Source organism: Pleurodeles waltl, chromosome 6 (assembly GCF_031143425.1).
Source record: "Pleurodeles waltl isolate 20211129_DDA chromosome 6, aPleWal1.hap1.20221129, whole genome shotgun sequence".
Lineage (NCBI taxonomy): Eukaryota > Metazoa > Chordata > Amphibia > Caudata > Salamandridae > Pleurodeles > Pleurodeles waltl.
In genome coordinates, this window is record NC_090445.1 from 1,469,279,080 (window position 1) to 1,469,423,258 (window position 144,179).

Below are 144,179 nucleotides of genomic sequence, written 5' to 3' on the forward strand. Positions count from 1 at the left end.
CAAACCAACAATGCAACAACGATGGATTTCCAGTCGAGGGTACCTGTGGAACAAGGGGACCAAGTCCAAAAGTCACAAGCAAGTCGGAGATGGGCAGATGCCCAGGAAATGCCAGCTGTGGGTGCAAAGAAGCTGCTACTGGACTGTAGAAGCTTAGGTTTCTGCAGGAACGACAAGGGCTAGAGACTTCCCCTTTGGAGGACGGATCCCACACGCCGTGGAAAGTCGTGAAGAAGTGTTTTCCCGCCGAAAGACTGCCAACAAGCCTTGCTAGCTGCAAATCATGTGGTAAGGGTTTTTGGATGCTGCTGTGGCCCAGGAGGGAGCAGGATGTCGCAAATTGCGTCAGGAGACAGAGGGGACGTCGAGCAAGACAAGAAGCCCTCTCAGCAGCAGGTAGCACCCAGAAAAGTGCCAGAAACAGGCACTACGAGGATGCGTGAAACGGTGCTCACCCAAAGTCGCACAAAGGAGTCCCACGTCGCCGGAGAACAACTTAGGAGGTCGTGCAATGCAGGTTAGAGTGCCGTGGACCCAGGCTGGACTGTGCACAAAGGATTTCCGCCGGAAGTGTACAGAGGCCGGAGTAGCTGCAAAAGTCGCGGTTCCCAGCAATGCAGTCTGGCGTGGGGAGGCAAGGACTTACCTCCACCAAACTTGGACTGAAGAGTCACTGGACTGTGGGAGTCACTTGGACAGAGTTGCTGGATTCAAGGGACCTCGCTCGTCGTGCTGAGAGGAGACCCAGGGGACCGGTGATGCAGTTCTTTGGTGCCTGCGGTTGCAAGGGGACGATTCCGTTGACCCATGGGAGATTTCTTCGGAGCTTCTAGTGCAGAGAGGAGGCAGACTACCCCCACAGCATGCACCACCAGGAAAACAGTCGAGAAGGCGGCAGGATCAGCGTTACAGAGTTGCAGTAGTCGTCTTTGCTACTATGTTGCAGTTATGCAGGCTTCCAGCGCGGTCAGCAGTCGATTCCTTGGCAGAAGGTGAAGAGAGAGATGCAGAGGAACTCGGCTGAGCTCTTGCATTCGTTATCTAAAGTTTCCCCAGAGACAGAGACCCTAAATAGCCAGAAAAGAGGGTTTGGCTACCTAGGAGAGAGGATAGGCTAGCAACACCTGAAGGAGCCTATCAGAAGGAGTCTCTGACGTCACCTGGTGGCACTGGCCACTCAGAGCAGTCCAGTGTGCCAGCAGCACCTCTGTTTCCAAGATGGCAGAGGTCTGCAGCACACTGGAGGAGCTCTGGACACCTCCCAGGGGAGGTGCAGGTCAGGGGAGTGGTCACTCCCCTTTCCTTTGTCCAGTTTCGCGCCAGAGCAGGGCTAAGGGGTCCCTGAACCGGTGTAGACTGGCTTATGCAGAAATGGGCACCAAATGTGCCCATGAAAGCATTTCCAGAGGCTGGGGGAGGCTACTCCTCCCCTGCCTTCACACCATTTTCCAAAGGGAGAGGGTGTAACACCCTCTCTCAGAGGAAGTCCTTTGTTCTGCCATCCTGGGTCAGGCCTGGCTGGACCCCAGGAGGGCAGAAGCCTGTCTGAGGGGTTGGCAGCAGCAGCAGCTGCAGTGAAACCCCAGGAAAGGCAGTTTGGCAGTACCAGGGTCTGTACTACAGACCACTGGGATCATGGGATTGTGCCAACTATGCCAGGATGGTATAGAGGGGCAATTCCATGATCATAGACATGTTACATGGCCATATTCGGAGTTACCATTGTGAAGCTACATATAGGTAGTGACCTACATGTAGTGCACGCGTGTAATGGTATCCCCGCACTCACAAAGTCCGGGGAATTGGCCCTGAACAATGTGGGGGCACCTTGGCTAGTGCCAGGGTGCCCTCACACTAAGTAACTTTGCACCTAACCTTTACCAGGTAAAGGTTAGACATATAGGTGACTTATAAGTTACTTAAGTGCAGTGTAAAATGGCTGTGAAATAACGTGGACGTTATTTCACTCAGGCTGCAGTGGCAGGCCTGTGTTAGAATTGTCAGAGCTCCCTATGGGTGGCAAAAGAAATGCTGCAGCCCATAGGGATCTCCTGGAACCCCAATACCCTGGGTACCTCAGTACCATATACTAGGGAATTATAAGGGTGTTCCAGTAAGCCAATGTAAATTGGTAAAATTGGTCACTAGCCTGTTAGTGACAATTTGTACAGAGAGAGCATAACCACTGAGGTTCTGGTTAGCAGAGCCTCAGTGAGACAGTTAGGCACTACACAGGGAACACATACATATAGGCCACAAACTTATGAGCACTGGGGTCCTGACTAGCAGGGTCCCAGTGACACATAACAAACATACTGAAAACATAGGGTTTTCACTATGAGCACTGGGCCCTGGCTAGCAGGATCCCAGTGAGACAGTGAAAACACCCTGACATACACTCACAAACAGGCCAAAAGTGGGGGTAACAAGGCTAGAAAGAGGCTACTCACACAACCCCCCCCTCCCCAACGAAGGACAATAAGGCTAACCTTGGCCAGTTGAGACTTTATTGTCTAAGTGGTGATAAGTAGAGAGTAGCTCTGCAATAGACTGGTTACTCCCTTTATCATCCACTATATGGTTACTTCCCTGTGGGGATGTAAACCACCCTGTTTGAAGTTTTTTAGCTAAGCAACAATGTGAAGATGTATTTTCAGAGTTTCTATCAGTAAGTTTTTGTTTAGAGCAGTGGGAATTGTCCACTGAACCTATTTGTAGTGATGGGAATGCCAGACAGGGATGCTGTCTCAGAAAAGCCATAGCTGGGCAAAAACTTTGTCCATATGGCTGGAAGAGAGAACAGGGATGCTGTTTCTCTTGAGTTGGAGCAGGGCAGGGATGCTGTCCTATGAGCTCCACACTAGGGCAGGGATGCTGTCCTAAGTGTTGTGAGGCAGTGCAGGTTGTCACCAATGTTAGTTATCCCACAGAGAGGTACTTCTACCTCAGGGAGTACAGTTTTGCCAACTGATGATTCCCTTGGAACAGGTGCCACCCCAGGAGAGGTTTCTCCCACCACAGGAATGGTATCCTGACTGGTAGGGTGGTTAGGGGATACTGTGATACCCCTTTTACCTGTTGTTGGAGAGGGATCCTGAGTTTTCAGGCCTTCTCTCCTTTGCTTTTTCATTTCAGTAGAAATGAGAGGGAACAATTCCTCTGGGATGCCCAGCATGGCTGCATGGGCATAAAACTCTACATCAGCCCAACCTGAGGCCTCTAGGTCATTACATAAGAGACAGTCTACAGGTAAGCTAGGTGATATTACCACCTGCTTAGGGCCAGTAACTCTACCCCAACTAAACTGAATTATAGCTAAGGGAAGAAACTTAGTGGAGTTATGGACATCAATAATCTTATATTGCTGTTGTTGGAAAATGGGTTATTGGTAGGGCAGGTAGGTACCTACACCTAGCAACAAGCCACTAACCTCCACATAGGTACAGTTAGGTCTCAGTAAATTAATCCCAGCTCAACCCTTGGTAGCTTGGCAACGAGCATCAAGGCTTAACTTAGGAGACAAAGTCTAAAGCATTCAAATATCACAAAACAGTAATTAAATAAAACACAGGAAACAGTTTAAAAATCCATAACCAATTTATAAAAATAGTTTATATTTTTATCTTTAAAATGACACAAAAACGATTAAAATCGGTTCAGGGGAACCGGAGATATGAATTTTTAAAGAATTATTACTTTTCTAGCGCTTAGAAACAAAAAGCGCCAATCGGGTCATCTGGTTGCACCTCGACCGGGGCAAAGTCCAACTTTCAGGCCGACCGCGATGGAGCCCTGCTCGGCTACAGGTCGCGGGAGGCCTCGGTTAAAAAGTTACCTTCTGACTTAGTCTTTATTTTGAAGTTTTTCTTCACCGGGACGAACCTGCCAGTTGAATCCGACCTCCTGGAGCCGTTGTCCGGATACGCGATGTGGGTTTCCTCGGTGGAGACTTTTACCTTCAGACTTAGTCGTTTTTTCGAGATGAAAATCCTTCGACCGGGGTAAACCTGGATCTTGATCCGACCTCCATGGAGCCCTTCTCGGATACGATGGCTGGGAGGTCCCGGTCAACTTTTTACGTTCGGACTTAGTCTCTTTTTTGGATGTTTTTCTTTACCGGGACGAACCACGAAGTCAGGCCGGGTCGCGGTTGAGGCAAGCCGGCTAGAATTTCCGCGGCGGGTTTGTCCCTCTCTGGAGCTTTTTTCCAAAAATTCTCAAATCTTTTCCAAACTTCTGGGGCTTCACCCAGATGTTCTTTTAAGGTTCTTTTGGGGTCCACAGCTCACCCCAAGGGTCCAGAAGTTCTGTGATGGTCCTTGGGGGGTGCGGACTTCAACTCCCAGACTGCACCTGGCGCAAACTCCTTTTTGGCCACTGGACAGTGGTCAGCTGGTCGCTTTCTTCAGGAGTTGGTGCAGGGGACTCTGGTTTAGCAATTTTTCACCTGTAGCAAACAGGGAGTCCCTCCTTGAACCAGTTGAAGCCAGGCAAAGTCCTTCTTGTGATGAAGCCCAAGTGTGCAGCTGGTGCAGTCCTTCTGAGTGCAGGGTCCAGGTGCAGGCCAGGGGTCCAGCAGGGCAGTCCTTCTTCTCCTTAAGTTCTTTCTTCTTGAAATTTGGTGGGGATCTGAGGTGTGGGTGCACGTCTGCCAGTTTTATCCTTGCTCCTGGGTGAAAAGCAGGGGGGCCCTGGTTCTCCAATCAGGGACAGGGTCGTCCCCCTGTGATGACCACTTCCTGGGAAGTGTGGCCAAAATCCATCCCAGAAGGCAACAGTCTCTAAAAATCCAACATGGATGAATCTGATTTTTGGAGGTTACATCTGGCTGAGCCCACCCACTGGTGTGGCTAAAAATCATAAACACACCCCTTTCCTGCCCTCTCCTAATCTAATCAAGGGGGCACCTATTTGTCTGGGGTTGCAGGATGTGGGGGTGTTGCTGGGTGCTGCAAATGTCCTTCTCTGCCTTTGAAGACCAGTTTGGCAGCCCTCCCCCTTCCTGCCTCACCATCTGCTGAGGGAAGATTCTCTCCCCCAAACACATTCCTTTGTGTGAAGCCAGGCCACTTCACACCTCATCAAGGCAGCCTGGCAGAAGCTGCTGCAGGCTGGCCAATCAGAGCACAGCAGCAAAAACAATGCAGAGCTGAAATTGGCAACTTTTTAGGTAAAGTCTAAACTTTTTACCTGAACAAGTTATATTAAATCCAACAACTGGAAGTTGTGGGATTTATTACAACAATTAATTTGATACCAAATTCTTGGTATGTAACATTTAAGGAGACTTTAAAATTTAAAATAAAGTCTGCCCATTCTAGCCTATGAAGGCCATTTATTTCAATGAGGGAAAAACGAATTTGGCTGTTTTTACCTCACCAGGGCTTATAAATCTATTTTTATAAAGTCCCTGCTTATAGTTACATGGCACCCAGCCCTAGGGGCACAGAGGGCACACCTTAGGGGTGACTTATATGTAAAAATAAGGTAGTTTAAGACTTTGGAAGTACCTGTAATTCCAAAGTCGAATTTGCATATAACTTTAATTTAAAAGCAGCCAGCAAGGCAGGCCTGCCTTTAAAATGATACTGGGCACCTCAGCAGTGCACCTAGGTGTGCACCACCTATGCTGTGGTCCCTAAACCTACATGCCCTACCATATACTAGGGACTTATAGGTAGGTTAACTTAGCCAATTATAATTAGCCTAATTTGCATATCCATTTTACACAGAGCACAGACCCTGGGACTGGTTAGCAGTACCCAGGGCACCATCAAAGTCAGGAAAACACCAGCAAAAAGAGGAAAATGGGGGCAAAAAGTTATGGGGCCTCTGCAATCAGCCCTGTTTTCTCACACAACACCCCCCCAGCCCACACGCCCAGGAGACTCAGCCCAACCCTGGGAGAGTCTTCCTGGCTTGTTAGGCGAGGAAGACAGTGAAGAAAACTGGCTGTCCCTTTGCAGGGCCTACTCTGCCTTATATCCTCCTGTCAGGGTCACTCCCTATGGGTAGTGAAGCCATCCCAACAGTAAAAGGACCCAACTCAAACTGAAACTTCCCTCTAGGGGGGTCTTCCTCCTTTCTCTCTGCCAACTTGGGTAGTGAGGTGCCCACCTCCCCTACTCCAAACTTTGCTAGGGCAACACCTAGCTTACCCAAAGAGGTCACCCAACACTTGAGCAACCCCACCATGACCAATAGCGTCAGGGGGCCTACTTTGCTATTGGCCCTGGGGTCTGCCTCCCAGGCCAAGTACAGTGCTGCCAGGAAGGCTAGCACCCAGCAGAGGCTACTGACAGCTGTCAATACCCAGAACCACACCCTAAGCTCTCCACTGACAGGTGGCTGAGATGCTTTAGGGGGCATTTTGGGGTCCTGGCACCCCTCTTGCTGTCTAGAGTGGGGGGCTACCACCTCCTGTGGCAGACACCCTCCTTCCACTCTCCCTTCTGTCAGTGCAGGGGCAACACCTTGCATCTGGACAGCTGCCTGACTACTCAGGACTTCCTTGGGGTCAGGTGAGGCCTCACCAGTCCCAACTCTGGGCTCCCCCCTTAATGGGGCAGAAGGCCCTTGGCTCCCTGGAACTCTCTTTAAGAGTGGCCTACCCTTCCTTTTCTTCTTTCCTTTTCTTGAGGACCCCTGTCTCCTAACTGTAGGGACTGACTCCCCAGGACTTTGGGTTGGGGGGGCGCCCTGGGCGACCACCCCATCTGTGACCAGACTCACCTCTGGGAGGTCATTGCCCAGGATACAATCTAGGGGAAGGTCAGCACTGACTACCACCCTAATCCAGTCAAGGATACCCTCCCTCTCTAGGGTCACTATGGCTACAGGTTTGGAGGTGACCTCCCCTGTGGCTATCCTGACTTTCTTTGTCTTTCCTGGGACATACATGTCTGGGGTCACTAGCCGGTCACTCACTATAGTGTGACTGGCACAGGTGTCTCTCAGGCCAGTGGTAGGGATCCCATTCACCTGAATGGGGTGGAAGTGCCTACTTCCACCCTCAGGGATCACCAGCTTACCATCTGGTCCTGTCTCCCAGCTCAATGCTAGGAGGACTTCATCATCTGAGGAATCCTCCTCTATGGCTACACTGGACAGCCCAGTGCTAACCACCTTCTTTGGACAGGCTGCATCTCCTCTGAAGTGACCTGTCTGCTGACAGTCAAAGCAAGCCCTACTGTCCAAGAGCTTTTTTAACCCTGGGTCTAACTGTCTCTGCTGGTCAGAGTGGGATTTACTCTCCTCCTTCTTAGGGTTCTGGGGTACAGAGGGAGTCTCTGTGGTGGGCTTACCACCTCCCTCCTTAGGTTTTTGGGGACCTGTCCCCCCCTTCTTGGAGTCTCCCCCCTGGGACTTGACAACCACCCTGGTTCTCAACCACTCATCAGCTGCCTCCCCTAGCTCTCTAGGGTTGGTCTGCTTAGAGTCCACTAGATGCTGGCGTAACCTTTCTTGGGTACAATTGGTCAAGATGGCTCTCTCATGATCAGATTGTATAACCCCTCATAAGTATCTACTTTGTTACCAATAATCCAGCCCTCTAGTGCCTTTAGTGAAATGTCCACAAAGTCAACCCAAGACTGGGTACTGACCTTCTGGGTGTCCCTGAACTTCATTCTATATTGCTCTGGGGTCAGACCAAACTTCTTGGCTAAGCACCTCTTCATACTAGGGTATGAATCTGCCTCCTCCCCCCTTAAGGTCAGAAGCCTATCCCTCCCTGAGTTGGGGACCAACTCCCACAAAAGGGAACCCCAGTATTGAGGCCTAACCCTTCTCATTTGGAGTGCCCTCTCAAAGGCCCCCAGCCACTTATCTATGTCATCCCCCTCTACGTAAGCAGGAACTACCCCCTTGGGTAACCTGGGGCAAACTCCCCCACCCATGGACACCTCAGCTTCTTTATCGCTGCCTCCATCTCTTTTCTCTTTGTATGCCCACTTTTTCTTTTCTAGGGCCAGCTTCTCTGCTTCCAAAGCTATGTATGCTAGCTGGGCCTCCAGCTCTCTTTCTCTGATGGATGGGTTCTCTCCTCCTGAAAGGACCCCCTTCCCACAACTAGCTTTGGATCTGCCCCTATTGACTGTATTTACTGAGGACCGTTCTTCCTCATCCTCACTTAGGCTCAGATGCCTTCCCTCCCCTGAGTGGTTAGAGCTAGCATCCTCCCTTCTTTCTCCCTCCTCTGGAGCTTCTTCTGACTCTACCTCTTGGGCCTCAGCCCATGCTGTCAGGGATGTGATCAGGATTTGCTTCCTGAGATCAGTGGTTGCAGGCAACCCTCTTTCAATACACAACCCCCTAAGCTGGACTACTGTCAGTGTGGGTAGGCTAGCCAGATCAAGCTCCATGGTTCCCTAGTTTTGTGTCAACAAATTTTTTTTGCAAAAATTGGAAACAAGAATTTAGAAAAATTACAAAAATTCAATAATTAAAATTAATCCAAATTAAAAATTAAAAACAATTTTTGCACTAGGACAATTTAAAGGATTTTTAATTTGTTTTACCTAAAACCGTAACGTGATATTGAACACAAGTACAGGATCCCGTTGCTGCTTCCAATTAGGTTGGAAAATGGGTTATTGGTAGGGCAGGTAGGTACCTACACCTAGCAACAAGCCACTAACCTCCACATAGGTACAGTTAGGTCTCAGTAAATTAATCCCAGCTCATCCTTTGGTAGCTTGGCAACGAGCGTCAAGGCTTAACTTAGGAGACAAAGTGTAAAGTATTCAAATATCACAAAACAGTAATTAAATAAAACACAGGAAACAGTTTAAAAATCCAAAACCAATTTATAAAAATAGTTTATATTTTTATCTTTAAAATGACACAAAAACGATTAAAATCGGTTCAGGGGAACCGGAGATATTAATTTTTAAAGAATTATTACTTTTCTAGCGCTTAGAAACAAAAAGCGCCAATCGGGTCATCTGGTTGCACCTCGACCGGGGCAAAGTCAAACTTTCAGGCCGACCGCGATGGAGCCCTGCTCGGCTACAGGTCGCGGGAGGCCTCGGTTAAAAAGTTACCTTCTGACTTAGTCTTTATTTTGAAGTTTTTCTTCACCGGGACGAACCTGCCAGTTGAATCCGACCTCCTGGAGCCCTTGTCCGGATACGCGATGTGGGTTTCCTCGGTGGAGACTTTTACCTTCGGACTTAGTTGTTTTTTCGAGATGAAAATCCTTCGACCGGGGTAAACCTGGATCTTGATCCGACATCCATGGAGCCCTTCTCGGATACGATGGCTGGGAGGTCCTGGTCAACTTTTTACGTTCGGACTTAGTCTCTTTTTTGGATGTTTTTCTTTACCGGGACGAACCACGAAGTCAGGCCGGGTCGCGGTTGAGGCAAGCCGGCTAGAATTTCCGCGGCGGGTTTGTCCCTCTCTGGAGCTTTTTTCCAAAAATTCTCAAATCTTTGCCAAACTTCTGGGGCTTCACCCAGATGTTCTTTTAAGGTTCTTTTGGGGTCCACAGCTCACCCCAAGGGTCCAGAAGTTCTGTGATGGTCCTTGGGGGGTGCGGACTTCAACTCCCAGAATGCACCTGGCGCAAACTCCTTTTTGGCCACTGGACAGTGGTCAGCTGGTCGCTTTCTTCAGGAGTTGGTGCAGGGGACTCTGGTTTAGCAATTTTTCACCTGTAGCAAACAGGGAGTCCATCCTTGAACCAGTTGAAGCCAGGCAAAGTCCTTCTTGTGGTGAAGCCCAAGTGTGCAGCTGGTGCAGTCCTTCTGAGTGCAGGGTCCAGGTGCAGGCCAGGGGTCCAGCAGGGCAGTCCTTCTTCTCCTTAAGTTCTTTCTTCTTGAAATTTGGTGGGGATCTGAGGTGTGGGTGCAGGTCTGCCAGTTTTATCCTTGCTCCTGGGTGAAAAGCAGGGGGGCCTGGTTCTCCAATCAGGGACAGGGTCGTCCCCCTGTGATGACCACTTCCTGGGAAGTGTGGCCAAAATCCATCCCAGAAGGCAACAGTCTCTAAAAATCCAACATGGATGAATCTGATTTTTGGAGGTTACATCTGGCTGAGCCCACCCACTGGTGTGGCTAAAAATCATAAACACACCCCTCTCCTGCCCTCTCCTAATCTAATCAAGGGGGCACCTAATTGTCTGGGGTTGCAGGATGTGGGGGTGTTGCTGGGTGCTGCAAATGTCCTTCTCTGCCTTTGAAGACCAGTTTGGCAGCCCTCCCCCTTCCTGCCTCACCATCTGCTGAGGGAAGATTCTCTCCCCCAAACACATTCCTTTGTGTGAAGCCAGGCCACTTCACACCTCATCAAGGCAGCCTGGCAGAAGCTGCTGCAGGCTGGCCAATCAGAGCACAGCAGCAAAAACAATGCAGAGCTGAAATTGGCAACTTTTTAGGTAAAGTCTAAACTTTTTACCTGAACAAGTTATATTAAATCCCACAACTGGAAGTTGTGGGATTTATTACAACAATTAATTTGATACCAAATTCTTGGTATGTAACATTTAAGGAGACTTTAAAATTTAAAATAAAGTCTGCCCATTCTAGCCTATGAAGGCCATTTACTTCAATGAGGGAAAAACGAATTTGGCTGTTTTTACCTCACCAGGGCTTATAAATCTATTTTTATAAAGTCCCTGCTTATAGTTACATGGCACCCAGCTCTAGGGGCACATAGGGCACACCTTAGGTGTGACTTATATGTAAAAATAAGGTAGTTTAAGACTTTGGAAGTACCTTTAATTCCAAAGTCGAATTTGCATATAACTTTAATTTAAAAGCAGCCAGCAAGGCAGGCCTGCCTTTAAAATGACACTGGGCACCTCAGCAGTGCACCTAGGTGTGCACCACCTATGCTGTGGTCCCTAAACCTACATGCCCTACCATATACTAGGGACTTATAGGTAGGTTAACTTAGCCAATTATAATTAGCCTAATTTGCAAATCCATTTTACACAGAGCACAGGCCCTGGGACTGGTTAGCAGTACCCAGGGCACCATCAAAGTCAGGAAAACACCAGCAAAAAGAGGAAAATGGGGGCAAAAAGTTATGGGGCCTCTGCAATCAGCCCTGTTTTCTCACAGTTGTCCAATGATGTGTTGTTCAGGATTCACTAGGTTTTCAGTCACCAAAGTAATACTGGCACCTGTGTCCCTGTAGGCCAAGGCCTCAACACCATTTATTGAAACTGTCTGCTTGTTCCTATCCATTGTAAGGGGACAAGCAGCCAGTGTGGCAAGGCCAATGCCACTAGGTGTGACAGAAACTGTCTTGGGACTGACTACCCCAGTTTCTACTATGGACCCATAAGTGAACCCAACTACACCCTTAACTTGACTGTTGCCAGCAGTCCCACCACTAGTACCACTACTGATAGGGGCACTAGAGCTTGATGTATTAGTGGTGGTAGGCTCAGGGGGTTTACCTGGACAGGACTTATCCCCTGGCCTATGGCCTCTATTTTTACACACAAAGCACCAAGGCTTTTTAAATTGTGTAGGTTGAGAAGAAGAGGAAGAATTTGTTTTATCCCCACCCCCTGAAGAGTGTTTAAGATTTGAAGTGGGATCTTTGGTTTTACCCTTGTCCCCATGCTTATCTTGAGATTTTACACCATCTTTCTTCTTATTGTTCTCTTTGTCACCCCCTGTATGAACTTTTCTGTTCACCCTTGTTCTGACCCATTTGTCTGCCTTCTTTCCCAATTCTTGGGGAGAGGTCAGATCAGAGTCCACCAAGTATTGGTGCAACAAATCAGACACACAATTATTAAGAATATGCTCTCTCAGGATCAAGTTATACAGGCTGTCATAATCAGTAACTTTACTGCCATGTAACCACCCCTCCAAGGCCTTCACTGAATGGTCAATGAAATCAACCCAGTCTTGTGAAGACTCCTTTTTGGTCTCTCTGAACTTTATCCTGTATTGTTCAGTGGTTAAGCCATAACCACCCAGGAGTGCATTCTTAAGAACTTTGTAATCATTAGCTTCATTTTCTTTCACAGTAAGGAGCCTATCCCTACCTTTTCCACTAAATGATAGCCATAGGATAGCAGCCCACTGCCTTTGAGGGACATCCTGTACAGCACAGGCCCTCTCAAGTGCAGCAAACCACTTGTTAATGTCATCCCCCTCCTTATAAGGAGGAACTATCTTGTGCAGATTCCTGGAATCATGCTCTTTTGCAGGATGACTATGGGGAATTCTGCTGCTGCCACCATGGGTTTCTAAACCCAGATTCTGTCTCTCCTTCTCTACTTCTAAAGTCTGTCTTTCCAAATCCAGCTGCTGCTTCTTGAGCTTCAGTCTGGTTTGTTCCACTCTCAATCTATTGAGCTCCCTTTCTAACAATCTGTCATCAGGGTGGGTGGGAGGGACATGCCTTGAAACAGAAGTATGGTGAGAATGGACAGAAGGAGACCTGTCCCTTACAGAGGGCACCCTAACAGCTTGGCTAACAGAAACATCATTTCTACTGTGATGAGAATGAATGCTCTTGCTAGATAGTGAGACATCACTATCTGTATGGTGTGACTCAACATCAATACCAACTATGCTAGACTGTCTAGTAATGGGCAGGCTTGGAAGTTTCTTTCCTGAATCTTTTCCTGGGGGAGTCCTTGGATCAGATTGGGAACCATTAGCTACTTTTTCAACAGATGGGGCACTTATAGCCTTATCTTGTTCTCTAAGCATGTTAAGTAACAATTCCAAGGAAGGATTCTTCCCTACACTCAAACCTCTCTCTATGCAGAGACTCCTTTCCAGCTAAGGTGATCATATGCAAGTTTGGACCGATCAACATTTTGGCCTCTGCCAGACATTTTTAGAGAGAGATAAAGTGATAGAAAAAGAGCAAAAAGTTTGTCAGAGCTTTTAGAAAGACAGGAAAAAAAACTTTTAAAACTTTTTAGAACTTTTTAGAAAGTTAGAAGTACTTTTCAGCACTTAGAAAAGAGTGAAAAGAGGAAATGCAAAACTTTTTGGTTATGTGTATATACACTGAACTTGTTTTGTATATTTTTCTCTTATGAAAAGTACAATGACAAGAGTGGTAAGTAGTCTCAAAGCACTTATCCCACCGCTGCACAACCAATGTAGGAGGCTGGACTGGCTTGTAGGGAGTACCTAGGGGTACTTGCACCTTGCACCAGGCCCAGTTATCCCTTATTAGTGTATAGGGTGTCTAGCAGCATAGGCTGATAGATAATGGTAGCTTAGCAGAGCAGCTTAGGCTGAACTAGGAGACGAGTGAAGCTCCTACAGTACCACTTAGTGTCATATGCACAATATAAGAAAACACAATACAAAGTTATACTAAAAATAAAGGTACTTTATTTTTATGACAATATGCCAAAGTATCTCAGAGTGTACCCTCAGTGAGAGGATAGGAAATATACACAAGATATATATACACAATACCAAAATATGCAGTAATAGTCTTAGAAAACAGTGCAAACAATGTATAGTTACAATAGGATGCAATGGAGATACATAGGGATAGGGGCAACACAAACCATATACTCCAAAAGTGGAATGCGAACCACGAATGGCCCCAACCCTATGTGAACTTGTAGAGGGTCGCTGGGACTATTAGAAAATAGTAAGGGTTAGAAAAATAGCCCACCCCAAGACCCTGAAAAGTGAGTGCAAAGTGCACTAAAGTTCCCCAAAGGACATAGAAGTCGTGATAGAGGAATTCTGCAGGAAAGACACAAACCAACAATGCAACAACGATGGATTTCCAGTCGAGGGTACCTGTGGAACAAGGGGACCAAGTCCAAAAGTCACAAGCAAGTCGGAGATGGGCAGATGCCCAGGAAATGCCAGCTGTGGGTGCAAAGAAGCTGCTACTGGACTGTAGAAGCTTAGGTTTCTGCAGGAACGACAAGGGCTAGAGACTTCCCCTTTGGAGGTCGGATCCCACACGCCGTAGAGAGTCGTGCAGAAGTGTTTTCCCGCCGAAAGACTGCCAACAAGCCTTACTAGCGGCAAATCGTGCGGTAAGGGTTTTTGGACGCTGCTGTGGCCCAGGAGGGACCAGGATGTCGCAAATTGCGTCAGGAGACAGAGGGGACATAATGCAAGACAAGGAGCCCTCTCAACAGCAGGTAGCACCCAGAGAAGTGCCAGAAAAAGGCACTACAAGGATGCGTGAAACGGTGCTCACTGAAGTCGCACAAAGGAGTCCCACGTCGCCGGAGAACAACTTAGGAGGTCGTGAAATGCAGGTTAGAGTGCCGTGGACCCAGGATGGACTGTGCACAAAGGATTTCCGCCGGAAGTGCACGGAGGCCGGAGTAGCTGCAAAAGTCGCGGTTACCAGCAATGCAGTCTGGCGTGGGGAGGCAAGGACTTACCTCCACCAAACTTGGACTGAAGAGTCACTGGACTGTGGGAGTCACTTGGACAGAGTTGCTGGATTCAAGGGACCTCGCTCGTCGTGCTAAGAGGAGACCCAGGGGACCAGTGATGCAGTTCTTTGGTGCCTGCGGTTGCAGGGGGACGATTCCGTCGACCCACGGGAGATTTCTTCCGAGCTTCTAGATCAGAGAGGAGGCACACTACCCCTACAGCATGCACCACCAGGAAAACAGTCGAGAAGGCGGCAGGATCAGCGTTACAGAGTTGCAGTAGTCGTCTTTGCTACTATGTTGCAGTTTTGCAGGCTTCCAGCGCGGTCAGCAGTCGATTCCTTGGCAGAAGGTGAAGAGAGAGATGCAGAGGAACTCGGCTGAGCTCTTGCATTCGTTATCTAAAGTTTCCCCAGAGACAGAGACCCTAAATAGCCAGAAAAGAGGGTTTGGCTACCTAGGAGAGAGGGTAGGCTAGCAACAACTGAAGGAGCCTATCAGAAGGAGTCTCTGACGTCACCTGGTGGCACTGGCCACTCAGAGCAGTCCAGTGTGCCAGCTGCACCTCTGTTTCCAAGATGGCAGAGGTCTGGAGCACACTGGAGGAGCTCTGGACACCTCCCAGGGGAGGTACAGGTCAGGGGAGTGGTCACTCCCCTTTCCTTTGTCCAGTTTCGCGCCAGAGCAGGGCTAAGGGGTCCCTGAACCGGTGTAGACTGGCTTATGCAGAAATGGCCACCAAATGTGCCCATGAAAGCATTTCCAGAGGCTGGGGGAGGCTACTCCTCCCCTGCCTTCACACCATTTTCCAAAGGGAGAGGGTGAAACACCCTCTCTCAGAGGAAGTCCTTTGTTCTGCCATCCTGGGCCAGGCCTGGCTGGACCCCAGGAGGGCAGAAGCCTGTCTGATGGGTTGGCAGCAGCAGCAGCTGCAGTGAAACCCCAGGAAAGGCAGTTTGGCAGTACCAGGGTCTGTGCTACAGACCACTGGGATCATGGGATTGTGCCAACTATGCCAGGATGGTATAGAGGGGGCAATTCCATGATCATAGACATGTTACATGGCCATATTCGGAGTTACCATTGTGAAGCTACATATAGGTAGTGACCTATATGTAGTGCACGCGTGTAATGGTGTCCCCGCACTCACAAAGTCCAGGGAATTGGCCTTGAACAATGTGGGGGCACCTTGGCTAGTGCCAGGGTGCCCTCACACTAAGTAACTTTGCACCTAACCTTTACCAGGTAAAGGTTAGACATATAGGTGACTTATAAGTTACTTAAGTGCAGTGTAAAATGGCTGTGAAATAACGTGGACGTTATTTCACTCAGGCTGCAGTGGCAGGCCTGTGTAAGAATTGTCAGAGCTCCCTATGGGTGGCAAAAGAAATGCTGCAGCCCATAGGGATCTCGTGGAACCCCAATACCCTGGGTACCTCAGTACCATATACTAGGGAATTATAAGGGTGTTCCAGTAAGCCAATGTAAATTGGTAAAATTGGTCACTAGCCTGTTAGTGACAATTTGTACAGAGAGAGCATAACCACTGAGGTTCTGGTTAGCAGAGCCTCAGTGAGACAGTTAGGCACTACACAGGGAACACATACATATAGGCCACAAACTTATGAGCACTGGGGTCCTGACTAGCAGGGTCCCAGTGACACATAACAAACATACTGAAAACATAGGGTTTTCACTATGAGCACTGGGCCCTGGCTAGCAGGATCCCAGTGAGACAGTGAAAACACCCTGACATACACTCACAAACAGGCCAAAAGTGGGGGTAACAAGGCTAGAAAGAGGCTACTTTATCACACAACCCCTCCCCAAACGAAGGACAATAAGGCTAACCTTGGCCAGTTGAGACTTTATTGTCTAAGTGGTGATAAGTAGAGAGTAGCTCTGCAATAGACTGGTTACTCCCTTTATCATCCACTATATGGTTACTTCCCTGTGGGGATGTAAACCACCCTGTTTGAAGTTTTTTAGCTAAGCAACAATGTGAAGATGTATTTTCAGAGTTTCTATCAGTAAGTTTTTGTTTAGAGCAGTGGGAATTGTCCACTGAACCTATTTGTAGTGATGGGAATGCCAGACAGGGATGCTGTCTCAGAAAAGCCATAGCTGGGCAAAAACTTTGTCCATATGGCTGGAAGAGAGAACAGGGATGCTGTTTCTCTTGAGTTGGAGCAGGGCAGGGATGCTGTCCTATGAGCTCCACACTAGGGCAGGGATGCTGTCCTAAGTGTTGTGAGGCAGTGCAGGTTGTCACCAATGTTAGTTATCCCACAGAGAGGTACTTCTACCTCAGGGAGTACAGTTTTGCCAACTGATGATTCCCTTGGAACAGGTGCCACCCCAGGAGAGGTTTCTCCCACCACAGGAATGGTATCCTGAATGGTAGGGTGGTTAGGGGATACTGTGATACCCCTTTTACCTGTTGTTGGAGAGGGATCCTGAGTTTTCAGGCCTTCTCTCCTTTGCCTTTTCATTTCAGTAGAAATGAGAGGGAACAATTCCTCAGGGATGCCCAGCATGGCTGCATGGGCATACAACTCTACATCAGCCCAACCTGAGGCCTCTAGGTCATTACATAAGAGACAGTCTACAGGTAAGCTAGGTGATATTACCACCTGCTTAGGGCCAGTAACTCCACCCCAACTAAACTGAATTATAGCTAAGGGAAGAAACTTAGTGGAGTTATGGACATCAATAATCTTATATTGTTGTCCAATGATGTGTTGTTCAGGATTCACTAGGTTTTCAGTCACCAAAGTGATACTGGCACCTGTGTCCCTGTAGGCCAAGGCCTCAACACTATTTATTGAAACTGTCTGCCTGTTCCTATCCATTGTAAGGGGACAAGCAGCCAGTGTGGCAAGGCCAATGCCACTAGGTGTGACAGAAACTGTTTTGGGACTGACTACCCCAGTTTCTACTATGGACCCATAAGTGAACCCAACTACACCCTTAACTTGACTGTTGCCAGCAGTCCCACCACTAGTACCACTACTGCTAGGGGCACTAGAGCTTGATGTATTAGTGGTGGTAGGCTCAGGGGGTTTACCTGGACAGGACTTATCCCCTGGCCTATGGCCTCAATTTTTACACACACAGCACCAATGCTTTTTAAATTGTGTAGGTTGAGAAGAAGAGGAATAATTTGTTTTATCCCCACCCCCTGAAGAGTGTTTAAGATTTGAAGTGGGATCTTTGGTTTTACCCTTGTCCCCATGCTTATCTTGAGATTTTTCACCATCTTTCTTCTTATTGTTCTCTTTGTCACCCCCTGTATGAACTTCTCTGTTCACCCTTGTTCTGACCCATTTGTCTGCCTTCTTTCCCAATTCTTGGGGAGAGGTCAGATCAGAGTCCACCAAGTATTGGTGCAACAAATCAGACACACAATTATTAAGAATATGCTCTCTCAGGATCAAGTTATACAGGCTGTCATAATCAGTAACTTTACTGCCATGTAACCACCCCTCCAAGGCCTTCACTGAATGGTCAATGAAATCAACCCAGTCTTGTGAAGACTCCTTTTTGGTCTCTCTGAACTTTATCCTGTATTGTTCAGTGGTTAAGCCATAACCACCCAGGAGTGCATTCTTAAGAACTTTGTAATCATTAGCTTCATTTTCTTTCACAGTAAGGAGCCTATCCCTACCTTTTCCACTAAATGATAGCCATAGGAGAGAAGCCCACTGCCTTTGAGGGACATCCTGTACAGCACAGGCCCTCTCAAGTGCAGCAAACCACTAGTTAATGTCATCCCCCTCCTTATAAGGGGGAACTATCTTGTGCAGATTCCTGGAATCATGCTCTTTTGCAGGATGACTATGGGGAATACTGCTGCTGCCCCCATGGGTTTCTAAACCCAGTTTCTGTCTCTCCTTCTCTACTTCTAAAGTCTGTCTTTCCAAATCCAGCTGTTGCTTCTTGAGCTTCAGTCTGGTTTGTTCCACTCTCAATCTATTGAGCTCCCTTTCTAACAATCTGTCATCAGGGTGGGTGGGAGGGACATGCCTTGAAACAGAAGTATGGTGAGAATGGACAGAAGGAGACCTGTCCCTTACAGAGGGCACCCTAACAGCTTGGCTAACAGAAACATCATTTCTACTGTGATGAGAATGAATGCTCTTGCTAGATAGTGAGACATCACTATCTGTATGGTGTGACTCAACATCAATACCAACTATGCTAGACTGTCTAGTAATGGGCAGGCTTGGAAGTTTCTTTCCTGAATCTTTTCCTGGGGGAGTCCCTGGATCAGATTGGGAACCATTAGCTACTTTTTCAACAGATGGGGCACTTATAGCCTTATCTTGTTCTCTAAGCATGTTAAGTAACAATTCCAAGGAAGGATTCTTCCCTACACTCAAACCTCTCTCTATGCAGAGACTCCTTGCTCCTTTCCAGCTAAGGTGATCATATGCAAGTTTGGACCGATCAACATTTTGGCCTGTGCCAGACATTTTTAGAGAGAGATAAAGTGATAGAAAAAGAGCAAAAAGTTTGTCAGAGCTTTTAGAAAGACAGGAAAAAAACCTTTTAAAACTTTTTAGAACTTTTTAGAAAGTTAGCTGTACTTTTCAGCACTTAGAAAAGAGTGAAAAGAGGAAATGCAAAACTTTTTGGTTATGTGTATATACACTGAACTTGTTTTGTATATTTTTCTCTTATGAAAAGTACAATGACAAGAGTGGTAAGTAGTCTCAAAGCACTTATCCCACCGCTGCACAACCAATGTAGGAGGCTGGACTGGCTTGTAGGGAGTACCTGGGGGTACTTGCACCTTGCACCAGGCCCAGTTATCCCTTATTAGTGTATAGGGTGTCTAGCAGCATAGGCTGATAGATAATGGTAGCTTAGCAGAGCAGCTTAGGCTGAACTAGGAGACGAGTGAAGCTCCTACAGTACCACTTAGTGTCATATGCACAATATCATAAGAAAACACAATACACAGTTATACTAAAAATAAAGGTACTTTATTTTTATGACAATATGCCAAAGTATCTCAGAGTGTACCCTCAGTGAGAGGATAGGAAATATACACAAGATATATATACACAATACCAACATATGCAGTAATAGTCTTAGAAAACAGTGCAAACAATGTATAGTTACAATAGGATGCAATGGAGATACATAGGGATAGGGGCAACACAAACCATATACTCCAAAAGTGGAATGCGAACCACGAATGGACCCCAACCCTATGTGAACTTGTAGAGGGTCGCTGGGACTATTAGAAAATAGTAAGGGTTAGAAAAATAGCCCACCCCAAGACCCTGAAAAGTGAGTGCAAAGTGCACTAAAGTTCCCCAAAGGACATAGAAGTCGTGATAGAGGAATTCTGCAGGAAAGACACAAACCAACAATGCAACAATGATGGATTTCCAGTCGAGGGTACCTGTGGAACAAGGGGACCAAGTCCAAAAGTCACAAGCAAGTCGGAGATGGGCAGATGCCCAGGAAATGCCAGCTGTGGGTGCAAAGAAGCTGCTACTGGACTGTAGAAGCTTAGGTTTCTGCAGGAACGACAAGGGCTAGAGACTTCCCCTTTGGAGGACGGATCCCACACGCCGTAGAGAGTCGTGCAGAAGTGTTTTCCCGCCGAAAGACTGCCAACAAGCCTTACTAGCGGCAAATTGTGCAGTAAGGGTTTTTGGACGCTGCTGTGGCCCAGGAGGGACCAGGATGTCGCAAATTGCGTCAGGAGACAGAGGGGACGTCGAGCAAGACAAGGAGCCCTCTCAACAGCAGGTAGCACCCAGAGAAGTGCCAGAAAAAGGCACTACAAGGATGCATGAAACGGTGCTCACCCGAAGTCGCACAAAGGAGTCCCACGTCGCCGGAGAACAACTTAGGAGGTCGTGAAATGCAGGTTAGAGTGCCGTGGACCCAGGATGGACTGTGCACAAAGGATTTCCACCGGAAGTGCACGGAGGCCGGAGTAGCTGCAAAAGTCGCGGTTACCAGCAATGCAGTCTGGCGTGGGGAGGCAAGGACTTACCTCCACCAAACTTGGACTGAAGAGTCACTGGACTGTGGGAGTCACTTGGACAGAGTTGCTGGATTCAAGGGACCTCGCTCGTCGTGCTAAGAGGAGACCCAGGGGACCAGTGATGCAGTTCTTTGGTGCCTGCTGTTGCAGGGGGACGATTCCGTCGACCCACGGGAGATTTCTTCGGAGCTTCTAGATCAGAGAGGAGGCACACTACCCCTACAGCATGCACCACCAGGAAAACAGTCGAGAAGGCGGCAGGATCAGCGTTACAGAGTTGCAGTAGTCGTCTTTGCTACTATGTTGCAGTTTTGCAGGCTTCCAGCGCGGTCAGCAGTTGATTCCTTGGCAGAAGGTGAAGAGAGAGATGCAGAGGAACTCGGCTGAGCTCTTGCATTCGTTATCTAAAGTTTCCCCAGAGACAGAGACCCTAAATAGCCAGAAAAGAGGGTTTGGCTACCTAGGAGAGAGGGTAGGCTAGCAACACCTGAAGGAGCCTATCAGAAGGAGTCTCTGACGTCACCTGGTGGCACTGGCCACTCAGAGCAGTCCAGTGTGCCAGCAGCACCTCTGTTTCCAAGATGGCAGAGGTCTGGAGCACACTGGAGGAGCTCTGGACACCTCCCAGGGGAGGTGCAGGTCAGGGGAGTGGTCACTCCCCTTTCCTTTGTCCTGTTTCGCGCCAGAGCAGGGCTAAGGGGTCCCTGAACCGGTGTAGACTGGCTTATGCAGAAATGGGCACCAAATGTGCCCATGAAAGCATTTCCAGAGGCTGGGGGAGGCTACTCCTCCCCTGCCTTCACACCATTTTCCAAAGGGAGAGGGTGTAACACCCTCTCTCAGAGGAAGTCCTTTGTTCTGCCATCCTGGGCCAGGCCTGGCTGGACCCCAGGAGGGCAGAAGCCTGTCTGAGGGGTTGGCAGCAGCAGCAGCTGCAGTGAAACCCCAGGAAAGGCAGTTTGGCAGTACCAGGGTCTGTGCTACAGAACACTGGGATCATGGGATTATGCCAACTATGCCAGGATGGTATAGAGGGGGCAATTCCATGATCATAGACATGTTACATGGCCATATTCAGAGTTACCATTGTGAAGCTACATTTAGGTAGTGACCTATATGTAGTGCACGCGTGTAATGGTGTCCCCGCACTCACAAAGTCCGGGGAATTGTCCCTGAACAATGTGGGGGCACCTTGGCTAGTGCCAGGGTGCCCTCACACTAAGTAACTTTGCACCTAACCTTTACCAGGTAAAGGTTAGACATATAGGTGACTTATAAGTTACTTAAGTGCAGTGTAAAATGGCTGTGAAATAACATGGACGTTATTTCACTCAGGCTGCAGTGGCAGGCCTGTGTAAGAATTGTCAGAGTTCCCTATGGGTGGCAAAAGAAATGCTGCAGCCCATAGGGATCTCCTGGAACCCCAATACCCTGGGTACCTCAGTACCATATACTAGGGAATTATAAGGGTGTTCCAGTAAGCCAATGTAAATTGGTAAAATTGGTCACTATCCTGTTAGTGACAATTTGTACAGAGAGAGCATAACCACTGAGGTTCTGGTTAGCAGAGCCTCAGTGAGACAGTTAGGCACTACACAGGGAACACATACATATAGGCCACAAACTTATGAGCACTGGGGTCCTGACTAGCCGGGTCCCAGTGACACATAACAAACATACTGAAAACATAGGGTTTTCACTATGAGCACTGGGCCCTGGCTAGCAGGATCCCAGTGAGACAGTGAAAACACCCTGACATACACTCACAAACAGGCCAAAAGTGGGGGTAACAAGGCTAGAAAGAGGCTACTTTCTCACACTGCTGCAGAGCGTGCATACAACAACGCCCATAGGAGGACACGCAGCATTGTCTAGCGGACTATTGGCATCCTCAAGTCAAGGTTCCGCTGCCTCGACATCACCGGTGGTAGCCTCCTGTATTCCCCCGAGATGGTCTGTAGGGTCATCCTAACATGTGCAATATTGCACAACATTTGTATCAAAAGAAACATTCCCCTCCTGGAACCAGTGCCACACATGCCTGAAGAGGAGGAAGAGGAGGATGCTGGCCTGCAACAGGAGGGGGAACTAAAGAAGACAGCCGCTGGTATACGCAGGCGGCAACAGATTGTAAATAATTTCTTCTGAATATGATCATCTTCTCCACTTTAGTTAACGAATTGAAATAAACACCTATTCTAATCACCATATCTTGGTCTGGCTATTCCTTTTTGCACACCTTCATCTCTACTTATCAGAATAAGAGTGTTGCCTCATGTAGCATTGCTGAGATACTGAGTAGGACACGGAACATCCCAGAGCTAATGTGATGCCTAACATACAATGGTCACATACACACACACTCTTAATGACATATATCATGTACATATCTCCTTTGAAGGCCAATAGCAGAGGACCACAACTATTTGACAGATACATGTTGAAAGCAAGGTCCAACGCAGCATATGGCACACAACTAAGACACCATCACGCAATAAGGAGAAAACAAGCCTCATACATGAGGCAGTCAATGTGCTTTGGCATCAGTAACAGGAATGCCTGACCAGACCCTTGACAGCAGTAAGTCCAACTGCATCCAATATTTGCAAGGACTATGTGTGACTAGAGTTCCCTAGAAGCGGAACATAGACAGCACAAGTGCCACACATATGACATGCATTGCGCACATGACATTCCATGTACATGTCAGCCCATTTCCTAACTCATTACACACCCATGCACCTTGTCACAACCCACCTGCCGGAAGAGGTCCCTGGAATACTAAGATGTGTACCCTGATATTACCTCCTCTACACACACCGACCAACATTATCAAACCAGTGTGCTACACCCTTTCCTATGGTATGCCATTGTCTTAGAACATCTGACTTCAAAGAAGTAACGCCAATTTATACACTGTCTTCTAGTTTCAAAGCCCTGTTAGCACATGTAGATTGCTTCCCCTTGTGAAAATGTCTGTTGGCCCTTAGAATGCAAGTCTCACCTACAGGACTGGTGAGAAACAGATGCAGCCTCACCTGTGATCACCTCCATGCACACCACCCATTTAAAAAAGCACTACCCCTGATGATGCCAGGAACAGCATAGGAGTTGCCATTATGTCAAATACACCGTCAAGCATTGATACTAAGTAAGCCGTGTAACACAGCCACTGGGTTCATTTGTCACCTTCAAAAACACAGGACGTACACAGTTTGACATGTCAACTGTCTAGTTTGTCCTCAAAACAGTCTCAGTCAGACCACTGATTACGTAACTTGTCAAGTAACTGGATCCTGAATCACCTTGCATTCTGTCAGCCTGACTGGCAATTGTCTGTGCGTCACACTAAAGTATCCCTGTGTCTACATATGTACCACACTTGCGTAAGCAAACCTCTCATTCATCAGGGGGCATTGGGCATGGGCTTCTTCCATGCATACCCAAATACATTGTATAGCATCATCTGCCTTTTAACTGTACCATTTGAGTTACATCCTCTTGGAAAACTAAAATTCATGGCCCATTCCTTGTCTGGGTTGCATTTATGCATGAATGACAAAGTGTGACAGTGTCCCAGGGCCGTAGACAGGGATTGGGTACGGGGCTTTCAGCACAACCAGCAACCTCTGATAATGTCCATGAATAATACACAAATGTCAGGACCATGACAGTTCACACACAGCATCACAGTGCGCACAACATAGTGATGGGCCGTGTGTGGTTAATAACGAGGCGTTAATAACGAGGCGTGAAGGCGTGTGTGGCGAGAATAATCAGCACAGAGGCTATGATGTTCCCAGATGCAGTGGGAAGTGCAGAGGCCAACCTGTGTACAAATGTTGTAATGACACCTGCTGGAACATGACACCTGAGACATTATCTCACTCAGCACACCAAGGTTGCCCTGTTGACTGTCTCATTACACGTCTTTAGTGACAGGGTGGGACCATCCACATGTGGGTTAACGTGTCCACATCTACTTTACTCACATTGATCAACCAAGGATTTTCAGTAGATACAGGAATAGCAGCCACTGACTCATGATGAGTCCTGGACCGAACTGTGACAAAATACACCCCTAACAATCTACAGGATCATCATTGGACCACACACATGAACAAGACACCTATGTGCAATTGATCACTGGAAATAAGTGGACACGTGCTGTCTTGTATGCTGGTCCACCACAGCCACTTGATAGTTGGGGCTCACTTCTATGGCCTCAACTGTGGTGTCATCATACATATGAGATTCACCATTGTCTGTCTGTGCAAACAACATGGTACCCACTTCCTCAATGCATGTGTATGACTCACTGTGGGATTCTCCAAGTAGTGCCTAGGAAGCTCTTACCTATACTCTAGGACATAGGATGTAGAAAATGTGGACATTGACATGAACAAGCGTCTGCCATCCATCTGGTGGATGCTATGTCACATGTGGTGTCTACGTGACCCTAAACCTTGGAAGTACACTTTACGGGTGTTGTTACATGTATGACTAACACATGCCCTCGCTCATTTTCAATTTGACTTGCATCTAAGGATTGGACACATGGACGTCACATTCATACAACCATAAATACAATTATGCTTCATGTGATACACACACACTTGGTCAACCAACACATTAGTTGTCAAAGCACACACTTTGAGACAAGGGCATTTAGGTATTGTACATATGTGCGTCACATTGCTATCCTCTCCTTATGCCAAACATGCACAATTTGTGCAACACATATATGTAGGCCACACTTATGACCATCTATTGCGTCAGCCAACTGTAAAAATACTGTGAAGGGTGTAGTGGATCATGTTCCGCTGCAGTATGATGTCACACATGTGAACATACACCATCAACACCATACTGTCTTCAATTAGCCAATCTCTGATGTGTTCCAAATGTAAAATAACCAAAAAACAAGTAAAAATGCCCCAAACCAGTTAATGCACTGTAATTTTGACGTCCCTAGCATTGTGCGTAATTTTTTGATAAACAAAACTGTATTTGCGTAATTTTTTTGGATGCACAGGAGTGAAATTTAGCCCGCATCCAGATATTTGTACAGTCCATGTATCATTATGTGGATGTGGGTTAATATTCACGTCTGTGCGTCAAAAAAAATGACGCAAATACAGTTTTGTTAAACAAAAAATGACGCATAACGCGAAAAAGGCAGGACTTTCATACAGGAAGTGATGTAATAGGATATCCTGTTTACAGATCATGTACAGTGGGTGTACTTTCACTTTCACTTTGCAGTCTATGATCCTTCTAGACTGTGTGGCTGTGTAGAGAGTGTTGTCCTGAGATTTTGTGCTGTTTTTGTCCTGTGTGCTATCTGTAAAGTCCATTTGTGAAATAAATATTATTTGTGTATACTGTAGTACTGTGTTTTGTCTACATTTGTCCATTTATCTTGTGTTTTTCTTGTTTGTGGGAGTCTGTTGTGGGTAGTGTTAGTTTGGGGATAGTTGGACTCTTTTAGTGTTTAGGTTTACTTTATTTCTGTCTTTGTACCCCTACTTTCCCCCTTTTCCCCTTTCTATTTCTTTTACCCCTATTCCATATCATCACTTATAAGTATGTCTGGTAGGCCACGTCTTGGCAGGATTGGGGAAGAGGAGTTGGGGGCTTCATCTGGCTGGTGACGCATTTCTTGCCGCTCATGATCCAGGCAGGGGGCAGGGTGATACAGGGGTATCCGACAGAGGCGCGCAGAATCCGGTGGGGAAAGGTGCTGCATCACCTGCAGCGTTTGTATGCCAGCCAGAGGAGTGACCACCAGCTGAAGCACCGGTGGGCTGACCTCATCACCAGGGAGCAGGATCTCTTGGACCACCTGGGAATCATGATTGGTGGCACTGTTGGTGAATACGAATTATGTGCACAATTAAATGCTCTGTTGTGACATCAGGGGATTAGTGCAATGTCTGGCAGCTAACTTGCTGACTGTGTGTAATGCTGGGGTAATATAAGGGGATCATTGATGCACTATGGCAAGGATCACAATTGCTAGCTGTCAGGTAGCACGTGCTCAGCAAACTTACAGGTTACTTTTCCATGAAGGAAATTGGTACGGCCTTTTTGTCAGAACAGCTAACAAAATATGAGCCAATCATGTCTATATAGGGTACTATTGACAGAGAAGTACAGATATACCAACATTTAGGCCAACTATGTTGACGTAATTGCTAGACTGAATTTATAATCACTACATGATGCTGAAAATTATTGCTGCCTTCACATAAATTGATAATCACAAAGTGGCTCAGACATATGTCTCATGTGAGTCTGGTGAGTGTGGAAGGAAAGAGTTCACAGAAGTACTATGAATGTGTGGGATTATTGTGTTCCTTGATCTTTTTGGATACATGTCAGTTCTTGATTTGAAAACATCGTGAAAAGGTGTAAGGTGCCCTCAGCTAACATCTTAAGATGTTTGTTGGAATTAGTTGAGCCACAATCCAAACATGGATGGCAGTCCAAGTGTATGCACATGGCCTCACATCTCCATGGTTGGTGCAAATCACCATAGCTGGGCCACATCAATTGACTATACTGTAACAACAGCATGGCTTACAAAAGTCCCTGCCCCTCCCTCTGTACATTGGGCCTATGTGCAATAAATGTGTCATGGCCACAAGGCATGTTTGACTGGTAATGCAGTCCTCAAGTAACCAGGCTTTGGATGTCTCTCTTGGATGCACATGATGAGACGATTACACTCCATATTTTTTAGTGCTCACCAATTATGGGGCATGTTTGTAACCACATGATAGTTAGGGCCAATGTATGTGTGCAGATATGTGTGTAACTGTCACAGGAGACCCATGCTATGTACAAGTTGGCCGTGATATATCAGATCCAGTACCATCATGTCTGAATGGCTGCCATTTCATTATTCAACCTACACATTGTAAATGTTTATGAAATTGTTGCACTGTGCACAGATTTTGAGCACATTTCTTCCTTCCATACCTTACAGGTGGACCGGCACCCTACACTGTGGGAGAGGTGGCGACATTTGAGGACCCCGACCACTCCAGTAAGTGTTGATATGTCTGTTATGTGTTGTGTTTGCTGGTTAGGGACTCGTGTGAGTTGGACGCAAAGCAAGGCGTGATGCGTTGGGCAAGCTTTTCTCTTGTTCCATGAGTGGGAATGCAGTTCTCACATGTTTTGAGTTTGCCAATGCGTATCCAATGGTATCATGTAGGGATTGTAGGACATCCCTGTAGGCCCCACTGTGAGTACAGGGGATAGTCATGTGTATGACACTTGTATCACCAAGAGTCGCAATGGAAGTCAGCCCCAATTTAGTCAGCCTGTCAGACCCACATTCTCTAAGATTGGTAGAGCTTTCCAATAGACATCTGCTTCCCTATTTACCTACGTTATTTTGAAACAGTAGGTAGAACCTCCTAGCAGCATGTACTTCCACATGTAGTGCAACAAGTCTGTGGAACCTTAGTGCAATGGCCTAGGTGTGCATGCAATTCATGATCATGGGTGTTCTAGCAACTCTGTGTCTGATGTAAGTCAGGCTTCACTGGAAGTATATGTTGTGTACTAAGTTTTGCATTTCCTGACATGTCTGACCCTATGAGTGCTCTAGGGTTTTCTCACTCCTAATTGTAGATAGACCTTACCTGTGGTGTGTCTGTAGAGACACACATGTGTGGAGTTTCCTATACACTCCTCGGTGTACATGTTGTTGGCAAATTATAGTTGTGTATCCACCGCCCCCCCTCAAACACGGCCATGGGTTTGCGAATGGGGTACTAGTACTGATCCTACCAGTATGTTACACATGCATGTGAATAAGTGACGGTTTGGTTGCATACTAGTATACACACTCAGGTTTGGCACTTGGTACTATACTGGCAAGTCCAGTTACAACCTGCAGACCATGTGGCTTTAGTTTTGCTTTCCGTACACTGACATTTGTAGCCCAGCTCTTGGCGGAGGATATGCAGCATGATTCTTAGATGATAACTGTCAGAACTCAGATTGCAAGTCAAAGCCAGTTATTACCCATCTTGTAGGTTATGGATGTGCTTTGTGTGATGTGACCTTTGTAGTCTGGCGTGCCATATACTTCCTCAGGGACATTCAATGCTCTGTATTGTGATATGAGCTGTTACAAGTACAGTAGATGTAATGTCTGATTAACTTGCTGTGCCATTTCACACAAGTTAATAATGTAGAATATCTGCATTTGTCTTCACAGCAGCTAACATGGCTCCAGACCAGGTCCATGAATTTCAGCGCCGGGCCATGCGGTATCAGCACATCCTGCTGGTGGAGTCGGGGTTCCGGAGGATGGCCCGGCGATATCGCCATGAATGGGCCTCCGGGGCATGGCAAGCCTTCCCACAGGGTGGGCCTACTTTGGCTACCACAGCCACCACCAGCACAACCACCAATCAGAGCCAGGTGGCCCCACCCACAGCTGCCACTGTTGGTCCAACATCTGCTGGACTTCCTGGCCCCAGCATTGCCACCGGTGCAGGACAGCCCACTAGGCCTGGCACCACACCCACACCGACCTCCTCCACCGGTACCCAGACTGCCACTGCTCCCTCTGTTGACCCTGCAGCCTTCAACAGAATGGAACATAAGATGGACAAAGTGCTGCGCAAGTTGAGCCACCTGAGCCGGGACGTGCGGCACATTAAGCGGCGGGTCAAGGACATTAAGAGGACCCTCCGGAGGGCCAACCTCTAGACACTTTTTTTGATGGACATGATTACTTCCCCTCCCTCCTCTTTCCTTGTTCTTATAGTTAGTGGGCTTAGGGGGCTTAGTGTTAGGTTAGTATAAGCTGTTAGTTTAGTTAGTGTTAGTGGGTGGGGGGTCCTCATATTTTTACTTATTAAGTGTGTGGGGCTATGTTGGGGTTCTTGAGTGTTAAAAAAAAAAATATTAAAAAGAAAAACACCCCCAAAAAATTTATTTGTTTAGGATAGTATAGCATGTGTTTAGGTTAGTATGTGTTGTCCTCCATGTGTCCCGTCTCATAAGGGGGTTGGGGGGTAGATGTTTAGAACGTTTCATTACATGTGATAAGTAAGTGTAGCTTAGGTTAGTTAGAGACAGTTGTGGGTAATGAGTAGTAAGGGTACATTAGGGTAGGTAAGATTTTTCCCTCAGTTTCCTCATCTGTGGTTAGCATTTAATAAATATTTGGTTACCCCTTAATAGTATGTGTTGAATGGTTCTTGATCGTGGGTATGGATTCAGTGTACTATAACATCTGTGTCCTATGGTACAAACAAATCCCTACTGAGCTGTACGATTGGCAGCTAGCCCAGAGCTACCTTGCAAAGTGTCGACCCTTTGTTGCAACCACCAATCCCAGTTAATATGGATCCCAATGTGTTTCTGTTGATAAGTGTGTTTTCAAAGTCACTAACAGTGCTTCCAGACTTGATATTGGGGAAACAGTTTTAGGTCTGACTGTAGTGTGATGATCATGCACACCCTTATAAGATGAGTTCTCATTGGCAATCTTGTATTCTTGTCTTCATGACCCTCATACATCATTTGTGACACAGTTCGGCATGATTACCTATTTGTATGTTAACTCAGACACCTTCATTTGTGCAGTTTTTTTTTTAGTGTTTACTTAAATTAGTGTGGCATGTTTATTGTCTTATTTTTGCATGTTTACAACATTTTGCGACCACTATTTGATGACTTAGTTATCCCCTGAGGAAGCATTCTTCTGTCCAACACAGCATGGTGGTATTAGGTTTCTCACTTCATCCGATTTGTCCCTCAGGAAGGGCAGAGTATGATGCAATCATGGGCACTGTGCAGAATTCTCTGACTACATATTATCAGGACAGTTGGATTGACAAGCTACGTAATTTGACAGTAGGCACATTTCAGTTATCTACTTTACAGTTGATATGTCACATTACCCAGAGACAGATTTGTTGTGTAAGTGCTATTTATTGAAAAGTGCTGTAGTGCTATCTGTACATTGTCCATGATTGTGAGTCCATTATAGTGACATTTTAAATTGGGATCCAACACAAGGGGTCACGGAAATGCTTTTGACATGCTGGGGTTGATGTTTCAGACAGTGCAGAGGGACAGGATTTGGCAATGAGTAGGAGAGAGACAATCACTGGGCTGGGTGACAAGATATACAGTGATTTGCAAAACAGTGCTCTAGTAAAGTTGTTGCAAGACTGGCAAGTTACAAAGGGCAGGACCTTGGTAAATGTGGGCCATGTGGCAGGGACTAGTGCTACTGGGTCATTTTCCTTGTGAATGTGATCTGTTCCATGTCTTCTTCTTCTGATGTGTGTGTTGCCTGCTTTGTCCTTGTTGTTGTTGGTTGTGAAGGGGCAACACACACCTCAGTGTTAGAAGACGTGGAGTCAGACATCCCGGTCACTGCTCCCTGTGAAGGTCTTAAGGGCAGTACTGCAGCAAGGAGGGTCTGCTGGTTCTTGAGAATAGCAGCCACATCATGATGGTAGGCAGCCAGGTCGGCCCTGAGGGAGTCATGATTGCATTTGTGCATGCAGTGGAAGGTTTGGGGTGCGAGGTGTTGTAGTAACTCTCTTACTGCAGTGGTGAATTCCTTGATAGTTTCTTGTAGTCCTTGCAGTATGGATGTTAGGGCTTGCATAACTGCTGCCTGATCTGCAGATGACATCATGCACGAACGCACCCCCTCAAGGCTGGCTGCCATAGTTTGCATCCCCACCCGTACCTCCTTGGCCAGCTCCAGCTGTACTCCAACTACAGTTCTCTCAAAGCTGGGGCCAGTGTCGTCTGAGTCCTCAGCTGTATTGGAGCTGGCTGGTCTTACAATTGGGGTGGTGGGTGGATCCTCTGCGATGGCTGCTTGTTCAGTGCTCCTCCTTGTGACTGAAGGTGGGGTCTGGAGGGTTTCAAGGACCTTTTGGATGGTCTCCTGGGGAATGTTTATTGGCTCGTCATCCATGTCATCAGGGAAATCTGGGACAGGCATATCGACAGGAGATCCATCTTCCTCTGCAATGAAACAGGGTACAATTAGTGTGTCTGTGTTGTGGCAATTTTGATGTGACGTGCCTGCCTTTTGATGAATTCACTTTGTGATCTTGTTTTGTGTTAATTTCTCCTGTCCTTCAGGTGGGCATTCTTCCAGGCCTATGGCCCACCTGCGTCTCACATGTATGTTATTGAGTTATCAGACTTGTCAGCCTCATCGCCTCTAGGTGTTGATTTATGCCAAATAGAGAATTGCCACCTTCTTTTCCTACTCGACCCTCCGTGTACATCCATTCTCATGGTGAGACCTTTCACTGGCTGTGGGTGTACTGATGGCCCTGGCAGCACACTTAACAATCTGGACCTGCCCCAATCTCTGATCATTCACATCCACTTAAATGTCATTGACATGTGGCATATCCTATGCATGGCAATGTTATGATCCGATATGGATGTTGACATTGTTAATGTGTCCTGCTGATGTTGGGGAATGTGTGTTACATTGGATTGCCCTGATAGTCGTATCAGTGTCCTATTTCATCCTCTGACTGTGCAGGTGTATTTCAGTGACCAGTTACATGTGTCCCCTCCTCAATGCTGTTGTCTGAGCAGTATGACATTTGGGATGTTGCCTTGTTACCCAGGCACAGGATGGACCCTGACATATGCAGCATGGGTGTGTCCTTAGTGCTGTGTAGCTCCTATTGTTGTTTACATTGGCTGATGTTTGCGACAACTATGGGCATTGACATTTGAGTGTACTGGGGCCTTTGTCTTGTTTCTGGGGATTTTTGCAGTTGTCATCCTCACCCCCTAATTTAGGTGTGTATGATCCATGGGGAGGTTACTGCCATTGGCTACTTGAGCTGCACACAGAGCAGAGGTGGTAGTGGCAACTGTTGTCGCAGTTACATTCCAGTTGTCGGTATGGCTAGAGGATTGCTAATAGGGCCCTAGTTAATGTAGGGGGTATGTTGGCTGATGTGTGCCATGATGTCAGTTTGACGTAGTGGCCTTCCCTCCTTGCGTGGCTTTCCCTTTGCTCCATCGTTGGCATGACAGCATGCCCCCATGGGACTGTTGTTGGTGTTGTGTAATGGTGTGCCCCAGGTCTTCTCAGAACGGGCCATGCCCCCCCTGCCATGCCCCTTTACCCATGCCACTCCATGTATTAGATGACTTCCATGCATTTAGTAGTCGGTATCCCCCCCGGTTGTAGATGACATTATTGTATTTTAATTCCCCATGCGACTTACCCTGCATGTGCGTTGTCTCCTGGTAGTCTGCGCTGTCCTGTCCTTGAATCCCTGTAGGAAAGTACCATCTTGCCTGGCATGTTACCCCCATTTTTCACTGTATATATGTTGTTTTAGTTGTATGTGTCACTGGGACCCTGGTAACCCAGGGCCCCAGTGCTCATAAGTGTGCCTGAATGTGTTACCTGTGTAGTGACTAACTGTCTCACTGAGGCTCTGCTAATCAGAACCTCAGTGGTTATGCTCTCTCATTTCTGTCTAAATTGTCACTAACAGGCTAGTGACCAATTTTACCAATTTACATTGGCTTACTGGAACAGCCTTATAATTCCCTAGGATATGGTACTGGGGTACCCAGGGTATTGGGGTTCCAGGAGATCCCTATGGGCTGCAGCATTTCTTTTGCCACCCATAGGGAGCTCTGACAATTCTTACACAGGCCTGCCACTGCAGCCTGAGTGAAATAACGTCCACGTTATTTCACAGCCATTTTACACTGCACTTAAGTAACTTATAAGTCACCTATATGTCTAACCTTTACCTGGTAAAGGTTAGGTGCAAAGTTACTTAGTGTGAGGGCACCCTGGCACTAGCCAAGGTGCCCCCACATTGTTCAGAGCCAATTCACTGAACTTTGTGAGTGCGGGGACACCATTACACGCGTGCACTACATATAGGTCACTACCTATATGTAGCTTCACCATGGTAACTCCGAATATGGCCATGTAACATGTCTATGATCATGGAATTGCCCCCTCTATGCCATCCTGGCATTGTTGGTACAATTCCATGATCCCAGTGGTCTGTAGCACAGACCCTGGTACTGCCAGACTGCCCTTCCTGGGGTTTCACTGCAGCTGCTGCTGCTGCCAACCCCTCAGACAGGCAGCTGCCCTCCTGGGGTCCAGCCAGGCCTGGCCCAGGATGGCAGAACAAAGAACTTCCTCTGAGAGAGGGTGTGACACCCTCTCCCTTTGGAAAATGGTGTGAAGGCAGGGGAGGAGTAGCCTCCCCCAGCCTCTGGAAATGCTTTGTTGGGCACAGATGTGCCCAATTCTGCATAAGCCAGTCTACACCGGTTCAGGGACCCCTTAGCCCCTGCTCTGGCGCGAAACTGGACAAAGGAAAGGGGAGTGACCACTCCCCTGACCTGCACCTCCCCTGGGAGGTGTCCAGAGCTCCTCCAGTGTGCTCCAGACCTCTGCCATCTTGGAAACAGAGGTGCTGCTGGCACACTGGACTGCTCTGAGTGGCCAGTGCCACCAGGTGACGTCAGAGACTCCTGCTGATAGGCTCCTTCAGGTGTTAGTAGCCTTTCCTCTCTCCTAGGTAGCCAAACCCTCTTTTCTGGCTATTTAGGGTCTCTGTCTCTGGGGAAACTTTAGATAATGAATGCATGAGCTCAGCCGAGTTCCTCTGCATCTCCCTCTTCACCTTCTGATAAGGAATCGACCGCTGACCGCGCTGGAAGCCTGCAAACCTGCAACATAGTAGCAAAGACGACTACTGCAACTCTGTAACGCTGATCCTGCCGCCTTCTCGACTGTTTTCCTGCTTGTGCATGCTGTGGGGGTAGTCTGCCTCCTCTCTGCACCAGAAGCTCCGAAGAAATCTCCCGTGGGTCGACGGAATCTTACCCCTGCAACCGCAGGCACCAAAAAGCTGCATTACCGGTCCCTTGGGTCTCCTCTCAGCACGACGAGCGAGGTCCCTCGAATCCAGCGACACCGTCCAAGTGACCCCCACAGTCCAGTGACTCTTCAGCCCAAGTTTGGTGGAGGTAAGTCCTTGCCTCACCTCGCTGGGCTGCATTGCTGGGAACTGCGACTTTGCAAGCTACTCCGGCCCCTGTGCACTTCCGGCGGAAATCCTTCGTGCACAGCCAAGCCTGGGTCCACGGCACTCTAACCTGCATTGCACGACTTTCTAAGTTGGTCTCCGGCGACGTGGGACTCCTTTGTGCAACTTCGGCGAGCACCGTTTCACGCATCCTCGTAGTGCCTGTTTCTGGCACTTCTCCGGGTGCTACCTGCTTTAGTGAGGGCTCTTTGTCTTGCTCGACGTCCCCTCTCTCTGCAGGTCCAATTTGCGACCTCCTGGTCCCTCCTGGGCCCCAGCAGCGTCCAAAAACGCCAAACGCACGATTTGCGTGTAGCAAGGCTTGTTGGCGTCCATCTGGCGGAAAAACACTTCTGCACGACTCTCCAAGGCGTGGGGGATCCATCCTCCAAAGGGGAAGTCTCTAGCCCTTGTCGTTCCTGCAGTATTCACAGTTCTTCAGCCTAGTAAGAGCTTCTTTGCACCAACCGCTGGCATTTCTTGGGCATCTGCCCATCTCCGAGCTGCTTGTGACTTTTGGACTTGGTCCCCTTGTTCCACAGGTACCCTCAGTCAGGAATCCATCGTTGTTGCATTGCTGATTTGTGTTTTCCTTGCATTTTCCCTCTAACACGACTATTTTGTCCTTAGGGGAACTTTAGTGCACTTTGCACTCACTTTTCAGGGTCTTGGGGAGGGTTATTTTTCTAACTCTCACTATTTTCTAATAGTCCCAGCGACCCTCTACAAGGTCACATAGGTTTGGGGTCCATTCGTGGTTCGCATTCCACTTTTGGAGTATATGGTTTGTGTTGCCCCTATCCCTATGTTTCCCCATTGCATCCTATTGTAACTATACATTGTTTGCACTGTTTTCTAAGACTATACTGCATATTTTTGCTATTGTGTATATATATCTTGTGTATATTTCCTATCCTCTCACTGAGGGTACACTCTAAGATACTTTGGCATATTGTCATAAAAATAAAGTACCTTTATTTTTAGTATAACTGTGTATTGTGTTTTCTTATGATATTGTGCATATGACACTAAGTGGTACTGTAGTAGCTTCACACGTCTCCTAGTTCAGCCTAAGCTGCTCTGCTAAACTACCATTATCTATCAGCCTAAGCTGCTAGACACCCTATACACTAATAAGGGATAACTGGGCCTGGTGCAAGGTGCAAGTACCCCTTGGTACTCACTACAAGCCAGTCCAGCCTCCTACATTTGGTTGTGCAGCGGTGGGATAAGTGCTTGAGACTACTTACCACTCTTGTCATTGTACTTTTCATAAGAGAAAAATATACAAAACAAGGTCAGTGTATATACACATAGCCAAAAAGTTTTGCATTTCCTCTTTTCACTCTTTTCTAAGTGCTGAAAAGTACTTCTAAACTTTGAAAAAGTTCTTAAAAGTTTAAAAAGTTTTTTTCTGTCTTTCCAAAAAGTTCTGAAAACTTTTTTCTCTTTTTCTATCACTTTAACTCTCTCTAGAAAATGTCTGGCACAGGCCAAAATGTTGAACTGTCCAAACTTGCATATGATCACCTTAGCTGGAAAGGAGCAAGGAGTCTCTGCATAGAGAGAGGTTTGAGTGTAGGGAAGAATCCTTCTTTAGAACTGTTAATTAATATGCTTAGAGTACAGGATAAGGCCATAAGTGCCCAATCTGTAGAACAAGTAGCTAATGGTTCTCAATCTGATCCAGGGACTCCCCCAGGAAAAGGTTCAGGAAAGAAACTTCTCAGCCTGCCCATTACTAGACAGTCTAGCATAGTTGGTACAGAGGTTGAATCACACCATACTAATGGTGTGCTCTCACATTATACTGGTAGCCAAGCTGTTAGGGTGCCCTCTGTAAGGGACAGGTCTCCTTCTGTTCATTCCCATCATACCTCTGTATCTAGAAATGTCCCTCCCACCCACCCTGATGACAGATTGTTAGAAAGGGAGCTCAATAGATTGAGAGTGGAACAAACCAGACTGAAGCTCAAGAAGCAACAGCTGGATTTGGATAGACAGTCTTTAGAAGTAGAGAGGGAAAGACAGAAGTTGGGTTTAGATACCCATGGTGGCAGCAGCAGTATTCCCCATAGTCATCCTGCAAAAGAGCATGATTCTAGGAATCTGCACAAGATAGTTCCCCCTTATAAGGAGGGGGATGACATTAACAAGTGGTTTGCTGCACTTGAGAGGGCCTGTGCTGTACAGGATGTCCCTCAAAAGCAGTGGGCTGCTATCCTATGGCTATCATTTACTGGAAAAGGTAGGGATAGGCTCCTTACTGTAAAAGAAAATGATGCTAACAATTTCCAAGTTCTTAAGAATGCACTCCTGGATGGTTATGGCTTAACCACTGAACAGTACAGGATAAAGTTCAGAGATACCAAAAAGGAGTCTTCACAAGACTGGGTTGATTTCATTGACCAGGCAGTGAAGGCCTTGGAGGGGTGGTTACATGGCAGTAAAGTTACTGATTATGACAGCCTGTATAACTTGATCCTGAGAGAGCATATTCTTAATAATTGTGTGTCTGATTTGTTGCACCAGTACTTGGTGGACTCTGATCTGACCTCTCCCCAAGAATTGGGAAAGAAGGCAGACAAATGGGTCAGAACAAGAGTGAACAGAAAAGTTCATACAGGGGGTGACAAAGATGGCAACAAAAAGAAGGATGGTAAGTCTTCTGACAAGGGTGGGGACAAATCTAAAAATGAGTCTTCATCAGGCCCACAAAAACACTCTGGTGGGGGTGGTGGGTCCAAATCCTCCTTTAATCAGAACAAGGAAAAGAAACCATGGTGCTATTTATGTAAGATAAAAGGCCATTGGACAACAGATCCCAGTTGTCCAAAGAAAGGCACCACAGCTCCTACCACTACAACCCCTACTGCTACACCTAGTGTCCCTACTAATAGCAGTGGTGGTGGGAGCAAACCTACTAATAGCCAATCCAAGGGAGTAGCTGGGCTCACTTTTGGTAATTTAGTTGGGGTTGGTCTAATTAGGGAGACCACAGAGGCTACTTTAGTCTCTGAAGGGGCTATTGACTTAGCCACTTTGGTTGCTTGCCCCCCTAACTTGGAGAAGTACAAGCAACTAACCCTAATAAATGGTGTTGAGGTCCAGGCCTACAGGGACACAGGTGCCAGTGTCACAATGGTGATTGAGAAACTGGTGCACCCTGAACAACACATACTTGGACACCAGTACCAAGTAACCGATGCTCACAACATAACACAAAGCCACCCCATGGCTGTTGTAAATCTCAACTGGGGGGGGGGTATCTGGTCCAAAGAAAGTTGTGGTAGCTTCAGATTTACCTGTAGAGTGTCTGTTAGGGAATGATTTGGAGACATCAGCTTGGTCAGATGTGGAGTTGGAGGCCCATGCAGCAATGCTGGGCATCCCAGGGCATATTTTTGCTTTGACAAGGGCTCAGGCCAAAAAGCAAAAAGGACAGGGAAGCTTGGATCCTGGAACAATGGACCAAGTGCTCCCTAAAGCTAGGGTTAGTAGAAGCAAACCACTTCCTACTATCCCTCCCTCTACAGTGGATTCAACTTCTGAGGAAGAAGAATTCCCTCCCTGTGCAGAACCTACACCAGAGGAGCTGGAAGCAGACACTGCTGAGCTTTTGGGTGAAGGGGGGCCTGCCAGAGAGGAGCTGAGTGTGGCACAGCAAACCTGTCCCACATTAGAGGGTCTCAGACAGCAAGCTGTCAAACAGGCTAATGGGGATGTCAGTGACTCTCACAGAGTTTACTGGAGGACAACCTCTTGTACACTGAGCATAGGGATCCTAAACCTGGAGCTGCCAGGAGATTAGTGATTCCTCAGGAGTACAGAAAGTTCCTCCTAACACTGGCACATGACATTCCCTTAGCTGGGCACCTGGGTCAAATGAAAACTTGGGACAGATTGGTACCATTGTTTCATTGGCCTAGGATGTCTGAGGACACAAAAGAATTTTGTAAGTCCTGTGAAACCTGTCAAGCCAGTGGCAAGACAGGTGGCACTCCAAAGGCACCCCTTATCCCACTGCCTGTGGTTGGGGCTCCCTTTGAAAGGGTAGGGGTTGACATAGTTGGCCCCCTTGACCCTCCTACTGCTTCAGGCAATAGGTTTATCTTGGTGGTAGTGGACCATGCCACAAGATATCCTGAAGCTATTCCTTTAAGGACCACTACAGCTCCTGCAGTGGCAAAGGCCCTCCTGGGAATATTTTCCAGGGTGGGCTTCCCAAAGGAAGTAGTATCAGACAGAGGAAGCAATTTCATGTCTGCATACTTAAAGGCCATGTGGAAGGAGTGTGGTGTAACTTACAAGTTCACAACACCCTATCATCCACAAACAAATGGACTGGTGGAGAGATTTAATAAAACTCTCAAAGGCATGATTATGGGTCTCCCTGAAAAACTCCGCAGGAGATGGGATATCCTTCTACCATACCTCCTTTTTGCCTACAGGGAGGTACCCCAGAAAGGAGTGGGCTTCAGCCCCTTTGAACTTCTTTTTGGACACCCTGTTAGGGGTCCACTCACACTTGTAAAGGAGGGTTGGGAACAACCTTTAAAAGCTCCTAAGCAGGATATTGTGGATTATGTACTTGGCCTCAGATCAAGGATGGCTGAGTACATGAAAAAGGCCAGTAAAAACCTTCAGGCCAGCCAAGAGCTCCAGAAGCAATGGCATGATCAGAAGGCTGTTTTGGTTCAGTACCAACCAGGGCAGAAAGTGTGGGTCTTGGAGCCTGTGGCCCCAAGAGCACTCCAAGATAAATGGAGTGGACCCCACACAATTGTTGAAAAGAAGGGTGAAGTCACCTACTTGGTTGACTTAGGCACTGCCAGGAGTCCCCTTAGGGTGCTCCATGTCAACCGCCTGAAACCCTACTATGACAGGGCTGATCTCACCCTGCTCATGGCAACAGATGAGGGACAGGAAGAAGACAGTGATCCTCTACCTGATCTCTTCTCTTCCACAGAACAAGATGCTCTTGTGGAAGGTGTAGTTTTGGCAGATTGTCTTACTGCTGAGCAAAAAGATAATTGCATAAATCTCCTAGGACAATTTTCAGAACTCTTCTCCATTGTGCCAGGCACCACTTCTTGGTGTGAGCACACTATAGATACTGGAGACAGTTTACCTGTCAAAAGTAAGATCTATAGGCAGCCTGGCCATGTCAGGGACTGCATAAAGCAAGAAGTTCAGAAAATGTTGGAACTAGGAGTGGTTGAGCACTCTGACAGTCCATGGGCTTCTCCTGTGGTACTGGTACCAAAACACAATTCTAAAGATGGAAAGAAAGAAATGAGGTTTTGTGTAGACTATAGAGGTCTCAACTTGGTAACCAAAACTGATGCTCACCCTATACCCAGGGCAGATGAGCTCATAGATACACTGGCATCTGCCAAGTATCTAAGCACTTTTGATTTGACTGCAGGGTATTGGCAGATCAAATTGTCAGAAGATGCTAAACCTAAGACTGCATTTTCTACCATTGGAGGACATTACCAGTTTACTGTAATGCCTTTTGGTTTGAAAAATGCACCTGCCACTTTTCAGAGGTTGGTGAACACAGTCCTGCAAGGGCTGGAAGCTTTCAGTGCAGCATATTTGGATGATATAGCTGTCTTTAGCTCCAGCTGGGATGATCACCTGGTCCACCTTTGGAAAGTTTTGGAGGCCCTGCAAAAGGCAGGCCTCTCTATCAAGGCTTCAAAGTGCCAGATAGGGCAGGGTACGGTGGTTTATCTGGGACACCTTGTTGGTGGGGAACAGATTGCACCACTTCAGGGGAAAATCCAAATTATTATTGATTGGGTTCCCCCTACCACTCAGGCTCAGGTGAGAGCCTTCCTAGGCCTCACTGGGTATTACAGGAGGTTCATTAAGAACTATGGCTCCATTGCAGCCCCTCTTAATGACCTCACATCCAAGAAAATGCCTAAAAAGGTATTATGGACAGCAAACTGTCAGAAAGCTTTTGAGGAGCTGAAGCAGGCCATGTGCTCTGCACCTGTCCTGAAAAGCCCTTGTTACTCTAAAAAATTCTATGTCCAAACTGATGCATCTGAATTAGGAGTAGGGGCAGTCCTATCACAACTTAATTCTGAGGGCCAGGATCAACCTGTTGCTTTTATTAGTAGAAGGTTGACCCCTAGAGAAAAGCGTTGGTCTGCCATAGAGAGGGAGGCCTTTGCTGTGGTCTGGGCTCTGAAGAAGTTGAGGCCATACCTGTTTGGCACTCACTTCATTGTTCAGACAGACCACAAACCTCTACTTTGGCTAAAACAAATGAAAGGTGAAAATCCTAAATTGTTGAGGTGGTCCATATCCCTACAGGGAATGGACTATACAGTGGAACATAGACCTGGGAGTAGCCACTCCAATGCAGATGGACTCTCCAGATATTTCCACTTAGACAATGAAGACTCATCAGGTAATGGCTAGTCTTATTGTCCTTCGTTTGGGGGGGGGTTGTGTAGGAAAGTACCATCTTGCCTGGCATGTTACCCCCATTTTTCACTGTATATATGTTGTTTTAGTTGTATGTGTCACTGGGACCCTGGTAACCCAGGGCCCCAGTGCTCATAAGTGTGCCTGAATGTGTTACCTGTGTAGTGACTAACTGTCTCACTGAGGCTCTGCTAATCAGAACCTCAGTGGTTATGCTCTCTCATTTCTGTCTAAATTGTCACTAACAGGCTAGTGACCAATTTTACCAATTTACATTGGCTTACTGGAACACCCTTATAATTCCCTAGGATATGGTACTGAGGTACCCAGGGTATTGGGGTTCCAGGAGATCCCTATGGGCTGCAGCATTTCTTTTGCCACCCATAGGGAGCTCTGACAATTCTTACACAGGCCTGCCACTGCAGCCTGAGTGAAATAACGTCCACGTTATTTCACAGCCATTTTACACTGCACTTAAGTAACTTATAAGTCACCTATATGTCTAACCTTTACCTGGTAAAGGTTAGGTGCAAAGTTACTTAGTGTGAGGGCACCCTGGCACTAGCCAAGGTGCCCCCACATTGTTCAGAGCCAATTCACTGAACTTTGTGAGTGCGGGGACACCATTACACGCGTGCACTACATATAGGTCACTACCTATATGTAGCTTCACCATGGTAACTCCGAATATGGCCATGTAACATGTCTATGATCATGGAATTGCCCCCTCTATGCCATCCTGGCATTGTTGGTACAATTCCATGATCCCAGTGGTCTGTAGCACAGACCCTGGTACTGCCAGACTGCCCTTCCTGGGGTTTCACTGCAGCTGCTGCTGCTGCCAACCCCTCAGACAGGCAGCTGCCCTCCTGGGGTCCAGCCAGGCCTGGCCCAGGATGGCAGAACAAAGAACTTCCTCTGAGAGAGGGTGTGACACCCTCTCCCTTTGGAAAATGGTGTGAAGGCAGGGGAGGAGTACCCTCCCCCAGCCTCTGGAAATGCTTTGTTGGGCACAGATGTGCCCAATTCTGCATAAGCCAGTCTACACCGGTTCAGGGACCCCTTAGCCCCTGCTCTGGCGCGAAACTGGACAAAGGAAAGGGGAGTGACCACTCCCCTGACCTGCACCTCCCCTGGGAGGTGTCCAGAGCTCCTCCAGTGTGCTCCAGACCTCTGCCATCTTGGAAACAGAGGTGCTGCTGGCACACTGGACTGCTCTGAGTGGCCAGTGCCACCAGGTGACGTCAGAGACTCCTGCTGATAGGCTCCTTCAGGTGTTAGTAGCCTTTCCTCTCTCCTAGGTAGCCAAACCCTCTTTTCTGGCTATTTAGGGTCTCTGTCTCTGGGGAAACTTTAGATAACGAATGCATGAGCTCAGCCGAGTTCCTCTGCATCTCCCTCTTCACCTTCTGATAAGGAATCGACCGCTGACCGCGCTGGAAGCCTGCAAACCTGCAACATAGTAGCAAAGACGACTACTGCAACTCTGTAACGCTGATCCTGCCGCCTTCTCGACTGTTTTCCTGCTTGTGCATGCTGTGGGGGTAGTCTGCCTCCTCTCTGCACCAGAAGCTCCGAAGAAATCTCCCGTGGGTCGACGGAATCTTCCCCCTGCAACCGCAGGCACCAAAAAGCTGCATTACCGGTCCCTTGGGTCTCCTCTCAGCACGACGAGCGAGGTCCCTCGAATCCAGCGACACCGTCCAAGTGACCCCCACAGTCCAGTGACTCTTCAGCCCAAGTTTGGTGGAGGTAAGTCCTTGCCTCACCTCGCTGGGCTGCATTGCTGGGAACCGCGACTTTGCAAGCTACTCCGGCCCCTGTGCACTTCCGGCGGAAATCCTTCGTGCACAGCCAAGCCTGGGTCCACGGCACTCTAACCTGCATTGCACGACTTTCTAAGTTGGTCTCCGGCGACGTGGGACTCCTTTGTGCAACTTCGGCGAGCACCGTTTCACGCATCCTTGTAGTGCCTGTTTCTGGCACTTCTCCGGGTGCTACCTGCTTCAGTGAGGGCTCTTTGTCTTGCTCGACGTCCCCTCTCTCTGCAGGTCCAATTTGCGACCTCCTGGTCCCTCCTGGGCCCCAGCAGCGTCCAAAAACGCCAAACGCACGATTTGCGTGTAGCAAGGCTTGTTGGCGTCCATCCGGCGGGAAAACACTTCTGCACGACTCTACAAGGCGTGGGGGATCCATCCTCCAAAGGGAAAGTCTCTAGCCCTTGTCGTTCCTGCAGTATTCACAGTTCTTCAGCCTAGTAAGAGCTTCTTTGCACCAACCGCTGGCATTTCTTGGGCATCTGCCCATCTCCGAGCTGCTTGTGACTTTTGGACTTGGTCCCCTTGTTCCACAGGTACCCTCAGTCAGGAATCCATCGTTGTTGCATTGCTGATTTGTGTTTTCCTTGCATTTTCCCTCTAACACGACTATTTTGTCCTTAGGGGAACTTTAGTGCACTTTGCACTCACTTTTCAGGGTCTTGGGGAGGGTTATTTTTCTAACTCTCACTATTTTCTAATAGTCCCAGCGACCCTCTACAAGGTCACATAGGTTTGGGGTCCATTTGTGGTTCGCATTCCACTTTTGGAGTATATGGTTTGTGTTGCCCCTATCCCTATGTTTCCCCATTGCATCCTATTGTAACTATACATTGTTTGCACTGTTTTCTAAGACTATACTGCATATTTTTGCTATTGTGTATATATATCTTGTGTATATTTCCTATCCTCTCACTGAGGGTACACTCTAAGATACTTTGGCATATTGTCATAAAAATAAAGTACCTTTATTTTTAGTATAACTGTGTATTGTGTTTTCTTATGATATTGTGCATATGACACTAAGTGGTACTGTAGTAGCTTCACACGTCTCCTAGTTCAGCCTAAGCTGCTCTGCTAAGCTACCATTATCTATCAGCCTAAGCTGCTAGACACCCTATACACTAATAAGGGATAACTGGGCCTGGTGCAAGGTGCAAGTACCCCTTGGTACTCACTACAAGCCAGTCCAGCCTCCTACAATCCCTGTGAGGATCTCCTCAGGGATGACGGCTGCGACCATCTCCTCCATGTGGTCCAGGGCCTCCTGGTGTGCTGGACTCCCACCTCCAGTCTGCAGTGCTGCCTTCATGTTCCTGGTCATCTTTTCCTTGGTCCCGCGCTTGCAGTCATGCCAGCGTTTCTTGCACTCAATGACTGTTCTGCGTACTTCAGCCACACTGTTAATCTTGTCAACAATTTGTTGCCATATGGCCTCTCTCCTACTGACTGGCAACTTTGATGTGACAAACAGTTGGTGCTGGTGTTCCGTCACCTCTTTAACCAGAATTTCCTGCTTCTCTGCACTAAAGCAGCACTTTATTTTCTTCTTAAAAGTGTCCTGGTTCTTGTGTGGGTCCTCCTGGCTGGTTCCTGGTCTGCTGTCATCTTCCTGGGGTCTGTAGTGGCATCTGGGATCCGTTTTGGCTCTCCTCTGGTGAAATGGCTGTGTTTGCTGTTTTGTTTTACGCTATTGCGTAAAAAAAACAGCGCATATCCGGTTTGCGGTGTCGTAAATTGACCCACATTCATTTCTGCCACGTTAACGTCGTTTTCCTTTACGACTTGACGCCGCGGTGTGCGTCAAAAATAATGACTCCCATCTGTTGTTTGCGCCGCCGTGCGTCAAAGTATAAATATGACACCCGCACGGTGCACCAAAATGGCGTTAGCCGGCGGTAATATTTTTTACGCAAAACTGCGCCGGCACAGTTTTGCGTCAAAAAGTATAAATATGGGCCTAGGTGCGATTCTGCAAAGGCAAGGCTATCTGTGACATAATTTAGCTTACAAATACGTCACAACCATTGCTGCCCGCCCTCGATGATGTACAACATTTATAGTCATGTAGTTTTGTTGTTGGGAGCAGGATCTGTCGCTGGGTAAAATACGCCTAGGTAAAAGCACATAGACAGTGCAGAAGGAACACGTATTTGTAGAAGCACATTTATCGTGCAATTATTAAATAGACTATGTAATGCCTATACTGCTCATATGGATAATATCAGATTCATCGCTCTACTATTATTTCTCATGGTGGGTCTTGTTTTTTGGAAACCAGGAAAGTGGAGGTTCTAGTACAGCCTGCAGCAATGTCCTCTATTTACTGTAGAATTAGAAAATATGGAAATTCAAATGTAAACAAGTTGGAAATGCTGCCCTTGTTTGTAGTCACTCCAGTTTTGATGTCCCTCTTCACCTAAACCAGTGGTCCCCAAACGTTTTCGACCCGTGGCTCCCTTGACCTATTGGCAGTTGGCTGCGGCTCCCCACTGTGTTATTTTTGTTTTGGCGAGAGGGGCGGGGGGCTTGTAAGCCCGGCCTATGGAGTTCTTCCATTTTGTTCCCTCAAAAATACTTGGTAGGAACTATGAAGGTATTATAATCATAGATGTAGCAAAATAAAATATAAATATAACAGTTGTTTAATAAAAAAAAAAAAACTTTAATTGGTTAAGACAGAAACAATGCTCTTCAGCATAGTGGTCTGCATAATGATTTTCTTTAAAACTATGGGGGTTATTCTAACTTTGGAGGAGGTGTTAATCCGTCCCAAAAGTGACGGAAAAGTGACGGATTTACCACCAGCCGTATTACGAGTCCATTATATCCTATGGAACTCGTAATACGGCTGGTGGTATATCCGTCACTTTACAGTCACTTTTGGGACGGATTAACACTCCTCCAAAGTTAGAATAACCCCCTATGTTTTGTTCCTTAAAAATTGCCTCCAGCACAGGGAGCTCTCTTTCAAGTCATTCTAGTAATCAAGGAGCTACTTTTGATATATAAGAATGCAGCTCCACTAATCAGCTCTACTATATTTCACTTTCAAGTACTTTACTAAATGTTCCAGCAGCCACCATTGTCTTAACTCTGATTCTGTCTCTTCGAGCGTCTGATGGAGTCATTGCACTCTCCTGTCTCAGACCTCAGTATTTGTCTGCAGTTTCTGATTCCTTCTCACTATAGTTGTGTGTCACAGTTCGTGTCAATTTAGTTTTTATTATGGTACAAAACTCTGATGGAGGTCCACATAACACCATATCAAAAAAGTAAAAACACATTTATGCATGAAACATGTTCCATACTAACATAGTTATAAGAACTTATTCATACACTACAAGAGATGTTAAAACGTCTTCCCACCAACTAACATTAACAAGACTAAAAACAGTGCCCTTCAAGATTAAATAAAATATATTATCAAAACAATACCACAATTTCCCTAAAAGTGACATCGTACATACTAAAGTCCAAAACGTGCCTCTGTTTTTATTTCTGCATTGCTCAAAATTTGTGTTAACTGTTCTGACAGATAGGAGCAATTCCTGTGCTATTTTGCATGTCGCACTGCCATCTAGTGGTACTAGAGGGAGTTTCATGTCGCACTGCCATCTAGTGGTACTAGAGGGAGTTTCATCTTAGCAAAACATGTTTGAAAGCCAACTTGAAAAACGAAATAAATTGCACTCGGAATATTGAGGATTCACGTCGTGGCGCCCCTGGGTAGTTTTGGAGGCGCACCAGGGTGCCACGGCGCACAGATTGGGAACCTCTGACCTAAACAATTATTTGATGATGCCTTGTAGCCATATTATTTCTTCAATGCACTTTTCGATGCATGTCTTTTTTAATCCATGCTCCCCATGCAAACATTACCTAATCAGATAACGTCTTAAGGCAGAGGTTCCCAATCTTTCATGCATAAATGTGTTTTTACTTTTTTGATATGGTGTTATGTGGACCTCCATCAGATTTTTGTACCATAATAAAAACTGAATTGACACGAACTGTGACACACGACTATAGTGAGAAGGAATCAGAGACTGCAGACAAATACTGAGGTCTGAGACAGGAGAGTGCAATGACTCCATCAGACGCTCGAAGAGACAGAATCAGAGTTAAGATAATGGTGGCTGCTGGAACATTTAGTAAAGTACTTGAAAGTGAAATATAGTAGAGCTGATTAGTGGAGCTGCATTCTTATATATCAAAAGTAGCTCCTTGATTACTAGAATGACTTGAAAGAGAGCTCCCTGTGCTGGAGGCAATGTTTAAGGAACAAAACATAGTTTTAAAAAAAATCATTATGCAGACCACTATGCTGAAGAGCATTGTTTCTGTCTTAACCAATGAAAGTTTTTTTTTTTATTAAACAACTGTCATATTTTTATTTAATTTTGCTACATCTATGATTATAATACCTTCATAGTTCCTACCAAGTATTTTTGAGGGAACAAAATGGAAGAACTCCATAGGCTGGGCTTACAAGCCCCCCGCCCCTCTCGCCAAAACAAAAATAACACAGTGGGGAGCCGCAGCCAACTGCCAATAGGTCAAGGGAGCCACAGGTCGAAAAAGTTTGGGGACCACTGTCTTAAAGGAATGTGGTGAGTGTTTGATAGTTGTCAGTGAAGGTGCAGTGGAAGCTGTGTGGATTTGTGCACTGTTTTCCCCCAACATGACAAACGTATTGCTCGTAGAACAACGTTAGGCAGCGTCTCCGATAGAAATGTGTGTGCCGTTTTTCTTTTTAATATTAAACGCCTGTGCATTTCACTATACAGACAAAATAATATTAAAAAGTGGCTTCTAGGAGAGTGATTTCACAGAGGATTCAAAAAGTGGGCTTCTAAGAGAGTGCCTTCACAGAGGATTCTGGCGCCTCACAATCTCATGCTAACATATTGGCTTATTAAATATCACCAAGCTAACCTTGTTACCACACCCACTAGCACTGACTCGGCATGCCTCAAAGCTTTATCCTCTCACCCCATCTCAGGTCCTTACTGGAACTCATCAAGACTTTCATCCCAACAGAGTGCAGTTTTATCAACCACAGTTAGGGCTTCCTATTGATGGAAAATTTAAGGACCTAGACGTCTTAGGATTGGGCCACTTCCTTTGAGCCATTTACCAATGGATGCTGAAAAATTTAATTGAATTTAACTCACCCAAAATACCAAGCCTAACCCGAGGAGAGAGAATAAACTACCATCTGTTAAACGTGGCACCCATGGTTTGGTTTCCCCTGACTTTTTTGCCTTCAGACGTCCTGTTTTGCTGCACTTGTTTTGGCTGGCTTTAGGACTCTGAACAATTTACCACTGCTAACCAGTGCATAAGTACAAGTGCTCTCTGCTTTAAACATGGTGTTATTGGCTTACCCACAATTGGCATATTTAAATTACAAATAAGTCCCTAGTAAAGTGCACTGCCCGTGCCAGGGTCTGCAAATTAAATGGTACTGGTGGGCCTGCAGCATTGATTGTGCCTCCTACTTCAGTAGGCCTTCAAACATGTTTGAGGCCTGACATTCAGAACCTGTGTGTGCAGTTTTACTGTCATGTGGACCTTGCAAGTTAACTCACTTGCCAGGCCCAAAACATTCTTTTTAATACATATATCACCCCCAAGGTAGGCCCTAGACAGCCCAAGGGCAGAGCGCAGTGTATATAAAAAGTAGGATGTGTATCTTTAAGTTTTACAGTTCTTAGCAGGGAAAAACTCATACATTCATTTTTCACTATTGCAGGGCCTACCTCTCCTCTAGCATAACATTGGGGTTACTGTAGGAAAGTGCCATCTTTCCTGGCATGTTACCCCCATTGTTTACTTGTATGTATGTATTTTTTGCCTGTATCACTGGGATTCTGCTAGCCAGGACCCCAGTTCTCATAAAGTGTGCCCTGTATGTGTTCCCTGTGTGGTGCCTAACTGTATCACTGAGGCTCTGCTAACCAGAACCTCCATGTTAATGCTCTTTCTGCTTTAACAATTGTCACTGCAGGCTAGTGACTAATTTTACCAATTCTGATTGGCACACAGGAACACCCTTATAATTCCCTGGTATATGGTACCTAGGTATCCAGGGTATTGGGGTTCCAGGAGATCCCTATGGGTCGCAGCATTTCTTTTGCCACCATAGGGAGCTCAGACAATTCTTACACAGGATTGCCACTGCAGCCTGAGTGAAATAACGTCCACGTTATTTCACAGCCATTTTACACTGCACTTAAGTAACTTATAAGTCACCTATATGTCTAACCCTCACTTAGTGAACGTTAGGTGCAAAGTTACTTAATGTGAGGACACCCTGACACTAGTCCCTGGACATTTTCTTTAGATTTTTCCATATTTTTCCTTTAACTAATTGACAGCTATAACATTTCATGGCATTTTCCTGTTTTAAGATATGGGAGCATTTTCACTTATGCGGGGGATTTTCTATTACATTATCATTTTCTCAGCCGAGCCTTGTTCCGACATGTTGGTTAGTCCTTCTTTGATTTTTATGGCTTCAACCTGTGTGGACTGTATTGCCAGTCCTCTTTCTACTTCCATGACTCCGAGATGTGTTGGAGTCCTTCGTCTAGCTGGGTGCTCCGAAACGCGCGAACTGTGGTAAAATTGTTATTTCCGGGTTCACGGCGTTTTTAAGAGCTCCAACAGCGCCCGCCACGCTCAGATGCGGGACGCCGTTCCGGAGGGTAGGTCCTTAATGTCGGACCGGTGACTCCGATGTGAGTACTTTTTGTTCTTTTTTTACTGCACTATTGCTGAGCTTTAAACTCTCCCCTCGCAATAGTGGCAGTTAATAGCTAATCCCCGTTTGTTGGTTCTTATTATTTAGCAACCTAGTCATTATGTACCTATATCTGCTGACACTCACAATAATGTTAATTGCAACCAATTACTTTCCCTCTAAATTACTAAAACTATTGACTACTGATATGTTAAGAGTCTTTATTTAATACCTATTTGTTTATTTTTCTGCATTTATGTCTTTACCTCCATATGCACTACCAATGGGGCCTTTTGACCTTTATTACAGTGTATATATGACAGACGCTTCCTGCCTATAATTTTTGTAACAACATATGTTGATGATTTACGTTTATTATATCTAGTATCTAGCCGAGTCCTTGGAACGTGCTTACCAAGGAGCATGATCCCGAGTTGGGGATGGTAAGCCTGCCTTATTGCAACAAGTTCTTTCAATGACCCATCTCACATTGATTGCATGTCCACACCTATATTAGCACTTTTGGGTACATTTTGGTGTCTGTTTTTACTTTGTGTTTTCTAGGGCGACCTGACTTTGACTTAGCCAGTTTACTTCAATGTAAGTGACCGGTAATTTTACTACTCTTATATTGTGATTTTTGTTTACCTGGAGAAGAGCTGACTTACGTCTTTAGTTATTGGTCCTGATGAAGCGTCATTGGATCCGAGAGGACCGCACGATGCGAAACATGTTGACCCTGGTTTAGGGGGATTTTTTGAGTTATAATCCTCCGAGTTTGCTACTCTTTGAGAGTAATTGAGCATCGACACTCAACCTATTACTTTCCTTTTGGTTTTAATCTTGGTCTTCATCCTAGTGTATTGATTAAAATGATGAGATATTTAGTGATGAATAACCAATTTTAATTACAATTTTTTCTGTTCTCTCCTTTGTGTGCTGGTGCCCGAATGTAGGCATGCCTGTCTAGATAGTTTGAACCCACCAGTCACTATCAGAACAGTACGGCTTGGTGCCCCCTTGTGGGGAGCCCGTCAGGCGTTGCACCGCCGGCCTGGCGAGGAGCATTTCCCGATGATGATGCTAGTTATCCATTGTGATGCTTGAGGGCACTTGCTGCTGATATTTCAGGTCTCCTAAGCCACTTTTTCGTGTGGAACAGCGTACGTTTGCTTGTCTTACTACTGTTGGGAGAGTGTACACTGGACCAGATAACCTCCCGGTCAACCCCCCCCCTTTTATGCTTGAAACTTATGTACAGCAGCTTGCTGTGGGACCTTCCTAATTTCTCTAGTGTCTGGCTGCCCTGTTGAAGATTTTAAAAATGGAAGATTTCCAGGGTCTCAACTTTGATGATGAGATGGTGTCAGCAATCTTGCAGACACCGTCTATCCTTGGCAGTGATGGGTCTTCCCCAACAGGTAGTCTTAAAACTGAGTGGGGCAAACTCTCCACTTTGAAAAAAGAATTGATAAAAACTGTCATGTCAATCATGACAGAGTACTTACGAGCAAACATTGAACCTAATGGTCTATTGGTATCTAACATTCCTCGGATATTCCTACAAGACTTAGCTTTTAGAAAAGATTGGGCACAAATAGCCTGGAAGTGTACCAGAGATTGGCTGGTCCTAATTATAAACACTTCAAAACGTTTGGCTGATACTATTACCATCCAAATAAATGCTATTGAGAATAGCTTAAAGACCACAATTACTTTGACAGCTTTTAAAAGCCGTCTTTCTGAAATCACTGTTGAACTAAATGAGACTAAAGAGTTTTTAACTCAACAAAAGATTACTAAACTCCAAAAGGATATTGTAAGGTTCAGTAGAGAGAAGGTCTATCCCTATATTAAAGATGACTATGACGTAGACAATCAGTCTTGGTCATCTGATGAATCTACCTCAGTTTACAAAAAAACTTGTACCTATAGTAGTGGCTCATCATCTGATGGGTGGAGCACAGATGAAAATCCACCCCAAACTTTCTATAACTATCCTCCTTACCCGGTACACCAACCCATGCCTTGGCAATCACCTTACCCCTTCTTTCAACCCCGCCCAATGATGCCATATATGCCTTTTTTAGGGCGCGGCCGGGGCAGAGGCAGAAGGAGAGGAAGAGGCAGGCATGTGCAGTGGTCCAGAGAGGAACCTCAGATGGTGACCAGGAGCCAAACAAAAAATCCCCCAGTGAGAACCTAGTTGTCAACTTATCGACTAGGTCTCTCACGCTAACTGAAACGAATGTGCTCAACAGGGGCCTGGGGTTCGTCCCTACCCCTGAGGAAGATTTGTTCTGCTTACACATCGAAATTGCCCAATTCTTCCTCAAAATCCGTTTACACTTCTTTTTCAAAGACAAGACAGCAGAACCAACACTGGGTGACTCAGGTCTAAAAAAACCTTTGGTTTTTGTTCCACCACTAGTTACTATGCCTAGTGAAGTTGTGACTTTTGAAAAGGCAGTACTAGCTGATTTAAATAAACTGTGTCCGAAACAACCATACATTAACATCCCCACTAAAGAGGAGAGGGCTCTGCTATCTTTACCATCTGACCCCTACATTACTGTCAAACAGGCTGACAAAGGTGGCGCCATTGTAATTATGAATTCCATTGACTACAAACATGAATGTTTGCGTTTGTTAAGTGACTCCACTTACTATGCTAAGATAAGGTATGACCTTACTGCTAGCCTACAGACCCAGATTAGGATCCTTATCGAAGAAGCCAGGAATAATCTTTGGATTTCACCCAAAGAGGCTGAATTCCTTGACACACCACATCCCTGTGTTCCATACTTTTACTGCCTACCCAAGATTCACAAAGGCATCACACCCCCTCCCGGATGCCCTATTGTTTCTGGTATAGGCTCAGTCTTGGAACCAATATCAATCTTTTGTGATCACTTTCTACAGCCACTAGTGAAGAGTTCCTTCACTTATCTGAAAGACACCAAAGATGTCCTCAATCTAATTGAGTCCATTAATGATTCTGGAACCGTACAAGGAATTATCACCATGGATGTTGAAGCACTGTATACCAATATTCCACAGGAAGCCACTCTACAGGTTATAGAGTCAGCTCTTCAGGAGACACCTAGGCCCGTATTTATACTTTTTTTGCGCCACATATGCGTCGTTTTTTGACGCAAAAACGGCGCAAACTTGCAAAATGCCATTGTATTTTGTAGGTTTGCGCCGTTTTGCGCCAAAAAGCGGCGCAAATGCGGTGCTAAAAAAAGTATAAATACGGGCCCTAATGCTCTTTCCACCCCAGTTCCCTTCATTATGCACTGTGCCAGATTGGCTCTGACTGAAAATTTCTTTCAATTTGAGGATCAATTTTACCATCAGGTCCGTGGAACATTGATGGGTAGTACTTTTGCCCCAAGCCTGGCTTGCTTATATATGTATGATTTTGAAAAAAAGTACATCCTGTCGCCACTTAATTCCTATCAGAACTATGTTAAATTATGGCGTTGTTACATCGACGATATTTTGATGATATGGCAGGGTCCTCTGTCCATCGAAGATCACTTTACAGCTTGGATCAATACTCTTGATCCCTTTTTGAAATTTACGACTACTGTGTCTGCCACACAGTTACCTTTCCTTGACCTAATGATCAGCATCCATAATGGAAAACTGTCCACCACGATTTACCATAAGCCCACTGACCGTAACTCCCTACTGCTTTATGAGAGTCACCATCCAAAATCTCTACGAGATAATTTACCCGTAGGCCAATTCTTACGGCTGAGATGGAATTGTAGTTCCTCCCATGAATTTGACCATCAGGCTAACTCTCTTCAAGAGAAACTTCTGGAACGCCATTACTGTAGGAAAGTACCATCTTGCCTGGCATGTTACCCCCATATTTCACTGTATATATGTTGTTTTAGTTGTATGTGTCACTGGGACCCTGCCAGCCAGGGCCCCAGTGCTCGTAAGTGTGCCCTGTATGTGTTACCTGTGTTATGACTAACTGTCTCACTGAGGCTCTGCTAATCAGAACCTCAGTGGTTATGCTCTCTCATTTCTTTCAAATTGTCACTAACAGGCTAGTGACCAATTTTACCAATTTACATTGGCATACTGGAACACCCTCATAATTCCCTAGTATATGGTACTGAGGTACCCAGGGTATTGGGGTTCCATGGGATCCCTATGGGCTGCAGCATTTCTTTTGCCACCCATAGGGAGCTCTGACAATTCTTACAGAGGCCTGCCACTGCAGCCTGAGTGAAATAACGCCAACGTTATTTCACAGCCATTTTACACTGCACTTAAGTAACTTATAAGTCACCTATATGTCTAACCTTTACCTGGTAAAGGTTGGGTGCTAAGTTACTTAGGGGCATATTTATACTCCGTTTGCGCCGAATTTGCATCGTTTTTTTCGACGCAAATTCGACGCAAAACTAACTCCATATTTATACTTTGGCGCTAGACGGGTCTAGCGCCAAAGTTCATGGAGTTAGCGTAATTTTTTGGCGTGAACACCTTCCTTGCGTTAATGAGATGCAAGGTAGGCGTTCCCTTCTTAAAAAATTACTCCCAGGCATGTGCGTGGTATTTATACTCCTGGGCAAAAATGACGCCCGGGAGTGGGCGGGGCAAAAAACCTCGCATTTGCGCCTCTTTTTAACGCCTGGGTCAGGGCAGGCGTTAAGGGACCTGTGGGCTCAGAATGAGCCCAGAGGTGCCCTCCCCTGCCCCCAGGGACACCCCCTGCCACCCTTGCCCACCCCAGGAGGACACACAAGGATGGAGGGACCCATCCCAGGGAAGAAAAGGTAAGTTGTGGTAAGTATTTTTTTTGTGGCATAGGGGGGCCTGATTTGTGTCCCCCTACATGCCACTATGCCCAATGACCATGCCCAGGGGACATAAGTCACCTGGGCATGGCCATTGGGCAAGGGGGCATGACTCCTGTCTTTGCTAAGACAGGAGTCATGTTAATGGCGTCTGGGCGCCCAAAATAAATGGCGCAAATCGGGTTAAGACGATTTTTTTGCCTCAGCCTGACTTGCCCCATTTTGGGACGCCCAAACGCCATTTTTCCCTACGCCGGCGCTGCCTGGTGTACGTCGTTTTTTTTCACGCACACCTGGCAGTGCCGGTCGGCTAACGCCGGCTAACGTCATTCAATAAATACGGCGCCCGCATGGCGCTTCAGAATGGCGTTAGCCGGCGCAAATTTTTTTAGCGCAAAACTGCGTTAGCGCAGTTTTGCGTCAAAAAGTATAAATATGGCCCTTAGTGTGTGGGCACCCTGGCACTAGCCAAGGTGCCCCCACATTGTTCAGGGCCAATTCCCCGGACTTTGTGAGTGCGGGGACACCATTACACGCGTGCACTACATATAGGTCACTACCTATGTGTAGCTTCACCATGGTAACTCCGAATATGGCCATGTAACATGTCTATGATCATGGATTTGCCCCCTCTATGCCATCCTGGCATTGTTGGCACAATCCCATGATCCCACGGGTCTCTAGCACAGACCCGGGTACTGCCAAACTGCCTTTCCAGGGGTTTCACTGCAGCTGCTGCTGCTGCCAACCCCTCATACAGGTTTCTGCCCTCCTGGGGTCCAGCCAGGCTTGGCCCAGGAAGGCAGAACAAAGGACTTCCTCAGAGAGAGGGTGTTACACCCTCTCCCTTTGGAAAATGGTGTTAAGGCAGGGGAGGAGTAGCCTCCCCCAGCCTCTGGAAATGCTTTCATGGGCACACATGGTGCCCATTTCTGCATAAGCCAGTCTACACCGGTTCAGGGACCCCTCAGCCCTGCTCTGGCGCGAAACTGGACAAAGGAAAGGGGAGTGACCACTCCCCTGACCTGCACCTCCCCTGGGAGGTGCCCAGAGCTCCTCCAGTGTGCTCCAGACCTCTGCCATCTTGGAAACAGAGGTGCTGCTGGCACACTGGATTGCTCTGAGTGGCCAGGGCCAGCAGGTGACGTCAGAGACTCCTTCTGATAGGCTCCTTCAGGTGTTGCTAGCCTATCTTCTCTCCTAAGTAGCCAAACCCTCTTTTCTGGCTATTTAGGGTCTCTGCTTTGGGGATTTCCTTAGATAACGAATGCAAGAGCTCATCAGAGTTCCTCTGCATCTCTCTCTTCACCTTCTGCCAAGGAATCGACTGCTGACCGCGCTGGAAGCCTGCAAAACTGCAACAAAGTAGCGAAGACAACTACTGCAACTCTGTAACGCTGATCCTACCGCCTTCTCGACTGCTTTCCTGGTGGTGCATGCTGTGGGGGTAGTCTGCCTCCTCTCTGCACTAGAAGCTCCGAAGAAATCTCCTGTGGGTCGACGGAATCGTCCCCCTGCAACCGCAGGCACCAAAGAACTGCATCACCGGTCCCCTGGGTCTCCTGTCAGCACAACGAGCGAGGTCCCTTGAATCCAGCAACTCTGTCCAAGTGACTCCCACAGTCCAGTGACTCTTCAGTCCAAGTTTGGTGGAGGTAAGTCCTTGCCTCCCCACGCCAGACTGCATTGCTGGGAACTGCGACTTTTGCAGCTACTCCGGCCTCTGTGCACTTCCGGCAGAAATCCTTTGTGCACATCCAAGCCTGGGTCCACGGCGCTCTAACCTGCATTGCACGACCTCCTGAGTTGTCCTCCGGCGGCGTGGGACTCCTTTGTTCAACTTCGGGTGAGTACCATTTCACTCCTCTTTGTAGTGCCTGTTCTGGCACTTCTGCGGGTGCTGCCTGCTTCTGAGAGAGCTCCTTGTCCTGCTGGGCACCCCCTCTGTCCCCTGACACAATTGACGACATCCTGATCCCTCCTGGGCCACAGCAGCATCCAAAAACCCTAACCGCACAACTTACAGATAGCAAGGCTTGTTTGCGGTCTTTCTTCAGGAAAACACTTCTGCACAACTCTTCACGACGTGGGACATCCATCCTCCAAAGGGGAAGTTTCTAGCCCTTGTCGTTCCTGCAGAATCCTCAGCTTCTACTGCCTAGTAGCAGCTTCTTTGCACCCACAGCTGGCATTTCCTGGGCATCTCCCCACTCTCGACTTGGTCGTGACTTTTGGACTTGGTCCCCTTATTCCACAGGTACCCTCGTCCGGAAATCCATCGTTGTTGCATTGCTGGTTTTGGTCTTTCCTGCAGAATTCCCCTATCACGACTTCTGTGCTCTTTGGGGAACTTTAGTGCACTTTGCACTCACTTTTCAGGGTCTTGGGGTGGGCTATTTTTCTAACCCTCACTGTTTTCTTACAGTCCCAGCAACCCTCTACAAGGTCACATAGGTTTGGGGTCCATTCGTGGTTTGCATTCCACTTTTGGAGTATATGGTTTGTGTTGCCCCTGTCCCTATGTGTCCCCATTGCATCCTATTGTAACTATACATTGTTTGCACTGTTTTCTAATACTATACTGCATATTTTTGGTATTGTGTGCATATATCTTGTGTATATTTGCTATCCTCATACTGAGGGTACTCACTGAGATACTTTTGGCATATTGTCATAAAAATAAAGTACCTTTATTTTTAGTATATCTGTGTATTGTGTTTTCTTATGATATTGTGCATATGACACTAGTGGTACTGTAGGAGCTTCACTCGTCTCCTAGTTCAGCCTAAGCTGCTCTGCTAAGCTACCATTATCTAACAGCCTAAGCTGCTAGACACCCTATACACTAATAAGGGATACCTGGGCCTGGTGCAAGGTGTAAGTACCCCTTGGTACTCACTACAAGCCCGTCCAGCCTCCTACATTGGTTGTGCAGCGGTGGGATAAGTACTTTGTAACTACTTACCACTTTTGTCATTGTACTTTTCATAAGAGAAAAATATACAAAACAAGTTCAGTGTATGTACACCTAACCAAAAAGTTTTGCATTTCTTTTCTCACTTCTTTTCTAAAGTGCTGAAAAGTACCTCTAACTTTCTAAAAAGTTCTTAAAAAGTTTTAAAAGTTTTTTTCTGTCTTTCCAAAAGTTCTGAAAAGCTTTTTTCTCACTTTTTCTATCACTTAAACACTTTCTAAAATGTCTGGCACAGGCCAAACTGTTGATCTGTCTAAACTTGCTTGTGATCACCTTAGCTGGAAAGGAGCAAGGAGTCTCTGCATAGAAAGAGGTTTAAGTGTAAGGAAGAATCCCTCTAGAGAACTGTTAGTTAACATGCTTGTTGAACAAGATAAAGCCAGAGGTGGCACCTCTGGTGAAAAATTAGCTGATGGTTCCCACTCTGATTCTGGGGCACCCCTAGCAAAAGATGTGGGAGGGAAGATTTCCAGCCTGCCCCCTAGCAAGCCACCTAGCATAGCTGGTACTGATGTAGAGTCACATCATACTGATAGTGTTGTCTCACATCACAGTAAGAGTATCCCTTCTCATCATAGTAGAAGTGCTGTTTCTGTTAGCCAAGCTGTTAGGGTGCCATCTGTTAGGAACAGGTCTCCTTCTGTTCATTCTCACCATACTTCTGTTTCAAGGAATGACCCACCCACCCACCCTGATGACAGAGTGTTAGAAAGGGACCTCAATCGATTGAGGGTGGAACAAACCAGATCGAACCTCAAAAAGCAACATCTGGATTTGGATAGGCAGTCCTTAGAGGTGGAAAGAGAAAGACAGAAATTGGGTTTAGAAACCCATGGTGGCAGCAGCAGTATTCCCCATAGTCATCCTGCAAAAGAGCATGATTCTAGGAATCTGCACAAGATAGTTCCCCCTTATAAGGAGGGGGATGACATTAACAAGTGGTTTGCTGCACTTGAGAGGGCCTGTGTTGTACAGGATGTCCCTCAAAGGCAGTGGGCTGCTAACCTATGGCTATCATTTAGTGGAAAAGGTAGGGATAGGCTCCTTACTGTGAAAGAAAGTGAAGCCAATGATTTCAAAGTTCTTAAGAATGCACTCCTAGATGGCTATGGCTTAACCACTGAACAGTACAGGATGAAGTTCAGAGAAACCAAAAAGGAGTCTTCACAAGACTGGGTAGGCTTTGTTGACCATTCAGTGAAGGCCTTGGAGGGGTGGTTACATGGCAGTAAAGTTACTGATTATGAAAGCCTGTATAACTTAATCCTGAGAGAGCATATACTTAATAACTGTGTGCCTGATTTGTTGCACCAGTACCTGGTGGACTCTGATCTGACCTCTCCCCAAGAATTGGGAAAGAAGGCAGACAAATGGGTCAGAACAAGGGTGAACAGAACAGTTCATACAGGGGGTGACAAAGATGGCAAGAAGAAGGATGGTAAGTCTTCTGACAAGGGTGGGGACAAATCTAAAGATGAGTCTTCATCAGGCCCACAAAAACACTCTGGTGGGGGTATTGGGTCCAAATCCTCTTCAAATCAAAACAAAGAAAATAAACCATGGTGCTATTTGTGTAAAATAAAAGGCCATTGGACAACGGATCCCAGTTGTCCAAAGAAAAGCACCAAGCCTCCTACCACTACAACCCCTGCTGCTACACCTAGTGCCCCTAGTAATAGCAGTGGTGGTGGGAGCAAACCTACTAATAGCCAATCCAAGGGAGTAGCTGGGCTCACTTTTGGTAACTTAGTTGGGGTTGGTCTTGTTAGGGAGACCACAGAGGCTGTGTTAGTCTCTGAGGGGGCTATTGATTTAGCCACCTTAGTTGCTTGTCCCCTTAACATGGATAAGTACAAGCAACTACCCCTAATAAATGGTGTTGAGGTTCAGGCCTACAGGGACACAGGTGCCAGTGTTACAATGGTAATAGAGAAACTGGTCCACCCTGAACAACACCTACTTGGTCACCAGTACCAAGTAACCGATGCTCACAACAACACTCTTAGCCACCCCATGGCTGTTGTAAATCTCAACTGGGGGGGGGGGGTTACTGGTCCAAAGAAAGTTGTGGTTGCCTCAGATTTACCTGTAGACTGTCTACTAGGAAATGATTTAGAGACATCAGCTTGGTCAGATGTGGAGTTGGAGGCCCATGCAGCAATGCTGGGCATTCCAGGGCATATTTTTGCTTTAACCAGGGCTCAGGCCAAAAAGCAAAAAGGACAGGGTGACTTGGATCCTGGAAGAATGGACCAAGTGCTCCCGAAAGCTAGGGCTAGTAGAAGTAAAGCACTACATACTATCCCTCCCTCTACAGTGGATTCATCTTCTGATGAAGAAGAATTTCCACCCTGTGCAGAACCTACACCATAGGAGCTGGAAGCAGACACTGCTGAGCTTTTGGGTGAAGGGGGGCCTGCCAGGGAGGAGCTGAGTGTGGCACAGCAAACCTGCCCCACACTAGAGGGTCTAAGGCAGCAAGCTGTCAAACAAGCAAATGGGGATGTCAGTGACTCTCACAGAGTTTACTGGGAGGACAACCTCTTGTACACTGAAGCAAGGGATCCAAAACCTGGAGCTGCCAGGAGATTGGTGATTCCTCAGGAGTACTGAAAGTTCCTCCTAACTCTAGCCCACGAAATTCCCTTAGCTGGACATTTGGGGCAAATGAAAACTTGGGAAAGGCTTGTTCCCTTGTTTCATTGGCCTAGAATGTCGGAGGACACAAAGGAATTTTGTAAGTCCTGTGAAACCTGTCAAGCCAGTGGCAAGACAGGTGGCACTCCAAAGGCACCCCTTATCCCACTGCCTGTGGTTGGGGTTCCCTTTGAAAGGGTAGGGGTTGAGATAGTTGGCCCCCTTGACCCTCTTACTGCTTCAGGCAATAGGTTTATCTTGGTGGTAGTGGACCATGCCACCAGATATCCTGAAGCTATTCCTCTAAGGACCACTACAGCTCCTGCAGTGGCAAAGGCCCTCCTGGGAATCTTTTCCAGGGTGGGCTTCCCAAAACAGGTGGTATCAGACAGAGGAAGCAATTTCATGTCTGCTTACTTAAAGGCCATGCGGAAGGAGTGTGGTGTTACATACAAGTTCACTACACCCTATCATCCACAAACAAATGGACTGGTGGAGAGATTTAACAAAACTCTCAAAGGCATGATTATGGGACTCCCTGAAAAACTCCGCAGGAGATGGGATATCCTATTACCTTGCCTCCTTTTTGCTTACAGGGAGGTACCCCAAAAAGGAGTGGGCTTCAGCCCCTTTGAACTCCTATTTGGACACCCTGTGAGAGTTCCTCTAACACTTGTTAAGGAGGGTTGGGAACAACCTTTAAAAGCTCCAAAGCAAGACATAGTGGACTATGTACTTGGCCTCGGATCAAGGATGGCTGAGTACATGAAAAAGGCCAGTAAAAACCTTCAGGCCAGCCAAGAGCTCCAAAAGCAATGGCATGACCAGAAGGCTGTTTTGGTTCAGTACCAACCAGGGCAGAAAGTGTGGGTCTTGGAGCCTGTGGCCCCAAGAGCACTCCTAGATAAATGGAGTGGACCCCACACAATTGTTGAGAAAAAGGGTGAAGTCACCTACTTAGTTGACTTACGCACTGCCAGGAGTCCCCTTAGGGTGCTCCATGTCAATCGCCTGAAACCCTACTATGACAGGGCTGATCTCACCCTGCTCATGGCAACAGATGAGGGACAGGAAGAAGAGAGTGACCCTCTCCCTGATCTCTTCTCTTCCACAGAACAAGATGCTCTGGTGGAAGGTGTAGTACTGGCAGATTGTCTTACTGCTGAGCAGAAAGACCACTGCTTAAATCTCCTGGGTCAGTTTTCTGAACTCTTCTCTACTGTGCCAGGCACCACTTCTTGGTGTGAGCACACTATAGATACTGGAGACAGCTTGCCTGTCAAAAGTAAGATCTATAGGCAGCCTGACCATGTCAGAGACTGCATAAAACAAGAAGTGCAGAAAATGCTTGAACTAGGAGTGGTTGAGCACTCTGAAAGTCCATGGGCCTCTCCTGTGGTACTTGTACCAAAACCTCATTCCAAGGATGGAAAGAAGGAAATGCGGTTTTGTGTAGACTATAGAGGTCTCAACCAAGTAACCAAAACTGATGCTCACCCTATACCCAGGGCAGATGAGCTAATAGATACACTGGCATCTGCCAAGTATCTAAGCACTTTTGACTTGACTGCAGGGTATTGGCAGATCACATTATCAGAAGATGCAAAAGCAAAAACTGCATTTTCAACCATTGGAGGCCATTACCAATTCACAGTAATGCCTTTTGGATTGAAAAATGCACCTGCCACTTTTCAAAGGTTGGTGAATACAGTCCTGCAAGGGCTGGAAGCTTTTAGTGCAGCATATCTAGATGATATAGCTGTCTTTAGCTCCAGCTGGGATGATCACCTGGTCCACCTATGAAACGTTTTGGAGGCCCTGCAAAAGGCAGGCCTCACTATCAAGGCGTCAAAGTGCCAGATAGGGCAGGGGAAGGTGGTTTATCTGGGACACCTGGTAGGTGGAGAACAGATTGCACCACTTCAGAGGAAAATCCAAACTATTATAGATTGGGTTCCCCCTACAACTCAGACCCAGGAGAGAGCCTTCTTAGGCCTCACTGGGTATTACAGGAGGTTCATAAAGAACTATGGTTCCATTGCAGCCCCTCTTAATGACCTCACCTCCAAGAAAATGCCTAAAAAGGTATTGTGGACAGCTAGCTGTCAGAAAGCTTTTGAGGAGCTGAAGCAGGCCATGTGCTCTGCACCTGTCCTGAAAAGCCCCTGTTACTCCAAAAAATTCATTGTCCAAACTGATGCATCTGAATTAGGGGTAGGGGCAGTCCTTTCACAACTTAATTCTGAGGGCCAGGATCAACCTGTTGCTTTTATCAGCAGGAGGTTGACCACTAGAGAAAAGCGTTGGTCTGCCATAGAGAGGGAGGCCTTTGCTTTGGTCTGGGCACTGAAGAAGTTGAGGACATACCTGTTTGGCACTCACTTCATTGTTCAGACAGACCACAAACCTCTACTTTGGCTAAAACAAATGAAAGGTGAAAATCCTAAATTGTTGAGGTGGTCTATATCCCTACAGGGAATGGACTATACAGTGGAACATAGACCTGGGAGTACCCACTCCAATGCAGATGGACTCTCCAGATATTTCCGCTTAGACAATGAAGACTCATCAGGTCATGGCTAGTCTTATTGTCCTTCGTTTGGGGGGGGGGGTTGTGTAGGAAAGTACCATCTTGCCTGGCATGTTACCCCCATATTTCACTGTATATATGTTGTTTTAGTTGTATGTGTCACTGGGACCCTGCCAGCCAGGGCCCCAGTGCTCGTAAGTGTGCCCTGTATGTGTTACCTGTGTTATGACTAACTGTCTCACTGAGGCTCTGCTAATCAGAACCTCAGTGGTTATGCTCTCTCATTTCTTTCAAATTGTCACTAACAGGCTAATGACCAATTTTACCAAATTACATTGGCATACTGGAACACCCTTATAATTCCCTAGTATATGGTACTGAGGTACCCAGGGTATTGGGGTTCCAGGGGATCCCTATGGGCTGCAGCATTTCTTTTGCCACCCATAGGGAGCTCTGACAATTCTTACACAGGCCTGCCACTGCAGCCTGAGTGAAATAACGTCCACGTTATTTCACAGCCATTTTACACTGCACTTAAGTAACTTATAAGTCACCTACTGTATATGTCTAACCTTTACCTGGTAAAGGTTGGGTGCTAAGTTACTTAGTGTGTGGGCACCCTGGCACTAGCCAAGGTGCCCCTGCCCCCACATTGTTCAGGGCCAATTCCCCGGACTTTGTGAGTGCGGGGACACCATTACACGCGTGCACTACATATAGGTCACTACCTATGTGTAGCTTCACCATGGTAACTCCGAATATGGCCATGTAACATGTCTATGATCATGGAATTGCCCCCTCTATGCCATCCTGGCATTGTTGGCACAATCCCATGATCCCACGGGTCTCTAGCACAGACCCGGGTACTGCCAAACTGCCTTTCCCGGGGTTTCACTGCAGCTGCTGCTGCTGCCAACCCCTCAGACAGGTTTCTGCCCTCCTGGGGTCCAGCCAGGCTTGGCCCAGGAAGGCAGAACAAAGGACTTCCTCAGAGAGAGGGTGTTACACCCTCTCCCTTTGGAAAATGGTGTTAAGGCAGGGGAGGAGTAGCCTCCCCCAGCCTCTGGAAATGCTTTCATGGGCACACATGGTGCCCATTTCTGCATAAGCCAGTCTACACTGGTTCAGGGACCCCTCAGCCCTGCTCTGGCGCGAAACTGGACAAAGGAAAGGGGAGTGACCACTCCCCTGACCTGCACCTCCCCTGGGAGGTGCCCAGAGCTCCTCCAGTGTGCTCCAGACCTCTGCCATCTTGGAAACAGAGGTGCTGCTGGCACACTGGACTGCTCTGAGTGGCCAGGGCCAGCAGGTGACGTCAGAGACTCCTTCTGATAGGCTCCTTCAGGTGTTGCTAGCCTATCTTCTCTCCTAAGTAGCCAAACCCTCTTTTCTGGCTATTTAGGGTCTCTGCTTTGGGGATTTCCTTAGATAACGAATGCAAGAGCTCATCAGAGTTCTTCTGCATCTCTCTCTTCACCTTCTGCCAAGGAATCGACTGCTCACCGCGCTGGAAGCCTGCAAAACTGCAACAAAGTAGCGAAGACGACTACTGCAACTCTGTAACGCTGATCCTGCCGCCTTCTCGACTGCTTTCCTGGTGGTGCATGCTGTGGGGGTAGTCTGCCTCCTCTCTGCACTAGAAGCTCAGAAGAAATCTCCCGTGGGTCGATGGAATCGCCCCCCTGCAACCGTAGGCACCAAAGAACTGCATCACTGGTCCCCTGGGTCTCCTCTCAGCACGACGAGCGAGGTCCCTTGAATCCAGCAACTCTGTCCAAGTGACTCCCACAGTCCAGTGACTCTTCAGTCCAAGTTTGGTGGAGGTAAGTTCTTGCCTCCCCACGCCAGACTGCATTTCTGTGAACTGCGACTTTTGCAGCTACTCCGGCCTCTGTGCACTTCCGGCAGAAATCCTTTGTGCACAGCCAAGCCTGGGTCCACGTCGCTCTAACCTGCATTGCACGACCTCCTGAGTTGTCCTCCGGCGGCGTGGGACTCCTTTGTGCAACTTCGGATGAGCACTGTTTCACTCCTCTTTGTAGTGCCTGTTCTGGCACTTCTGCGGGTGCTGCCTGCTTCTGAGAGGGCTCCTTGTCCTGCTGGGCACCCCCTCTGTCCCCTGACGCAATTGGTGACATTCTAGTCCCTCCTGGGCCACAGCAGCATCCAAAAACCCTAACCCCACGACTTGCAGCTAGCAAGGCTTGTTTGCAGTCTTTCTTCAGGAAAACACTTCTGCACGACTCTTCACGACATGGGACATCCATCCTCCAAAGGGAAAGTTTCTAGCCCTTGTCGTTCCTGCAGAAGCCTCAGCTTCTACTGCCTAGTAGCAGCTTCTTTGCACCCACAGCTGGCATTTCCTGGGCATCTGCCCACTCTCGACTTGGTCGTGGCTTTTGGACTTGGTCCCCTTGTTCCACAGGTACCCTCGTCTGGAAATCCATCGTTGTTGCATTGCTGGTTTTGGTCTTTCCTGCAGAATTCCCCTATCACGACTTCTGTGCTCTTTGGGGAACTTTAGTGCACTTTGCACTCACTTTTCAGGGTCTTGGGGTGGGCTATTTTTCTAGCCCTCACTGTTTTCTTACAGTCCCAGCGACCCTCTACAAGGTCACATAGGTTTGGGGTCCATTCGTGGTTCGCATTCCACTTTTGGAGTATATGGTTTGTGTTGCCCCTATCCCTATGTGTCCCCATTGCATCCTATTGTAACTATACATTGTTTGCACTGTTTTCTAATACTATACTGCATATTTTTGGTATTGTGTAGATATATCTTGTGTATATTTGCTATCCTCATACTGAGGGTACTCACTGAGATACTTTTGGCATATTGTCATAAAAATAAAGGGGCATATTTATACTCCGTTTGTGCCGGAATTGCGTCGTTTTTTTTGACGCAATTCTGACGCAAAACTAACTCCATATTTATACTTTGGCGTTAGACGCGTCTAGCGCCAAAGTCCATGGAGTTTGCGTCATTTTTTAGCGTAGACACCTTCTTTGCGTTAATGAGATGCAAGGTAGGCGTTCCCGTCTAAAAAATTGACTCCCAGGCATGTGCGCCGTATTTACACTCCTGGGCAAAATTCACGCCCGGGAGTGGGCGGGTCAAAAAAAATGACGTACGGCCGCTTTTGCGCCGTTTTTTAGCGCCTGGAAAAGGCAGGCGTTAAGTTACCTGTGGGCTTGGAAGGAGCCCAGAGGTGCCCTCCCATGCCCCCAGGGACACCCCCTGTCACCCTTGCCCACCCCATGAGGACACCCAAGGCTGGAGGGACCCATCCCAGGGACATTAAGGTAAGTTCAGGTAAGTCATTTTTTTTTTTTTTGTGGCATAGGGGGGCCTGATTTGTGCCCCCCTACATGCCACTATGCCCAATGACCATGCCCAGGGGACAGAAGTCCCCTGGGCATGGCTATTGGGCAAGGGGGCATGACTCCTGTCTTTGCTAAGACAGGAGTAATTTCTATGGGGGTTGGGAGTCGAAAAAAATGGCGCAAATCGGGTTGAGGCGAAAAATTTGCCTCAACCTGACTTGCCCCATTTTTTGACGCCCAAGCCCCATATCCCCCTACGCCGGCGCTGCCTGGTGTACGTTGTTTCTTTCCACGCACAGCAGGCAGCGCCGGCGGCTAACGCCGGCTACTGTCATTGATTAAATACGGCGCCCGCATGGTGCTTCAGAATGGCGTTAGCCGGCGCTAATTTTTTTGACGTAAAACTGCGTTAGCGCAGTTTTGCGTCAAAAAGTATAAATATGGCCCAAAGTACCTTTATTTTTAGTATATCTGTGTATTGTGTTTTCTTATGATATTGTGCATATGACACTAGTGGTACTGTAGGAGCTTCACTCGTCTCCTAGTTCAGCCTAAGCTGCTCTGCTAAGCTACCATTATCTATCAGCCTAAGCTGCTAGACACCCTATACACTAATAAGGGATACCTGGGCCTGGTGCAAGGTGTAAGTACCCCTTGGTACTCACTACAAGCCAGTCCAGCCTCCTACAATTACCCTTCCAGAATTGTTAATCTAGCATGGAAGAGGGCTAGAAATAACAATAGGGATTCTTTACTAGCAAATATTGATAAGGTGCGACAGACCAGAATAACATGTGTATCTACTTTCACTCCCTTATCTAATTCAATTAAGAAATTGATCAGTAAAAGATGACCTATCCTCACCAGTGGGGGCTGTAATATTTCAGACCTTTGTTTGCATTCAAACGTTCAGCCAACATCAAGGACATAGTGGTTCACACCCGTCCACGACCTCGACATGATACCTGTACTCAAAAGACATTATGGGGTCTCCCCCCGGTTGAAGGTCATCACCCTTGTGGCAACTGTAATGTCTGTGCACTTACTAGGCACCTGTTGACATTGAATCTAGACCCTATAGGTACTTGGCACCTCAAGAAACATACTAATTGCAACACCAGGAATTGTGTCTATATGATAACATGTCCTTGTGATTTACGTTATATTGGTATGACATCCAGACCAGTTAAGATCCGCATTAACGAACATCAAAGTAATATCCGGTGTAACAGGATCACCACTAAACTTAGTGTACACTTTCTGGAGGCTAAACACTCGCCTGATGACCTGTGGTGGGTGGTAATAGAGGCACCAAAAGTTCGACCCAATGATACAGAGCACCTCCTTAGGATTGAACAAAGATGGTTGTTTAAATTAGGCACTGACACGCGGGGTCTTAATGATGATATCTCTTGGACCTCTCTTGCATAACATTACTCTCACTCAGAAATTTTTGCCAAACTAGTGGAACAATCCGTTTTGTTTCCTTTATGTCTTTGATTAAAAACCCTACCATATCTGTGAAAGGGCTATTGTGTTTTTTATTCTTTTTCCTGACTTAGGGTTTGACTGTATATTTATCCAAGCCCTGGACAGTTTCTTTAGATTTTTCCATATTTTTCCATTAACTAATTGACAGCTATAACATTTCATTGCATTCCCCTGTTTTAAGATATGGGAGCATTTTCACTTATGCAGGGGATTTTCTATTACATTATCATTTTCTCAGCCGGGCCTTGTTCTGACATGTTGGTTAGTCCTTCTTTAATTTTTATGGCTTCAACCTGGGTGGACTGTATTGCCAGTCCTCTTTCTACTACCATGACTCCGAGATATGTTGGAGTCCTTCGTCTATCTGGGTGCTCCGAAACGCGCGCGAACCCTGTTAAAATAGTTATTTCCGGGTTCGCGGCGTTTTTAAGAGCTCCGACAGCGCCTGCCACGCTCAGATGCGGGACGCCGTTCCGGAGGGTAAGTCCTTAATGTCGGACCGGTGACTCCGATGTAAGTACTTTTTGTTCTTTTTTTACTGCACTATTGCTGAGCTTTAAACTCTCCCCTCGCAATAGTGGCAGTTAATAGCTAATCCCCGTTTGTTGGTTCTTATTATTTAGCAACCTAGTCATTATGTACCTATATCTGCTGACACTCACAATAATGTTAATTGCAACCAATTACTTTCCCTCTAAATGACTATAACTATTGAATACTGATATGTTAAGGGTCTTTATTTGATACCTATTTGTTTTTTTTTCTGCACTTATGTCTTTACCTCCATATGCACTACCAATGGGGCCTTTTGACCTTTATTACAGTGTATATATGACAGACGCTTCCTGCCTATAATTTTTGTAACGACATATGTTGATGATTTACATTTATTATATCTAGTATCTAGCCGAGTCCTTGGAACGTGCTTACCAAGGAGCCTGATCCCGACTTGGGGATGGTAAGCCTGCCTTGTTGCAACAAGTTCTTTCAATGACCCATCTCACATTGATTGCATGTCCACACCTATATTAGCACTTTTGGGTACATTTTGGTGTCTGTTTTTACTTTGTGTTTTCTAGGGCGACCTGACTTTGACTTAGCCAGTTTACTTCAATGTAAGTGACCGGTAATTTTACTACTCTTATATTGTGATTTTTGTTTACCTGGAGAAGAGCTGACTTACGTCTTTAGTTATTGTTCCTGATGAAGCGTCATTGGATCCGAGAGGACCGCACAACGCGAAACTTGTTGACCCTGGTTTAGGGGGATTTTTAGAGTTATAATCCTCCGAGTTTGCTGCTCTTTGAGAGTAATTGAGCATCGACACTCAACCTATTACTTTCCTTTTGGTTTTAATCTTGGTCTTCATCCTAGTGTATTGATTAAAATGATGAGATATTTAGTGATGAATAACCAACTTTAATTACAATTTTTTCTGTTCTCTCCTTTGTGTGCTGGTGCCCGAATGTAGGCATGCCTGTCTAGATAGTTTGAACCCACCAGTCACTATCAGAACAGTACGGCTTGGTGCCCCCTTATGGGGAGCCAGTCAGGCGTTGCACCGCCGGCCTGGCGAGGAGCATTTCCCGATGATGATCTTAGTCATCCATTGTGATGCTTGAGGGCACTTGCTCCTGATATTTCAGGTCTCCTAAGCCACTTTTTCGTGTGGAACAGTGTACTTTTGCTTGTCTTACTAGTCAAGGTGCCCACATTGTTCAAGGCAAATTCCCCGGACTTTGTGAGTGCGAGACACCATGACACGCGTGAACTACATATAGGTCAATACCTATGTGTAGCTTCACAATGGTAACTCCGAACATGGCCATGTAACATGTCTAGGATCATGGAATTGTCACCCCAATACCATTCTGGTATTGGGGGGACAATTTGTAGGAGGCTGGCCTGGCTTATAGTGGGTTCCTTGTGGTACTTCCACCTTGTGCCAGGTCCAGTTATCCCTTATTAGTAGAATAGAGGTGTTCTAGCAGCTTAAGCTGATAGAGGTAGCTGTAGCAGAGCAGCTTAGGCTGAACTAGGAGACACGCAAAGCTCCTACTATACCACTTATATCATATAGCACTATATCATAAGATAACACAATACTCAGAGTTACTAAAAAATAAAGGTACTTTATTTTAGTGACAAAATGCCAAAAGTATCTCAGGGGATATACTCCCTCAGGAGGTAAGTAATATACACAAATTATATGCAAACAAACCAAAATCTGGTAACAGTTAGAAAAGTAGTGCAAACAATGTAGAATCACAATAGAATGCAATAGGGAGAAATAGGCATGGGGCAACACAAACCATATACTCCAAAAGTAGAATGCAAGACACAAATGGACCCCAGGCCTAGTGTAGTGTGTAGAGGGTCGCTGGGAGTGTAAGAAAACACTGAGGGTGTACAAGATACCCCACCACAAGACCCTGAAAAGTAGGAGTAAAGTTACCCTACTACCCCAGAAAGAAAGTAAAGTTGAGATAGGGGATTCTGCAAAGACAACAACTGACTGCATAGCACTGAAGATGGATTCCTGGACCTGAGGACCTGCAAAGGAAGGGGACCAAGTCCAAGAGCCACGCAAGTGTCCAGGGGGGGCAGGAGCCCACTAAGCCCCAGATGAAGGTGAAAAAGGGCTGCCTCCGGGTGGAAGAAGCTGAAGATTCTGCAACAACAGAAGGTGCCAGGAACTTCTCCTTTTGTCAGAAGATGTCCCACGGTGTGCTGGAGAATGCAGAGTTGTTTTCACGCAGAAAGACCACAAACAAGCCTTGCTAGCTGCAAGAGTTGCAGTTGAGGATTTTGGGTGCTCCCAGGGGGCCCAGGAAAGACCAGGAAGTCGCCCCTTGGAGGAAGAGACAGAGGGGGCACCCAGCAACACAAAGAGCCCACGCAAAAAGCAGGTTGCTCCCGCAGAAGCACCTGAACAGGCGTTCAGAAGATCTGAGCACGACGATTGACTCAGCACAACAAAAGAGGGTCCCACGAAGTCGGAGTCCAACTCAGTGAGTTGGGCAATACAGGACAGAGTGCTGGGGACCTGGGCTAGTCTGTGCACAAAGGAAGCCTTGCAAAAGTGCACAGAAGCCCGAGCAGCTGCAGTTCACGCAGTACACAGGATTACTGTCTGGCGTGGGGAGGCAAGGACTTACCTCCGGCAAATTTGGACAGAAGGGCCACTGGACTATCAGGGACACTTGGATCCAGCTCCTGTGTTCCAGGGACCATGCTCGTCAAGATGAGAAGGGACCCAGAGGACTGGTGAAGCAGAAGTTTGGTGCCTGCGTTGGCAGGGGGAAGATTCCTTCAACCCACTGGAAATTTCTTCTTGGCTTCCAGTGCAGGGTGAAGGCAGACAGCCCTCAGAGAATGCACCACCAGGAAACAGTCGAGAAAGCCAGAAGGATTAGGTGCTACAATGTTGCTGGAAGTCTTTTTGCTACTTTGTTGCGGTTTTGCAGGTGTCCTGGGGCAGTCAGCGTTCGATCCTTGGCAGAAGTCAAAGAGGGAAGTGCAAAGGAACTCTGGTGAGGTCTTGCATTCGTTATCTGGTGAGAAACCCACAGGAAAGAGCCTACATAGCCCTCAGAGGAGGATTAGATACAGAGAAAGGTAAGCACCTATCAGGAGGGGTCTCTGGTGTCACCTGCTGGTACTGGCCACTCAGAGGTGTCCATTGTGCCCTCACACCTCTGCATCCAAAATGGCAGAGGTCTGGGACACACTGGAGGAGCTCTGGGCACCTCCCCTTGGGAGGTGCTGGTCAGGGGAGTGGTCACTCCCCTTTCCTTTGTCCAGTTTCGTGCCAGAGCAGGGCTGGAGGGAATCCCTGAACCGGTGTAGACTGGCTTATGCAAGGAGGACACCATCTGTGCCCTTCAAAGCATTTCCAGAGCCCAGGAGAGGCTACTCCTCCCAGGTCCTTCTCACCTATTTCCAAAGGGAGAGGGTGTAACACCCTCTCTCTGAGGAAATCCTTTGTTCTGCCTTCCTGGGACCAGGGTGCCCAGGCCCCAGGGGGGACAGAAACCTGTCTAAGGGTTGGCTGCAGCGGAAGCTGCAGAGAAAACCCGGGAGAGTTAGTTTGGCAGTACCTGGGCTCTATGCTGGAGCCCCGGGGATGCATGGAATTGTCCCCCCAATACCAGAATGGTATTGGGGTGACAATTCCATGATCCTAGACATGTTACATGGCCATGTTCAGAGTTACCATTGTGATGCTACATATAGGTATTGACCCATATGTAGTGCACGCCTGTTATGGTGTCCCCGCACTCACAAAGTCCGGGGAAATTGCCCTGAACAATGTGGGGGCACCTTGGCTAGTGCCAGGGTGCCCTCACACTAAGTGAGGGTTAGACAAATAGGTGACTTATAAGTTACTTAAGTGCAGTGTGAAATGGCTGTGAAATAACGAAATAATAAAGGGTGTTCCAGTGTGCCAATCAGAATTTGGAAAATTCATCACTAGCCTGCAGTGACAATTTTAAAAGCAGAGAGAGCATAAACACTGAGGTTCTGGTTAGCAGTGCCTCAGTGATACAGTTAGTCACCACACAGGGAACACATATAGGCCACAAACATATGAGCACTGGGGTCCTGGCTAGCAGGATCCCAGTGACACATATCAAACACACTGACAACATAGGGTTTCCACTATGAGCACTGGGGCCCTGGCTAGCAGGATCCCAGTGAGACAGTGTAGGAGGCTGGCCTGGCTTATAGTGGGTACCCTGTGGTACTTACACCCTGTGCCAGGTCCAGTTATCCCTTATTAGTAGAATAGAGGTGTTTCTAGCATCTTAGGCTGATAGAAGGTAGCTATGGCAAAGCAGCTTAGGCTCCACTAGGAGACATGCAAAGCTCCCACTATACCACTTATATCATATGCACAATCCCATAAGAAAACACAATACTCAGAGTTACTAAAAATAAAGGTACTTTATTTTTATGACAATATGCCACAAGTATCTCAGTGAGTACCCTCAGTAAGAAGGTAAGTAATACACACAAGTTATATGTACACAAACCCAAAACAGATAAGTAAGAGTCAGAAAAGTAATGCACAGTGTAGAATTACAATAGGTTGCAATAGGTGAACATAGGTCTAGAGGCAACACAAACCATACACTCCAGAAGTGGAATGCGAATCATGAATGGACCCCAGACCTATGGGAGCTTGTAGAGGGTCGCTGGGACTGTAAGTAAACAGTCAGGGTGTCCAAGATACCCCACCCCAAGACCCTGAAAAGTAGGAGTAAAGTACACCTATTACCCCAAAATAACACAATAGTCGTGATAGGGGGATTCTGCAAGAACCACAAACACCAGCAAAGCACTGAAGACGGATTCCTGGACCTGAGGACCTGCAAGGCAAGGGTACCAAGTACAAGAGTCGCGATAGTGTCCAGGGGGGGCAGGAGCCCAGGAAACCCCAGATGAACGTGCAAGGAAGCTGCCTCCAGATGGAAGGAGCTTGGAATTCTGCAACAACGAATGAGGACTAGGAACTTCTCCTTTGGATGGAAGATGTCCCACGTCGCGATGAAGGTTGCAGAAGTGTTCCCACTCAGAAATAGCGCAAACAAGCCTTGCTAGCTGCAAGGGTTGCAGTAGAGGTTTTTGGGTGCTGCTGGGGACCAGGATGTTGCCCCTTAGAAGAGGAGACAGAGGGGGCGCTCAGCAACTCAGAAAGCCCCCACAGAAGCAAGCAGCACCCACAGAAGTACCCGAACAGGCACTTGGAAGATTTGTGAACTGGAGCTGGCTCAGAGTCACAAAGGAGGGTCCCACATCGCCGGAGGCCAACTCAGAGGGTTGAGCACTGCAGGACGGAGTGCTGGGGACAAAGGCTAGGCTGTGCATGAAGGAAATCCTGGAAAAGTGCACAGGAGCCGGAGCAGCTGCAAATCACGCAGTACACAGATTTGCAGTCTAGCGTGGGGAGGCAAGGACTTACCTCCACCAAACTTAGACTGAAGGATCATTGGACTGTGGGAGTCACTTGGATAGAGTTCCTGTGTTCCAGGGACCATGTTCGTCAGGATGAGAGGGGACCCAGAGGACCGGTGATGCAGTCTTTTGGTGCCTGCGTTAGCAGGGGGAAGATTCCATTGACCCAGTGCAGGGTGAAGGCAGGTGAACCCCAGAGCATGCACCATTAGGAAACAGTCGAGAAAGCCGGCAGGATGAGACGCTACAATATTGCTGGTAGTCGTCTTGCCACTTTGTTGCGGTTTTGCAGCCGTCCTGGAGCAGTCAGCGGTCGATCCTTGGTAGAAGTCGAACAGGGAGATGCAGAGGAACTCTGGTGAGCTCTTGCATTTGTTATCTGAAGAATACCCCAGAGGAGAGACCCTAAATAGCCAGAAAAGGAGGTTTGGCTACCAAGAAAGGGGTATTGGCTACCAAGAAAGGTAAGAGCCTATCAGAGGCTGTCTCTGATGTCACCTGCTGGCACTTGCCACTCAGAGCAGTCCAGTGTGCCCCCAACAACTCTGTTTCCAAGATGGCAGAGGTCTGGGACACACTGGAGGAGCTCTGGGCACCTCCCCTGGGAGGTGCTGGTCAGGGAAGTGGTCACTCCCCTTTCCTTTGTCCAGTTTCATGCCAGAGCAGGGCTGGGGGATCCCTGAACCAGTGTAGACTGGCTTATGCAGAGATAGGCACCATCTGTGCCCATCAAAGCATTTCCAGAGGCTGGGGGAGGCTACTCCTCCCCAGCCCTTCACACCTATTTTCAAAGGGAGAGGGTGTAACACCCTCTCTCAGAGGAAATCCTTTGTTCTGCCTTCCTGGGCCAGGACTGCCTGGACCCCAGGAGGGCAGAATCCTGTCTGATGGGTTGGCGGCAGCAGCAGCTGCAATGGAAACCCCGGAAAGGCAGTTTGGCAGTACCCAGGTTCTGTGCTAGAGACCCAGGGGATCATGGAATTGTCTCCCCAATACCAAAATGGTACCATAAGACCTTCTTAGCCATTTGTTTTCTTGTGAGATCATTAAGAGGGGCTGCTATGGAGCCATAATTCTTGATGAATCTCCTGTTATAACCTGTGAGGCCTAAAAAGGCTCTCACCTGGGTCTGAGTTGTAGGGGGACCCCAATCCATGATTGTCTGGAATTTCCCCTGTAGTGGTGCAATCTATTCTCCACCTACCAGGTGGCCAAGATAAACCACTTTCCCCTGCCCTATCTGGCACTTTGAGGCCTTGATAGTGAGGCCTGCCTTTTGCAGGGCCTCCAAAAGTTTCCAAAGGTGGATCAGGTGATCATCCCAGGTTGAGATAAAGACAGCAATTTCATCAAGATATGCTGCACTGAAAGCCTCCAACCCTTGCAGGACTGTGTTCACCAACATCTGACGATTGGTAGGTGCATTTTTCAAACCAAAGGGCATTGCTGTGAATTGGTAGTGCCCTCCTATGGTAGAAAATGCAGTCTTTGGTTTAGCATCTTCTGCCAATCTGATCTGCCATTACCCTGCAGTCAGATCAAAAGTGCTAAGATACTTGGCAGAAGCCAGTGTATCAATGTGCTCATCTGCCCTTGGTATAGGGTGAGCATCAGTTTTTGTTACCTGATTGAGCCCTCTGTAATCTACACAGAACCTCATCTCCCTCTTTCCATCTTTGGTGTGAGGTTTTGGTACAAGCACCACTGGGCTAGCCCATGGGCTTTCAGAAGGTTCAATCACCCAAAAATCCAACATTTTCTGCACCTCTTGTTTAATGCAGTCTCTGACATGGTCAGGCTGCCTATACATTTTACTTTTGACAGGCAGGCTGTCTCCAGTGTCAATTGTGTGTTCACACCAGGATGTGGTACCTGGTACAAGTGAAAAGAGGTCTGAAAATTAGCTTAAGAGATTGATACAATTGTCTTTCTGGTCTGCAGTCAGACAATCTGCTAAAACTACTCCCTCCACTAAGGCATCTGTTTCAGTGGTGGAGAAGAGATCAGGGAGACGGTCACTCTCTTCTTCCTGTCCCTCATCTGTTGCCATGAGCAGGGTGAGATCAGCCCTGTCATAGTAGGGTTTTAGGCGGTTGACATGAATCACTCTAAGAGGCTCCTGGCAGTGCCCAGGTTTACCAAATAGGTAACCTCACCCTTTTTCTCAAGAATTAGATGGGGTCCACTCCATTTGTCTTGGAGTGCTCTTGGGGCCACAGGCTCCAATACCCACACCTTCTGTCCTGGTTGGTACTGGATCAGAACAGCCTTCTGGTCATGCTATTGCTTTTGCATCTCCTGGCTGGCCTGAAGGTTTTTACTGGCCTTTTTCATGTACTCAGCCATTCTGGATCTTAGGCCAAGTACATAATCCACTATGTCCTGTTTAGGAGCTTTTAAAGGTTGTTCCCAACCCTCCTTCACAAGAGTAAGTGGACCTTTTACAGGGTGGCCAAAGAGGAGTTCAAAGGGGCTGAAGCCACTCCTTTTTGGGGTACCTCCCTGTAAGCAAAAAGGAGGCAAGGTATCAGGATATCCCATCTCCTCCTGAGTATTACAGGGAGTCCCATTATCATTAATTTGAGAGTTTTATTAAACCTCTCAACCAGACCATTTGTTTGTGGATGGTAAGGGATGGTGAACTTGTTGGTAACACCACACACCTTCCACATTGCTTTTAAGTATGCAGACATGAAGTTGCTACCTCTGTCTGACACCACTTCCTTAGGGAAGCCCACCCTGGACAAAATTCCCAGGAGGGCCTTTGCCACTGCAGGAGCTGTAGTGGTCCTTAAAGGTATGGCTTCAGGATATCTTGTGGCATGGTCCACTACCACCAAGATAAATCTATTGCCTGAAGCAGTAGGAGGGTCAAGGGGGCCAACTATGTCAACCCCTACCCTTTCAAAGTGCACCCCAACCACTGGAAGTGGAATTAGACGGGCCTTTGGAGTGCCACCAGTCTTGCCACTGGCTTGGCAGGTCATACAAGGCTTGCAAAAATCTTTGGTGTCCTCTGACATATGAGGCCAGTGAAACAAGAGGACAAGTCTTTCCCAAGTTTTCGTCTTGCTCAAATGCCCATCCAAAGGAATGTCATGTGCTAGAGTGAGAAAAAACTCTCTGTACTGCAGGGGAATGACCAATCTCCTGGCTGCTCCAGGTTTTGGGTCCCTTGACTCTGTGTACAAGGGGTTATCTTCCCAGTACACTCTATGACTGTCACTGACATCTCCATTTTGCTGCTTGACAGCTTGCTGTCTGAGGCCCTCTAATTTGGGACAGGTTTGCTGGGCCACACTCAGCTCTTCCCTGGCAGGCCCCCTCCACACAAAAGCTTAGCAGTGTCTGCTGCCAGCTCCTCTTGTGTAGGTTCTGCACAAGGAAGAAATTCCTCTTCCTCAGAAGGGGAATCATCTGTAGAGGGAGGGATAGTGGGTAGGGATTTACCTTTGCTACCCCTAGCTTTAGGGAGCAATTGGTCCATTGTTCCAGGATCCAAGTTACCCTGTCCTTTTTGCTTTTTGGCCTGAGCCCTGGTTAAAGCAAAAATATGCCCAGGAATGCCCAGCATTGCTGCATGGGCCTCCAACTCCACTTCTGCCCAAGCTGATGTCTCCAAATCATTCCCTAGTAGACAGGCTACAGGTAATTCTGAGGCAACCACAACTTTCTTTGGACCAGTAACCCCCCCCTCAGTTGAGATTCACAACAGCCATAGGGTGGCTAAGAGTGTTGTTATGAGCGTCTATCACGTGGTACTGCTGACCAAGTAGGTGTTGCTCAGGGTGGACCAGTTTTTCTATCACCATAGTTACACTGTCTCCTGTGTCCCTGTCCACAAAATCTGTCCAGTCTTGAGAAGACTCATTTCTGGTGTCTCTGAACTTAATCCTGTATTGTTCAATGGTTAAGCCAAATCCATTGAAAGATAGCCACAAGATTGCAGCCCACTGCCTTTGAGGGACCAACTGTACCATCCAGGCCCACTCAAGTGCAGCAAACCACTTGTTAATGTCATCCCCCTACTTGTAAGGGGGGACTATCTTATGCAGGTTTCTGGAATCTTGTTATCTCACAGGATTTTTAAAACACTGCTGCTGCCACCATGGGGAACTAATGCCCATGACTAGCAGGATCCCAGTGACACAGGGGCTAAAACACACATACATACAGTGAAAATGGGGGTAACATGCCAGGCAAGATGGTACTTTCCTACAGACATTAAAAACACCCTGACATATACTCACAGACAGGCCAAAAGTGGGGTTAACAAGGCTAGAAAGAGGCTACCTTCCTACACAACACAAAGGCATGGGGAACTAACCCCAACTTCTGTCTTTCCCTCTTTACATCTAGAGATTCCCCGTCTATGGCAACTGATGCTGTCTCAGCTTCAGTCTGGCCTCTTCCAACCTCAGCTTTCTGAGTTCCCTGTCTAGGGTGTTACCCTCAGGGTGGGAGGCTTGGAAATTCTGAGACACAGAGGTAATGTGGCAATGTGCAGAAGTGGACCTGTCTCTAACTACCAACACCCTAGTTACCTGGCCTTTTGGAGTGAAAGGTGCCCTACTAGTGTGTGACCCCCTCCCACTCCCAGTTTCACTAAGTTGTTTGTCAGCTGACAGGTCCTTGGAGGAACCCTGCCTAGAGCCTCCCCTGATTCTTCCTGGGTACCCTCCTCCTCTTCCTCATGTTCCTGGGATGGGCCAGACTGGTTCTGGTCACTTTCCAGGAGAAGGCTAATGAGAAGATCTTTGGTAGGGTTCTTACCAATGCTTAAACTTCTTTCTATGCAGAGACCTCTCAAAACTGCCAGAGGTTGCCTGGAAAACTTTGGGAGTGGCCTCTACTACTGATGTAGTTGCAAGAAAGGGTTTAGGATAGAGAGAAAAAAGTTTAGAAACGTTTTAAAGAAAAGAGAAAACCTTTTCAAACTTTTCAAAACTTTTAGAAACTTTTTAGAAAGTTTTCAGAAAGAGAGTTAGACTGTTTAGGTTAACTGTGTATATTTTTAAGTATTTGGAATATGTTTTTCTTATGAAAAGCACCAATGACAAAGTGGTAAAGCAGTTATAAGTACTTATCTCACTGCTGCACCACCAATGTAGGAGGCTGGCCTGGCTTAGAGTGGGTGTCTGATGGTACTTACACCTTGTGCCAGGCCCAGTTATCCCTTATTAGTAGATTAGGTTCTAGCAGCTTAGGTGTCGGAAAGTACCACCTTCCCTGGCATGCTACCCCCATTTCTACTAGTGTGTCAATTTGTTTTGCCTGTGTCACTGGGATCCTGCTAGCCAGGACGCCAGTGCTCATAATTTGTGGCCTATATGTGTTCCCTGTGTGGTGCCTAACTATCTCTGAGGCTCTGCAAATCAGAACCTCAGTGCTTATGCTCTCTCTGCTTTTAAAATTGTCACTGCAGGCTAGTGACTAATTTCACCAATTCTCATTGGCACACTGGAACACCCTTATAATTCCCTAAAATATGGTACCTAGGTACCCAGGGTATTGGGGTTCCAGGAGATCCCCATGGGCTGCAGCATTTAATTTGCCACCCATAGGTAGCTCAGATAATTCTTACACAGGACTGCCAGTGCAGCCTGAGTGAAATAACGTCCACGTTATTTCACAGCCATTTTACACTGCACTTAAGTAACTTATAAGTCACCTATATGTCTAACCCTCACTTGGTGAAGGTTAGATGCAAAGTTACTAAGGAGCATATTTATACTCTGTTTGTGCCGAATGTGCGTCAAAAAGTTTGACGCACAGTTGGCGCAAACGGTGCACCATATTTAAACTTTGACGCTCGAGCCCGCGGATGTCAAATTTCCTCTGTGTGCGCCATTTTCTGGATCCAGGAAACCGCCCTGTGTTAATGACATGCAAGGTAGGCGTTCCCGTCCCAAAAATGACTTAAACCCCCGTGCGCCATATTTATGCTACCACACAAAAATAACGCACGGCCGGGAGGCGGAGGCGGAAAATGACACACAACCCGATTTGCGTCAAAACATAACGCCTGGGTCAGGGCAGGCTTTAAAATGGGACAAACACACCTGTATTTAATGAAAACACAGAAGCAACAGCAGAGCTCCAAAAGGAAGACATGGAGGTGCTTTTCATCCAGCATGCACGCAGACACAGAACACAGGACCAACAACAGCAGCTTCCACAACACCAGCAGGGACCCCAAAGGCAACACAGAAGGCAGGAGAGGATATTCCGCACCAGGACAACCCTAATGGGACTCCGCCAACAGACATCATTCAGAGGTACAGTCTGAACTGGCAAGCCATTTAGCAGCTGCTGCATAACATTGAGCCACAGTTGGCACCCAGCTTGCAGACACCCGGAACCATTCCACCAGAAACCAAGCTGCTAGCTGTAGTACACATGTTGGCAAGTGGCTCCTTTCAAACCACTGGTGCCCTGGTTGCTGGGATCTCACAGCCATCATTCTCCGCCATCCTACCCAAGGTACTGGATGCCATCATCTCACTCACACCCCGCCACATCAGCTTCCCCAACACACAGCAGAAGCAGCAGGAGACAAAACAGGGATTTTACCAAATTAATGGCTTCCCACACGTCCTTGGTGCCATTGACTGCACACATGTATGCATTGTGCCACCTGCTGCAACTGAACATCTATACCGCAACAGGAAGCACACACACTCCATCAATGTGCAGGCCATTGTCGATCACTGGGGATTGATCACCAACATCGTGGCAAAGTATCATGGGAGTGTACATGATTCATTCATCTTCCGTCACTACACCATCAATCAACACTTCCAGGATGGACGATATGGAAATGGACTACTTGTTGGTAAGTACAGAAACCTACTTATGTACACACAGCACAGCAACCCGCTAGGACACCCAACACATACACCACAACATTGTCACGTGAACAGGAACACACTGAGGTTGTGACACTGCTAGGCATGCTTGATATCTTCACCCAATGGGAGACACACCTAGGGACAAATGACCGTTCCAAATAACAACTGATGCCACTCCAGAGACACAAGGGAAACATGTAAAACAATACAATGACAAACACATGGCTCCAACTGGCAGTACAACTTGGAAGGTTAAACTTTCAATATCACATCAATAACACTCAATCCAACACCCTTCAAATCAATACATACTGTGTAAGGGGTGTGTAATGTTTTTTGCTGCAGGTCAAACACCATGACACACATAGCATGATGATGGCTACAATGAAGGTCATGTGCAATCATTGAGGCTGTTCCAATATCTCACATCACTCCTGCTCTCACATTGCCCACTACCAAAAAGCAAGTGGACTGTGCGAAGAACACATCTTGATGGGACAACATTGAAAGTGTACATTCCTACACATACGCATTGCGACAAATTAACACACACACACACAACAGATGTACTGACATTCTGAAACTCTAAATGACAACCTCACAACCAAGTTAGCCATCGGAAACTGAACATGTTCAGTAGTATAGGAACACGTAACAACTTGAGTCGACTTAGCAAGGACAGAGAAATAGGTCTGCAGTAAACTTGTCACATATGTGAAACGTGTGTATAGTCAATTGTTAACACGTCAGTGCTCACAACGTACGGAGATGTATTGCACATTTTCACCTTGCAAAATCTAAGGGTCACACTGATGGTTAAATTAATCTATTGCATATACCAAATTGTACGGGATGTCCAGGGTACATAGATGCAACCGTGTTACCACCACTGTTGAATTGATTCTGTGTATGGACTATCATCTCACCCCCAGTTAAGACACAGGGACACCTGCATCACAAGTCACATTGCAAGGGAGTACACACTGTACTGCAACTCTCAAAAAATACTGCTGACATCGGGTCAACAGCCAAACACCCATTCAGATAAGGAAACAACCCAATGCTGATGGTACATCCTAGAAGCCTAGGAATCCACACAATAACACAAACACCAATGAGTCACAGACAACACAAGAGAACTACTGCCTTGCAAGGTGATATTTATGGGGCAAGCTACATCAACATGTTCTCGCTCATTTTCTCTTTCAGCTGATCAGGGGTATGGGATCCAGTCATGGATTATGACTCCATTTGCCAACCCAAGCACTGCAGCAGAGTGTGCCTATAATGAGGCACATAGGAGGACACGCACCATAGTCGAGAGGGCCTTTGGCATCCTGAAGTCAAGATTCAGGTGCCTTGACATCACCGGAGGCAGCCTCCAATACTCACCAGAAATGGTGTGCAAAATAATTTTGACCTGTGCCATCCTGCACAACATATGTGTAAGAAGGAACATTCCCCTATATGAACCCGACCCACACATGCCTGAGGAGGAGGAAGAGGAGGATTCTGGCTATCAAAATGAGGAGGGCCATCCAAACACAGCTGCAGGATTGCGTCGGAGACAACATATTGCCCAACATTTCTTTTAACCCTGCTCACCCATCACCACTGTCTTACCATATGTAAATGAATACCTATACTAATCACCACATCATGGTCTGGATAATAATTTATGCATAACATTATCTCTAACTATCAACTTCAGAGTGTAGCCTCATGGAGCATTGCTGAAGTACCGATTAGGAGTCAGAACATTGCTAAACTAGTTAGATGCGTATGAATGTAAATGTACAGCCACATTCACTCACACTATAAATGACATATATCCTGTACATGTCACATTTGAAGAGCAATAGCAGAGGACCACACCTATTTCACACATACATGTTGGCAACATGGTTCATTGCAGCATATGGCACACAACTAAGACACCATCAGTCAATAATGGAATAAATGCATCATACATGAGGCAGTGGATGTGCTATTGCATTAGTAACAGGAATGTATGACCAGACCCTTGACAGCAGTAACTGTTACATCACCTAACTTTGCAAGGACTATGTGTGACTAGATTTCCACATAAGCAGCAAAGTCATAGCACAAGTGCCCCAGGTATGACTAGCATTGCTCACATGACACCCCCTGCACATGTCAGCCCATGTCCTAAGTCCTGACACACCCATGTTCCCGGTCTCACATCACCCGCCTTCAGAGGTCCCTGGAATGGGAATATGTGTACCCAGATAATCCCTCCTCTACACACTCCCAGACTCACAATGTAAATCCAGTGTGCTTCCCCCTTTAGTATAATATGCCATAGTCATTGTACTTATGTCTGCATGGACGGCATGTTAAATAATGCACTGGCTTGTAGTTTCTACGACCTGTTGTCACCTGTACAGTGATTCCCATGTGAAAGGTACTATTGGCCCTTTGAACTTGAATCTCAGATACAGGACTTGTGAGAGACTGATGCTGCACACACCTGTGAGCACCTCCATGGAGACCAGCCATTTGAACATGCACTGCCCTTGCAGATGCTTGGAACAGCATAGAAGCTGCCATTTTATCTATAACACTGTTATGCCTTGCCGTTTAACTCAGCTGTGTAACACAGCCCTTGGGTTAATGTGTTACCTTCCAAAACACAGGACAAACACAGTTTTCCATTTCAACTGTCTTGTTCCTCCTTTGACCAGTCTCAGTCTGACCACTGTGTATTTACCTTGTGAAATGTCTGGATCCTGATTGACCCTGCATCCTGTTAGCCTGACTGGCTCCTGTCTTTGCGTTACCCTAAAGGTTCCTTGTGGCTACATTTGTATCATAGTTGCTTTCCCAACCCTCATATTCCTCCTAGGGTATTGTGTCAGGTGGGTCTACAATGCATACTCAAATACATTGTATAGCATAATCTGTTTATTTATCATACCATGGGTGGGAACTTGTCTCCAAATACCTGAATCATGGCCTATCCCTTGTCTTGTTCTCATGTATGCATGAGTGACACATTGTGACAGTGTACCATGGCTGTCTGCAGGGATTGGGTATGGTGCCTCCAGCAGAACCACCAACGTCAGATAATGTGCATAAAATGTCTACGCATGTTAGGACCCTGACAGGCCACACGCTGATTCACATTGCTCCCAACATATTGATGGGGCGTGCGTGGTGAATAGCTGTGAGATTAATCAGCACAGAGGCAATGATGTTCCCAGATGAATAGGGAATTTTAGAGGCCAACCTGTGTACAAATGTTGGGATGACACCTGCCGGTACAAGAATCCTGAGATATTAACTTTCTCAGCACACCAAGGTTGCCCCGTTGACAGTCTCATAACACATCTGCAGTGACAGGGTTGGACCATCCTTATGTGGTTTCTCAAATCCTCATCGGCTTTACTTCTATTGATCTGCGAAGGATACTTTGTAGATACAGGAAATGGCGCCACAGACTCATGACTAGACCTGCACGTAACTGTGACAACATAGACCTCAATAATTATACAGGCTAAACATTGGCCCACACACATGAACCAGACACCTCTGTGCATTTGACCACTACAAATATGTGAAAACGTTCTGCTTGGTCTGCTGGTCCTCCACTGCCACAGGAGAGACATGGATCAGTTATATGACCTCAACTGTGGCGTAACATTACAAATGTGATTTATATTTGGGTCTCCGTGTCACAAACACGGTACCCACATAGTATGTACCCATGCCTGACTCATGGTGGGTTAACAAATAAGTGCCTAGGAAGTAGTATCCAACTTTCCAGGACATGTGATGGCCAAGTTTTGGACCATTCACATGAACAGCCGTCTGCTATCTATCCAGTGCATGCTTTGTCATTTGTGGTGTTTATGTTACAAAAAAATCTAGAAAGTGCACATAGCAGTTGTCACTACATGTATGACTAACACATGTCCTCTCTCATTTCCACACTGACTTGCATCTGAGGGTTGGACACATTGACTCCACATGCATACAAGCATTTTGCTAAAATGCATCTTTTGATGGTCACACAGTGGGTCAACAACAATAGTAGTAGCCAAATCACACACATTGACCCATAGGCATTGAGTTATTGTACTTATGTGCATCGCCTTGCTATCCTCTCTTGATGCCAAACATGCCCAAATTGGGTAATATATATTTGTAGCCCACATGTTTGGCCATCTATTGCGTCAGTGAAGAGTGAAAATCCTGTACACCAAGTAGCGGCTCATGGTCCGCAGTAGTATGATCTGTCACATGTGCCCATAAACTGTAATGCCCAAAGTGGGTGCAATCAGCCTATCTCTGTATTGTCACAACTGTCATGTACCATTAAAATGGAAAAATGACCCAAACCCAGTTTATGTCAGAAATTTTTACGCATACGCGTCAAAAAATGATGCACATGCGTCTAAAAATTACGCTTATGCTTTGAAATGTGACGCACAATGCCCTGAAACATCCATTGGCCCTGAGCGGTATTTCCCACAGTGTACCCCCGGAAATTGGTAAGTTTGAAAATTTTTTGCACCATATGGATGCGTTGTTAATTCTACTCATGTGCGTAAAAAAAAAATGACGCGCAGACTGTAAGCGTCATAATATTTTGACGCATAACAATAAAAACGCACCGCATTTGAGGCAGGAAGTGATGTAATAGGATAGCCTATTTACAGAATTGGTACAGTGGGTGTACTTTCATTTTCACTTTGCAGTCTGTGATATTTCCTGACTGTGTGGCTGTGTCTAGAATTGTCTCTCTGTGCATTTTGTGATTGTGTCTCCAGTGTGGTCTTTAAATTGTCTTTTTGTGTTTCATAACTGTCTGCGGTATCCTGAATGAGTGTTTTTGTAGTCATTTGTGTTGTCAACATTTGTCTTTGTTGTGTTGGGAGTCTGTTGTGGGTAGTGTTAGTTTGGGTATACTTGGGCTGTGTTTCTAGTTTTTTGCATTTTTCCTGTCCTACTTTCTCTCTATTCTCCTTTGTTCCCCTTTATCCCTTCTTTAGTTTTTCTGAGATAATGTTGGGTGGGCCTCATCTTGGAAGGATGGGAGAGGTGGGTGGGTTCATTTGGCTGGTGTGCCATTTCCTACCCCTGATGATTGAGGAAGGTGGTTGTGTGATCCAAGGTTATCACACAGAGGCATGGAGGCTCCGGTGGGCAAAGGTGTTGCACCATCTGCAGAGGATATACAACACACCACGAAATGATCACCAGCTGAAGCACTGCCGGGCTGACCATGTATCCTGGGAGCAAGATCTGCTGGACCACCTGGGGATTGTGATTGGTGGCCCTGTTGGTGAGTACAAATCAGGGTAATGTGCACGTTTAAATACTCTGTAGTGACAGTAGCTGATTTTTTCATAATCTGCCGGCAATGTTTTTGAACATGTGGAATGCTAGTGAAACATAAAGAGCCATTTTTCTACTTTGTTAGCAGCGCAATTGCGACCTGTTTTGAAGCAAGAGCGGCGCAAACTTACAAAATACAATTGTATTTAGTAAGTTTGCGCCTCCTTTGTGTCAAACAGCAATACAAATGTGGTGCAAAATATGTTTAGATATGAGCAACAGTTGCCAGTGAGGTGTAGAAATTTCCAACATATTACCGTCATTTGTTGACGCAACAGCTAGACTAACTTTATAAACACAACAGGAGCCTGTAAATTAGTGCAGGCTTCACGTCAATCGATGATGGCAATGTGGCGCAAACATATGTTTCATGTGTGGTCGGTGAGCGTGTCAGGAAACAGATCATGGAAATCCCGAAAATTTTCTGAAATATTGTGTCCCTCCATTGTTTTCGGATACATGTCTGAACTGGATTTGGACACATACGTAACAAGTTATAGCTGTGCTCAGCTAACATCTTAGACTGATATTTGGAGTTTGTAGTGCCACATTTCAATTAGGGATGGCTGGCAAAAGGTATGCACATGGGTTCATATCTCTATGGTTGGTGCCACTCACCATAACTGTGGCACATCAAATGAAGACAATGATATAAATTGAGGGCTAACAACTGTCCCTGGCCTTCTGTACATTGTACCTGTGTGTCTAAAATTGGTCTTAGTCACAATGTCTGGGTGACTCACGGAAAGTGGCTTTGGCTGTCTCTCATAGATACACATGATGAGAGGAATACACTCCATGATTTTGTCTGCTCACTAATGAAGGAGCATGTTTGCTACCACATGATAGTCAGGACCACTGCATGTGTGCAGATATGTGTGTATCACTCACTGGAGTCCCTGGGTCTGTATATGTTTGGAGTGGTATGTAGGATGCAGTATCATCATGTCTGAGAGGTTTTACTTTCTGAGTTCATATTACACATAGTATTTGTATTTTGAATTGTTGTACAGTGCACAGACATTGAGCACATTTCTCCCTTCAATGCCTTACAAGTGGACCGGCACCCTACCTTATTGGAGAGGTGGCTCGATTTGCGGACCCAGGCATCTCCAGTAACTGTTGATATTTCTGTTATGTGTTGTGTTTGCTGATGATGTGTGATTGACTCCTGTGTGTTGGACACATAGCAAGGTGTGATACGCAGGTCAATCATTTATTTTGTTCCATGAGTGGAATATCATTTTATCACCATGTTTGAGTTGGCCAATCCTTATCGTATTGTCATATTTTGGGATTCTAGGTCAGTCCTGTAGGCACGGCAATGTGAATAGGGATGAGTCATGTGTATAAAACCTGAATCTGAAAAAGTAGCAGTGGACCATATTAGTGAATTAGTCAGCCAGTCAGACCCTGATCCTCCCAGAATAGGGATGCCAAAGTCTTACCCACAGACTTCAGCTTCCCTATTCACTAATCAACATGTTTGACTGTATGTTAAACTTCCTAGCACCATGTAGCTCCACATGTAGTGCTACGAGTATGAGGCACTTGAGTACAATGGCCTAGGTGTGCATGCAGCTCATGGCCAGAGGTGTGCTTGCATCTAGCTGTTTGTTGTAATTCATGGCTTGCTGGTAGTAAATGATGTGGACAAAGGTCTGCATTTCCAAAGATAAGTGTTGATGGGATTGTCCAAAGTTTGAGTGTATCGTATTTGGAGTTCATCCATACCTGTGGTGTGCTGGTCAAACCCATGTCCAGCTTCCCAAAGCTTCCTGGGTGTCCTTGTTGTTAGAAATGAATAGTTGATTTCCACCCCCGCTTCAGACACAGGCGTGGGGTTGTGAATAGTGTACCTAGGACTGATGATCCAAGTTTGGTACACAGACATGTAAATCAGTAAATCACTTGTGCAAACCTAGGATGCCCACTCATGATTAGCACATGCTTTCTATACTGGCAAGTCCATTTACAACTCGCAGATCTTGTGGCCCTAGATTGCCATCCAGTACATAGACATTTGTTGGCCTGGCAGTGGTGGAGGATATGCAGCATGTTTTTTACCTGACAACTGGCAGAACTATGATGCCAAAATCATTCCAGTTGTTACCCATCTTGCAGGGTTTGGATGTGCTATTTGATGATAGGACATTTGTAGGCTGGCTTGCCATGTACTTCTTCAGGGACTATCAGTGATCTGTATGATGATGTGGGCTGTTACAGATACTTTAGATGTAATGTCTGATTTACTTCTTGAGCCATTTCACACAATGCAATACCTAATGTTTGGTTTTCTATTTGTCTAAACAGGTGCAAATATGACTCCCATCCAGATTCGGGAGTTTCAACGTCGTGCAATGCAATACCGCCACATTCTTGATGTTCAGTCTGGGTACCGCAACATGGCAAGAAGATATCGCCATGAAAAAGCCTCCGGAGCGTGGAGGGCATTTGCACAAGGGGGCTCTTCTGTGTCTACCACAGCCAATACCACCAGCAACACCACTACCACCCAGGTGGCACCAACAGCAGCTGGGACCTTTACGGGACCATCAACTGCAACAGCTCCAGGAGCAGTCACAGCACAACCTACCCCACAGCCTACAGACATTGCACCGACAAGATCCCATACTTCCTCGGCTGGCACCCAGACCACCCCTGCTGCAGCCATAGACCCTGCAGCTTTTGCAGAGATGCAAAGGAACTTGGATCGTGTCCTACGAAAGATGACCAGACCGCAGCAGGAGGTGGCACAGGTCAACAGGCGGGTGCGTGCCATTAAAAAGACCATGAGGAGGGCCAACCTGTAAGCATCAACGCGGACATGATTTCCTCCCCTCCCTCCTCTTTCCTGGTTCTTAAACTTTGTGGGTTATGGGGCTTAGTGTTAGGTCAGTATAGGCTGTTAGTTTAGTTAGTAGTAGTGAGTTTTTTATTATGTGGGTGGGTGGGGGGCAATATTGGGGTTTTGGTGTTAAAAAAAAAGAAAGAAGAAAAATACAAAAGAAAATTAACAAAAAAATATATATTTGTTTAGTATAGGATAGTATGTGTTTAGGTTAGTATCTGTTGTCCTCCATGTGTCCCGTCTTATAAGGGGGATGGGGGCTGATGTTTAGATCGTTTCGTTAAATGTGATAAGTAAGTTTAGCTTAGGTTAGTTAAGGGCAGTTGTGGGTAATGAGTAGTTAGAGTAGATTAGGTTAGGTAAGGTGTTTCCCCTAGTTTTTCCATCTGTTTTTACTGTTTAATAAATATCTAGGTAACCCTTTACAGTACGTGTCAAATGCTTGTAGATCAGGGCCTTGCCATGAGTGAACAGTGTATCTTTTGTATTAGCTTTTGTCTCCCGTGCTGCAACCATGTCCCAACTGAGCTGTTACATTGGCAGCTACCCCAAAGCTACTTAGCTAAGATTCGGCCATTCATTGCACCCACCACTCACGGTTACTATGGATCCCAAAGTGTGGTTATTTCATGATGTATGTTTTCTATGTCACATACTGTGATTCCAGATTTAGTATTGGGGACACTGTGTTAAGTCTGCCTGCACCCTGATGTCCAAGCAAATCCTTATGAGGTGAGTGGGAGTATGCTCTCTTGTAGTATAGTGTACATAACTCACACATATCATTTGTTACAATGTTCAGCATGGTTACTTATTTGTATGGAAACTCATACACATTCCTTCATGCAGTTTGGTGTGTGTTAGGTTAAATTTGGGGCAAATGTCAAATACGAAAGTTTTCACTTTCAGCAACAATTGAAGGCAGTATTTTCTGGCTTAGGCTCCCTTGAGGAAGCGTTATTCTGTCCACCACAGCACTATACTGTATAGTTTCTATTTCCCTCAGAATTAACCCTCAGGAAGGGCAGTTGATGGTACAATCCAGACGACTGTGCATAGTTATCAGCCCACATTATTTCAGGGCAGTTGTTTTGACAATCTAAAATCATTGAAAGGAGGCAAACATCACTGATCTACCTCACGGTTGATGTGTCACATTACACAGAGACAAAGTGGTTGTGTAAGTGCTATTCATTTTTAAAGTGCTGTAGTGCTATATGTACATTGTCCATGATTGTGAGTCCATTATTGTGACATCTTCCATTGTGATCCTACACAAGTACAAAAGGACATGTCATTGGACTTGCTGGGGTGAAGTGTCAGACAGTGCATAGGGACATGATTTGCCAATTAGTTAGTGAGAGACAATGACAGGGCAGGCTTACAAGATAAACAGTGGGTTGCAGAACAGTGCTTGAGTACAGTTGTTGCAAGACTAGCATGTTACAAAGCACAGGACCTTGGTAATAGGTGGCCACGTGGCAGGGACTAGTGCTACCGGGTACTCTTACCTTTTGAAGGTGATCTGTTCCACGTCTTCATCTTCTGATGTGTGTGTAGTCTCCTCTGCCCTTGATGGTGGTGGTTGTGAAGGGGCAACACACCTCAGTGTTTGAAGACGTGGAGTTAGATATCCCGGTAGCTGCTAACTGTGGGGGTCTTAAGGGCAGTACTGCAGCAAGGAGGATCTGCTGTTTCTTAACAATAGCAGCTACATCATGGTGGTAGGCAGCCAGGTCAGCCCTGACAGGTTCAATGTTGCATTCGTGCACGCGTTGATAGGATTGCTGTTGGAGGTGTTGGGTCAACTGTTTTACGGCTGTGCTGATTTCCTTCGACCTTTTTTCGACTTCCTGCTAGATAGTTGTTTGCCCTTGCATAGCTGCTGCCTGTTCGTCAGTTGACACCATGCACGAACGCACCACCTCTAGGATGGCTGCCATGTTTTCCATTCCCACCCACACCTCCTTGGCCAGCTCCTGCTGTACTCCAACTACAATTCGCTCAAAGCTGGTGCCAGTGTCGTCAGAGTCCTCAGCTATGTTGGAGCTGGCAGGTTGTACAATTGGTGTTGTGTGCGGGTCCTCTGTAATGGCTGCTAGTTCTGTGCTCCTCCTTGTGACTGAAGGTGGGGTCTGGAGGGTTCCAAGGACTTCTTAGAGGGTCTGCTGGTTGATGTTTGTCAGCTCGTCATCCATGTCATCAGGGTAGTCCTGGACAGGCATATCCGCAGGAGATCCATCGTCCTCTGCAATGAAATACAGTACAATTAGTGTGTGTGTTTGGGCTTTGTAATGTGACATGCCTGCCTTCCGATTATTTTCATATTGTGATCTTGGTTCCTGTTCATTGTTCCTGTCTTTCAGATTGGCATTCTCCCAGGCCTACGCCCCACCTGCATGTCACATGTATTGTGGTCAGTTTGTGGACTTGTCAGCATCATATTCTCTAGATGTTGGTTCTGGCCAAATTGTGAATTGCCACCTTCTTGTCCTACTCAACCCTCTGTCTACTTCCATTCTCATGGTGAGGCCTTTCACTGGCTGTGGGTGCTCTGATGGCACTAGCACCACACTTAACAATCTGGAACTGCCCCAGTCTCTGATCTTTCACATCCACCTATATGTAGTTGAGATGTAGCATATACTATGTTTAGCATTGTTATGGCACGATATGGATGTCAGCATTGGTAATGTGTACTGCTGATGTTGGGGAATGTGTGGTACATTGGATTGCACTGATAGTCGTAGCAGTGTCCTATTTCCTCCTCTGACTGTGCAGGTGTATTTCTGTGACCAGTTACATGTGTCCTCCCCCTCAATGCTGCTGTCTGAGCAGTATGACATTTGGGATGTTGCATGATATCATTGGAGCTATAGTGACCCAGGCACAGGGTGGACCCTCACATATGCAGTATGGGTATAACACTAGTGCTGTGTACCTCCTAATGTTAATGACAATGGGTGAAGTTAGTGGCAACTTTTGGCAATCACATTTGACAGGATTGGAACATTTGCCTTGATTTCAGGGGATTGATAACGTTGTCATCCTGAACCCTCTAATTTGGGTGTTTTAGATCTATGGGGACGTTACTGCCATTAGCTACTTGACCTGCACACACAGCAGAGGTGGTAGTGGCAAATGTTGTCAATGTTACATTCCACTTGCAGGTATGGCCAGAGGTTGTTAATTGGGCCCTAGTTAATGTAGGGAGTATACTGGCTGACGTGTGACGGGCTGCCAGTTTTACGTTGTACCCTGCCCTCCTTGCCTGGGTTTACCTTTGCAACATCCTTGGCATGGCAGTATACCCCCATGCAAAGGTTGGTTGTGTTGTGTAGTGGTGTGCCCCAGGTTTCCTCAGTACGGGCCATGCCCCCGTGCCGTGCCCCTTTACCTATTCCACTCCCTGAATATCATGACTTACATGCATTGTGCAGTAGGTATGTCCACCCCCTCGGTTGCAGTTAACATTAGTGCATTTTTATTCCCCATATGACTTACCCTGCATGTTCCTTGTCTCCTGGTAGTCTGCGCTGTCCTGTCCTTGAATCCCTGTGATGACCTCCTCAGGGATGACGGCTGTGACCATCTCCTCCTTGTGGTCCAGGGGCTCCTGTGGAGCTGGACTCCCACCTCCAGTCTGCAGTGCTGCCTTCCTGTTCCTGGCCATCTTTTCCTTGATCCTGCGTTTGCAGTCATGCCAGCGTTTCTTGGACTCAACTGTTCTGCATACTTCTGCCACACTGTTGATCTTGTCAACAATTTGTTGCCATATTGCCTCTCTCCTACTGATTGGCAACTTTGAGGTGTCAAACAGTTGGTACTGGTATTCCGTCACCTCTTTCACCAGAATTTCCTGCTCCTTTGCACTGAAGCAACACTTTCTTTTCTTCTTCTCCCTGTCCTGGGACTTGTGTGGGTCCTCCTGGCTGGTTCCTGGTCTGTTGTCATCTTCCTGGGGTCTGTCCAAGCATCTGGGATCCATTTTAGCTCTCCTCTGCACAATTTGCTGTGTTTGCAGTGATTTTTAATGCAATTGCATCAGAAAACGTAGCATATCCCGTTTGCGGTGTCATAAACCGGCTCACAGTCATTTCCGCAGCGTTAAAGTTGTTTTCCTTTACGACGTGACACAATGGTATGCGTAAAAAAAAAGACTCACACCTTTGGTTTGTGCAGCCGTGTAGTAAATGTCGTTAGCCGGCGGTAATATTTATGACGCAAAACTGCGTCGGCGCAGTTTTGCGTCAAAAGGTATAAATATGGGCCTAAGTGTGAGGGCACCTTGGCACTAGCCAAGGTGCCCCCACATTGTTCAGGGCAATTTCCCTGGACTTTGTGAGTGCGGGACACCATTACACTTCGTGAACTACATATAGGTCAATTTCTTTGTGTAGATTCACAATGGTAACTCCAAACATGGTCATGTAACATGTCTAAGATCATGGAATTGTCCCACCAAGCCAAATCTGGTATTGGGGTGCCAATCCCATGCATCCCCGGGGCTCCAGCATGGACCCCAAGTACTGCCAAACTAACTCTCTGGGGTTTTCTCTGAAGCTACAGCTGCTGCAAACCCTCAGACAGGTTTCTGCCCTCCTTGGGTCTGGGCAGCCCAGTCCCAGGAAGGCAGAACAAAGGATTTCCTCTGAGAGAGGGTGTTACACCCTCTCCCTTTGGAAATAGGTGTTAATGGCTGGGGAGGAGTAGCCTCCCCCATCCTCTGGAAATGCTTTGAAGGGCACAGATGGTGCCCTCCTTGCATAAGCCAGTCTACACTGGTTCAGGGAGTCTCCAGCCCCTGCTCTGGCATGAAACTGGACAAAGGAAAGGGAAGTTACTACTCCCCTGTCCATCACCACCCCAGGGGTGGTGCCCAGAGCTCCTCCAGTGTGTCCCCGACCTTTGCCATCTTGAATGCAGAGGTGTGAGGACACAATGGAGACCTCTGAGTGGCCAGTGACAGCAGATGACGTCAGAGACCCCTCCTGATAGGCTCTTACCTGGTTAGGTAGCCAATCCTCCTCTAAGGGCTATTTAGGGTCTCTCCTGTGGGTTCCTCTTCAGATACTAACCCCAACCTCTGCCTTTCCCTTCCCACATCTAGAGATTCCCTGTCTAAGGCCGGCTGATGCTGTTTAAGCTTCAGCCTGGCGTCTTCCAACCTCAGCTTTCTGAGTTCCCTTTCCATTAAGTTATCCTCAGGGTGGAGGCTTGGGAATTGTGAGACACAGAAGAAATATGGGAATTGGCAGAGAGAGACCTGTCCCTAACTGGCTTGACTCTGACTGGAGCCTTGCTGGGCACCCTCCTCCCCTACCTCCTGATCCTGGGATGGGCCAGACTGGTTCTGGTCACTTTCTAGGAGAAGGTTAAGGAGAAGATCTTTGGTAGGATTCTTACCAATTGCTAAACCGCTTTCAATGCAGAGACCCCTCAAACATTTAAAGTTTAAATTCCCATACGTTGCCTGGACAACTGTGGGAGTAAGCTCTAATGCAGACATGACAGAAAGGGTTTAGGACAGAGAGAGAAAAAGTTTTGAAACTTTTTAAAGAAAGGAAAAAACGTTTTCAAACTTTTGACAAATTTTGAAAGTTTTCAGAAACTTTTTATAAAGTTTTAGAGAACGGAAGTTAAACTGTTTAGGTTAATGTGTATATTCTGATGTATTTGGCATATGTTTTTCTTATGAAAAGCACCAATGGCAAAGTGGTAAAGCAGTTACAAGTACTTATCCCACAGCTGCACCACCAATGTAGGAGGCTAGCCTGGCTTATAGTGGGTACCTTGTCGTGCTTACACCTTGTGCCAGGTCCAGTTATCCCTTATTAGTAGATTAGAGGTGTTCTAGCAGCTTAGGCTGATAGAGGTAGCTATAGCAGAGCAGCTTAGGCTAAAATAGGAGACATGCAAAGCTCCTACCATCCTACTTATATCACTTAGCACTATATCATAATAGAACACAATACTCAGAATTACTAAAAATAAATAAAGGTAATTTATTTTAGTGACAATATGGCAAAAGTATCTCACAGGATATACTCCCTTAGGAGGTAAGTAATATACACAAAATATACACACAAACCAAAATCAGGTAAGTGAAACACTTAGAAAAGTAGTGTAGACACTGTAGAATACAATAGAATGCGATAGTAGACAATAGGCCTAGGTGCAACACAAACCATACACTACAAATGTGGAATGCAAACCACAAATGGACCCCAGGCCTAGTGTAGTGTGTAGAGGGTCACTAGGAGTGTAAGAAAACACTAAGGGTGTCCAAGATACATCACCCCAAGACCCGGAAAAGTAGGAGTAAAGTTACCCAACTACCTCAGAAAGACAGTAAAGTCGAGATAGGGGATTCTGCAAAGACAACAACTGACTGCAAAGCACTGAAGACAGATTCCTGGACCTGAGGACTTGCAAAGGAGGGGGACCAAGTCCAAGAGTGACGCAAGTGTCCAGGGGGCATGAGCCAACTAAACCCCAGATGAAGGTGCAAAAGGGCTTCCTGTGGGTGGAAGAAGCGGAAGATTCTGCAACAACAGAAGAAGCCAGGAACGTCTCCTTTGGTCAGAAGATGTCCCACGGTGTGCTGGAGGTTGCAAAGTTGTTTCCATGCAGAAAGACCGCAAACAAGCCTTGCTAGCTGCAAGAGTCGCAGTGGAAGGTTTTGGTTGCTGCCAGGGCCCAGGAAGGACCAGGTGGTCGCCCCTTAGAGAAGGAGACAGAGGGGGCGCTCAGCAATACAGAGAGCCCATGCAGAGGCAGGTAGCACCCGCAGAAGCATCTAAACAGGCATTCAGAATATCTGAACACAGCGGTCATCTCAGCACAACAAAAGAGGGTCCCACGAAGTCGGAGTGCAACTCAACGAGTTGGGCAATGCAGGACGGAGTGCTGGGGACCTGGGCAGTGCTGTGTATGAAGGAAGTCTTGCAAAAGTGCACAGAAGCCCTAGCAGCTGCAGTTCACGCAGTACACAGGATTACTGCCTGGCGTGGGGTGGCAAGGACTCACATTCACCAAATTTGGACAGAAGGGCCACTGGACTGTCGGGGACACATGGATCCAGCTCCTGTGTTCCAGGGACCACGCTCGTCAAGATGAGAGGACACCCAGAGGACCGGTGATGCAGATGTTTGGTGCCTGCGTTGGCAGGGGGAAGATTCCGTCGACCCACAGGAGATTTCTTGTTGGCTTCCAGTGCAGGGTGAAGGCAGACATCCCTCAGAGCATGCACCACCAGGAAATAGTCTAGAAAGCCGGCAGGATGAGGTGCTACAATGTTGCTGGTAGTCTTCTTGCTACTTTGTTGCGGTTTTGCAGGTGTCCTGAAGCAGTCAGTGCTTGATCCTTGGCAGAAGTCGAAGAGAGAAGTGCAGAGGAACTCTGGTGAGCACTTGCATTCGTTATCTGGTGAGAAACCCACAGGAGAGACTGTAAATAGCCCTCAGAGGAGGATTGGCTAAAGAGAAAGGTAAGCACCTATCATGAGGGGTCTCTGACGTCACCTGCTGGCACTGGACACTCAGAGGTGTCCATTGTGCCCTCACACCTTTGCTTCCAAGATGGCAGAGGTCTGGGACACCGGAGGAGCTCTGGGCACCTCCCCTTGGGAGGTGCTGGTCAGGGGAGTGGTCACTCCCCTTTCCTTTGTCCAGTTCCACACCAGAGCAGGGCTGGGGGGATCCCTGAACCGGTGTAGACTGGCCTATGCAAGGAGGGCACCATTTGTGTCCTTCAAAGCATTTCCAGAGGCTAGGAGAGGCTACTCCTCTCAGGGCCTTAACACCTATTTTCAAAGGGAGAGGGTGTAACACCCTCTCTCAGAGGAAATCCTTTGTTCTGCCTTCCTGGGACTGGGCTGCCCAGGCCCCAGGGGGGCAGAAACTGGTCTGAGGGTTGGCAGCAGCAGTAGCTGCAGAGAAAACCCCAGAGAGTTAGTTTGGCAGTACCTGGGTTCTATGCTGAAGCCCTGGGGATGCATGGAATTGTCCCCCCAATACCAGAATGGTATTGGGGTGACAATTCCATGATCCTAAACATGTTACATGGCCATGTTCGGAGTTACCATTGTGACGCCACATATAGGTATTGACCTATATGTAGTGCACGCGTGTAATGGTGTCCCCGTACTCACAAAGTCCAGGGAAATTGCCCTGAACAATTTGGTGGTACCTTGGCTAGTGCCAGGGTGCCCTCACACTAAGTAACTTGGCACTTCAGTGAGGGTTAGACATATAGGTGACTTATAAGTTACTTAAGTGCAGTGTACAACGGCTGTGAAGTAACGTGGACGTTATTTCACTCAGGCTGCAGTGGCAGGCCTGTGTAAGAATTGTCTGAGCTCCCTATGGGTGGCAAAAGAAATGCTGCAGCCCATAGGGATCTCCTGGAACCCCAATACCCTGGGCACCTAGGTACCATATACTAGGGAATTATAAGGGAGTTCCAGTGTGCCAATCAGAATTGGTAAAATTAGTCACTAGCCTGCAGAGACAATTTTAAAAGCAGAGAGAGCATAAACAGTGAGGTTCTGATTAGCAGAGCCTCAGTGATACAGTTAGCAACCACACAAGGAACATATACAGGCCACAAATTATGAGCACTGGGGTCCTGGCTAGCAGGATCCCAGTGACACAGGCAAAAAAACGGACACACATGTAAAAATGTAAAAAAGCAATACATTTGAGTAGGCTTTTCTTCTTTAGTTAATCAGTCAGTCAGTCAGTCAGAGAGAGAGATTGCATATTTTAGGGTGATTCTGCTAGTTCGAGTGATATGAACAGTGTATTAGGCCCGAATCTTCTGAAGACAAAACCTGTTGGTGTCCCCTTGCTGAAGTAGACTGCGTATTGTTGTCTATCTGGGTAAGGTATGCGATTATATGTGTCTCTTTTACTTTTCTTTTACTTTATAGGTACGAGCTGCAACTTGTCTTTTGACCGCTGCATATTAATGTTGTTTTTTTCCTAATAACCAAAGTTAAAGAGATTTTTCTAAATTTGTGTTTCTAAATTCTTTTTACATGAAGCCCAACATGTTGATGCTAATTCGTGGTTAGTAAATATATTAATATTGAATGCTCAAGATTCATATTGACACATTTGAATGTTGTACTAATGCCATTATTAATGATTTTCCTGTTATTAATTAGCGTTATTGTTTTGGAGATTATTTGTTTGACAGTTTTGACTAAGCTTAGATACATTAGATGTTCTAATCAACCATTATTAATTCTTTATGCTTATCATTTTTATTTGGGAGTTATTTTCGTGACATTAGCATTGTTAATTTAGGGAAATACATTTTATAATTCTTCTTAATGAACTGGTGTGGTTGTTGCTTGTGGTTTAAAATTCTCAGTTATGTTGATAAAAATTGATGATTATATGCCACATTAATGACATCCCCTATGTCGCTTCGATCCATTGACCTCTTGCGTTGGATCCACTAATCGGTTTAAGTATTAGCTAGGATTCTGTGGCGCTGCAGCAGTTTTTGGTAGCAGATTACGGTTACGTCATTGTTTGATGATGTCATAATGTGGTTAATGTAAGGTTTTCTTCCTTCTGAAAATTATTTGTTAGGTTTTCTTTTTTCAAAATGTTGTATTGATTTAACAAAATTAGTTGCTAGTTTCCTTAAGTGTCTTTCCCCAGTGCTTGGAGACCCTCTAGGTTGAAGGGCGTGTTTCTAGTGGTATATTGGTTGAATAGAGTGAAGTGATTTGCACAGCTTGAGCTAATTTGCAGATGATTTAGATGGGTATGAGTTTAAAGGAGTGGAAATTCTCAAGTAGTTTCTAGAAGGAGTGGGCACACTCCTATAGGCATGAGAGTAGGGAAGCGGCGTTCTTCATTTGAGTGTGGCGCTTAATGCAGGAAAAATTATCACATGGTTGTTGATGACAGACCTAAGAAGAGAGGTCTGGGACTCCGGAGTATATTGACAAGTGTAGTGAGACACTTGGTATATGTTGTAATTAGTTCATTTAATAGACTGATCCGGCATGATTGGTAAATCGAGTTTGCGAGATAATTGGTGTGATTGACACTATACTGAAGACTTGGTGAGTACTAATTGCACTAGGATGACAGTCCAAGGATCAGTTGAGAAGTGAAATTTGCAGGTCGAATTTTATTCACGATTGTGGGAACTGTGAAAAAGAGTAGGCGAAAGCTGAAGGTTACTTTGGAAGGTTCTGAAGCGAAAGTATTACCCTACCTTTAGTAAATGAGCAAATTTGTTTTCTTATTTTTTTTATTTAAGTTAGCTCACAAATGAATATTGCAGTTGATTTTATGTGTGGGTTGTGAAAAAAATAGGTACGATAGGCTTTGTCAGTGTGTCAGCGAGCGTGCTGAGGAGGGGTGTATGTGTTAGTGTGACGGAAGTGGTGCTGTGCTGGGATTGGTTAGTTAGTGAGAAGGCTCGCACACGGAATCAATCCGACAAAAGAGTAACGCAATTGGAAGGTGAGAGGGTCAAATAGAACTGAGGGATCGTAGTCACTTTTCATGATTCGTTGTTCTTTCTTTACTTCCGATGTATTATTTGCTTCGTTTAGTCTTATTCAGTTCATATAATTTTTGTGGTGAATATCAGGTTTAAAATAAAATTCAGTCAAAAATGAAGTTTTTCAAGGCTTTGAGAAGCGCACTGAGAGGTGATGAGTATATTCTGGCACTTGAAGGAGAGGTTTAGCCGCCAGAGAATACTCCGGCATATATTGTTTTTGAGGAGAAGGGTGCAGGAGCTTGTCTTTGGTTGAAGCATTGGGTCAAGATCACCCGAAAATAAGGTTGTCTGGCTTTTCTAGAACATGGAACCTTTAATTTGATAATTTTTGATAATTTTAGGTAAAATATTTACAGTTTAAAACCTCCACCGAGGCCAGCACAATACGAAGCCTTAGCGATTTGGGAGCTGGTAGCTAGACAGCAACAAGAATAACATTTTGAAAAGAAAATGAAGAGAGTAGAAAAGATGCTAGCTGAGGCTAGATGGGATGAAGAGCAGAAAAAGGTGAAGATTAGACACATTACAGGAAATTAGATTATTTCCCGCAAGAACAAAGGAGGATGAGGCTGAAACAAATGATGGGAAGAAAAAGAAAAAGGGTTCAACAGAGACTAAAGAACAAAAATTGAAAGACTTAAAATGAGTCATGTTTAATGATTGTAGGAGGCTGGCCTGGCTTATAGTGGGTACCTTGTGGTACTTACACTCTGTGCCAGGTCCAGTTATCCCTTTCTAGTAGAATAGAGGTGTCTCTAGCAGCTTAGGCTGATAGAAGGTAGCCGTGGCAAAGCAGCTTAGGCTGAACTAGGAGACATGCAAAGCTCCTACTATACCACTTATATCATATAGCACAATATCATAAGAAAACACAATACTCAGAGTTACTAAAAACAAAGGTACTTTATTTTAGTGAAAATATGCCAAAAGTATCTCAGAGAATACCCTCACTTAGGAGGTAAGTAGTATACACAAGTTATATGTACACAAACCCAAAACAGGTAAGTAACAGTAAGAAAAGTAGTGCAAACAATGTAGAATCACAGTAGGATGCAATAGGTAGACATAGGTCTAGGGGCAACAGAAACCATATACCCAAAAGTGGAATGCGAATCACAAATAGACCCCACACCTATGGGAGCTTGCAGAGGGTCACTGGGACTGTAAGAAAACAGAAAGGGTGTCCAAAATACCCCACCCCAAGACCCTAGAAAGTAGGAGTAAAGTTACCCTACTACCCCAGAAAGACACAATAGTCGTGATAGGGGAATTCTGCAAGAAACACAAGCACCAGCAAAACACTGAAGATGGATTCCTGGACCTGAGGACCTAAAAAGCAAGGGGACCAAGTCCAAGAGTCGCGATAGTGTCCAGGGGGGGCAGGAGCCCAGAAAACCCCGGATGAAGGTGCAAAAGGGCTGCTTCAGGGTGGAAGAAGCCAAAGATTCTGCAACAACGAAAAGGGCTAGGAACTTCTCCTTTGGATGGAAGATGTCCCACTGCATGCTGGATGTTGCAGAAGTGTTTTCATGCGGAAATATTGCAAACAAGCCTTGCTAGCTGCAAGGGTTTTGGTAGAGGTTTTTGAGTGCTGCTGGAGACTAGGAAGTACCAGGATGTTGCCCCTTGGAGGAGGAGACAGAGGGGGCACTCAGCAACTCAGAGAGCCCCTGCAGAAGCAGGCAGCATCCGCAGAAGTACCAGAACAGGCACTTGGAAGTTCTGTGAACTCGGAGTCACAAAAGGAGGGTCCCACGAAGTTGGATTCCAACTCAGCGGGTTGAGCACTGCAGGACGGAGTGCTGGGGACCCAGGCTAGGCTGTGCACAAAGGAATCCTTGGAGAAGTGCACAGAAGCCGGAGCAGCTGCAAGTCACACAATTCACAGGTTGCTGTCTGGCTTAGGGAGGGAAGGACTTACTCCCACCAAATTTGGACAGAAGGGCCACTGGACTGTGGGAGACACTTGGACCCAGCTCCTGTGTTCCAGGGACCACGCTCGTCAGGATGAGAGGGGACCCAGAGGACCGGTGATGCAGTCTTTTGGTGCCTGCGTTAGCATGGGAAGATTCCATCGACCCACGGGAGATTTCTTCTTGGCTTCCAGTGCAGGGTGAAGGCAGTCAGCCCTCAGATAATGCACCACCAGGAAAAGTCGAGAAAGCCTGCAGGTTGAGGCGCTACAATGTTGCTGGTAGTCGTCTTTTTACTTTGTTGAAGTTTTGCAGGCGTCCTGGAGCAGTCAGCGGTCGATCCTTGGCAGAAGTCAAAGAGGGAAGTGCAGAGGAACACTGGTGAGCTCTTGCATTCGTTATCTGAGGAATACCCCAGAGGAGAGACCCTAAATAGCCAGAAAAGGAGGTTTGGTTACCAAGAAAGGAGGTTTGGCTACTAAGAGAGGTAAGGACCTATCAGGAGGGGTCTCTGACGTCACCTGCTGGCACTGGCCACTCAGAGCAGTCCAGTGTGCCCCCAACACCTCTGAATCCAAGATGGCAGAGGTCTGGGATACACTGGAGGAGCTCTGGGCACCTCCCCTGGGAGGTACTGGTCAGAGGAGTTGTCACTCCCCTTTCCTTTGTCCAGTTTCGCACCAGAGTAGGGCTGGGGGATCCCTGAAATGGTGTAGACTGCATTATGCAGAGATGGCCACCATCTGTGCCCATCAAAGCATTTCCAGAGGCTGGGGGAGGCTACTAATCCCCAGCCCTTCACACCTATTTCCAAAGGGAGAGGGTGTAACACCCTCTCTCAGAGGAAATCCTTTGTTCTGCCTTCCTGGGCCGGGGCTGCCCAGACCCCAGGAGGGCAGAATCCTGTCTGAGGGGTTGGCAGCAGCAGCAGCTGCAGTGGAAACCCCCGAAAGGCAGTTTGGCAGTCCCCGGGTTCTGTGCTAGAGGCCCGGGGGATCATGGAACTGTCCCCCCAATACCATTTTGGTATTGGGGGGACAATTCCATGATCTTAGACATGTTACATGGCCATGTTTGGAGTTACCATGGTGACGCTACACATAGGTAGTGACCTATGTGCAGTGCACGCATGTAATGGTGTCCCGGCACTCACAAAGTTCGGGGAATTTGCCCTGAACAATGTGGGGGCACCTTGGCTAGTGCCAGGGTGCCCACACACTAAGTAATTTGGCACCTAACCTTCACCAAGTGAGGGTTAGACATATAGGTGACTTATAAGTTACTTATGTGTAGTGAAAAATGGCTGTGAAATAACATGGACGTTATTTCACTCAGGCTGCAGTGGCAGGCCTGTATAAGAATTGTTTGAGCTCCCTATGGGTGGCAAAAGAAATGCTGCAGCCCATAGGGATCTCCTGGAACCCCAATACCCTGGGTACCTCAGTACCATATACTAGGGAATTATAAGGGTGTACCAGTGTGCCAATGAGAATTGGTAAGATTAGTCACTAGCCTGCAGTGACAATTTTAGAAAGCAGAGAGAGCATAAACACTGAGGTTCTGGTTAGCAGAGCCTCAGTGATACAGTTAGGCACTACACAGGGAACACATACAGGGCATGCAGTATGAGCACTGGGGTCCTGCCTAGCAGGATCCCAGTGACACACGGGCAAAAACAAGCATACATACAGTGAAAGTGGGGGTAACATGGCAGGCAAGATGGTACTTTCCTACAATGATGACTATGAGATGGGTGAAGATGAGATAGTTTCTGAGACTTTAGAGACTTATCCTCCACCAAATGTGAACCAGAGAAGTGATAATGGATCAAATTGGAGTGGAATTAGTAATACAATTCCAAGTGCACCACCCACAACAGAAACTTCAAGGTGTATCCTGAACAATGAAAGAGTTCAGATGCAGAGAAGTTTCAATGATTCATTGAACAACAGACAGCAGTTAGAAATAAATATTCCTGAAATACAGCCTGAGGCTCAGTTTGTAAGGTGACTGCTAATTTAGTGTTGTCCGTTGGTCAGCAGAGATCGAACATGAGAGAGCCTGTTCAAATACAAATTCCACAAATGCAGGGCATGAGTGCAGGACAAATGCAAAGGTTGGATCTTTAGCTAATCCTGACACAATTACTGTACCTATTACAATAGGTCCAGTAACTCCATTATATACAAGAATAGCAAATAGTGGAGTGAGATCATTGATTAAAGTTCAGACTGGAATTGTGGAAACATTTATTCCTGGACAAGGACAAAGTTTGAATGAGAAAAATTCTTTAATAGATTTGTCTCCTGTCGAAAATTCAGGGACTAGATTGTACAATAGCCAGGGACAAAGGATAATGGTTCCACAGCAATGTGCAAGTTCAGGACAAGAGCGAGATTTAGGGGTACAACCTAATGGGGTTTCTTTGAAAGGTTTGTCTGCACAAGAAATAACACAATGGTTGCAAGAATTAAGTAATTCAAAGATGCAAGAGAGCAAGAACAGAGAGAAAGAGACAATAAACAGAGTGAGATTGAACATAGAAGGAAATGAACTTTTGGAAGGGACAATGGGTGTGAATAGACTTGAGTCTTATACTGAAGCTCAATTGTGATATTTGAGTAAAATATTTACTAGAGGAGCAGAGAGAGTTTACCAGCAGCTACAAGAAGTGGCAGACAATTATGACATTGATTTGTCAAAAATGAAAACTTTCAAGAGAAGTTACAGATTAAACATGGAGGAGAAAGATTTTATACACATGAGATCTGCAGGGATGAAAACACATCTTAGAGAATTACTTGAGAAAGTACAGATTTGGAGAGCATTAGATAAATAGGAAGGCAGATGGGTCAAGAAAAGAGAAAGACCAAAGAAAGACAATGTGACACAGGCAGGAGAGTCAGTAAAAATGCTGCCTGTGAGAGAAACACCAGGACGGAATGTTATACATGTACCTTGGAATAGAAGTGATATTTTAAGTTTTACACATGATTACACAAGGTTGAGAGAGAAGCCAATGTAGTGGTACCAGCAAACAGATAGGTTTGTAAAACTTGCAAAGTGTCTATGGGAAGATCTGAATACACTTTTTGATATTATTTTTCCAGCAGATTTGTGGATTAATGCAAAAGAAGTGTTGATTGGCCAACGTGCAAACCGCAAAGAGAATTGAAAATGGACGCACGATCTCCTGAAGTAATAAAATATTAATATAAAGTCATTGAATTTCTGAAAACGAGAGTTTCGCCGAAAAATGTTGACTGACAACGCATAGATAGAACATCACAGGAAGGAAAGGAATCAGTTCATGGATATTATGAGAGGTTGTTGAAAGCGTTCAAACAGTTCAGTGGTATGGAAACAATTGAAAAAGAAAGCATGAATCATTTGGTGTTCAGGTTTATTGAAGGTTAAAACCAGAAATAAATCAGATGATTAAGAATCATTTAATTTGCTAGCAAGCAAAGCTGATTGATGAGGTGTTGCAATATGCTAAGTACTGTAGTGATGAGATTGAGATGAAGTAGGAAAATTTGAAAGAAAAGGCGATGGTAATGCAGATCAAGGCTTCACAAACAGGATTAAAGGGAAATTTTCAACAGCTGCCACAGTGAAATGGTTTGTTTCCGAGTTAAGGTCGAGGTGGAGGTCTAGGTGGAATGATGCTTCCAGTAGTCAATAGAAATGTGGATTTGAGTTCAGTGGTGATGCAGGATGAGCAGCAAAGGCGAAAGGTGTTACCTTGTCACATTTGCGGAGTAATTGGACATTGGAAAAGCCAGTGCCCGATAAAAGCAAGGAGGAATTATGCAACAGACAAATGGTGTCAATACATATCAGAGCATGAGAGGACCTAGAATGTGGGGGTAAAAATTTCCAGAACAGTGTAAATAACATGCAGGGTCTCCAGCCTTTACAGCCAATACAGTAGGTACAGAATGCACAACATCAGGTACATCCGGTACAAATGCCACAGTTACAACAAATGCAGCAACAGGTGCAGATTATGCCTGTACAGCAAATGCACATACCGAGACAGGTTCAAATAATACAGAGCCTAATGGATCAACAACAGGTAATGCTTTCGCAAGTGGTCACAAGTCAGAGAAAGAACAAAAGTATAAAAACAGCTGAACAATTTCCTTTACACAGTGAGGATGAAATAAAAGCTGACTGGCCATTGGATAGTGACAATAGGGAAGGAGTGTAGGATGGCTGCATCATTAGAAGTGGCTCAGAGGGGTACTTATGTGAAGGGTGAAGTACAAGGTCATGAGGTTAATTTTCTGGTCAATACAGGAGCAACACGCTCGACAGTGAGAACTATGGAAGTTCCAGACATACCAGTTTCAGAAAAATCAGTGCAAATAGTAGGAGTTACAAATAAACATTTAGGCCCTCATTATGACAGTGGTTGTAAAAACCGCCTACTGCCACGGCGACAGCCGCCAAAAGACCGTCACCGTGGCTACCAGCCGACCGCCATATTATGACCATAGACAGAATTCCGCCAGAAGGATTGCAGAATTCTGGCTATAGTCATGGCGGGGGACGGCGATAAGGTGGTGCTGCTGCCAGCAGCAGTGCCACACCAGAAGACCGCCGCAGACCGTATTCTGCCTGGTGGTGTTCTGCTGGCGGACGCTGCTACTGGCAGCAGCACCCGGTATTGTCTCCTGCTGGAGGACCACTTGAAATCAGGTAAGTCGGGGCTCTGACAGGGGAGGGGGTGGGGGTGTTGTATGTTTGTGTGTGCATGAATGTGGGTATGCGTTACGTGTGGTATGTGTGTGCATGCGTGGATGTGTGAGTGCTTGTATTGTGTGTTGTGTGAATTTGTGTGTGCTTGTATGTATGTCAGTGTGTGTGGATGTGTGTGTGAATGGATCTATGCATGCGTCGGTGAATGCGGGTATGAGTGTGTGGATGCGTGTGTATGATGATGCATGAATATGCATGTATGTTGGGGGTAAGGAGTGGGAGGAGAAGGTAGGGTAAGACTCTTGGGAGGGGGAGGGAGGTGGGAAGACCCCTAGCAGTGAGAGGGAAGGGATTCCCTGTCACTGATAGTGCGTACTACAATGGTTTTCATGGTGGTAAGTAAGCCACAAAAACCATGGTGCTAGGCGGGGGTCATAATCCTGCGGGTGGGACAGTGACCGCCGCCTGGCCAGAGACTGTAGTCCCCAGCCCGAAAGCTGTTATCGCCCTGGCGGACGGAGTGGTACATTGGCGGTTTGGCTTGAGCCAAAACGCCAATGTCATATTTTGGGGAAAGGTACTGCCAGCCTGTTGGCAGTAGTTTTCTCCAAAATACCGCTGTCCACCAGGGTCATAATGAGGGCCTTAGTCAATACTCTTACGGAACCAGATCTTGTGCAAATTGGAAATGTTTGAGACTACCATAGTTTCATTTTTTGTGATTCTAGTCCAGTGTCATTATTGGGAAGAGACTTGTTGTGGAAGATAAATTGATCTATCTTGTTTTCAATGAAAGGGATTGAAATTGAGACAAACAATGATGGAGAGGATTCATCAGAGGTGGGTGAAAGAGAGATAGTGTCTCGAGAATTTCCTTTGGTTGATCTTGATGAACAGACAGATGAAAATGAGCAGGTAACTGAAGACAAAAATTCTGTAGATTTAATTAATTTATTTCCAGTCTTTGAAGTGAAATATCTGCAGAGAGCCTTACAAGAAAGAGTCAAGTCCAAGGTTTGGGACTTATCAGGAAAAGACATTGGTCTGATTAAAGGAGTTGAAGGAGTCAAAGTAACAGTGAAAGAGAATGTGGTGTTTCCACAGACTGCACAATATCCAGTGACACATGAAGTGATTGAAGGGATAAGACCTTTGATAGAAATATTTTTGGAACAGGGAGTCTTGAAAGAAGTGATGAGCAGTCCGTGTAACTCAACAATATTGGGTTTGAAAAAGCCAAATGGGAAAATGCGTCTGGTACAGGTTTTGAGGAAAATAAATGATATAGTGGTAAAATGTTGTCCAGTTGTGCCAAATCCAGCAGTGATAATGTTTCAGATTCCATGTGATGCAGAATGGTTCACAGTAATTGATCTGTGCCAAGCTTCTTTTCCGTGCCTCTACATGAGGACAGTGGATATCTGTTTTGTTTCAAGTTTCTGACAAGAGTCTATTGCTGGTATAGAATTCCTCAAGGGTTTTCGGAATCACCATCAATTTTCAATCAGATTTTGAAAAAGAACCTGGAGTCATTGGTAATGCCTTACTAATTGACATTAGTCCCGTACATTGATGATTTGTTGGTTGCATTAAAGACAAAGGAAGATTGTAGGGAGGATACTGTTAGCGCGTCGGTCCTTAATAAGTAAACTTACAAGGTGACACGTATAGGTCGATGAACCTTTTGATTCTCATGGAGTATCCTAGCTATGATGTGACTAATGCTTCTCAATAATCAATGCACAAAATTCAATAACCATTATTCTAATCATTAATCAATAGTCAATAAAAGCAATAAGCATCACACCATGACTTTTCGGCCATGAATAACCACACATCAATATACGTTTTGGTAGTTGTATTGCCCTTTTAGTTACAATACTAAGGGGGTCATTATGAACACGGCAGTAAACACTGCTGTGTTCATGCTGGCGGTCTTTCCATAGACTACCAGCACCCTTGAGACACTGCCGGCTGCATAAAGAACATTCTGCTGGGCCGGGACATTGCTGATGGCTCCACATGGAGCCGCCGCCAATGCCGCTGTGCGGCAGATGCAGCAGCACCCGTCGCGCAGATCACTGCCCGTAAATCGGGCAGAGAGCTTCGCAACAGGGCACTGCACGGGGGCCTCTGCACTGCCCATGCCAGAGCACTCCTTCCACCAGCCTTTCCCTAGTGTTGGAACGCACCAGGGAAAGGCTGGGGGAAACAGGGGCCCGTATTTATACTTTTTGACGCTAAACTGCGCTAACGCAGTTTAGCGTCAAAAATGTTTGCGCCGGCTAACGCCATTCTGAAGCGCCATGCGGGCGCCGTATTTATTGAATGGCGTTAGCCTGCGCAAGCAGACCGGCGCTGCCTGGTGTGCGTGGAAAGAAACCACGTACACCAGGCAGCGCCGGCGTAGGGAAAAATGGCGTTAGGGCACCTTAAAAATGGCGCAAGTCAGGTTGACGCTAAAAAATCGTCTTAACCCGATTTGCGCCATTTTAAACGACGCCCAGACGCCATTTACATGACTCCTGTCTTAGTAAAGACAGGAGTCATGCCCCCTTGCCCAATGGCCATGCCCAGGGGACTTCTGTCCCCTGGGCATGGTCATTGGGCATTGTGGCATGTAGGGGGGCACAAATCAGGCCCCCCTATGCCAAAAATAAATATAAAAAAAAAATCAAAATTATACTTACCTGAACTTACCTGAATGTCCCTGGGATGGGTCCCTCCATCCTTGGGTGTCCTCCTGGGGTGGGCAAGGGTGGCAGGGGGGGTCCCTGGGGGCATGGGAGGGCAGCTGTGGGCTCATTTTGAGCCCACAGGTCCCTTAACGCCTGCCCTGACCCAGGCGTTAAAAAGTGGCGCAAATGCGGGGTTTTCTGCCCCGCCAACTCCCGGGTGTGATTTTTGCCCGGGAGTATAAATACGACGCATTTGCGGCGCAGTCATTTTTTTGGACGGGAACGCCTACCTTGCATCTCATTAACGCAAGGAAGGCGTTCACGCAAAAAAATTACACTCTTTACTCATACTTTGGCGCTAGACGCGTCTAGCGCCAAAGTATAAATATGGCGTTAGTTTTGCGCCGAATTTGCGTCGAAAAAAACGACGCTAATTCGGCGCAAACGGAGTATAAATATGCCCCAGGGTACATTATCCGGAGGGTAATGTATTCCTCCATCGTAAGGCTGCCTGTGTTAATTATATGGCGGTTCAGATCGCCATGCCAGTGGCGCTCTTTTCTGCCGCTGCCGGCATGGCAGTCTGAACCGCCGAGTTCGTAATGAGCCTCTAAGTCATGAGATTAACTCAAACTTGTTTCACTCAACAAGAACTGCATTAATTTATTAGAAGACGCCAAAAACATAACCTAATCAAAACTTGCATCAGAGTACATTCTAAAGCATTAGCACAAGTCAATAAAAGAATCAAAAGACCATAGATCATTTCTAGTCATGGGGTTCAGCAAATCAGTTCATCAACCATTTGTCTCTGTAATCTGTCAATGGTTATGTAAGAAACCCTCATCTAACCCAGATTAGCATCAGCATGTGGGACTTCAGGCAAAACAATTTTTGGAACAAGAATTTAGAAAATATCTAGCTAGAAAATACTATTTAGACAGTGCAGTTGGTACCTAAAAAGGAAAGGCACAAAATACAATTCAGTCACATTGTCATATCTACGTATCCTCGGTATGGGTCAGCAATAGAATCAGTCTTCGTCCTCAGGTCATCAGTCGATCAGTATCACATCAGGCTCTCAATCAGAGAGTATGAGTCCAATGACAGAATCTCGAATCTCCTTTACGATCTCGCAGTTTCATGGTGGTGCCAATCGTCCAGTAGCATATTTTTCAGCTACTTTGGATAATGTTGCAACAGCCTTACCAGGATGCTTGCGACCAGTTGCAGCAGTTGAGCAGAGTATAACTCAAAGAGAAAACATTGTGATGGGTTATCCTCTGACAGTGATGGTACCTCACTTGACAGATATTCTTTTGACCAGATCAAAGAAACAATACCTGCCTAATGCAAGGTTAACATGATATGAGACAGTGATTCTTGGAGCACCAAATGTAATGATCAAAAGGTGCACAGTGCTTAACTCAGCAACATTATTTCTAAATGAGGAAGATGAACAAAATAAAACAGATGACATTGAACATGATTGTTTGGAGGTGACAGAACTATGCACCAAACCAAGCGATGACATCAAAGACACTTGTTTGAACAACAATGGTCACATTTTCTTTGTCAATGGTTTTTGCCTAAGAGATAACAAGGGCGCACTAAAAGCGGGATATGCAGTATGTACAGTTACTGGCATATTAGAAGCTTCATGGCTTAAAGGAGTAATTTTTGCACAAGTCGCAGAATTGGTGGCTCTTGGTATAGTAGAGCATGCCTATTGTCAGATCAGATGAAGGTAACAATCCACACTGATAGTCAGTATGGATTTGGTATTGTGCATGATTTGGGACAAATTTGGTCACTGAGAGGGTTTCTGACTTTATCAGGTTCACCTGTAAGAAATGGAGAAATAATTCATGTTTGTTACAAGCTGTTCAGAAACCTGAGAAAATTGTTGTGGTTAATTGCAGTGCACACCAGAGAGGACAGGATTATGGAACATTGGGAAATGCTTACGCAGACCAAGTTGGAAAATGTTGTGCTCTAAACAGAATTTCATTCATAGGAAATTGGAATTAGTGTCTGAAAATGATAAAATATATGCAACTCTTACAATGCAGATAGTTGAGACATTAGAGGAGTTAAAAGCCATACAGAACAATGTTTCAGAGCAGGAGCGTAGGGATTGGATAAAACATTGTTGCATTCAGTGAGAAGATGAGATTTGGATGACAGCAGAGGGAAAAGTGGTTTTACCAAACAGTTTGTTGACACAATGGCCATATACTATCATGGTCAGGCACACATAGGGAGAGATGCAATGATCAGGTGTTTTAAACAATTTGGTACAATCCAAAATTCAGGCAAGTTGCTGAACTGATTTGCCATTCCATTCTTTGGATATTACTGATACATCATTAACAAGAGATAATTTTAGGATAGATGTTAAATACTTACATGAAGAGAAATAGCTTTCTTCTAATGTTTTCTGTTGCTTATTGCATGAGTATGTTGAGGTGACGGATGTGAAAGATAGTTAAGCATGTACACAGATTCCGACTTCTGTGGAAGAAGGAACTACTTACCATAGTTTGCCTGTTACTTACGCTATAAGTTGCAGTCTTTTACTAACTTGTTTCTATAATCAAGAATATACTCAGTATCTCTATTCGAATTATGACATGGTATTTTCATTTGTACGAGTCATAGGTTATTTGAATAGAATGGCCAAAGATAATAACATAGTTATTATGAGAGATTTCTTTGAGCCTACTTTAACCTTAGGCACTGTGCTCGCTCACAGAAATAACCTAACATGTTTACCAACTTCTGTAGAGAAGAAATTTTTAGATAACACAGAAGATAGAAGAAGAGAAATAAAGGCAAAAATAGATAAGGGAATAATAAGTAGAAATCCTGGGGTTGATTATGCTTATACTGACTTTACTAAACAAGGAAAACCAACTATAAATGCAGAACAAGTAGGAAAACGTTGTATATATACTGTAGAGCGTGGAGTAAGAATGAGTGTATGTGGGAAAGAGTAAGTGTAGGCATGTTTTTATGTTTAGGAGTAAGTGGGATTTTATGATGAATGGACCGAACACACCAGTACTTGGAATTTACTGCACTTGTGGAAGAAATGCATATTACTGTCTTCCTAGAGGATGATATGGAACATGTTATTCGGGTATAGTCTTTCCGAAAATCTATCAATTGGAAGACTTGAGTAAGATTCCTGAAATGATTAAAATTAAAATGAGACACAAGCGAGAATCAATTTCTAGTATTGTGGGAGACACTTTTGGGGCTATAATTACTTCAGTCAGAGTAGTCTTGAACTCGATCAAAATACAAAAGTTGTCTACAATAGTCGATAACATGTTGATAAGATATTCTGGAGCTATTCTTCTTCTAGATACTGAGTTAGCTGCTACAAGAGCTGTGGCACTTCAGAACCACCTTGCGTTAGACATTCTTTTTGCAAAAGAGGGCGAAGTTTGCAAATTGCTTGGTTTGAATCACTGTAGTTCATCTATACCTGCTAATTCAGGAAAAGGTAAAGAGTTGATTAAAAATGTAACAATTAATAAAGAAGATTTAAAAGAACTAACAGAAACTACTATTTGGGAAAAAGCTGGCAAGGGAATTAAAGCTGTGGGAAATTGGTTTAGTAATGTGGGAAGAAGTATTATTTTGACAATAACAAAATGGGTGTCAATAATTGTATTTTGTTTAATTGGGATTTGAAGAACATGTAAAATGATAAAATGTCTGAAAAGGAGAAAAATGGAGAAAAATAGGAGTTTTGAAATTCAAATGACTACATTTTATAGGAAAAATAGAAGGAGAAAGAGATATAATGCGAAAATAAATGAGAACAAATTTTGAAGAATTGATGATAATAAATACATTTATTATGAATTGATGTGTTGACATAAATAGTCATCAGAAGAGGGATTGTGAGAGTGTGAATTTCCTAATATGTTTACTAATGATTTTGGTATACTAAGGGGGTGATTCTGATATTGGCGGGCGGCGGGAGCCGCCTGCCAAGCGGGAACCGCCAGAAGACCGTACCGCGGTCGAAAGACCGCGGCGGTCATTCTGGGTTTCCCACTGGGCTGGCGGGCGACCGCCAAAAGGCCGCCCGCCAGCCCAGTGGGAAACAGCCTTCCCACGAGGAAGCCGGCTCAGAATTGAGCCGACGGAGTGGGAAGGTGCGACGGCTGCAGTGGCACCCGTCGCGTATTTCAGTGTCTGCATAGCAGACACTGAAATACTTTGTGGGGCCCTCTTACGGGGGCCCCTGCAGTGCCCATGCCAGTGGCATGGGCACTGCAGGGGCCCCCAGGGGCCCCGCGGCACCCCCTACCGCCAGGAACAGGATGGCGGTAGGGGGTGTCAGAATCCCCATGGCGGCGGAGCGTGCTCCGCCGCCATGGATGATTCTCAAGGGCAGCGGAAAGTCGGCGGTACACCGACGACTTTCCGTTTCTGGCCGCGGCTGAACCGCCGCGGTCAGAATGCCCAGCGGTGCACCGCCAGCCTGTTGGCGGTGCTACCGCCGACCTCCGCCATGGCGGTAATTACCGCCAGGGTCAGAATGACCCCCTAAATGTATTATGAGTTAACGTGTAAAATGAGTGACTCTTGAAAATGGTCACCACGGTTTACTTTCTGTTCTTAACTGAGTGAAATTCTGATTAAACATAGTAGTTATTTTCCATAATTCAATGCTTGCATAAATGTGTATTTGATGCTCTAAAATATGTGTCCACAGCTACCCCTAGTGGATTGCTGCATTATGTCTTACAAGGTCATGTTTTACTGAATCTTAGAATAAGTTGAATGTTCTATTTTTTGGTAATGTTACTAATTCGTGTTTTTTTCTCGAGGATGGAAATGAATGTTGCAAGTGTGAAAGTTTCTTCCTGAGAAGAGAAGTTTAGACGAGACAGGACAATGAAGCTACAGACGAGACGGAAGAGGAAAAGTTACTGTTGAGAACATATCCTAGTTGATGTAATAATGCTGTATTTTAGGTTATCAATTAAAACAGCTATTGGCTGAAGTGTAGTCACCCCATAAACTGACCAATCATAAACTTTTTAAAGATGAGTATAACAACTTGAGTAGGTTTTTCTTCTTTAGTTAGTTAGTGTAGGAAAGTATCATCTTGCCTGGCATGTTACCCCCATTTTTATTTGTGTGTCAGTTTGTTTCTGCCTGTCTCACTGGGATCCTGCTAGCCAGGACCCCAGTGCTCATAGTTTGTGGCCTGAATGTGTTTCCTGTGTGATGCCTAACTGTGTCACTGAGGGTCTGCTAACCAGAACCTCAGTGCTTATGCTCTCTCTGCTTCTAAAATTGTCACTGCAAGCTAGTGACCATTTTTACCAATTCTGATTGGCACACTAGAACACCCTTTTAATTCTTTAGTATATCGTACCTAGGTACCCAGGGTATTGGGGTTCCATGGGATCCCTGTGGGCTGCAGAATTTCTTTTGCCACCAATAGGGAGCTCAGACACAGGACTGCCACTGCAGCCTGAGTGAAATAACATCCACGTTATTTCATAGCCATTTTACACTGCACTTAAGTAAGTTATAATCCACCTATATGTCTAACTCTCACTTAGTGAAGGTTAGGCGCAAAGTTACTAAGTGTGAGGGCACCCTGGCACTAGCCAAGGTACCCCCACATCGTTCAGGGCAATTTCCCTGGACTTTGTGAGTGTGGCGACACCATTACACGCGTGCACTACATATAGGTCAATACCTATATGTAGCTTCACAATGGTAACTCCGAATATGGCCATGTAACATTTCTAAGATCATGGAATTGTCCCCCCATGCCAAATCTGGTATTGGGGTGCCAATCCCATGCTCCAGCGTGGACCCCGGGTACTGCCAAACTAGCTCTCTGGGGTTTTCACTGCAGCTACCGCTGCTGCCAACCCACAGACAGGCTTCTGCCCTCCTGGGGTCTGTGCAGCCCAATCCCAGGCAACAAAGGATTTCCTCTGAGAGAGGGTGTTACACCCTCTCCCTTTGGAAATAGGTGTTAAGGACTGGGGAGGAGTAGCCTCCCCAGCCTCTGGAAATGCTTTGAAGGGCACAGATGGTACCCTCCTTGCATAAGCCAGTCTACACCGGTTCAGGGATCCCCCAGCCCCTGCTCTGGCCTAAAATTGGACAAAGGAAAGGTGAGTGACCACACCCCTGTCCATCACCACCCCAGGGGTGGTGCCCACAGCTCCTCCAGTGTGTCCCAGACCTCTGCCATCTTGAATGCAGAGGTGTGAGAGCACAATGGAGGCCTCTGAGTGGCCAGTGCCAGCAGGTGACGTCAGAGACCCCTCCTGATAGATGCTTACCTGACTAGGTGGCCAATCCTCCTCTGAGGGCTATTTAGGGTCTCTCCTGTGGGCTTCTCTTAAGATAACGAATGCAAGAGATCACCAGAGTTCCCCTGCATCTCCCTCTTCGACTTCTGCCAAGGATCGACCGCTGACTGCTCCAGGACGCCTGCAAAACTGCAACAAAGTAGCAAGAAGAATACCAGCGACATTGTAGCGCCTGATCCTGCTGGCTTTCTTGACAGTTCCCTGGTGGTGCATGCTCTGGGGGCTGTCTGCCTTCACTCTGCACTGGAAGCCAAGAAGAAATCTCCTGTGGGTCGAAGGAATCTTCCCCCTGTCAACACAGGCACCAAACTTCTGCTTCACCAGTGCTCTGTGCCCCCTCTCGTCATGACAAGCGTGGTCCCTGGAACACAGGAGCTGGATCCAAGTGACCCCAACAGTCCAGCGGTTCATCTGTCCAAATTTGGTGGAGGTGAGTCCTTGCCTCCCCATGCTAGACAGTAATCCTGTATACTGTGTGAACTGCAGCTGCTAGTACTTCTGTGCACTTTTGCAAGGAATCCTTCGTGCACAGCACAGCCCAGGTCACCAGCACTCTGTCCTGCATTTCTCAACCTGCTGAGTTGACCACCGGCTTCGTGGGACCCTCCTTTGTAGTGTTGAGATGACCGATGTGCTCAGTTTTATTGAACACATGTTCAAGTACTTCTGCAGGTTCTGCCTGCTTCTGCATGGGCTCTCGGTATTGCTGAGCACCCCCTCTGTCTCCTCGTCCAAGTGGCGACCTCCTGATCCTTCCTGGGCCCGGGCGGCACTCATTTTCTACAACCGCGACCTTTGCAGCTAGCAAGGCTTGTTTGCAGTCGTTCTGCATGGAAACAAATCTGCATCCTCCAGCACGCTGTGTGACACCATCTGTGGAAAGGAGAAGTTCCTGGCGTCTTCTGTTGTTGCAGAATCGTCAGCTTCTTCCACCTGGAGGCAGCCATTTTGCACCTTCATCCGGGGTTTAGTGGGTTCCTGCCCCTCTGGACACTTACGTGACTCTTGAACTTGGCCCTCTTCCTTTGCAGGCCTTCAGGTCCAGGAATCTGTCTTCAGTGCTTTGCAGTCAGTTGTGGTCTTTGCAGAATCTCCTATCACGACTTTTGTGTGTTTCTGGGGAAGTAGGGTAACTTTACTCCTACTTTTCAGGGTCTTGGGTTGGGGTATCTTTGACACCCTTAGTGTTTTCTTACACTCCCAGTGACCCTCTACACACTGCACTAGGCCTGGAGTCCCTAAGGGGTTTGCATTCTACTTTCTTAGTATGTGGTTTGTGTTGCCCCTAGGCCTATTGCATCCTATTGTATTCTACAGTGTTTGCACTACTTTTCTAATTGTTTTCTTACTTGATTTTGGTTTGTGTGTATATTTTGTGTATTTTACTTACCTCCTAAGGGAGTATATCCTCTGAGATACAGGTAGTCAGTCAGCCAGAGAGAGAGATTTGCAGATTTTAGGGGGAGAGATTCTGCTAGTTCGAGTCGTGTGAGCAGTGTATTAGGCCCGATTCTTCTGAAAACAAAACCTGATGGTGTCCCCTTGCTGAAGTAGCGTGCATATTGTTATCTAGCTGGGTAATGTATGAGATTGTAATGCTAGATGTGTTTTTTTTGCTTTATAGGTACCAGCTGCAAGTTATCTTTTGATCGCTGCATATTAATGTTGGTTTTTTCCTAATAGCCAAAGTTAAGGAGATTTTTCTAAATTTGTGTTTCTAAATTCTTTTTACATGAAGCCCAACATGTTGATGCTAAATTGTGGTTAATAAGGATATTAATATTGAATGCTCAAGATTCAAGATTCATATTGACACATTTGAATGTTGTACTAATGCCATTATTACCGATTTTGGTGTTACTAATAAGCGTTATTGTTTTGGAGATTATTGTTTTGACAGTTTTGATTAAGCTTAGATATATTAGATGTTCTAGTCAGCCATTGTTAATTCTTTATGCTTATCATTTGTGTTTGATAGTTATTTTCGTTGTATTAGCATTTTTAATTTAGGTAAATAAATGTTATAATTCTTCTTAATAAACTGGTGTGGTTATTGTTTGTGGATTAACATTCTCAGTTATGTTGATAAAAGTTGATGATTACATGCCATTAATGACATCCCATCAAACCTATGCCGCTTCGATCCATTGACCTCTTGCGCAGGATCCACTAATCGGTTTAAGTATTAGCTAGGATTGCCAATGCTAGCCACATTACAAATTCAGCACTTCAGTTGTGCCGTGCAGCATGACTACCTGTATCCAGTGGAATGCCAATAGCAATGGATTTGCTTCTTAATTATGGAGCTAGGCCACTGCGCTCAGCTTTGGTATGGGGGTTGTGTCTGATCGTTGCATTATATGGTCAGGGCTTAGTAGGTAGTAATCAAGCATGCATGTTACAGACACGTCCTTTGCATCATCATATCATGATCAACTACTTAATTTTATGCATTTCCATTGGGTCCTGCAGAGCTACGCTGAGATTTGTGGGTGGTGTTGCAATGCTATGATTAGGTTGTTTAATGTGTACCTACCTTACAAATATAGCTCACGTGTGGTGCTTCTGTATTTGATGTGTGATGGTGTACTGCAGGCAAGTACTGGCTACATTAACAACATTGTTCTTCATGATGAGCACAAAACCTGCTTATCATTGCACCTGTATATTATGTGAATACAGCTTATGTGCATGCTGGTGAAATGTGCCTATAACACACATTTTATGAATGCCTTGCTTTGTAGCACTACATATGTAAGTGGCATGGCATTGCCAAATTATGTTTTGTGTTGCAGGCTGGAATCACAAGGCTGCCACATTATTAATGTTGGACAAGATGACATTGACGTCCTTGCTGTGTGTTCCATGCACATAGGAATTCCTTTAGTTTGGGGTCATTTAGTTGTACTGCATCAAACACTGTAGAATGCACGCTTTTTTGTTATATTGCTTTGATTTCACATTTTTGTTGTCGCGAGGCTAACTGATGTGATAGACTACTGTAGCGCCCGGTATTATTGTATCCTTCTGCATAACATTTTCATTGTGTTGCTTTTATGGTGCTTTGTTCTTGCTCCTTCACATGCAAACAAGTTCTTTATGGCAGGGTTTAATACAAACTCTAATGCGATCTTTTTGTAGTGTTTCAATGCGGATTTCAGTCAGTTTCATTTTCGAAATCGGACTTCGAGTGGTACCTATTTATTTTTTTATTTTGGGGCTTTCCCGATTACGCAGCTTTTACCAATATCTATCTTTACGAGTTACTTAGCAGAGCAGCATCTACTGCTCTTTTGGTATTTAGCGCATTATGGTGCTATTCGCAGCTGGCAAATTCATTTGAAATGGTTTAGCTTTTTACCATAGACCGCATGATTACCCACATTTTTCGATGAGGGCAATCAGGTGAGGGCCAGGGACTGGATTACAATTTTGCATCTGTTTTAAAATGTCGTCAAACATTTCCTTACATTTTACTGTGTCATATTAGCACATCACAGCCTAATTTATTGTTGGGTGGTGATGGAAAATCCTCTGATCTATAGAGGAATTGCTACATCTAAACAGGAATCCACAACCAGAACTTCCCAGACCTTAATATTCCTATGTGGGAGGAAATTTCCTGGGTGGATTTTCCTCTGGAGATTCAGTTGAGTTTCTTTTATCATCTAAATTATGACCAGATGGTCTAAGCACCTACCTTACTTTCCACAACTACAAACAGGGTGAAATTGAAGTTTATGGTCGCTCGTCAATTTTATAAACAACAAGGAGAGTGAGAAGAGTGCACCTGTTCCTCTTCCCTTGCATCATATAACACAACAAAAGAGAACAAGCATCCTACTATGTCATTTGTGTGGCATTCATGTCTGTTTAAATTTTTTGGGAGGAAAACATGTTGCTTCTCTACAAAACCAATCATTTTTCGGAATAAATATCATCCCCAACCTAGTTGGTGGCATGCTTCATGATTGGGTTCCCACCTTGGATGCTGAATGCATCCCAGGAATGCTACAAAGCCTGAATACAGCAGAGCTGGTTGTTGATTGTTGGTGCAATAAATATGCGTGTGAAGGATCTAAAAAGGTTCGGGGTATCCTCCTAAAGAGGAGAAATGTAATGCTGGTCCCTAGAGTAAGGTTAGAAACAAAAGTGTATGTGACTTGAGAACTTAATTGATCTGTCACATTCTAGTGTTCATTTGACATGTTTAGCCAATGAAGCGTGCTCATGGAGTCACTGTGGCTTTCATCAGGAGTCTGGTGTAAATGGCCAGCAACACCCTCAATTGTGAATGCATACACTCTAAGTCATGCATGTTTTTTTTTTTCAGTAACTTACGATTTTACCCAGGATTCTTGTTGTTCTATTGTTGCTACCAAGTCGGACAACATGAATCCAACGGGAGGGCGGCACCTATAGTCACACTTTCGTCAAGGTCATCCGTCCGTATATTTTACCTAGTATGAGCCTGCACTGGGTCTGACTCTGCCAAACTCTAACAGGCTCTGTAGGTCTATTTGACTCCCCGGCTGAGGAGCCAGGGTCTCAATGGATGTCGTGAGAGTGAGTCCAGGTACATTACAACCCTATTATCTCACTTTCAATAAAAATGTCCAGGTGCAGCCATGATATATCAATACAATTTGAGTATACATGGTAAGTCATATCATCTAAAGTGCACAACATGATATGCAATACACAGTTTCCAATAAAACAATGGCCTGAAACAATATAGAAGCAAAACAAGAACCCCTCGCTCCGCACACCACAGAACTTTGTGAGTATGACACAATCACAAATGCTGGCAGAATCCTGCAATAAAAACTACTGTACCATTTTAATGCAGTTATAAAGTCTCCTCTAAAATGGTTGAATAATGTTCACAATAAATATTCACCACCAATATTGCAACATGATATGTTTGCAAACCTCTAAAACACATGAAGTAGCCCCCATGTTCCCTAAGCCACTAATTCACATGTAGACGCCAGTAGGCAGCTTCCCAGAGTGCATCTATGCACCCAGACACCAACAAATATTCTTCCATCTGTCAGGGTGTTTGCTGGGTGGTGCCAAGGTTGGCTACCTCCTGAGGTTAGTGGGCAGAAGGACCGATTTAGGGTCTTCTAATTTTTGGGATTCACTAAAAGAGAGACCGTGAGCGATGGTAATTTTCAATTAGGGGAGTAGGTCCATAGGGATTAGGGCCATCACACAATGCTGTCAAAAAAACAACAAGCATTTGCAATGCAGTCGGTCTTGGGTTTGCTCGAGTTAGAGCTATTAGTGCTGTAAACTCCTAATCAGACTTTTCTTGCCACATAAACTGAAAATGAAAAGTAAAACATTTTCACATAAGCGAGCCGACGGTCGCCATTAGCGTGAAGGAGACACAGACAAGGAAAGAGAAGTTCCCTCTAGGTGAAACATATTGGCAAAAGTGCAATTATCCATGTTACCGGCAAAAGTACAATTATCCATGTAAGGCACAAGTGCAATTATCCATGTAACAGGGTCGATGTCATGCAAGGCACTCGACTATTGCCCAGCGAGATCGTGCTGCCTACGATATAAGGAGAAAAAGTAGTCTAGAAGCCATACTGAAAACAAGGAGCCTCATATATTTTTAGTAGCTGGCCGGTGCGCTCGAGGAGGGCTACACACTGGAAAAGGCATGATGTATGGATGTCTTTCACTAATGAAATCAAGCGAATTTTAAAAGGCAAGCCCACAAACCAACCAAACTGATTAGCGTGCATGAGTGTGGTTTCAAGCCCACAGAGAGATTACAGCAGGGACAGACCGCTTTGCATGCTCGACCCTAAAAACAAAGGGAAACTTTAAGGGGCAAAAGGAAACAGTTGAGGTGTGGCAGAGTTGTACAGTGTGTCAGGGACTTTCAATCTGACAGCGCTGATTCATTCAGCTGAGTAATGTTTTTAGAGACAAAGAAGCATGCAATGCTAGAACAGGCGAGTTTGCATGTTTTTATTAATCGGGAAAAGGAAAACACTGTTTCATACAAAACATCCCCATGAGACAACATTTGACTTTACCAGGGAAAGCTGTATCTCAAGAAACTGAAAAAATAGATGAAGATTATTTCTCAAGACTGGTTTCGATATTACATGTATCATTATCATACAAATCGTTGTAGTTATAATTTCATTGTTCAATCTATTTTTTTGATACCTGTATGAAATCAACCTAAACCCTTAGGCTTTGAACATATACTTCATGAATGAGAAACAAGTAAAATATTTAAAGCAGTGTGCTGAAACTGTTTACTGTGGCATGCCATAAACATTTTCGCTGTTATATCGAGTTTCTGAAAAGGAGTTACTATAAAAAAAAAGCTCCCTCATAAATTCTACTGGGGTTGGCAGAATAGAAATAATATACTCGACTGAGTCCATTATGGTGGGATTTTAGACAGCCGGGATGGATAATAAAGATCCATATGGCTTGAGCATCAATCTTTGGCCTTGTCAAGATGCTCGCTCCACTGTACTACCTCGTTCTGTACGATATTGCTGTGCGCGAGCAGTCTTTTATCTCTTTTTCATTACTCAAACATTTCCTGCAATTACTTTAAAGAGCTGAGACAAGTATATGTGGGAGACAGGGTGGCAAACATTATTCCTACCTCTCTACCTCTGCTACAGTAGCTAACTGAAATCAGATTTTGGTGATCCACTGGGAGCAGCGTCACAGCCAAAGAATCAGACCATTGAAAATGGCGGTAGAATTGGAGACCTCAGAGGCTGTACACGTCGTCGATAGGGTAAACGCATATTTCATGGCGTCATAATGTTATGGCTGAAAAAACTTCGAGAATACAGCCGCGCGTTTAGTTGCATATTTATATCGCATAAAACGTGTTTCCAATATATATATAAAGGTTACAGGGACGTTATAGGTTCTGAATTTACTCATACAAAATCATAGGCAGTCAGCTGAGTTCTTTCAAGTAACTATAACTTGCAGCTGTTAGCGCGCCTGGTCCTTAATAAGTAACCTTACAAGGGGATGCACATAGGCCAATGAACCTTTTGATTCGCATGGAGTATCCTAGCTACCATGTGACCAATGTTTTCTCAATAATCAATACACAAGAATCAATAACCATCAGGCTAATCATTAATCAGCAGTTAATAACTTCACATCATGACCCTTCGCCCGTGAATAACCACATCTCAAGATATGTTTAGTAGTTTTTATTCCCTATTAGTAACAATACTAATCATTAGGTCAAACCTTATTAGAATCCATTCAATATCAATTCATTATAAGTCGCCAAAAACATAACCTAATCAAAGCTTGTGACAGAATATATTCTAAAGCATTAGCATAAGACAACATTTGCATCAATAGTGAATAAGTCAACATAAGTAGCAGAGTCCAGCAAATCAGTCCATCAATCACTTGTCTCTAAGGTTGTCAGTGTCTTAGAGTAGGAACCTCATCTAAACCAGATTAGCATTAGCATGTGGGACTTCATGCAAAAACAATTTATAACATGAATTTGGAAAATATCTAGCTAAGAGGAAAACTATTAGACAGCGCAGTTCGTACCTAGAAAGGAAAGGCTCAAAAGGTAATTCAGTCACATTGTCATAGCTACCTATCCTCGGTATGGATCAGCAACAATGTCAGTCTTCGTCTTCTGGTCATCAATCGATCAGCATCACATCAGGCTCTCCAGAGCATGAGCCCAATGATGAATCTCTTCGATCTTGCAGTCTCTCTCCTAACATCTGCACCTAATATATCTCTCTCTCTCTCTGAAGTTTTCTCCCTTTGTCACAACATTATATCAAAGTGACCCAGGCTATCCTCCAATTCCTGATGGGTCAATTAATCACACAATTTTACTTTATCCAATAGATTTTATATTTAAAATCTCTGAATTCTAATATTACACAGTTCTCAGGTTGTTGATTGGTTCACTGTACGATGTTCTCATCATCCGGCTTGTCAGGTATCGAAAATGTTTCCTCTTCTTCTCCAGTCAGTGTCTTCATTGTTCAAGTCCTGGGAAAGTACACTCAGTGCTTTACACACTTTTTGCTACATTTCTGTTCCATCATCTCTTTTCCGTCGGTTCATGCAAAGGTTTCAGCTAAGTAAATTTTATTAAACAATGAGCAGTTCACGGTTAGTTCAGCTTGTCAGCATTGTCATTGCACGTTAATATTCAGCTTCTGCTCAAGGCCTGGCAAAACTAGGCCACGACTTTGGCTAAGTTAAGCCCTACAATATAATGTAAAACATAAGTTATATCTCTCAATATGACATACTACTACGTTATTTTAAAACATTTTCAATATTTCACATATGTTCGTTGCTCCTTTAATATAATTCGTGAATCTTGGTGATCTCGCCCCGAGGTCACAATTTCAAACGTGCACATTATTTTTCTACGTTAGTAATTTTCCACATTTTTCATTATTTAAAATACATAAACATTCAATAATAATTTCTAATCAAGACATTTGTGTTAACAATCCCTCTTCTGATGACTAAATATGTAATCACACTACCTTTTAGTTTTCACAGATTGGTTTCCTCAGCTTTTTGTCTTCTTCTCAAATCTTCCCTACAAATTCTTTCCCTGTTTCGTTCTTTCCTCCTCTGATTATTTCTAGACCTTCTCAATTTAATCTTTTGACACAATTTAAATGAACCCGTAATCCTAATATGCACGCAATCACAATTAATATTCCCTGTATGATTTTTAATAATACCCCATTCCAAATATCACTAAGCCAATTTCCCACTGAAACAAATCCTTTTCCAACCTTCTCCCAAACACCTGATTCCCTCAATTTTTTCAAATCTTTACTTGTGTTAGTCATGTTAGTAAGTAAGGGCCAGATGTAGCAAAGTATTTGCACGTCGCAAACGGCGAAAATCGCCATTTGCGAGGTGCAAATGCCTCTTTGCTATGCAGAAATGCATATTGCGAGTCGGGACCGACTCGCAATATGCATTTCCGACTCGCAAATAGGAAGGGGTGTTCCCTTCCTATTTGCGAGTCTGAGTGGTGTGCAATACCATTTGCGACCGCGTATGCGGTCGCAAATGGCATCGCAGTTACCATTCACTTCAAGTGGATGATAACCCACTCGCAAATTGGAAGGGGTCCCCATGGGACCCCTTCCAGTTTGTGACTGGACCCACAAATATTTTTTCAGGGCAGGGAGTGGTCCAAAGGACCACTCCCTGCCCTGAAAAAATACCGAAACTAAAGGTTTCGTTTTTTTTTTAAGTGCAGCTCGTTTTCCTGTAAGGAAAACGGGCTACACTTAAAAAAAAAAAAAAACTGCTTTATTTAAAAGCAGTCACGAACATGGAGGTCTGCTGACGACAGCAGGCCTCCATGTTTGCGAGTGCCTATACTCGCTATGGGGCCGCAATTTGCGACCCACCTCATGAATATTCATGAGGTGGGTCATTGCGACCCCATAGCGAGTTGCAGTCGGTGTCTGAGACACCGTACTGCATACCAATTTGCGAGGTGCAAAGTGCGAGTCGCATGGACTCGCACTTTGCACCTCGCAAATTTTACATTTGCTACATCTGGCCCTAAGTCTCTTATCTCCTTACTATTGTTAGGGATGCAAGAACAACAATGCCTAGAGTTAATCATTTTACAGACTCTGCCATCCTTCACTAGAAAGATATGTAAAGCAAGACAATTTTGAAGAGTTATAACTCTATCCGCAGCCAATTCAGTATCTATGAGGAGTATTACCCCTGTAAAATTTTTCAACATGTTATCCCCAATAGAAGACACCTTTCGTATCTTGATCGAGTTCAGGGTGACTCCCAATGAAGGAATCACTGCACCAAATATATCTCCCACTATTGCAGAAGAGGATTCCCTCCTCTGTGGCTTATGATGTAATTCAGTCAATTTCGGAAACTTTTTCAAGTCCTCCATCTGATAAATCTTTGGGAAAACTATCCCCAAATATCATGTCCCATACCATCCTCTTGGAAGACAGTTATAAGCATTAAGTCCACAAATATAATAAATCCCCGGAATTCCAGGGTCCTGACCATTCAACATAAAAGTCCACTTACTCTGAAACAAAAACACATGCCTACATTCACTTGTGCCCACAAATAAAATGACAGTGCGTGATTTTGGCCCATATATACAGAGCTTCCCTACGTGTAATGCATCTAGTGCTAATTTACCTTGCGTCTTAATTGCAGTGAAAGCATAATCATTCTTATAAGCCTTTTCTCTAAGCCTTTTTCTAATTTCTCTTTTAATGCCTTTCTCCTGTCATCAGTATGCCCTATGAAGCTCTTGTCTAAAGGTGTAAGCAAGGATGTAAGATTATTTTTATGTGCATGTGAGGTTCCAAACGTTAGTGTATGCTTGAAGAATCCTCTAACCAATACTATATCATGATCCTTAGCCTCTTTACTCAAATACCTAATGATAGAAACAAATGAAAATACTGCATCGTAGTTAGAGTAAAAATACTGTATATACTCCTGTTCATAAAATCTTGTTAGTAGCAGACTACAGCTAATACCGTAGGTTAGTGGAAGACTGTGGTAGGTAACTCCTTCCTCTTCTGATGAAGGAATTTGCGTACACACAAGACAATTGTTTGCATCCATTGTCTCAACATACTCACTCAACAAGTGATAGAAGACGTTAGAAGAACGTTCTCCTTGAGCATTAGTATAGTCATGCAAATATTTCTCATCTAACTTAAACTTCTCTAAAGCCGTTAGTGTACTAGTCTCAGAAGCAGAAGTACGATTGGCCCCTTTCACATCAAAAATAGACATTCCCACAATCACCATTATAAACAGAATCCACACACATGATTGCCAATCCAACGCTCATACAGTATATTTACAGCGCCTAGTATTCCTAACTTGATTATTTAACTCATTCATGACCTGTGAAGAATCAGAAAGCAGAAGTTACTCTTATAAAGTGCAGCAAATAATCAGAAAGGAAGAATTTCTTCTGCCACAGTTCAATCAAGCATTCAGGAACCCCTTTTTCCTTTGTCAAAAATCGATTAGCAGCTTGTCATATCCCGTTTTCAATGTTAAATCAGATTATCAATGTCTCTTCCAGTTTATTTTCAACAGTCTATTTATCAATATTATTTTCAGATTGGTTCGACAGTTCAGCTCCTCAATCACCTTCAGGTTACATCAAAATACTGACTCAACACCTCTCTATCAAAACAAAAAGATGTAAACTTGTGTTGCCATTCATTAGTAGTTGCATACTCCCATTCAGGACCTGCGTATCTTCGACTTGCTATTCTCTTCCTTTTCAACTTTCGATCACCACTCAGTTCTCCATCACTCAATTCTTCCTTTCTTGCAGTCTCTACTTTTTCTTCTATTGTTTCATTTATGACCACTTCCTTTCTTTTCTCTACTTGCAATTCAGGCCAATTAACTCCTTTTCTCGATCCTTCAGTCAATATTCTTTTCATGATTGGACTCTTCTCCTTCTCATTCTCTGTGGTGTTTTCTCTTGATGGACCTGCAACGGGCTCAGGAGAAGTTGGATCACTTTGACTTTGATCTGCCTCAACTCTTTCTCCTTCTTGGTCTGGCACTTGCTCTATTTGCTTCTCAGCACCGTCTGCTTCTGGGAGAAACCCTGCTGAGCGAGGCGCTCCTGCTGTATCCGTTCTGATAGATTCTTCCGCACCCTCCTGTAATTCTTCACCTTCGTCTCTTACAGGGGTGATAGAACCATCTTCCACAAGCTCTTATTCGATTTCAGGCTCTCTTTGTTCCTTTTCTGGTTCAGGTGCGGCAACCTGTTTCACCGTTGTTGGTGCTCTCAACAACACTTCTTCATGATCCAGTTTACATGCCACTTTCTTCGTGTGACTTGCGTGAATCCAGTTCGGAAGCCCTGCACACTTCACAGCTGTCTTAGTTGTTTGAATCATCTGGTAAGGCCCTCGCCAACGTGGCTCCAAACATGTCTTGCGAACATGTTTTCGACCAGTTGCTGGCTCTCAGGTTGTGCCTTGGATTGTGAATTAGTGGCAGGGTGTAGGAGGCTAGCCTGGCTTATAGTGGGTACCTTGTTGTACTTACACCCTGTGCCAGGTCCAGTTATCCCTTATTAGTAGAATAGAGGTGTTTCTAGCGGCTTAGGCTGATAGAAGGTAGCTATGGCAAAGCAGCTTAGGCTGAACTAGGAGACATGCAAAGCTCCTACTATACCACTTATATCATATAGCACAATATCATAAGAAAACAAAATACTCAGAGTTACTAAAAATAAAGGTACTTTATTTTAGTGACAATATGCCAAAAGCATCTCAGAGAATACCCCCACTTAGGAGGTAAGTAATATACACAAGTTATATGTACACCAACCCAAAACAGGTAAGTAACAGTAAGAAAAGTAGTGCAAACAATGTAGAATCACAATAGGATGCAATAGGTAAACATAGGTCTAGGGGCAACACAAACCATATACTCCAAAAGTGGAATGCGAATCACGAATGGACCCCAGACCTATGGGAGATTGTAGAGGGTCACTGGGACTGTAAGAAAACAGTAAGGGCCATATTTATACTTTTTGACGCACAACTGCGCCAACGCAGTTGTGCGTCAAACATTTTAACGCCGGCTAACGCCATTCCAAAGCGCCATGCGGGCGCCTTATTTATTGAATGACGTTAGCCGGCGCAGCTGACTGGTGTGCGTAAAAAAAAATGACTCACACCAGGCAGCGCCGGCGTAGGGGAAAATGGAGCTTGGGCGTCAAAAAATGGGGCAAGTCAGGTCTGAGGCTTAATATTGGCCTCAACCCGATTTGCGCCATTTTTTTTGACTCCCAACCCCCATTGAAATTACTCCTGTCTTAGCACAGACAGGAGTCATGCCCTCTTGCCCAATGGCCATGCCCAGGGGACTTATGTCCCCTGGGCATGGTCATTGGGCATAGTGGCATGTAGGGGGGCACAAATCAGGCCCCCCATGCCACAAAAAAAACACAAAAAAAATACTTACCTGAACTTACCTTAAGTTCCCTGGGATGGGTCCCTCCATCCTTGGGCGTCCTCCTGGGGTGGGCAAGGGTGGCAGGGGGTGTCCCTGGGGGCATGGGAGGGCACCTCTGGGCTCCTTCCGAGCCCACAGGTCCCTTAACGCCTGCCCTGACCAGGCGTTAAAAAATGACACAAAAGCGGCTGGACGTCATTTTTTAAGTCCCGCCCAGTCCCGTGCGCCATTTTTGCACGGGAGTTTAAATAAGGCGCACATGCCTTAGAGTCATTTTTTAGAAGGGAACGCCTACCTTGCATATCATTAACGCAAGGTAGGTGTCCACGCTAAAAAATGACGCAAACTCCAAGATCTTTGGTGCTAGACGGGTCTAACGCCAAAGTATAAATATGTAGTTAGCTTTGCGTCGGATTTGTGTAAAAAAAAAAACGACGCAAATCCGGCGCAAACAGAGTATAAATATGCCCCTAAGGGTGTCAAAATTCCCCACCCCAAGACCCTAGAAAGTAGGAGTAACGTTACCCTACTACCCCAGAAAGACACAATAGTCATGATAGGGGGATTCTGCAAGAACCACAAGCACCAGCAAAACACTGAAGACGGATTCCTGGACCAGAGGACCTGAAAAGCAAGGGGACCAAGTCCAAGAGGCGCGATAGTGTCCAGGGGAGGCAGGAGCCCAGGAAACCCTGGATGAAGGTGCAAAAGGGTTGCCTCTGGAAGGAAGAAACCAAAGATTCTGCAACAACGAAAAGGGCTAGGAACTTCTCCTTTGGATGGAAGATGTCCCACGGTGTGCTGGATGTTGCAGAAGTGTTTTCATGCAGAAATACTGCAAACAAGCCTTGCTAGCTGCAAGGGTTTTGGTAGAGTTTTTTGGGTGCTGCTGGGGACCAGGAAGGACCAGGATGTCGCCCCTTGGAGGAGGAGACAGTGGGGTGCACAGCAACTCAGAGAGCCCCACAGAAGCAGGCAGCACCCACAGAAGTACGGGAGCAGGCACTTGGAAGTTCTGTGAACTCAGAGTCACAAAAGGAGGGTCCCACGACGTCGGAGTCCAACTCAGCGGGTTGAGCACTGCAGGACGGAGTGCTGGGGACCCAGGCTAGGCTGTGCATAAAGGAATCCTTGGAGAAGTGCACAGAAGCCGGAGCAGCTTCAAATCATGCAGTACACAGGTTTGCTGTCTGGTGTGGGGAGGCAAGGACTTACCTCCACCAAAATTGGACAGAAGGGCCACTGGACTGTGGGAGACACTTGGACCCAGCTCCTTTGTTCCAGGGACCACGCTCGTCAGGATGAGAGGGGACCCAGAGGACCGGTGATGCAGTCTTTTGGTGCCTGCGTTAGCAGGGGGAAGATTCCGTCGACCCACAGGAGATTTCTTCTTGGCTTCCAGTGCAGGGTGAAGGTAGACAGCCCTCAGAGCATACACCACCAGGAAACAGTCGAGAAATCCGGCAGGATGAGGCGCTACAATGTTGGTGGTGGTCGTCTTGCTACTTTGTTGCGGCTTTGCAGGCGTCCTGGAGCAGTCAGCGGTCGATCCTTGGCAGAAGTCAAAGAGGGAAGTGTAGAGGAACACTTGTGAGCTCTTGCATTATCTGAGGAATAGCCCAGAGGAGAGACCCTAAATAGCCAGAAAAGGAGGTTTGGCTACCAAAAAAGGAGGTTTGGCTGCCAAGAGAGGTAAGAACCTATGAGGAGGGGTCTCTGACGTCACCTGCTGGCACTGGCCACTCAGAGCAGTCAGTGTGCCCCCAACACCTCTGAATCCAAGATGGCAGAGGTCTGGGACACACTGAAGGAGCTCTGGGCACCTCTCCTGGGAGGTACTGGTCAGGGGAGTGGCCACTCCCCTTTCCTTTGTCCAGTTTCGCGCCAGAACAGGGCTGGGGGATCCCTGAACCGGTGTAGACTGGCTTATGCAGAGATGGGCACCATCTGTGCCCATCAAAGCATTTCCAGAGATTGGGGGAGGCTACTCCTCCCCAGCCCTTCAAACCTATTTCCCAAGGGAGAGGGTGTAACACCCTCTCTCAGAGGAAATCCTTTGTTCAGTTTTCCTGAGCCAGGGCTGCCCAGACCCTAGGAGGGCAGAATCCTGTCTGAGGGGTTGGCAGCAGTAGCAGCTGCAGTGGAAACCCCGGAAAGGCAGTTTGGCAGTACCCGGGTTCTGTGCTAGAGACTCGGGGGATCATGGAATTGTCCCCCCAATACCACAATGGTATTGGGGGGATGATTCCATTATCTTAGACATGTTACATGGCCATGTTCGGAGTTACCATGGTGACGCCAACACATAGGTAGTGACCTATGTGCAGTGCACACGTGTAATGGTGTCCCTGCACTCACAAAGTTCTGGGAATTTGCCCTGAACGATCTTGGGTCACCATGGCTAGTGCCAGGGTGCCCACACACTAAGTAACTTGGCCCCTAACCTTCACCAAGTGAGGGTTAGACATATAGGTGACTTATAAGTTACTTATATGCAGTGAAAAATGGCTGTGAAATAACGTGGACGTTATTTCACTCAGTCTGCAGTGGCAGTCCTGTGTAAGAATTGTCAGAGCTCCCTATGGGTGGCAAAAGAAATTCTACAGCCCATAGGGATCTCCTGGAACCCCAATACCCGGGGTCCCTAAGTAGAATATACCAGGGAATTATATACGTGTACCAGTGTGCCAATGAGAATTGGTAAAATTAGTCACTAGCCGGCAGTGACAATTTTAGAAAGCAGAGAGAGCATAAACACTGAGGTTCTGGTTAGCAGAGCCTCAGTGATACAGTTAGGCACCACACAGGGAACACATACAGGGCATAGACTATGAGCACTGGGGTCCTGCCTAGCAGGATCCCAGTGACACAAGGGCAAAAACAAACATACATACAGTCAAAATGGGGGTAACATGCCAGGCAAGATGGTACTTTCCTACACAGGGTAGTGGCCTCCACCTGCAGAGAGAAAGAGCGAACCACATCAGCCAGAACCTTGCAGTGGTCCAACACCATATCATCTGTAATATTTACAAGTGCATTGGCTGGAACTGCTGGCAAGCTCATTGCTCTTCCCATAAGAATCTTTTGGGGCTACAATCCTGTCTTCTTGTCAGATGTATTTCTCATTGACATCAATACTAAAGGCAAAGCATCTGCCCATTTCAGATTCATATCTGCATACATTTTAGCAGGTCTTGATTTCAAGGTACCATTTATCTGCTCCACTAGTCCTGATGCTTCAGGGTGGTAGCTACAATGCAACTTATGCTCAATGTTTAGTGCTGCACACAAACGTTTGATCACCTCATTGTAGGAAAGTACAATCTTGCCTGGCATGTTACCCCCATTTTTACATGTATGTTAGTTTGTTTTTGCCTGTCTCACTGGGATCCTGCTAGCCAGGACCACAGTGCTCATAGTTTGTGGCCTGAATGTGTATACCTATGTAGTGACTAACTGTGCACCGAGGCTCTGCTAATCAGAACCTCAGTGCTCATGCTCTCTCTGCCTTTAAATTTTTACCAATTTCAATTGGCATACTGGAACACCCTTATAATTCCCTAGTATATGGTACCCAGATGCGCAGGGTATTGGGGTTCCAGGAGATCCCTATGGGCTGCAGCATTTCTTTTTCCACCCATAGGGAGCTCAGACCAACCCTTGCACAGGCCTGCCATTGCAGCCTGAGTGAAATAACGCAAATGTTATTTCACAGCCATTTTCACTGCACTTAAGTAACTTATAAGTCACCTATATGTCTAACCTTCACTTGCTGAAGGTTAGGTGCAAAGTTACTAAGTGTAAGGGCACCCTTGCACTAGCAAAGGTGCCCCCACATAGTTCAGGGCCATTTCCCTGGACTTTGTGAGTCCGGGGACACCATTGCACGTGTTCACTAAATATAGGTCAATACCTATATGTAGCTTCGCAATGATAACTCAGAATATGGCCTTGTAAAATGCCTAAGATCATGGAATTGTCCCCACATTCCAAATCTGGAATTGGGGAACCAATTCCATGCATCCTGGGGGCTCCACTATGGACCCCAGTACTGCCAAACCAACTCACAGAGGCTTGCACTGCAGCTACAGCTGCTGCCACTTCATAGACACGGTTCTGCTCTCCTGGGGTCTGGGGAGCCCAGTCCCAGTAAGGCAGAACAAAGCATTTCGTCTGAGAGCAGGGTGTTACACCCTCTCCCTTTGGAAATAGTAGTTACAGGTTGGGGAGGGGTAGCCTCCCCCAGCCTCTGGAAATGCTTTGAAGGGCACATATGGTGCCCTCCTTGCATAAGCCATTCTACTCTGGTTCAGGGACCCCTTGTCCCCTGCTCTGGCGTGAAACGGGATAAAGGAAAGGGGAGTGACCACTCTACTGTCTGTCACCATCCTAGGGGTGGCGCCCAGAGCTCCTCCAGTGTGTCCCAGACTTCAGCCATCTTGCTTTGCAAGGTGTGGGGGCACTCTGGAGGGCTCTGAGTGGCCAGTGCCAGCTGGTGATGTCAGAGACCCCTCCTGATAGGTCCATACCTGATAGTGTAGCCAATCCCCCTCTCAGGGCTTATTAGGGTCTCTCCTGTGGGTTCACTTCAGATTCTGCTTGCAAGTTTCCTTCAGGAATCCTCTGCAACTACTTCACCATCCTCTGACCTCGGATCAACCGCAGCTTGCTTCTGAAACTGCTGTAACGGCAACAAAGTATCCACAAGGGATACTTTTCTTCTGCAACCTCAGCTCCAAGTCAGCAACTGCAACAGTTTCCACGGTGTGCACGCTCTGGGGACTCCCTGCCTGCACAAGAAGGACCGAAGAAATCTCCCGTGGGGTGATGGAGTCACTCCCCTGCACCAGCAGGCACCTTCCAAGATGGTGACTGGTACCCTTGGACTCCTCTCACAGTGACAAGCGTGCTCCTAAGGACACAGAGGGTGGACATCATCGACATAGACTGTCCTGAGGTCGGGCTGATGCAATTAGGAGGAGGTAAGACCATGCCTTCCTACAGAATGATGGTACCCCTGTGTACTGCGTCTTCTTCACCTCCTGAGGCCTCTGTGCACTATTTTCAAAATTCCTTCATGCACACCTTGGCCCAGATCCCCAGCACTGCATCCTGCAACACTCAACTCGCTGAGTTATTCCCCGGCAGCGTGGGACCTTCCTTTGTTGTGCTGCATCAACCACGTTTTGCACCTCCTTTGTCCCTGTGTTGTGGGACTCCCGGGGATGCTGGCCGGCATCCTGAGGTCTCTCTGTAGTGCTGAGAACCACCTCTTCCTCCTCACACAGAGTTGGGCCTCAAGGTCCCTCGTGGGTCCATCCAGCGCCATTTTGAAGCAAAATGCACTTTTGTGATAACCCAGGCTTGTTGGTGACTTCCAACACGAAATCACACCTGCAACAATCTTCACGTCGTGGGACATCCTTTGCATCATGCAGTGACCCGCTGGCATCTTCCTAGGGTGCATTTCTGCAGTCTTTGACTAACCAGGGACTCTCCTTTGCACCCTCTTCTCGGTTGGCAGGGGCTCCTGTCCTTCCTGGAACTTCTTTAGACTTCTGGACTTGGTCCCCTTCCTTTGCAGGTCTTCAGCTCCAGGAATCCAGCAATTGTTGTTCGCAGACTTGGTTGGTTGCTGCAAAATCCCAATCACGAGGTGTAGTGTGTCCTAAGGAATCTTGCAGTACTTTACTCCTGCTTTTCTGGGCTCTGGGGTGGGGTAATTTTCTTACCTTTACTGTATTCTTACTCTCCCAGCAATTCTGCACACACTACACTTGTCTAGGGGGGAATTTGTGATTCGCATTCCTCTTTCTTAGCATATGGTTTCTGTTGCTCCTAGACCTATTTTCTCCCATTGCATTCTATAGCAATTCCTATTGTTTGCATTGTTCTATGACTATTTAGTTGTCTAATTTTGGTGTCTAGTGTATATATTGTGTATAATACTTACCTCCAGAAGGTGTATTGTCTTTAAGATATTTTTGGTACTGTGTCACACAAATAAATACCTTTATTTTTGGTAACACTGAATATTGTCTTTACTTGTGTGTGGTATTGCATGAGTTTTGCATGTCTCCTAGTTCAGCCTAAGCTGCTCTGCTATAGCAACCTCTATCAGACAAAGCTGCTAGAACACTACTACTCCACTAAGAAGGGATAACTGGACCTGGCATAAGGTGTAAGTACCCAAGGTACCCACTACAAACCAGGCCAGCCTCCTACACTAAGTGCAAGTGCTCCCTGTGTAAATTGTATGTGTAATTGGCTTTTCCATGATTGGCACATTTTATTTACTAGTAAGTCCCTAATAGAGGTGCCTAGGGACTGTAAATCAAATCTACTAATGGGCCTGCAGCACTGTGCCACCAACATGAGTAGCCCTGAAAACAATGCTCAGACCTGCCACTCCAGTGTCTGTGTGTGAAGTCTCAACTTGCCAGTTCGACCTGGCAGGTGTTCCCACTTGGCGGGCAGAACCTTCACTTTTTGTACATGTAAGACACCCCTAAGCTGGGCCCTAGGTAGCATCATGGGCAGGGTGCAGTGTATGTTAAAGGTGGGACATGTACTGATGTGTTTTACATGTCCTAACAGTGAAATACTGCCAAATTCAATTTTCACTGTTGCAAGGCCTATCTCTCTCAAAGGTTAACATGGGGGCTGCCTTTAAATATCATTAAAGTGCAGTTTCCCCTTGAGAGCAGATAGAGATCTGGAGTTTGGGGGCTCTGAACTCACAATTTAAAAGTACATCTTTTGGTGACGTTGGTATTTAGATTGTCTGTGTGAAAATGCTACTTTTAGAAAGTGGGCATTTTCTTGCTTAAACCATTCTGTGACTGGGCCTGCTTGTGTGTTCCCTGTCTGGGTCAGACTGACAGTTGGGGTATTTGTGAATTCCCTCTAGACAGTGACACAAAGAGAGCTGAGGTGTAGCCTACATATTCTGATGAGCTATCTGAGCTACAGTGGTCACTAACACCTGAATGGGCCATGCCTGCCTCACACAATGCAGTGTCCAACCCACTGGTGTGTTTCTGTGGCCAGGCCTGGGCAAGGCAGGATCTTGTGAACAACAGTTTGCCGGCAGAAAGGTGTATAAGTATAAGTAGTGGACCCAAAACTCCAGATTTTTAGATTTGTTTTTGGAACCAAGAGGAACCTCTGCCAAGGAGAAGAACTTAGGAGAGGAGGAGAAGTGCTGTCCTTGCCTGTGACTGTGCTTTGTTGGGCTAACCTGCAGTTGCTGCTTCTGCCTTAGGAAGGGGACAAAGACTGGACTTTGTAGTATATTCCTGCTTATGAATAATCTCCAAGGGCTTGGACTGAGCTTGCCTCCTGTTTTGAAGTCTCAGGGCCACCAAAGACTTACTCTGCCAGCACCTGGACTCTTTGCTGAGACTCCTGCCCTGCTCAGTGGTGCCCAATCTAGTCCCTGGCCCTTGAGAGGAGAAGTTGGCAGAAGAAGGACTGAAATGCAAGCACAGGACACTCTGCTGGGAAAAGTTTGATGCACAACCTGCAACGCGGATGAAAAATGATGCGCCACTTGCTTAGCGGCTGAAATCGACACTCCACCTGCATTGCAGCTGGGAAATTGACGAATATCCTGCATAGCGGCTGTAAAAAACGATGCAACACTTGCTTGCGGCTGCTGATAACGATGCAAACCCCATGCAGCATGGTTTTCCAATACCGAGCAGCAGATTTCTTACTCATCATCGCTGGACACATAAATCAACGCAAGCCTGCGCGGATCCATGGTGCCCGCCCAGATATCAACGCATCACTCTTGTGGGAGAGAAAAACAACACATCACCAAACCGACCGGAGAAGAAACAATGCATGGGCTCACTTGCGGTTAAGGAATCAAATCTTCGCTGACTTTTCTGACGCACGCTCGCTCTTGCGGCTTTATTTGTGAAGCAAACCAGGTACTTTGTGTAACAACAACAATTCCATTGTTTTTAATGGAGCAAGTTTCTATTATTTTGAAAATGTATAACTTTACTTGTGTATGTTGGATTGTTGTCATTTTAGTCTTGTTTAATTTAGATAAATATTGCCTATTTTTCAAAACTGGTGTGCTGTCCATTTTGTGGAGTTTTCACCGTATTACTGTGTGTTTTTGGTACCAATACTTTACAGATTGCTTTTGAGATAAGCCTGACTGCTTGTGCCAAGCTTCCAAGGGGGTGTGCAGGGGTTATCTAAAGTGTGTATCTCTATTGCCCTGACTAGAGTGAGGGTCCTTGCTTGGACAGAGTGCAAACTGACTGCCAACCAGATACCCCATTTCTAACTATATCTATCTATATCTATCTATCTATCTATCTATCTATCTATCTATCTATCTATCTATCTATCTATCTATCTATATAAAATAAGAAATGCGCTTTATAAATAGGTTATTTTGAAATGGTAACACAATCTTAGAATTGTTAGACTTTGTAATATTTTTGTTCTAAATATTGATATTGATATTTTGTACAACAAGCAATAAGTACTGTACTGAGGGAGGAGATAACAAAGTTATATAGCGGGGTATGAAGAACGACAAAAGCAGTCTCGACTGGCGACTCAGCATAGTAGCAGGTGGGGGAGAAGCAAATCAAAATCCACAAAAATATATATGTATACAAAAAATCTACTTACCTCATCACCTAGCTGATCCCAGGTCGCCGCCGTCGCACTCCAGGCACAGGCTCCCAGCCTGCCCTTCGCAAATCATGATGCTGCTCAGAGCAGCATTATGAATGGCTGGAGCATCCTGGCTGGGTGATCCAATGCAGACTGGGAGCCTAGGCCGGCTCTCTCCAACTCAGTAGTTTCTGGTGTCTTTGGAGCATGTAGATGTGTTGATTTAGAGAACAGCAGGGAAAGGAGATAAAAGGTTAGGGGAGGAGCGTAGTGAGTAGACCATGTGGGAGAGAGTTAGCAGGGAAGTGGAGTAGGGGAAATATGGAGAAAAGGATGGCGGGAGTGACATTAAAAACAAAGTGAACTTGGAGATGTAAGACTCCATTTTCAACCAGATGTTTTGTGACTGTGAATGCGGTTGCAAAATAATCACAGTTACCACCAATTTCAAATTAGTGGTAACCCATTCGCAAATGAGAATGGGTCCCCAAGGGACTCCTCCTCCTTTGTGAATGTGGGTGTCAACATTATTTCAGAGTAGGTAGTAGTCCCACGGACCACTGCCTACTCTGATAACATGAAAGTGAAACGTTAAATTTTTATTTTTGAAATGCATCCCTTTTCTTTTAAGGGAGATGGGCTGCATTTTAAAAAAAAACTGCTTTATTTAAAAAGCAGTCAGAGACATGGTGGTCTGCTGACCCCGGCAGGCCACCATCCATGTGAATGCAGCCATTCCCAAATAGGTCACTAATTGTGACCTGCCTCATGAATATTAACGAGGCAGGTCCCTTGCAAACCATTTGGGAATCACTAATATTGTCTCAGACACTGTTGTAATTTTTGTTTTGGGACACGCAATTTGCGATTCACAAAAAATCGTAAATTGCGAGTCACAGAAAAAATGGTCATACATTTGGCCGTAAATCCTTGCAGAGTGTTCTGTATTTATTATCTTGGTGGTGATAAGGGCTGTGAAGGAGAGTGGCAGGACTAGAGAGATTTTGATATTGAGCCAAGCAGGGGGAGCTGTACTAGGGTGGTGAAGCCAGTAGAGGCCTTGTCTAGCTAGGTAAGCAGTTAGGGATCTGCAATGATCTGGGAGGTTAAGGCCTCCTAATTGTTTTAGGTGCAGTTTTTTAAGGGCTGTGCTTGGTCTTTTGTATTGCCACAAAATGTTGTTGTGTATGAGATCTATCTTGGTGAAGAAGTCATCTGACAGGTGGATTGGTGATATGCTGAATCAGAAGTTGATGAGTAGGGAGAATATCATTTTGATCGTCACGATGCGACCCCCACCAGTTAATGAATCTGGCTGACCACTCATCAAGGAGGTCTTTAATTTTGGTTAGGTTAGTTTTTCACTGTGATTGAATGATTCTCTGAGTTTCTGATTGAACCAGAAGCCCAGGTATTTTAGTTTGTCTGGGACCCATTTAAGACCAACGTCTGTATTTGAGCTGTTGCAGTTAATGTTCAGTGGTAGAACCTCAGTGTTGTCCTTATTAAGGGGGTAGCCTGAGTCAGTGGCATAATCTCTGATAGTTTGCTTCTTTGGGGAATACAAATATTGTTCTTTTAGCAGTGGTTCCTGAGATCCTTCCTGTATTTGAGAAGTGGTCGTCCACAGAGGAGATAAGGGATGTACCCTAGGTTTGGTAAAGAGAGGCGGGAAGCCATTGGGTCTCAGTGCCTTCCTCTGTTTGAGAAGTTTGACTGCTTTTATGAGCTTGCTTTGAGAAATTAGTTTCTCTAGCTGGGATTTGGCTTTATTGTCCATTTTTGAAATGGGAATCATGTTTAGGTATTATAGACAGGTTTCAGAAAGGGTATGATTACTTTTTGAGAAGAGTGTGCAGTAGAAGGTTTCAAAGGTATTGAGAATATTCACTTCTTTGGCGGAGGAGAAGCCGTGTTGTTTACTTACTAGAGGTTATCTTGAGTTGATAGAAGCTTTGTTTAGGTTACACACCCAGAATTTTACCCGTCTTATTGCGCCTGCAGGTAGTGATGCCTCTGTTTTTTACATGATATGTGCCTTGTTGCTTGAAATGTTATTGAAATAATGTTTCAGTTTCATTAGTTGATTGAGGGTTGATTTAGCTCTGTTTTCTTTAAGGTAATTCTCTAGCAATTTCTATTCATGTTCCTGTTTAATTAAGTTGGAGTTGTTTTATGTATTCTTCTAGGACATTAGTTTGATCATATGACCATATATGGTGGATTTCAGGGCATCCAAGACAATTTGGAGGCTAGGTCTTGAGTTTCTATTAATTTCTATAAATTGTATGATTTATTTTTTAATCTCCTCCCTGAAGGTGGGGTCTTTTTTGAGAAGATTATGGCCCATATTTATACTTTTTGACGCAAAACTGCGCTAACGCAGTTTTGCGTCAAAAAAATTAGTGCCGGCTAACGCCATTCTGAAGCGCCATGCGGGCGCCGTATTTATTGAATGACGTTAGCCGGCGTTAGCCGCCGGCGCCGTCTGGTGTGCGTTAAAAAAAACGACGTACACCAGGCAGCGCCGGCGTAGGGGGAAATGGGGCTTGGGCGTCAAGAAATGGGGCAAGTCAGGATGAGGCAATTTTTTCTCCTCAACCCGATTTGCGCCATTTTTTTTTCACTCCCAACCCCCATAGAAATGACTCCTGTCTTAGCAAAGACAGGAGTCATGCCCCCTTGCCCAATGGCAATGCCCAGGGGACTTATGTCCCCTGGGCATGGTCATTGGGCATAGTGGCATGTAGGGGGGCACAAATCAGGCCCCCCTATGCCACAAAAAAATTAAAAAAAAAACCACTTACCTTAATGTCCCTGGGATGGGTCCCTCCAGCCTTGGGTGTCCTCCTGGGGTGGGCAAGGGTGACAGGGGGGGTCCCTGGGGGCATGGGAGGGCACCTCTGGGCTCCTTCAGAGCCCACAGGTCCCTTAACGCCTGCCTTTTGCAGGCGCTAAAAAACGGCGCAAAAGCGGCCGTACTTCATTTTTTTTGACCCGCCCACTCCCGGGCGTGATTTTTGCCCGGGAGTATAAATCCGACGCACATGCCTCGGAGTCAATTTTTTAGACGGGAACGCCTACCTTGCATATAATTAACGCAAAGTAGGTGTCCACGCTAAAAAATGACGCTAACTCCATGGACTTTGGCGCTAGACGCGGCTAACGCCAAAGTATAAATATGGAGTTAGTTTTGCGTCGGAATTGCGTCAAAAAAACCGACGCAATTCCGGCGCAAACGGAGTATAAATATGCCCCTATGTATTCTCCATGTCTTATGTTTTTTTGAGGGGAGGGCAATATTGTTTAATAGGGAAATGCATGCACGGTCAGAAACCAGGATTTGTTAGACTCTGGGGTTAGATGTATTGGGGATGTGGGCATCATCTACTAAGATAAAGGGACACATTTAAGAGCCTCTAGCACCACCGGAGCATCACAAAAAGTGAAGCTCTGGTGATGCAATGCACCACACCATATTTACAAGGGTGTGTTGAGCCACTTTTTATGGCTTAACGCCACCTTGTTAATACAGCCCCTTCACGTGCAGCACTTTGTGTGGAAGGGGTGTGCAATGGGTGTTGCTGGGGGCATGCCACAGCAAATCTCATTGCATTTTGACGCTGCCTCAAATTTATGAGTTTTCGTAAACCTGAGGCAGCGACAAAATCTAACGCCACCTCTGGGGTGGCGCTAGCAAGGCGTAACAAGGAGGAATACTTTTATTCTTCCTCGATTTTTGCTTTTTCTATGTGTGCTGCATTCTGCTGCACTTATAGAAAGAGCAAAATGCTAGAAATGTTTTTTATGTGCAGAAAGGTATCCCTTCCTGCGCATACACCATCATTTCAAAATGACGCTTTGGCACTTCTGTGTGTGCTGCACCCTGCAGTTCGCACGAAAGTGCCAAATCGCCATTAGTGATTGTTTATGTGCAGGAAGGGACACCTTACCGCACATAAAAAATTACACCCCTCAATGCAGACTTCCTTGCACGATGGTGCAAGGATGCCTAAGTTGGTGCTAGGCTGCTCAATTTAGCGCCATCACAGGGGGAAATGCAGTGGTGTGCCGTATTTAATAAATATGGTGCTTTCCTGGGTGTCTAAAATGACGCAGCGCAGCGCTGCCAATTTTGGCGCAGCACCGCACTGTTCCACTTTTAAGTAAATCTGGCCCATAGTCTCTGCAAGAGAAAGAGTTGTCTGGCTGGGAGAAGAATGTATAGTCTTTAGCAGTAGAATTAAATAGTCTCCACACATCTTTCAACCTAAGCACCTTGCATAGATTCAGCATTTGCTTGTGAGCTTTATTAGATCTAAAGGGGCAATAGGATTTCCTATCAAGGGTCCCGTCCCATGGGAGATGGAAGACAATGTCCATATTGAGTCTGCAATTTGGAGGGATGTAAGCTAGTTTTTTTTTATGTAGCTGTAGACAGAAGAATGGGCAGTCATTATTGGGAGCATAAATGTTTACTATGACCAGCTCTTTATCATCTTTTTAGAGGTTTGTTGTCAGCCATCTGCCCTCTGGGTCTGCTTCTGAGGATGTAATGTATAAGCCTGAGGCATTAGATATATGAGTAAAGAGGCAATTTTTCTTTCTGGTAGCTGGGGGACAGGCAAGGTCAGTAACCCATAGTTCATGTAAGAGTGCGGCTTCTTTCAAGGCAACCTATGTTTTGTTGTCGGAGGGCCAAGTCACCCTTAATTTTGTAGCGGTAGTCTGGAATCTTTTGGTGTTTTGTGGGATGGTTCAATCCCTTCACACGGAGGGATAATACTTTTACGTTATGCCTTATTGTAATTGTGAGATTTGTAGAGGTTGTCAGTAAGTTTGATGTGGTGAGGTAGGACAGAGTGAAGGTCCGAGGGAGAGGGAGTGCAGGGTGTAAAGGGAGGGAAAGGTAGAGATGCAGGAAATAGGTGTGGTGTGGCGGTGGTATGAATCAAAGAAAATAGAGGGTATGGGGAGTGTGGAGAATGGGGGTAGGGAAGCAGGTAAAAGGGAGAAAAGCAAATGAGAGAAAATGAGAAATAAAGAAGAAATGAAGAGTAAGAGCAATGTACCTGAGTAGGCACTTTGATGGAGTGCGATGGAGGTCACAAGCATTTGCCCTCAGAGTGAAAGAAGGAGTGCCACATTATGGGAGTGGTATAAGATGAGGAGTATGTGAGGTGGGCTTATCTATTGGGTGAAGTTATAATGTGCAGTGTTAAATAGGACAGGGACTGGATGGATGTTATGTGGGGGTGGAGATAACAGTTGCATTACTGCAAATGTGTTAGTGCAGTGACTTATCCATCATCTCTGAAAAATCAAGCAGAAAATAGGTTAAGAGAGGGGAAGTGTCTTGAAGTGCCTGATGTTTGAAAATGGTGATTCCTAATGTGTGTTTCCTAAAGCATACCACTGTGTCGCGTGATGCATTGAGGAGCCAAGTGAGGTCACTTTCACTATGTTGGTGATCATCTGAAAGTGAGGCAGGATGTGGTATAACAGCTTGAAAAAACATGATAAAGGGTGGGTGCAACAGAGCTTAAGGTCTAAACGGCCATCTTCTCTGGTGGTAGCCATGCCTTCCAGATGTTTCAATATTTTGAAATGAACTTTACTGTGTTTGATTTCCTTCCAATATTTTAACACCATAGGTAAAATTAGAAGCAGTGATGTAGATATAGGACATTAGACTCTCCCTTTATCATTGAGAAATTAATAGAAAAAACTTATGAATTAAATAGTATCAGCAGACCTTGAAAAAACACACCATCACCAGCAGAACTGATTTGTGAAGTAAGTGTCAAGGTAGACATCTTTAAACACGTTTTTACAGTTTCACTCTGTGACGAGGGGATTCAATGAGAAAGAGTCATGAATTTCCATAAGACTGGAAGTGTCAGACTGTTTAGGCTCAAGTCAAATAAATTCAGACAGGACAAGACCATGCTTATTCTTAGTAAGCCTTCTAATAAAAGGATCCCCTCTTCCACCTTGATTAGGCAAGCTCCTCCCCCCATGAACTTGTGGAAAGAATTGAAGATACATCTATTAAAAAATTCTCATTTATGTGTCTTCTTCCAGATGATGGTTCCCGGCTAATAATTCCATTGTCCTGTCTGCATCCTTCCATCACCCACCTCCTAAGAATAACTTCCCTTTGGCCCGCTTTGTACAATGCTCCATTGATTTCAGACTATTCTGTAAGAAATTGGGTCATTGATTGACTGAGGTGTGAGCCTTGGTCAAGCAGCAGCCGCAACCCTTGTCAGGTTGAGGCACAAACCAACCCTAGATTAATCTCTGCTAAACCATCTGGGAGCTTGGCACAGAACTCTCATAATTAACTTAGAGGGAATGTATAAAGTATTTGTGTAACATATCAAACAGTAATATAGTGAAAACACCACCTAAAAGGATTCACCAAGTTAGAAAAATAGAGTGATTCTTAATAAATAAAACAATAACATAACAACACAAATCCAATCAGTAGAACCAGAGATATGCAAATTTATAGATTTTAGTGAAAATAGCACCAAAAACCACAAAGAGACTACTGTGGAAATCCGGTCCCGCTGGACCTGGACAAAGCCACAAGTTCAGGCCAACTGCAATGGAGGGGACCCACTTAGGCCCACTGAATAAACTGACTTAGGTCCTGGTTTGTGGAGCCTTACAAGGATCTACGTTTAAGATGTGCCGCACAGCCGAAGGGATGAGATGGTTCCCGAGGAGCACGAGGTCCATGGTCCTCTGTCGTCATTGAGGATCCAGTAGATGAGTGTTTGCGATGTGAAGTCTGGCATCAAGAATGCTTTGCATGGTCCGGACGATGATTCAGTTGCAAGGAGCTACGAGGCTGCAATGCAGATTCCAGTGTTGTCATGGAGGATGCCGTTGAAGAGAGATGTGAGGGTGTGTGCCGAGTGCATCGTACAGTGGAGGATCTGAAGAGCCTGTGAAGGCGATACAAGTCTTTGTGAAGAGTCCAAATGGTTCAGGCAGGAAACGTCAACTGTCTAAATGTGGCATTTTGAAAATTGTTAGAATTCTTTCATTACAATTCCAAAGACATCATTCATGAACGAGGTACCTGTTCCCATTTCAAAGTAACAGCTTATTAACTGTAATAAGGTAACTCCAATGTTATCCTATGAGAGAGGTAGGCCTTGCAGTAGTGAAAAACAAACGTAAAAGTTTTTCACTACCAAGGCATGTAAACTTAAAAGTACATGTCCTATGTTTTAGATACATTGCACCCTGCCCTCTGGGGTGTAAAGGGCCTACCCTTGGGATGACTCATATGTATTAAAAAGGAAGGTTTTTGACCTGGCAAAAGATTTGTGCCAGGTGGAAATGGCAGTTTAAAAACTGTACACACAGGTTCCAATGGCTGACCTGCGATATGTTAAAAGGGCCATGCTGCAGGCTCACTAGTAGCACTTTAATTTACAGGCCCTGGGCACAAGTAATGCCACTTTCCTAGGGACTTACAAGTAAGTTAAATACGCCAATTGGGTATAAGGTTATTCTACCATGTTTTAAGGAAAGATCACAACCACTTTAGGACTGGTTGCAGTGGTGCACAGAGTACTAAAGCAAGCAAAAAAGAAGTCAGCAAAACAGGAGGTCTGAGGGCAAAAAGTTAGGGGGAGATCCAGACCAAGGATGCCAGGTCTAACACATTCCAATATGCATTGTGAAGCAAAGCTGAGATCACAATTTTGTGTCACCCCTAACGTAGGCCCCAGGTAGACCCTAGGGCAGGGTGCATTGTAAATGAAAGGTTGGCCATGTATGTTTACGTTTTACATGTTGTGGCAGAGAACAAAAATCTAAATTAGTTTTTCACCACTGTGAGGCCTACTTGTCACATAGAATAACATTTGGTTGCTTTATTACATTTAATAACTGCTAAACGTTTGATTGAGGACAGTTAAGCATTTCTAATTAAAAGTCATCTTTAGTGGTAAAGTTGGATTTTATATTACAATTTTCAAAATGCCCCCTTAAGAAAGTTGGCATTTTCCTGTCCTCTACCATTTGGTGCCTGCATTATGTCCTACGTCACATGAC